A 123,751-nucleotide genomic window follows, 5' to 3' on the forward strand; every position below is an offset into this window, starting at 1 on the left:
TTATCTCTGTCGGCGTGATGCATGGAGAAGCCTGGTGGCTGAACCGATTCCAACAACGTATCCAGAGAGAGCCATGTTTCCGTGAAACAGAGAATGTTACAACCTCTGATGTCTCTCTGGAAGGCAACCCTTGCTCGAATTTCATCTACCTTGTTGTCAGGAGACTGGACATTGGTGAGTAGTATACTCAGGAGCAGTGAGCGACGTGCACGTCTACGGAGTCTGACCAGGAGGCCGCTCCGTCTGCCCCTTCTGTGGCTCCGTTGACTTGGGACGGCTTCTGGGATTAGATCCATTGTCCTGGGCGGTGGTCCAAACAGAGGATCCGCTTCAGGAAAGTCGTATTACTGGTCGTAATGTTGGTAAGTTGACGTTGCTCTTATATCCAATAGTTCTTCCCGGCTGTATATAATAACACTTAAGATTTCCTGGGGTAACAATGTAAGAAATAATACATAAAACAATTTTAAAATACTGCAGTTTCCTAAGGACGAAGCGAGGCGACCATCTCTGTCGGCGTCATCTTGCATCTTCACAATCCACAAGTCCAGAACAGATTCCGGAACGCGCAGTACCACACAGAGCCATGACTACATGGAACTCTATTCCACATCAAGTAACTCATGCAAGCAGTAAAATCACATTTAAAAAAACGGATAAAACTACACCTTATGGAACAAGCAGACTGTGAAGAGACACACACATTATACATTTTGAATTGTACATATGTAGTGGTGCTATAATGTTATGTACTTTTTTAACTTACTAGGCAAGTCAGTTAAGAACAAATTCTTATTTACGATGACGGCCTACCCCGGTCAAACCCGGCAGACGCTGGGCCAATTCTACATTGCCCTATGGGACTCCCAATCATGGCCAGATGTGATTCAGCCTGGATTCAAACTAGGGACTGTAGTGACACCTTTTGCATTGAGATACAGTGCCTTAGACCGCTGTGCCACTCGAGAGCCCAACTATTTTTGTGTGATGTAAGTGCCTTGTTGTGTTTGGACCCCAGGAAGAGTACTGCTGCATTAGCAACAGCTAATGGGGATCCCTAATAAATACAAATACAAAATACACACAACCTGGACAGAAGTAAGACAGAAGTAAGTTTGAATGCAGGCTCAAACTGCAGGGCAATCTTCAGGCAGAGATGTGCTACTTTTTATTGCAATTGTTTTATATACTTCTCCAGAACAACTGCCCCTAAATATCTCTCAATCCTCCTAGTCCTAACCCTGCCTTCCTTGCCGTGGCTGGTGGAGAAAAATAATAACAACCATATTTAGAGCAGAGAGAGAGAGAGAAAGAGGATGAGATTTCTGCCGTGCCAAAGAGGCTGTCAAAACCCATTACCTAAGTGTCCTTTAACTCCCCATATGCTTTTGTTGCCTAATCAGCTTTGTATCTCTCCAAATCCCAGATTGAGATAACAAACAAATGGATCAGCCCGTCGTTCACGGCAACGTTCGCCCCTCCCTCTCCCTCGCCCCTCTACCGCACTGCTGCAGCACTGCCCGGTGGCCAGGGGAGGAAGTGCAGTCTGACATTCATTTAAAAGAGGAGGAAAGGGGGGGGCTAAGTTGCTAAGTCCACTTTCCCCTCCGTCGAATGGATCCCCTTCCCTCCCTCTGGCCTACTCGTCCCATGATCCTCTTGGCTTTTTCTTTTTTTTCTTCTTTACTCTCGTTTTAAGGAGGATTGGAGTTTATTGCAGACAATCCACGCTGGTCGGGAAGTACAGTGGAAGGACCATGGCGGACTTCCGAGGGGAAAATCGCCTCACAATAGCACAAGGACTCTTATCAGATTTAGGTGAAGGGTTGGTGGTTTAGAGCCTGAGCTCTCTCAGGGGTAAACTTTGAGACAGAGGGGGGGAGGGGGGATACAGTGATTATAGAAATGGGTTTTAGCCAGTGGCGAGGACATGCTGAGAAGGCCTCTGATCGACTGGATGGCCAAAAGAGGGATATTTCGTTGTGATGCATCATGGCTCAGAATGCCGTTTATCGCTTACAGAGGCAGCGGTTAGATACGTACATACTAGATTTGCACATTATTCTGAGGGACGGTACTACAGTAGATCATTCTGTGATCATTCTGGAAGGTGTTATAACCCAGAGACCACAGGTTTAAGGCAAGTGACACAAGGAAAGCTCAGTCTGTTTTCCATTCGCGTGGAATGGCAGACAAATTACCAATGAAGTGACAAACACACACAAACAAACAAACACCCCCTGCCTATGCTTCCCCCTTCATCCACTAATCTATATCAGACAAATTAGGCAAACAGATTGGGGAGAGAAAAGATTGACTTTGGGCAGGCTAATTAGCTCAGACTCATTAGGAGTCTTTAAGAGGCTGTGATTAGGGATGTTTGTTTACATGCTGTGCTGTGCTTAATGACTGGGCTAGATCACCAGCCAGGCTGCCCACAGGGAGAGGGGAGACAAGACACAGCCTATTGACAGTCATTCATATTTAGAATTAGGGTCTATGGTGGGGGGCTGGGAGGGGATATGCACTCTAACGGAGCGCCACAACTTAAAGAAGAGAAGCCGGTCGATGTAAGTGGCGAGGAAGGTTATTGGTGGGTTCAACCTCCACTTTTGGAGGTATAAAACAGATACACGGACTGACTGCTAAAGTGCATGTTAAAGTTCTTCAACTAAAAAGTGTAAACTTCAGTAGAAAAGACCTTAACAGCCTGCAGCTCAACCTATAGACGGGTTGGTTGTTTAGCTACAAAACCGTGGCGTGCGCAACTATAGGGCAGAACAGACTGGGTTGGCATAGACTGTTGACAACGTGTAAACTATATTTAGTCTCCAATGTTTATTGATAACATAAATACATTTGCACAATGAGCACTTGTTGTCTCTCAAATACATTGTCACAGTTTTTCCTGTAGCTGTCTAGAGGATTTTAGCAGCATCTTGACAGCATCTTGTCATTGTTGCTAAGCTATCTGACTGTTCAGAATCATAACAACGCACGCCTTCTGGCCACATCGATGTGCGCGCATCCTTTTCGTGTCATTGTCAGCCACCCCATCTATACTGTACTGTTCTCTACTTCTCAACAAACTCTCCATGTACAACCACTCTCTTGCTACTGAAACACTCCCACACAGTATTACATGGATGAGGACAGTGTTCTCTGATGGTGAGTAGGACAGATAGCCAGACCATCTAGAAGTGCGTCTCTTGTCTTGTCTCCATGTCGTCTCTCCGTGTCGTCATATGGCTAGCTAGCTGTCCTCTGGGACTAACAGCTCGCTTTGCGTCCCCCCCAACGCCCCCCATACCTATATCCCAACAATACTCCCCCTCCCCACCCTGGGGCGACAAACGATCCACAATGGAGGACAGAGATGTTATAAATGGGGGCCATTTATAACTACCAGCACCCCCCTCCCCCTCGCCCCCGCTCCCCCTCGGTTTGGCGAATTGGTGGCGGAGGTGAGACGCGAGACAGAGCATCCCTCTCCTGGCTAATGTCACACAATTACCTTTTAACCACTCTGACAGGCGCTGCACAAACATGCCACAAGAGTAACATCAAATCATAACTGTCACAGACGATCGAGTTGAGCCATCGAGTGAGCCCGCCCGTGCCTGCTCTTCTGTCTGTCACACAGATGACACCATGGTGTGTGTGGGTGTGTGGGGAGGCTAAGGATGCGTGTGTGTGTGTGTGGGGGGGGGGGGGGGGGAGGCTGAGGATGCGTGTGTGTGTGTGTGTGTGGGGGGGGGGGGGGAGGCTGAGGATGCGTGTGTGTGTGTGTGTGGGGGGGGGGGGGGAGGCTGAGGATGCGTGTGTGTGCGTGTGTGTAGAATGAGGAGGTGATTTGAATTGATAACAGAACACAAATATCATATCAACACAGCGATGTCATCACTCATGCTGCTCAGCCCTCAGTCAGAGAGAGATGGATCACTTCCCCTCTTCTGAAGCCTCTCTGTCTCACTCACCTCTTTTTTTTGCACTCCTTCTTTCTCTCTCTCACACACACAAGGGATCGGCATGAGAGCATGGAAAATGGAGTGGACTAATGATATTCCTGAAATGTTAGCCACGAAACCTGAAAGAAGTCAACCATATTTACCGTACCACTAAACATACAAAGCATTGACTTTTTAAATTGTTGATTTTTCTCAAAATAAAGAATTTGATAGATATACAGTAGGAAGAGAGTAGGAACTATTCTAATATGGCAACATGCTCTCGGTACAATTTGCCATTGTTTTCCTCAAGCTAAGTATTCAATTATGCTTCTGAAATCTCAGGGAAAGTGACAATGGAGAATAGAATAAAACTGCCCAGGATGGACATTTTCTTTGGCATCACCTTACATTAAAACAATCACATACACATCCAGTACCTTCAGAAAGTTAACTCAATGTTGCCAAAAAGCACCTGGAAGATCATCAATACTTTATAAACTGCCCCGATGGGTGTTTTTAAATAGTTGATTTACAATTCCCTGACCTGTCAATGTTTTTAATTTGCTCTTTTATGATTTTCTTATACACTTGTGAATTCTATGTTTTTTTTTACTAGATTCCCTGTAGTTTTTCTTGCTGTCTGTCTGTGATTATGTAATGACTTGGTGCTGCCTATCTTAGCCAGGACGCTCTTGAAAAAGAGATTTCAAATCTCAATGAGCCCTTCCTGGTTAAATAAAGGTTAAAAAAATAAAGACTCTTGGAAGAATGTTCTATAGACAGATGATTCAAAAGTATAACTTTTTCAATGACATGGCTCCCATTATGTCTGGTGAAAACCAAATACTGCATTCCACAGTAAGAACCGCAGACCAAAGGTCAGCATGGTGATGGTAGTGTGATGGTAGTGTGATGGTAGTATGATGGTAGTATGATGGTAGTGTGATGGTAGTGTGATGGTAGTGTGATGGTAGTGTGATGCTTTGCTGCCTCAGGACCTGGACGACTTGCCTTAATATGAGGAACCATGAATTCTGCTCTGTATCAGAATTCTACAGGAGAATGTCAGGCCATCCATCTGTGAGCTGAAGCAGACCTGGGTCATGCAACAAGACAATGATCCAGAACACACAATCAAGTCTACATGAAAATGTCTAAAAAGCAACAGATTTGAAGATTTGGAATGACCTAGTCAAACTCCAGTCTTAATCTCAATTGAGGTGTTGTGGCAGGACTTGAATAGAGCAGTTCATGCTTGAAAACCCACAAACGTCGCTGAGTTACAGCAGCTCTGCATGGAAGAGTGGGCCAAAATTCCTCCACAGCAACGTGAAAGACTGATCAACAACTACAGGAAGCATTTGGTTGCAGTCATTGCAACTAAAGGTGGCACAACCAGTTGTTGAGTGAAAGGGGGCAATTACTTTTTCATACAGGGTCATTGGGTGTTGCATAACTTTGTTTATTAAATAAATTAAATAAGTATGTAATTGTTGTGTTATTAGTTCACTCAGGTTTCCTTTATCTAATATTAGGTTTTGGTTGAAGATCTGATAACATTCAGTATCCAAAATATGCAAAAGTAGAGAACATTTGAACGGGGACAAATGCATTTTCACGGCACCGATACAATTTAGGCTGCATTCAGTAATTCAACAGCTCAAGTAACAAATTCATATTTGAACACGTTCTTCTTGACCATGGGTATTCTGAAGTGTCGGCCAGAAGAAAGCCTCTCGAACTGAGGGTGTGGAGGGTGGGAGGGGTCACCAACAAAAGCCAGTGTCTTCCTTTTGGTTGCCTTGTGGGACAGACTGCTCAATTGTGCCTGTGGTCGACCAATTACTTTGCTGGCTGTGTTTACTATTCTGTTCAGTTTGCTTCTGCTCCTCATGCTCAGATTACCATACCAGACTGTCATATTGAATGTGAGGATGCTCTCCATCAGACTGCTGTACACCCTCTCCAGAACATCCTGGCTGACCCCTGACCCCTTCAATTTCCTAATTAGAAACAGGCACTGGCAAATTATTATTGTTGTTATTTTTTAAATACAGTCTGCAATCTTTGTAAAGCTCAGCTTGTCATCAATTTGTGTCCCTAGGTCTTTGAAACACTTAACCACCTCCACTGGTTGGTCATTCAGAGAGAGTGGTTGGGACATCGGCAGGTTGTTGCCATTGATGATTAGCTCCTTTGTCTTGTCCACATTGATGTGGGGGCACTTGACCGGTCCGGGACCATTCTGGAAGGTTTTTGTTGGCCTGTTTAAAATAGGTGTCCCCATCTGACGTAGTATCTTTAAAAAATTGTCCCACCATTGCCATGTCATCTGCTTACTTAAGAAGGCTCACATTGTTTCCTGGATGAAGAGAGTGAAGAAGTGAAAGAGAGATTCAATGCGTTCCAGTTGCATTAACCAGTCAGTCAGGTATCTGACCCATGCTGTGCAGTCAGAGGTTGGCCACCCAGCCTCCAGTATGACTGCTCTTCTCTCCTCTCCCGGGCTTAGCTGTCACTGTTCTAATTGCCTGACTGTGACCCCGCCCACCTCCATTCACCGGGCTAATTAGTCTTTCTTTAGGGCTCTCCAATTCAGTTCAGTTTAATACAATTATAGCTTTATTGGCATGGAAACTGAGGGGAATTACATTGTCAAAAGTGAATTATGACTCACTCTCTATTTCTACAGGAGTTTTCCTTCAGTATTTTGGATTAGGGTAGAGGACTGGCAATCTGTTTGCTGAGAGGTCTTGAATGTGTGTTGATTGGATTACTGTACTTACTTTGCTCTCAGTTTTTAAATTTTTTTTTTTTACAGTTTCTTAGTGTCTTAGTGTGGACTATAACGTGGAGTGAATGACCGCCAACAAATACCCCTGGCATACCTAGCACAACCCCCCCACACACAAGCACTCATACATAAACACACATATTAATATGGACTGTAGCACGTCTTCCCTCCTTTCCTTCAGGTGCCAGGGAATGATTTAACCAGACAGGGGAAGTTCAAAAAGAAAAAGAACAGAAGAGGATGTGAGAATTAGAGCAGCGATTGAAGGCATGCAAATTACATGATCATGATATGCTAATGAGCAGGGTGAGGGAGGGGTGCAGGCGGGGGGGGGGTAAAGTTTGGTTAGGGAGCGGGCTGGCGAAACAGCGGGCGTATGGGTGCTGCTTGGGCAAGCAGTGAGTACACACATTGCCATGCTGAGAGAGAGAACATTTAGCAAAGGAGAGAGAGAGAAAAATCAAGATTGAAGGAGAGAAATAGAGAAAAAGACAAGAGAGATGGCCCCACAGGTTAATGGATACTGATTGATTCCCAAATTACATTTCACAACCACACTCCCTCTCTTTTCTCTCACCATTCCACACACTCCCTCTCTTTTCTCTCACCATTCCACACACACTCCCTCTCTTTTCTCTCACCATTCCACACACACTCCCTCTCTTTTCTCTCACCATTCCACACACACTCCCTCTCTTTTCTCTCACCATTCCATACACACTCCCTCTCTTTTCTCTCACCATTCCATACACACTCCCTCTCTTTTCTCTCACCATTCCATACACACTCCCTCTCTTTTCTCTCACCATTCCACACACACTCCCTCTCTTTTCTCTCACCATTCCACACACACTCCCTCTCTTTTCTCTCACCATTCCATACACACTCCTTCTCTTTTCTCTCACCATTCCACACACACTCCCTCTCTTTTCTCTCACCATTCCACACACACTCCCTCTCTTTTCTCTCACCATTCCATACACACTCCCTCTCTTTTCTCTCACCATTCCACACACACTCCCTCTCTTTTCTCTCACCATTCCATACACACTCCCTCTCTTTTCTCTCACCATTCCACACACACTCCCTCTCTTTTCTCTCACCATTCCACACACACTCCCTCTCTTTTCTCTCACCATTCCACACACACTCCCTCTCTTTTCTCTCACCATTCCACACACACTCCCTCTCTTTTCTCTCACCATTCCATACACACTCCCTCTCTTTTCTCTCACCATTCCATACACACTCCCTCTCTTTTCTCTCACCATTCCATACACACTCCCTCTCTTTTCTCTCACCATTACACACACACTCCCTCTCTTTTCTCTCACCATTCCACACACACTCCCTCTCTTTTCTCTCACATTACACACACACTCCCTCTCTTTTCTCTCACCATTCCATACACACTCCCTCTCTTTTCTCTCACCATTCCACACACACTCCCTCTCTTTTCTCTCACCATTCCACACACACTCCCTCTCTTTTCTCTCACCATTCCATACACACTCCCTCTCTTTTCTCTCACCATTCCATACACACTCACTCTCTTTTCTCTCACCATTCCACACACAGTCCCTCTCTTTTCTCTCACCATTCCACACACACTCCCTCTCTTTTCTCTCACCATTCCATACACACTCCCTCTCTTTTCTCTCACCATTCCACACACACTCCCTCTCTTTTCTCTCACCATTCCACACACACTCCCTCTCTTTTCTCTCACCATTACACACACACTCCCTCTCTTTTCTCTCACCATTCCACACACACTCCCTCTCTTTTCTCTCACCATTCCACACACACTCCCTCTCTTTTCTCTCACCATTCCACACACACTCCCTCTCTTTTCTCTCACCATTCCACACACACTCCCTCTCTTTTCTCTCACCATTCCACACACACTCCCTCTCTTTTCTCTCACCATTCTATACACACTCCCTCTCTTTTCTCTCACCATTCCACACACACTCCCTCTCTTTTCTCTCACCATTCCACACACACTCCCTCTCTTTTCTCTCACCATTCCACACACACTCCCTCTCTTTTCCCACCTTTGTTTTGTTGTATTTGTTTCTCAGTAACTTGCACTTTGCAGTCTTTATAGACCCTGTAGACACAAGCTTAATGAGCAAAGTAGAAATAACAGGCAGTGCCTCAAATAAAATCTAATCACATTTGATTGGTCTCTAACACATATTTGGCAGATGTTATTGCAGATGTAGCGAAACACCTAACAATACAAAACACAACATACAAATCCCCCCCAAAATGTAATGACCGAAATTAAGAAATATCAGAATGAGCAATGTCAGAGTCCGGAATATATATAAACCACAAAACAACAGGAAAGAATTCAGACCCCTTGACTTTTTTCACATTTTGTTACGTTACAACCTGATTATGGGGTATTGTGTGTAGATTGATGAGGGAAAAAATGATTTTGTCAATTTTAGAATAAGGCTGTAATGTAACAAATTGCAGAAAAAGTCAAGGGGTCTGAATACTTAATATTCTTTTTAATACTTTTTTGCTGTAGACCTCCTGGAGGGCAGGCCGTTTACCCCCAGTGATGCGTTGGGCTGATCGCAGCACCACCCTCTGGAGAGCCCTTTGACTCAGACTAGAAATCAAGTTTACCCCCAGTGATGCGTTGGGCTGATCGCAGCACCACCCTCTGGAGAGCCCAAATGCCTCTCATTTGATGACAATGGCCTAGCAACCAAAAACAAGTCTTGGCTACCAAGTGTTGGAATCTCAGTCATTCTGCCTGCCTATATATGTGTTCTTGGCCTACCTAAACCAGAGCAGAGTATTTGCCATGAAAGACAGTGTCTATGGGAGTTGGGACTTACCATCTCTTCTTTAGTCAGACAGATTGAGCAAGACAGAGTGTGACACTCCTTTGGAACCATGTCAGCTCATACATTCTTCTTTATCAAACACAGAGAAAGTCTGTCCGGGTCTGGCAAAGCGCCAACGTCTTCCACTCGATCTTCCCTGACAAAACCGGAGAGGCCCATTCAACCGCTGTCTCCATTTGGACTTTAAATACATTTTAAGGGACTGAATGGGGAGACCATATTACAATTGGGTTTTTTAGGTGGTGCGGGTGGGGTAGCAGATCTTTATTGAACAAGACTGCACATATGCGACCTCCGCGTGCCATACCGTGTGATGGAACACTTTACCTCGAGATAAGCATGGGAATGAGAAAAAAACCATATAAAAAAATCGGGCGACGAACGCAATTCAATTTTTTAAGCAAAATATTAATGATCTTTCATTTGGTTCTCATCAGAAAGGCTGCCGGGGGAAATTGCATTCTATACTGGTGAAAGCAAGTCAGAGCGAGACTGGATAATGGGCAATAGGTGTGTAGCCTAGGAAAAGAAACGAGAGAGGGAGGGAGAAACGACAAATACCCTGATGAGGTGGGGGTAGAGAGCAGGGGAGAGTGGCTAAGGTTGGAGTGGGGGAGAGAGAGAAGAAAATGGAGAGATTGGAAATATAAATTTATGACATTGAAAATGACTATGACAGAGTCGGGACAGGTCCCTTTACTCTCTCCTCTCTTTGGTAGCAGTCAACCTTGCAATGAGGGCAGATCACACAGAAATATGCTGTTGGGGGGTGCTGAGCGCCGCAGACCGGATGAAATGAGGGGAGTGGAAGAGGTATGGATGCTTAGGTAAGGTGGGGTGAGGGGTGGGGGTAGCCTGGTAGACGGGGGTGAGGGGGGTAGCCTGGTAGACAGGGGTGGGGTAGCCTGGTAGACGGGGGTGGGGGTAGCCTGGTAGACGGGGGTGGGGTAGCTTGGTAGACGGGGGTGAGGGGGGTAGCCTGGTAGACAGGGGTGGGGATAGCCTGGTAGACGGGAGTGGGGGGGGGTAGCCTGGTAGACAGGGGTGGGGATAGCCTGGTAGACAGGGGTGGGGATAGCCTGGTAGACGGGGATGGGGGTAGCCTGGTAGACGGGGGTGGGGATAGCCTGGTAGATGGGGGTGGGGGTAGCCTGGTAGACGGGGGTAGGGATAGCCTGGCAGACGGGGGTGGGGGTAGCCTGGTAGACGGGGGTAGCCTGGTAGACGGGGGTGGGGGTAGCCTGGTAGACGGTGGTGAGGGGGGTAGCCTGGTAGACGGGGGTGGGGGTAGCCTGGTAGGGGTGAAGAAGGCCATGAGCGGGTGAGATGATGTTGTCAGTGACCGATGTAAATCGCAGCACTAACAGACACAGTCGGCTGGCTGCGCGGGGCGGGGCCTGCCGCCACGGCAATGGCACTGACAAATTGAATATTTTCGGAGGACTTAATCAGAGGAAAATGGGGTTTCATCTGTACGCCTCCCAGCCGCCTGCAAAAAAATAAATGATTGCCTGTCCCTCTTGTTTTCACCCTCTCGTCCCTCTCTCTTTCTTTCTTTTCTCCCTAGCACTCTCTCTCTCTCACTGAGCACAGCTACTGAACCATGGGAAGGTTACCAAAAGGGAGTATCTGTGGCATTTTTACAAAAGGAGAGGGAAACACAAGAGCACACACACACACACACACACATAGACCTTGCAGAAATATGTATTCGATGTTTATGTATTCCTATTGGTTGGTTGAATTTACAAATCAATAAGGTCATTGGTCATGCTTGCAGATTAGGGAGATAGCGACGTACCAGTCTGTATTGACATGCAAGCGGCAGGTCATGTTCTGAAATACTGTGTTCTATTTAAGCAATAATACACAAGAGGCCATGTGTTATGGCATTTTTATCATGGTTGCGACGTGGTCACTGATTTCTGCATGTCTAATGTTAACACTAGACGGGTCCACTTGCTCTTCATCTTGTTTAATTTCTTTCATGTCCTCCTCTTCTTGTTGGCAGAGTTCTTCAAATGTTAGTGGATAAAACAAATCAAAAGTAACTTTCAAATCATCCATACATGACAAGTTACAGGTGCTAAGGCTAGTTGTCTCATATATCATTGGCAGGATAGGCTCTAACAATGGGGATTTCCAAACCACCAGTTGTATAATTAAGCAATAAGGCACGGCGGTGTGGTATATGGCATATAAACCATGACTAAGGCCTGTTATTATGCATGATGCAACGCAGCGTGCCTGGATACAGCCCTTAGCCGTGGTATATTGGCTATATACCACAAACCCCCGATGTGCCTTATTGCTATTATAAACTGGTTTCCAATGTAATTAGAGCAGTAAAAATAAATGTTTTGTCATACCCGTGGTATATGGTCTGATATACCACAGCTGTCAGCCAATCATCATTCAGGGTTTAAACCACCCAGTTTCTAATTTCATATTTACAATGAATGTTTTATTTATTTAACTAAGCAAGTAAGTTGCGAACATATTGTTATTTACAATGACGGCCTAGGAACAGTGGGTTAACTGCCTTGTTCAGGGGCAGAACGACAGATTCTTACCTTGTCGGCTTGGGGATTCGATCATGCAACCTTTCAGTTACTAGTCCAATGCCCAACGCTCTAACCACTAGGCTACCTGCTGCCCGTATACAGGTTCACTATGTACTGTACATGTCCTGATATGGATACTGTATATGTACGGTACCTGTTAGATATTGGGGGCATCCTGGGATGTGTTTAGTGTATGTTATTTCTGTAAGAGATGAGTTAGCTAGCATGCTCTAATTGTAACGGTCACAGTAGCTTCCTGCTAATTCACTTATTTCCATGACAACAGACAAATCAGCATTTTGTACAGCCATCATCAGAATGTACAGCCATCAATATACTGTTGTCCTTCACATCTAATGTGCTTCCTTGTGTCCATCTTCAGGTACTTGCATTTATTGTATTTTGTAAAATGTTTGTCATTGTTATGACGCTTGATTACAAAATACCCAGTCTGATATGGACATTTGTTTCCCATGTTATTAGCAAGGTGTTCCTAATGTTTGGTATACTGAATGTATAGTCTGTGATTTAGGGGCATGGAGGATTAACTGCATTTTCATTTATTTTACTGTACTTTACATGATGATTTAGGAGTAACCTTATTTGATAGATACCAGAACTATTCTGGAGTAGTGATAATGAAAAACTTGGATGGCTATTCAGAAACTAAGTGCTCCTGGTTGCAAAGTTTATTTCCAAAGCTTGGAAAACGCAACAAAATAAGTTGAAAACTGGAAGATTTTTGTTGTGTTTCAAATGTTTTCATTTCAGTAAGAATGCAAACATGTACATACAGTACCAGTCAAAGGTTTGGACACACCTACTAATTATTGTTACTATTTTCTACATTGTAGAATAATACTGAAGCCATAAAAACTATGAAATAACACTTATGGAATCATTTAGCAACCAAAAAAGTGTTAAACAAATCCAAATAAATGTTGAGATTCTTCTTTGCCTTGATGACAGCTTTGCACAAAGCTCTTTTATTTGATTTAAAATTGTAAATTTTATTTTACCCCTTTTTCTCCCCAATTTCGTGGTATCCAATAGTTTTTTAGTAGCTACTATCTTGTCTCATCACTACAACTCCCGTACGGGCTCGGGAGAGACGAAGGTTGAAAGTCATGCATCCTCCGATACACAAGCCGCACTGCTTCTTAACACAGTGCGCATCTAACCCGGAAGCCAGTGTGTCAGAGCACCAATGTGTTAGAGGAAACACCGTGCACCTGGCAACCTTGGTTAGCGTGCACTGCGCCCGGCCCGCCACAGAAGTCGCTGGTGCGCGATGAGACAAGGACGCTAGGCCAATTGTGCATCGCCCCACGGACCTCCCGGTCATGGCCGGTTACGACAGAGCCTGGGCGCGAACCCAAGGTCTCTGGTGGCACAGCTGGCGCTGCAGTACAGCTTTGCACACTCTTGGTATTCTCTCAACCAGCTTCACCTCAAATGCTTTTGACTGGAACTGTATCTATCTATGTATGTACATGTCTGCATATATAAGTATGATCATTTTATTTAGATACCGCAAATACAGTGTCTTATAAGGGGGCTGGGCATTATGAAAATGCACATAAATCCATCAATCAATATCAATATTTCAGTGAAGTACATATACATGTGTATTGTATTACCAACCTCACACATAAAAACACACATACCAGCCCAGATTCACAAAACACTTCTTATACAAATAAAGAAAAGAAAGACATTTCTTCTTAAGGGTTTGTGCAGTGGTCTAAGCCACTGCATCGCAGTGCTAGCTGGGCCACCATAGATCCTGGTTCGAGTCCAGGCACTGTCACAGCCGTCCGTGACCGGGTGACCCATGGGGCAGCGCAAAATTGGCCCAGCGTCGTCCGGGTTAGGGGAGGGTTTGGCCGGCAGAGATGCTCTTGTCCCATCGTGCACTAGCGACTCCTGTGGCAGGCCGGGCGCAATGCAAGCTGACACGATCGCCAGGTGCAAGGTGTTTCCTCCGACACATTGGTGCGGCTGGCTCCCGGGTTAAGAGGGCACTGCGTCAAGAAGCAGTGCGGCTTGGCTGGGTTGTGTTTCAGAGGACGCACGGCTCTCGACCTTCGCCTCTCCCGAGTCCGTACGGGAGTTGCAGCGATGGAACAAGACTGTAACTACCAATTGGATGCCACGAAATTGGGGAGAAAAACGAGTAAAAAACATATAAAATACATATACGGTTTGTGAATCTGGGTCCAGGTCTCTATCGAGTGCTTGATAAACACTAATAAATCTTCCTTCTCACCGCAGCAATCAGTCATCTATCTGCTCTGTACTCGGAGTGGGGAGTGTGTGTATGTGTGTGTTGGGTGGATATCGGTGTTTGGTGTAATGAATGATATGTGCGGCATAAAAGGTTTGGTATGCTGCTGAAGGGTTGTGTGGAGAAGGGTTTGTGTATTTTTGTGCGGGGCGGGTGTGTTTAGATGGTGTATGTGGTGTTGCGAGCGAATGCTAACAACTACACCGACCGAGCTAGCAGCTCATGCTCAAGAGTATGGTGAACATTCCCTTACAAAAATAATATTCCAAACAAGCTGAATTCGAGTCCATGCATACATTAAGATGACAAGGAACATATTACCTTAGTTTTTTGTGGATATAGAGCGATATTTACACACTTCTAATCACAAAATTAGCAGAGAAGAAAGCAGCTAACCTTGTTCAGATAGGTCGGAACACAGAACATTTATAATGGCTGATGCAACAGGTTCAGAGGAAAAGGACCGAACCATTCCACAGTTCTCGATTGTAAAACTCCGATGAGAGATACTGAGAGATTTGCATTGGTTGTACAAAAAGTACACCAACTTAATCATAGTTAAAGATGAATGGTAAATTAAGCAATGCCACAGTAGAACATTAATTCAGAAATTAAATAACCCCATAAGTGACCTGATTGAACCAGTCCACTCAAAATAACGTTGAAGATTCAAAGTAGCATACCTCTGCTATATCAAAATTAAATATCTCATAACCCAACAAAATTACCTTGCCAACCAGTTACCTGTAGTTTTCTATATTGGCTTGATACACAATTTAGCATAGCTGTAATAGATGTGTTAGCATATAGCTGTTCCATCCATAGACCCACATGAGCAGAGAGGGCTTCACAGCTTTGATGACATTATCTATTTATTCCATGATGAATGTAGCAATCTCCCCCCTGTTGCCCTGTCTGCCTAATTTGTTATGATGTGACACAGTGGAGGCTTGGTCGACTTGTTGATGGTAGGTCCAGCAGCTAAGTGGGATGAGAACTCCAAAAAGACCACGAGGCTGACAAAATGTGTATTTGTTTTGATTTGTTTAGTTCTGGTGTCCGAAAGACACCAGATTTATGGTTTGCAGTAGAATAGTAGGCTACATACTCAACAGGATTTCATTCCAGTTTGAGTCTACAATAGTTTGAGTTGAAGTGGAAATTGCTGAAACAAAGTCATAGATGCACATACTTAGGAAATAATACATGAGAGGCCATGTGTTATGACATTTTTATCATGGCTGTAACATGTTCATTGACCACCACAGCCATGATAAAAATGTCATAACACATGGACTTAAGTGTATTATTGCTTTTATACAAAGGGTTACCAGCATTAAGAAGCAAGATTCTTTCCCAATTTTTATCAAAACGTGATGCTACATTCACTAACAATGGTTGTCAAGTGCAATTTTAGGCGTTCTCTGGTTGTTAGTTGTATTAGTATTGACTGCCATGTAAAGTGTAGTAGTAGTAGTAGTAGTAGTAGTAGTAGTAGTAGTAGTAGTAGTAGTAGTAGTAGTAGTAGTAGTAGTAGTAGTAGTAGTAGTAGTAGTAGTAGTAGTAGTAGTAGTAGTAGTAGTACATTGCTCGGTAACAATGGCATTTTTCATGAACGTACTGGCAATGTGTGTGTTGTGCAGTGCAGTATGGGCAGGACAGACGAACAATGGGAATTCCAAACCACCCATTGCATAATTGACTATTAGGCTACACCTGAGATAGGTTGGAAACATACTGCATGACAGACCATGTATTGGGAACATATATTATCTAGCATTTGTCAATTTAATGTGGACATAATCATGGCCGCAAACCCAAGAGCTTTGTCTTAGGGTAGACTATCTCGTCCAAATGCCCCATCAGAATCCTCCCTCTCCTCCCATTGGTTAAAGGTCAAGTTAAAGCTGGGAAGGAAGTATATCTGCAGGAGAACCCAGATCCACCTGGGTGCAACAGTAACAACAGGGCAGCGGACCACAACCGAGCATGAATCACTTAGCGGAGCAACAGTGAAATGTGTCACCTTTTGCAGCAGATTACCTCCCTGACATGAGTACAGTTATTACTTTACAGGATCAGGGACAGGGGGAGGGAGGGCTGGGGAGGGGACCACTGAGCTGGTCGATTATCTCTGAGATCTGGCTACTGCAGGCCCCCAGGCCTGGCCTTATAGCAGCTCACCATAAAAACAAAAATAACAAAAAAAAACAAGACATCACCATAGCAACACCCACTCGTAGCACATACTCCAGTAGGTATATTTCACTGGCCATCCCCAAAGCCAACACCTCCTTTGGCTGCCTTTCCTTTCAGTTCTCTGCTGCCAATGACTGGAACGAATTGCAAAAATCACTGAAGCTGGAGACTTATGTCTCCCTCACTAACTTTAAGCATTAGCTGTCAGAGCAGCTTACCAATTACTGCACCTGTACACAGGCCATCTGTAAATAGACCACCCAACGACCTCATCCCCATATTGTTATTTATTTTTCTTGCTCTTTTACACCCCAGTATCTCTACTTGCACATCATCATCTGCACATCTGTCACTCCAGTGTTAATGCTAAATTGTAGTTATTTCACCACTATGGCCTATTTATTGCCTTAACGCACTAATCTTACTACATTTGAACACACTGTACATATATTTTTCTACTATGTTATTGACTGTACGTTTGTTTATGTGTAACTTCTGTGTTGTTGTTTTTGTCGCACTGCTTTGCTTTATCTTGGCCAGGTCGCATTTGTAAATGAGAACTTGTTCTCAACTGGTCTACCTGGTTAAGTAAAGGTGAAATAAAAATAAATAAATACAAATTACTGCCTTCCCTGGTCTGGTAGGAAAACAGTGTACCAACCATGGGTGTATGTGTTTTGCATTTGAGTAATTTACGCTATCCAGAGCGACTTACAGTTAGTGCATTCATCTTGATAGCTAGGTGGGACAATCACATATCTCAGTCATAAACCACATTTCCAACCACAGTTTTTAATGTGAGGGAAGTCATATCGTATTAAAAAAATCACAACAGCTGTGATGGAAACAGGAAGTTTCGGTGTAATTTTATAAATGCCCACAGATCATTCGTTCGTTCTATATGGTGGGACCTGTTTGTGTCTGTAAAATGTATTATGTGCGAAATGTCGGTGGAAATGCGCAAATATGGGTACTGTGGGATTATTTAAGATACTATTTGAGGAGGGTTTCAGATGTTCTCGGGAATATGGACAGGGACTGGATTGCTCAGATCTGTAATGCTCAGGTATTTACTTTACAGGAATAAGAGAGGTAGAGAAGGGAAGCCAGGTAATGTCCTGCTGTGTATTAAGTATTATGTCAGTTGTTCAGTGCCTAAATTTGACTTGAAGCTGTTTGTAACGCATAACACTTTCAAAAAGCCATTAGTGCAATGGCTGTTTAGGAACAGATCCACTGTGGACCAGGGTCAGTCCTCGTTCTCTCGCTGACAAAGAGAGACTCTTTTAGTAGGAGCCCAGGACAAACTGGCTTCATCTCTCCACCTATCCTCTTGGGTGTTTTTCAACTCGCCTTGCGGTGAGAGAGAGAGCTGGCACTTGATGGTCGGTAGGCTGCATGGCTGTGGCTCTCGGTCTCCAAGAAGGGATTTGGATTGTTCTGCACTGCAGTGAATCAGGGGGGCTAGCGGAGGGAGGGGGGGTGCGGAGAGAGGGGTGGGGGGGGGGGGGTTAGCGGAGAGAGGGGGGGGGGTTTAGCGGAGAGGGGGGGGGATTAGCGTACAGAGTATCTTTATACAGTAATGTTAATGAAAAGTGCATAGATACATAACCTCTTTTACAAATCTATTGCAATTGTATATTGGACAACTTTGTGATTACTCAACTTGGACAAAGTTTTCTGTTCAATAGTAAACATACTTAATGACATTTAAAGTACGTTTGATTGTGACTTTCATGGCTAGTTATATGGTTGTGCATTATACAACTGTTGTTTATTTGACTGTAGTTGAAATGAAGTGTTACCCGACTAATACCCATACTAACTGACAGTTTGTATGCATCTTAAATACTCTTTTCTTTTAGTATTTTTCTGCCACTCTTTTAGACTCCTTTGCAATTCTGGCCAGGCTTATGGCTGCATCTTCTCTGATAATTGAAGAATATTTTGTTATTATCTGTTTTCATTTGGAAATCTTACATTTGAAGACATAAAACTCTAAGACTTGGCTGTGTTGGCCAACTCTGGGCTGAAGTTATTTTCTCTTAAAGTAGTTTAGTTTCTTTGAAAGTCCTACTAATTAAAATTGTCCATCTGTCTCATTCCATTATAATGCAATTGATAAGGGAAGTTATACCTTATCAAAAAAGTGATATACTTTTGGTGAATTTCAGACAATAGAACCTCAATAGTATTCTGTACTGTAGTTAGCTACTTATAAAACTACAAACAGTTTGCTGTGTGTCTGAATATGCCTATTTCCCATGGTGTGCACATTTGACCGTAACACGTACAAATTAAATGTATTTTACGGACGGGGGATCTGAAAATGAGCGCTGTTATCCATCTTGGAAAGTCCCTCACATTTCCTCTTCTTCTGATACGGAGCTCAGTACTGACAATTATTTCTCCCCTTCCTTAAACTCTCACAAACACAGTCCCAGATCTTACTCTCCTTCTCTCTTCTCTCTCTCCTGACCCCTGTCCCCTCTCTCCTCCTCCACACTCGGCCCTTCTCTCACGTCATTAAATGTCCTGTCTGCCTGTGTATACTATCTGTCCCTTGTGGCGCTCTATGCTAAATTCCATCATTAAAACCCATTACCCAGCTATCAAAACCCCCTTGTAATTCCAGCTAATGATCTAATTTCTCTAAGTGTCACCCGTGTCAGTCAGCAGCAGGGCGCCGGCAAACGTCCAAAGGGGTCTGGTCAGAGTACCCCATACCCCCCCCCCCCCCCCCCCCCTCCACTCATACCCCTTTCCTCCACCCATACCCCTCCCCTCCACCCATACCCCTCCCTCCATCCATCCCTCTCTCCTCCACCCATACCCCTCTCCTCCACCCATACCCCTCCCCTCCACCCATTCCCCTCCCCTCCACCCATACCCCTCCCCTCCATTCATCCCTCTCTCCTCCATCCATACCCCTCCCCTCCATCCATCCCTCTCTCCTCCATCCATACCCCTCCCCTCCATCCATCCCTATCTCCTCCACCCATACCCCTCCCCTCCACCCATCCCTATCTCCTCCATCTATACCCCTCCCCTCTATCAATCCCTCTCTCCTCCATCCATACCCCTCACATCCATCTATACCTCTCCCCTCCATCCATCCCTCTCTCCTCCAAAAAGAGGTTAGATAAATCAGTGGCCTACCAAAAATGACACGACAGGGTGGCGAGGGATAGTGTGTGTGTGTACGTGCGTGTGTGTGTGTGTGACTGCTCAAATATTCCACTTTAATAGCTAGGCCAGATCAACTAGGGGCCTGATTTTGGTAAAATTAAAAGGTGGGAAAAAGAGAGAGCCAGGTAAGAGGGAGAAATGCCTGCTGTTTGACAAGAGGCCATTCTAAATCCCATACACATCCATCATAAGTGAAGGTTTATGTACTCTGAAGGGGCGATAATAGCATTTAGCATTTTCACACAGCTTCCTGTCGTCTGGATTTGAGTGGAGAGAAAGAGGGGTGAAGAAAGTGGGGTAGAGGACACGGGTCGTTTCTTTTCCCTCCTTCCTCCTCTTCCTCCTCTTCCTCCTCCACATAGGCTCCTTCCTCTCCTCTCCCACTCTTCGGGAAATCATTCCCTGAATTGGAAAAGGGGCCCTGGGGCCACCGGGGCGCCCAGTCACTCGTTTTTTCAAAGTGGATAATTGACTACCTTCGCCTGGTAATTTGTCGCCTGCATATGCCAGCTAATACATCAGTGGGAGAGAAGCCCACACACTCTAACCTCACACACACACACAGAGGGCCCAGGCCGGGCCCCCCCTTACCAAAGAGCCAGGAGCTGGGAATTTGAAGAGGGTTTGAAGTGGTGGAGGAAAAACCTGAGATGATACATGGGCCCATTGTGGCATAATGACTCCCAAATACCTTTAAGCAGAGCAGAGTGTAAACCTGTATCTATACTAATCTGGGAGGAAATATGACTGTTTACACATTAAATGGGACTGCAAAAGAACCAGCTGTAGAATTAATTGAGCAATCAGGACATTGGAAAGAAATGTTGTACATGGCCTCTCTATTGCCGAGACCACATTTATCATCGCTGAGATGGCGGTCCCATTCTTTTATGTTTACCCCCCCTCCTCTCACTTACTGTTTTAATGTGCCCCCATCACCAAACAGATTAGGATTATTGCGACAAAACAAAGGTATTTGATGTGTTTTCAATAGTGGTGTCAGTACCTGATGTATTTATCATGTGTTTCCCCGAGACCTTTTCTCTTCAACGTTCACATCATGCTCAACGGAGGGAATGGAGTTACAGTGTTTAAAGTCATTGATTATTGTTAATGCCATACTTGATAAATTTATATTGAGGTAGTTTTTAGGCACACACATATATATATATATATAAAACAATATATAAACTTATATTTTTATTGATCCGTCTTTCGGATGGGACGTTAAACGAGTGTCCTGACTCTCTGAGGTCATCAAAGATCCCATGGCACTTATTGTAAGAGTAGGGGTGTTAACCCTGGTGTCCTGGCTAAATTCCCAATCTGGCCCTCAAACCATCACGGTCACCTAATAATCCCTAGTTTACAATTGGCTCATTCATCCTCCTCCTCTCCCCTGTAACTATTCCCCAGGTCGTTGCTGTAAATGAGAACGTGTTCTCAGTCAACTTACCTGGTAAAATAATGAATAAATAAAATAATGAATAGTTACTATATTTGTTCATCTTTATGTAGGTATATTTATTAATGTGCTCATAAAGTATACATTTAGCATTCCACCTTTCATTTGTATTGTGCAGGCTACTGTAGATTTGAAAAATATTTGTTTTGTATTTTGTATCTGCCTTTACATTTCTTTCTATGCAATTCCTCAGCTAATAGTTCAAAAAAAGTGTCTATTTTATTTAGTTAAATCCTTGTCTCTATTTCTATGATATCCCTTACATAACATTTTCAGTAGCGTTAGCCTCTACAGATGTAGCCTCTTACTTTGATCAACATGAGACAGGCAAACTTAAATGCAATACAGGACTTGTAAAATGTGTCGTGTATTTGAGGTTTAAAAAGGCTTCTGAAGTTTTTAATTTACACTTTGACATTTCAGACTTGATTTTCCCTTACGAAAAATATATCAACCCCTACAAAAATGTCCATTAATTATAATCCACATAATAATTCACATTTCCTATTGCTGCAGGATTATTTTCCTGCTGTAGCAAACTGGCTCAAATGACGATCCTACATCTGTACCACTAATATAACACACGTTAAGGTAGAAGTGGTCGTGGTCGTGCAGTACAATGGCGTGATTTATCATCTGATGGTCCTGTGTGGAAGCATATTATTCTCCCTCTCTCTGGTGTAAAGTGGTGTAGGCTCCAGGACCCAGTTTTTACCTTGCCCTTGTTCCAGGCTGCGGGCTGGAGCAGAGACTAAAGTAAGAATGGGGCCACTGGCACCTCAAGGGTACTGTAGCTACTACAGCTCCCTGCTTAGAGTGGAGCTTGGAGCTTTTGCCCATTACAAAAACTCCCTGAGGTTCATTAGACTCATAATAGCTTTTAGTTTGATATAGCACGCAAGGGTTCTTCAGTAATTACATTCATATGACGTACTCTCATATTTGTATTGTATGCATTTCCCATGTAAAGTAAGGGCTGCTCAATATCCCACAATAGTATACATAATATACTGTATACGCGACTCTAGGGTTTTCATTTTAACAATAGAAAATATCAAATTTCCATTGTGACGCTATTAGAAAATGTTTTTTTTAGGTACAGTACTATTCTCCTACACAGTCTACTGGTAATGATTTCATCATTTCCAAATAATGTATTTGTTTTAATAATAAAAAATGACAATAGTAATGTGTAAATGTGTAACCAAATTACCACGGAAATGAAAGTATAGGTAGGCAAGAAGCGGTAAAGCTGAATATTCTCTGAGAAAAAAGAATGGCTTCAAAAGACCAAGACTACAGGAAAAGAAGGACCGAGCACGCCCCCATTCTCATCGACGGGGCTGTAGTCTACATCAACAACAAAATAACATGGTCCAAGCACACCAAGACAGTCGTGAAGAGGGCACGACAAAACCTATTCCCAATCAGGAGACTGAAAAGATTTGGCATGGGTCCTCAGTATGGTTGCATTACTGCCTGGTATGGCAACGGCTCGACCTCCGACCGCAAAGCACTACAGAGGGTAATGCGTACGTCCCAGTACATCCCTGGGGCCAAGCTTCCTGCCATCCAGGACCTCTATACCAGGTGGTGTCAGAGGAAGGCCCTAACAATTGTCAAAGACTCCAGCCACCCTAGTCATAGACTGTTCTCTCTGCTACCGCATCGCAAGCTGTACCAGAGCCCCCAAGCCTAGGTCCAAGAGACTTTAATAATTCTACCTACAATATACACCTGCATATTACCTCAATTACCTCGACTAACGCACATTGACTCTGTACCGGTATACCCTGTATATAGCCTTGCGATTGCTTTTTTACTGCTGCTCTTCAATCATTTGTTACTTTTATTTCTTATTCTTATTCTTTTTTTTTACTAAATTGTTGGTTATGGGTTGTAAGTAAGCATTTCACTGTAAGGTCTACCTACACCTGTTGTATTCGGCACATGTGCCAAATACAATTTGATTTGATCAACGTTGTTTTCAGGGACTGAGTTAATGCTGCTGTTCTCTGGTCAATGAAGCTCTAGCTTCCTCTAGTGTATAAAAAAGGACGCTACAAGACACGACATTTAAATGCTAAATAAAAAACTCAAACTATCAGAGCTGCCAACTCATCCATTGTCGGTGAAACACACGCTTTTCACCCACTTCTCACGCTCTCAAGGAACACGTCTTATACCTCACACATTGAAAAGTACTGCTTTTGGTTTTCTAATTAGTCCATTGTATAGTCAGCGCGTTAACTTTTCAACTGTGCTCCAAATAGTTTTGAAATCGGAGCATCTTCGCCTGATATTGAACATCACGAACCTCCATCATTGTCCTGTCTTGCCACAGCACTGTGAACCATGGCACATTAAAGCATATGATTGGTCTAGTTATGTAAAGGATCAAGGGGACTGGATGCGTGTTTTGAAGAAACGCCCCTCAAGACTAGAGTGGAGATGAATAGAAAACGTTCTCTGGAGTTTAGTAATCGGCTGTCTAAGGCGATCCAAGACAGCAGGTTGAAATATCAAAACGAACTCTGAACAAACTATATTAATTTGGGTACAGGTAGAAACACATGAAACATTCATGGACACGTTGCTAGCTAATTTGTCCTGAGATACAAACATTGGGATGTTATTTTACCTGAAATGCACAAGGTCCGTTTTTTCTGGATCTTGGTAGAATTTTGACCCATTTTGAGTCACACAAAATCGTGTGTTCTCTACTCTGACATTTAATCCACAGATAAAAGGGGAACCCTTTTTTATTTATCCTTTAGCAGCCAGAAGCTGCCAGCAGCAGCCTAGTGGTTAGAGTGTTGGGCTGGTAACTGAAAGGTTGCTGGATCAAATCCCTGAGCTGACAAAGTAAAAATCTGTAATTCTACCCCTGAACAAGGCAGTTAACCCACTGTTCACCAGTAGGCTGTTGTTGTAAAAAAAAAAACAGATGTGTTCTTAACTGATTTGCATAGTTTAAAAAAAGGTAGAAGTCTTCTGTGGACTTGAGATGTTGGTTGGCAACCAACTTTAAGGTGCATTACCACCACGGACTGGAGTGTGGACCTCAGTTCATCTTTCAATCACCCACGTGGGTATATGCTCCTAAAAACCAATGAGGAGACGGGTGAGGCGGGACTTGCAGTGCATCAAGCATCAAAAATAGAATCAAGTTCTATTTTAGCTCCTGGCTACGCAGACTCTCGTTGACGCGCTCTGGCAGTTTAGATTAAATTATTGAATAATCATTTATAAATAATTTATTTTGCACGCAACGCGAGCGGTGTGGTCAGCATGTAAGAAGAGCAGCAACGCGAGCGGTGTGGTCAGCATGTAAGAAGAGCAGCAACGCGAGCGGTGTGGTCAGCATGTAAAACGAGCAGCAACGCGAGCGGTGTGGTCAGCATGTAAGAAGAGCAGCAACGCGAGCGGTGTGGTCAGCATGTACGAAGAGCAGCAACGCGAGCGGTGTGGTCAGCATGTAAAACGAGCAGCAACGCGAGCGGTGTGGTCAGCATGTAAGAAGAGCAGCAACGCGAGCGGTGTGGTCAGCATGTAAGAAGAGCAGCAACGCGAGCGGTGTGGTCAGCATGTAAGAAGATCAGCAACGCGAGTGGTGTGGTCAGCATGTAAGAAGAGCAGCAACGCGAGCGGTGTGGTCAGCATGTAAGAAGAGCAGCAACGCGAGCGGTGTGGTCAGCATGTACGAAGAGCAGCAACGCGAGCGGTGTGGTCAGCATGTAAAACGAGCAGCAACGCGAGCGGTGTGGTCAGCATGTAAGAAGAGCAGCAACGCGAGCGGTGTGGTCAGCATGTAAGAAGAGCAGCAACGCGAGCGGTGTGGTCAGCATGTAAGAAGAGCAGCAACGCGAGTGGTGTGGTCAGCATGTAAGAAGAGCAGCAACGCGAGCGGTGTGGTCAGCATGTAAAAAGAGCAGCAACGCGAGCGGTGTGGTCAGCATGTAAGAAGAGCAGCAACGCGAGCGGTGTGGTCAGCATGTAAGAAGATCAGCAACGCGAGTGGTGTGGTCAGCATGTAAGAAGAGCAGCAACGCCAGTGGTGTGGTCAGCATGTAAGAAGAGCAGCAACGCGAGCGGTGTGGTCAGCATGTAAGAAGAGCAGCAACGCCAGCGGTGTGGTCAGCATGTAAGAAGAGCAGCAACGCGAGCGGTGTGGTCAGCATGTAAGAAGAGCAGCAACGCGAGCGGTGTGGTCAGCATGTAAGAAGAGCAGCAACGCGAGCGGTGTGGTCAGCATGTAAGAAGAGCAGCAACGCGAGTGGTGTGGTCAGCATGTAAAACGAGCAGCAACGCGAGCGGTGTGGTCAGCATGTAAGAAGAGCAGCAACGCGAGCGGTGTGGTCAGCATGTAAGAAGAGCAGCAACGCGAGTGGTGTGGTCAGCATGTAAAACGAGCAGCAACGCGAGCGGTGTGGTCAGCATGTAAGAAGAGCAGCAACGCGAGCGGTGTGGTCAGCATGTAAGAAGAGCAGCAACGCGAGCGGTGTGGTCAGCATGTAAGAAGAGCAGCAACGCGAGCGGTGTGGTCAGCATGTAAGAAGATCAGCAACGCGAGCGGTGTGGTCAGCATGTAAGAAGAGCAGCAACGCGAGCGGTGTGGTCAGCATGTAAGAAGAGCAGCAACGCGAGCGGTGTGGTCAGCATGTAAGAAGATCAGCAACGCGAGTGGTGTGGTCAGCATGTAAGAAGAGCAGCAACGCGAGTGGTGTGGTCAGCATGTAAAACGAGCAGCAACGCGAGCGGTGTGGTCAGCATGTAAGAAGAGCAGCAACGCGAGCGGTGTGGTCAGCATGTAAGAAGAGCAGCAACGCGAGCGGTGTGGTCAGCATGTAAAACGAGCAGCAACGCGAGCGGTGTGGTCAGCATGTAAGAAGAGCAGCAACGCGAGCGGTGTGGTCAGCATGTAAGAAGAGCAGCAACGCGAGCGGTGTGGTCAGCATGTAAAAAGAGCAGCAACGCGAGCGGTGTGGTCAGCATGTAAGAAGAGCAGCAACGCGAGCGGTGTGGTCAGCATGTAAGAAGATCAGCAACGCGAGTGGTGTGGTCAGCATGTAAGAAGAGCAGCAACGCGAGTGGTGTGGTCAGCATGTAAGAAGAGCAGCAACGCGAGCGGTGTGGTCAGCATGTAAGAAGAGCAGCAACGCCAGCGGTGTGGTCAGCATGTACGAAGAGCAGCAACGCGAGTGGTGTGGTCAGCATGTAAGAAGATCAGCAACGCGAGTGGTGTGGTCAGCATGTAAGAAGAGCAGCAACGCCAGCGTTGTGGTCAGCATGTAAGAAGAGCAGCAACGCGAGCGGTGTGGTCAGCATGTAAGAAGAGCAGCAACGCGAGCGGTGTGGTCAGCATGTAAGAAGAGCAGCAACGCGAGCGGTGTGGTCAGCATGTAAGAAGAGCAGCAACGCGAGCGGTGTGGTCAGCATGTAAGAAGAGCAGTTTAGGTAGGGTGATCTGATTTGTAACTATGAAAATAATTTTGTCAAACAGATTGTGAACCCAAAAGTGTAAATTTGAATCTAGATGGGGGACAATAAATATATAAATCATTTGGTTAGGGTGTACGAGCAGATTTCTGTCATCTTGTCTACGGGACATTTTATAATCTATTTACTTGACTTAGTCTGATCAGTGGAACAATTCTTATTTGAAACAATGGACTAAAATATAGGGTGATTACGGTGCTCGTCAGCAAGAACACTACTGATATTCCCCACATTTATTGTATTATTCCACTTCATCCATATTTTGCCGGTGTAATCTGCATATTTTAAATCTGATATGCCTACCTGTGTCCGGAAATGCATTATTTGAGGTTATGTATTTTTGTAGCCATTCATGGGCAGTTTTGAATAAGTCATACAAATAAGCATTGGATATTAAATGCTCCAGGAATCAAATATAATTGTTGACATTTTAGTATTGTGCACATGCTAGGCAGAGATGGTAGGGGGACTCACAGCTCATAAACACGTCATATTTTGTCTATGTAGCGTAAAATGATGGCAAGGATCTTCAACTAGTAGGCATAAACCACCTGAATTTGATATTCATTCTATTTTTCTTGAAGGTCTGGTGATTATGAGAAATGTATTGTTATAACAACAAGAACATTTTCAAACACCCAGCACTTGGGAAACATAGATCAGGGGCGGTCAACCTTCCTGGAGTACAAGCAGGATTTTCTTTCAGCCCTATTTTAAAGAGAGAGTTCACCCAAATTACAAAATGTTTGTGTCATTACCTTGAAAGCAGTCTATGAACAAGCAGACTGCAATCTATGATTTGATTGCCCACTGTCATCAAGCATTAATATAAAAATGTCCTTGTTGTAGTGTTAACCCTCGCCTGCATGTGCTGCGTACAACTTTCCACCTGAGAACAGGGCTTAATCCCTGCTTCCAACCTTCCCACTGTTTCTGTCATTTGCCATATCTCATTTCACTACTGTTTGAATAAAGTGTCAAACCAACCAAAAATCTAATGGTAAGTTGTTGAATTTTGAAGTCATGTCAAAATACCTCGAATTGCAATAAATTAGCTTTAAAACATAGCAAATCTCCCTCCAAGCTTTCTTCAAACTTTGGCAGCCCTGTTTTCATTATATTACTTTGTACACCAGTTGATACCAAAGTCCCATAGAAAACCATGAAAGGTTTAACTCTCCTGGCCTCAAGTGCTGTTCAGCCATTGAAGCTTCCTTGGGGGCAATGACATGAAATTTGATACCACCTGAACTCATTCACCCAGGTATGCATTGACATCAAATAGGCTGTCAAATTCAGATGACAAAAATACAAAATGTGTAAAGATGACTATATAGAAGAAAAGGAGATGGGTTTGAAACAGATCAAATTGGCATAATAGATTGCATGCATTGTAGGGGTAGCACATTCCTCAGACGATTCTCACCCGTCTCTCGCAAATATTTTGTAGGCTACTCTCTCCTCCAGATGTCGCGGTTTCGCAAGCTCTGCCGAATGTCCAATCAGAAACGGTTTGGGTCTCGTTCCTATATCTTCACACCCGGCTCTTTCTCATGACAGGTGAGTTTGCAGAATTTTCCTAGCAAAATACAGGTCAACATATCCTCGCATGTAGACCATTTCAATTTTCAATAACACAATTGCTAAAATGTTTGTTTCTTCTGGTTGATGAACTTGACTTCTTAACACACGTCCTCCTATGATGTTTAACATACCTCTTGATACTACTCTTTACTTTTCATCGTGTGTCATGTTCTTCACACCCTTTGGATAATACTTACTATACGTGTTTGTGTGTGTGGGCATACCATCTGTAGGTTACTGAAGCAAATGTTCACAGACCAGATATAGCACAAGTAGGCTGCTACATGCTGTCTTGTGTTCTGTTTCCAAATGCACAAATAAACACGGACAGTTAGGAATGCAATAAAGCATTTGCATCAAGCTAACTTTGTCAATACCTCTTTCGTTTATCTTGAATAACTAAATAACCCTTCACATTTTGACTGGCTTCATAACATGCTTACACCACCTCAGATACAGGTCATGCAACTGCTGAGGCAGACCACGCCTCTCTAAAATCGTGTTCCAATCAGAATATCTCATTACTGTTGCTACCAGTGGTTGCTACTCATTTTACAGCCATTCCCTATTTAGAACGGTCTTGGTAAATTAGCATGTGACCAATGATCTTAAGTATGCAAATGTTCGACATGACCCCAAATCGCCAATAATATCTGCGTGTACAGCAGATGAGTTGCTTCATTTTCAACAGCGAACGATAAACGGAGTGTAGTGACAAAAAATCGCTAGCACAAAAAGTGATATATCAGCAAGGAATATCTTTGTTTCTATTTGGATTTTATGTGCAAGATGACATTTGAGGAACTAAGTGGGGAATATTCTACAGAAAGGTAAACTATACTTTTAAGCGCTTTTGCATTTGCCAATGTTGTCAGTACAATTTGTGAGTGACTGTTATGTCACTTAACTTGGCCATCAAGCCATGCATGCATTCAATTTACGAAAAAGAATGCGCAAAACTTCAATGTAATTTTATTCAGATATTGAACTACAGTTAACTTGACCTAAACTTTGATATTGTTTACTTTGTTAAATAGCTAGGTAACAGTAGCTTGGCTTGGTTGAGGTTTATGCAATATTTGAATATGTAGCTAGCTAACGCCAGCTTTTCTGTTCAGCTCACTTACAGTTTAGCCTACTGTAAATGCCGGTGTCAGGTCACTTTAGGGTAGCACACTTTTGACATGAACTAAAAGCTTCAGTGTATTCGACTATCAATGTACTCATCATACAATAATATTAAGTCAATTATGGAGTGACATGCACCGAAAATCAAACGCGATTTCAGAGTTTCAACTTGCAAATCAGTAATTTTTACTCGCAACTAGCACAAGGTAAAGCTAATGCTAGTATACCAAAGCCGGCGCCTGCTTTTGGCTGTAATTTACCAGGCTGATAGATTAGCCCTGGCATGGCCTCCTTTTCAAGAAGTTGAGCTTTGGCCATGAATATGTGAAAGTTGGTGTGAATTTGATGTTAGTTCTAATAATTCGTTCCTTTCGCTGTTGTAGGATGGATACAGTGACAAAAGCCTTGGAAGAGGTTCTCTCATCAGCATTACCCCAAGGATGCATAACAGTAGGGGTCTATGAAGCAGCTAAATCATTGAATGTGTAAGTAGGCTTCGCTTCATTAAAATCAATTAAAGTTGCAATGATGTAGTTTTTGTCTATGCATGCCTGCTTTAGAATGTCTGCAATTTGGGGGCAGGTAGTCTAGTGGTTAGAGCATTGGGCCAGTAACCAAAAGGTTGCTGGATTGAATTCCTGAGCTGACATGGTAAAAATCTGCCATTCTGCCCGAGAGGCCATCATTGTAAATAAGAATGTGTTCTTAACTGACTTGCTTAGTTAAAAAAATGTTTTAAATTCATGCTCTATTACTGCTACTAACCATTTATCTGTTATTTTCTTCAACAGAGATCCAGATAATGTGGTTCTGTGCATCCTGGCTACAGATGACGAGGATGTAAAGGACGTGGCCCTTCAGATCCACTTCACCCTGATCCAGGCATTCTGCTGTGAGAATGACATCAACATCCTGCGAGTGAACAACACCAGGCGTCTGGCAGAGATCCTTGGAGGGGGAGGGAAACAAGGGGGAGAGCCCATGGACCTGCACTGTGTCCTGGTCACTGTAAGTATCCATTTCCACTAATATACACTAAAATATGTTAAATGTAGACTTCAAAGTGACTTTCAAACAGACCAGGGTGCTAAAAATGTCTCCAACGTTTATTTTATTTTACTGATGCACTTGAGACACTCATGCTCTGAACTTGTCAGAACACACCCAGTAATTACTCACTCCTTGAGTCCTGTAGCGCACCACTCAGTCTTGATATCTAGACTTGCCGCTTGTGGGATTTTCATTTAGGCAAATAACGGAATTGCTCATAGTCTTGAAACCCCCGGGTTTCTATCTATTCCATTGTCATGTTAGGCCATGTCATAAAACAGGCATTTGGATCCTTGTGCCACTATTGACTCATTCTCTCTTTTTCTCTTGTCTTTGCAGAGCCCACACTCCTCGTCCTGGAAAGACCCAGCCCTGAGCAAAGTGAACCACTTCTGCAGGGAGAGCCGCTGCATGGACCAGTGGGTGCCCATCATCAACCTCCCAGAGCGCTGAAGGGTCCCCCCCACCCCCCAACAGCAAGGCCTGCGAAGTACTCTCTCTGAACAGGAGTAGTGTAATCCCTGATGGACACACTACCCTGGGGAAATTCCTGATGGAGGAAAAACAAGATAAACGACCACAAAATAAGGCATTTCAAGAAGAAAAAAAGATCAGACCCTGCCATCTAGATGGGATACAAAAGAGGATGGTTTCCACTGGGCTGGTGGAGTTAAACTCTCGGCTATGGCAGTCGAGGCGAGATGAGGCACATTTTATGTTCGGTCACGAGACCGAAACCGACGTCTGTGCTTTTTAACAGAAGATGGACACACTGTACAGAAGGATAAAAGCATGTATGGCAGAGCACTTCACCTTGTGGGGACTTTAAAGAGGGATAGCAACAAAAATAGGCACTGTTGTTAAGAGGACCATGGCCTTGGCGTCTCTCTGCAGAAACAGAGCACTTGTAGAAACACTGGACTTTTGCAATTTCATTTTTTATTCACACTGTTGATGTTGTCGTTACTTTTGTTTTGTAATTATTTAAAAAGGGAAGGGCTAAATATCTAATGAATATTCAAGATACTATGCATTCAGTCAGTGTTTCCAATGCCAAATGTTTTTTACTCAAGTGAAAAGTTTTTTTTTTAACAGTTAAGTTATTTCTTATGATATTTAAATGTATTTATATTAGCCATTTTTTACCATTATCTATATGAAATTCTCTGCAAAAGCACAAATATATTATTGTGGTCAATAAAACTTATTTTTGGAGCCAGAACTCGATGGTCCTTCTCATTCATTTTTTTTCAAAATTTCTGGAAATGTAACACAGCTAGTTGAACTTTGACCCCACAACATTTGTATAGGGAATCACATGCAGATCACGGAGGTCACACTGGGCTCTATGCACTCAGTGACATCCTCTTGCCAGGTGACAATAGCCCCACCTCCACCACGCTTTGTCAGCATGATCCTGCTCATTCATCCGTATGCCTTCCCCTTTTCATCGTCCTGAATTCAGCCCACGGGTAAGCTGAGAGCCCTTCCTGCATACCTCTTTGAATGCCTCACACCTACCTGCTGCCTCGCTAGGAAAAGTACTGCACGTGTGCAAAGTGCACCCACAGTGCTCACGTGCACATTTGACAATCCAGGTTTCTGCGTAGTACACACACGCGTTGATTGTCCACTTGCATGCAGAACTATCTGCTGAACAAGACAATAGTGAGTGCTCAGGTGAATAAAGGTAGAATGGAAACAGAAACACTTCACTGCTTTAACTAATAGAGCATACCCAGGGGAACATAGTACATATCAATCGCGTCAAATAACAAACATATTACAAAACCTCTGCTGAGTGAGGTTATAGCGTAAACTTTCCCCCAATTATCAAACACATGCTGCTTGCGAGGAGGCTGTTTGAGCCGGTTGCTGTTTATTAGCATTTCGCACGGAAGGTGCGGTAGAGAGCGCATGACTTTACGCCCTTGGAGTGTTGTGTAAAGGTAGACACTCCCGTGCGTGTAGGTTGTATAACGCGCTCTCCCCCAGTCCTTCCTCTACATGCTCACAGGTGACGCTGGCGTTGGGTGTGGATGATGTCAGAGCTGATGCAAGGCAGGCTTTCCCCTGGTTTGTCATGATCACAAGAGCTTGTCACCTTTGCACAGGAAAACAACGTTTCATTGTAGATGGCTTTAATTATCTTCTAGAATGTGTTTAATGATTAACAACTCCAATATTGCTAATATTTTTATTGGTGTTTTTTAATCGTTTTTCATATTTTCTTACTCTGACTGCAAATCATTTAATAAATGGATTCTATGATATTTTCATCAATAATAATGTATATTATATATTAATAACACAACTGGGTAGACCCTCCCAACAGCACTGAGTTAAAGGTTACCATGTCGTAACTAAGGTGTGTGACGACCAGTTGAGGGTGTGACACTGATGTCATGTGGTATTGTGTTGGTGGTGTTTGGGGGAAAGGTTAGATAAAAGTAGGGGAGGTGTGATGTAAGGTTTATGTTGGTACTGGAGGAGTTCAAGTCAGTCACAGGAGGAATTTTACATTCCCCAGCCCTTAGTAACTACCCAACTGGCTCCTTGGGTATCCCTGTGTTTTCTGGTTATTACCATCGACATACGCAAAAGTTGTATAGGGGGTTTAAGAAGGTTGTATAGGACAATAAATACTCAGGTCATCAAAATAATCTGAATCATATTTTTCACTCAATGTAATACAGTTTACTCAACAGATTACACTCAACATGTTACACTCAAATGTTACACTCAAATGTTACTCTCAACAGATTACACTCAACATGTTACACTCAAATGTTACTCTCAACAGATTACACTCAACATGTTACACTCAACAGATTACACTCAACATGTTACTCTCAACAGATTACACTCAACATGTTACTCTCAACAGATTACACTCAACATGTTACACTCAACATGTTACTCTCAACAGATTACACTCAACATGTTACTCTCAACAGATTACACTCAACATGTTACTCTCAACAGATTACACTCAAATGTTACTCTCAACAGATTACACTCAACATGTTACACTCAACAGATTACACTCAACATGTTACTCTCAACAGATTACACTCAACATGTTACTCTCAACAGATTACACTCAACATGTTACTCTCAACATGTAACACTCAACAGATTACACTAATAATACAATAAATACTGCAGAATATCAGTGTATATAACTAGAGAAAATAAATCAAATACAATTGCTGAATAAATTGTGTAACAACAGTGTAACAACATCCTGAGGGAACACTCGGGGTAGTAGACAGTAGATCAGATGTCATGGTTTGGCATGGTCCACTGCACTGCTGAATGGGGGTGAATGAGTGGTTCGGCCTAACCGAGGGGCTGTGCGGGGGTGGGACCACCAACAGTGCAGAGGACTGTGCTGGGATGGGTTCAACGCTGCCCCCCCCCCCCTCCCCGTCTCCCACACATCAGCACATTCCAACACACTGACACTGTGACTGCCAGGCTTTCACCAAGAGAGGCACGCGGTCAGTGGGCTTGCCAGGCCTTAGCAATGTGCCCACCAGGCTCGCCCTGGAACACAATGACATTGTGCTTGCCAGGATTACACTGTGTGCTTCGCGTCCAATACGCCTGCTTTGCACCGATATCAATACACTGTTACTGGGCAGCCAGGCTTCTGCAGGACACGGCTCCTAAAGGCATCCATAGTAAAAGACTGTACTTACTGTGGCTTTCCCAGCTGCAGAGATGAATCATGTGCAAGAGAGAACAATTTCTAAAATGTGTCATGTATACTCCCTCTCCGGCCTCTAGGTCATCAGGCTGCTTAATATCCTGCACACCTGTCACCATCGTCTCGCGCACCTCATGACACTCACCTGGACTCCATCACTTCCTTGATTATCTTCCCTATATCTGTCACTCCCCTTGGTTCTTTCCTCAGGTGTTATTGACTCTGTTTTCATGTCGGTGCGTTGTTTGTATAACCTGTTTATTGTTTCCTTTATTTATTCAAACACTCACTCCCTGAACTTGCTTCCCGACTCTCAGCACACTCGTTACAAGATGTCTCTTTTGGTTACTATCCAACATTTTCCTCATACTGAATTTGTTCTTTTTTTACCCACTAGCTGCCCGAAGACAAGGTCAGAAAATAAAGGGGAACAAGCTTCAGGCTTACAAATCCTTAAAATAGCGCCTCCTCTCTCGATAAGTGGAAACCAGGGTTTCAGCACCTATTTTTAGCTCTCTCCAGTTCATTGGCCCAGACGGCCGTGGGCCGAGGCCTATTCTAGTCTCACCATGGTGAGGTATAAACACATGTTCGCTGGACCCCACGTAATGAGAGGAAACAAGGCTAGGCTATAGATAACTCACAGTAGCTTTCTTTAGGCCACATGGCTGGAGTTGAATCAAACTGTTGAGCTTGGTCTGCATCCCCTTTGTACAGATGTAGGATCTTGTTGCTGGAGAACTTTCCTGCAATGCAAAACTTATAGTGTATTTTAACTAGTAATTTCCACTTAGAAATTTGAGACTTGATTTTCCCTTACCAAAAATGTATCAACCGCGACAAAAATGTCCATTAATTATAATCCACATAACCTGTAACTGCAGGATTATTTTCCTGCTGTAGCAAACTGCCTCAAATTAAGACCTGTATTTGTTAATTATTCCCTTTAGATAGGAGGGATATTGAATGCTGCATTTTAATAATACGTTTCAATTCATTGTTAGATTGTCTTAACATAATGGGAACAATGGATTCTTGCACGTGGTAGTATAATTACATTTTTGTCATTTAGTAGATGCTCTTATACAGTGTATACATTTTTCGTGCTTTTTCGCAGTGGTCCCTCAAACCACAACCCTGGCTTTGCTAGCTGCCTTGATCTACCAACTGAGCCACACCGGACCATATTACCCACCATCAGACTAACAATCAAGTGAGAAAAGTGAGGAAGTAACAAAAATAAAGAAGCAGAGGAGACAAGGTGCAATTATAAATCTATGTTTAATAACAACAGGAAAGACTGTACTCAGCAGAGAGAGAAACAAAGGCTCCATCACTTGATATAATGAACAAAACCACATACAGATGTCTTTAATCCACCAGGTTCACACTGTCTTCACAGAGGGTCAGGGAAAGGTCACGTACGAGTCTCACAAAGGTATATAAAGGCCATTGCTGGTATGCTGGTTGAATCAGAATTGTCTGGTGATGTCACACAAAGTAACAGTAGCCAGATTTAGCATATTAGAGAGATACACTTGTCAGAGAGAAAAGTCGTCGAGATACAATTGTCATCGCTCAATAATTCATAATGGGTTACTGGGTCTCCCTGTCTCTGATTTCAAGACCTTTATGATGAATGAAGTACCTTTTGGAGGGAGGATAACACAAACATTACAAACAGTAGCACCAGGTGTATACAATCAGACATGTTCTTTTCTCTTCTGCTAGTGACAAGACGATGGCACAATTCAGTTAGAAATCACAGGAAATCAGCACAGAAAGATCCATTTCATTTAACAAATAAAAAAATAATAATCTTCACACCACAATGCAAACACTTGTAAGGCTTTGTGAATGCAAACATAATTATACTTTCCAGCCTATCTGTGCTAACCACATCGATACAGCTGGTTCGTTTTATCGAGACATGCTCCCAACAGCTAACCGACAGGGCATACGGGACATTCTATTTTTTACTGTTCAATAGGACAGAGTTTCCCAAACTTGGTCCTGCCCCCCCAAATACCATACTTAGTACTATCACAGGACATTGGGGTCAGCTTCAAATCAACGTGGTCTCAGAGCATTTAGTATTATTCTGTTTGTAAATTGAGACACTCCATTTCGTATGATATGTTACGTTTCGTATGATATGTGTTAATTTGTGGATGTCCATCATCAGTTTTTTGATGATATGTTACGAATTCCAATTTGTTGTGGTTAACGTTGGTTAGGTGGCTAACATTAGCTAGCTGGCTAACGTTAGCTCTAGGGCTTAGGGGTTCTGGTTAGGAGTTGGGCTAAAAGGGTTAAGGTTGGGGGAAGGGCCAGCTAAAAGGGTTAGGGTTAACATGCTAAGTAGTTGTAAAATAGCTTAAAAAAAAGTAGTAAGTAGTTGCCAAGTTGCTAAAATGCTTAATTTGTCCGTGATGAGATTCAAGCATGCAACCTTTGTGCTGCTAGACATTCGCATTATACGCCCATCCCATCCCAACCAACCAACCTCCTTTTGTTTTTGCCTTAACTAACTTTCTATCTTATGTAACCATACCAAAGGTAACATGTCATATACTATAATGAAATAAAATATAAATGCAACATGCAACCATTTCTAAGATTTTGTTGAGTTACAGTTCATACAAATAAATCAGTCAATATGAATACATTCATTAAGCCATAATCTATGGATTTCATATGACTGGGCAAGGGCGAGGCAATGGGTGGGCCTGAGAGGGCATAGGCCCACCCACTTCGAAGTCAGGCCGACCCACTGGGGAGCCAGGCCCAGCCAATCCCGCAGATGAAGAAACCAGATGTGGAGGTCCTGGGCTGGTGTGGTTACAAGTGGTCTCCGGTTGTGAGACCGGTTGGACGTACTGCCAAATTCTCTAAAAGGATGTGGGAGGTGGCTTATGGTAGGTAACAGCTCTGGTGGACATTCCTGCAGTCAGCATGTCAATTGCACGCTCCCTCAAAACTTGAGAATTGTGCCATTGCGTTGCGTGACCAAACTGCACATTTTAGAGTGGCCTTTGATTGTCCCCAGCACAAGGTGCACCTGTGTAATGATCATGCAGTTTAATGAGCTTCTTGAAATGCCACACCTGTCAAGTAGATTGATTATCTTGACAAAGGATACATGCTCACTAACAAGGGTGTAAACAATTTTTTGCACGTAATTTAAGAGAAATTCATTTTTTGGGCGTAGGGAAATATCTCTGGGATTTTTTTTCCGGCTCATGAAACATGGGACCAGCCCTTCACATGTTGCATTTATATTTTTGTTCAGTGTAATTTGAGTGTCTCGGATGTACGTTTACTATGTTACTTCTAGTCTATCAGACCAGTCTACTCAAATACAGGGTATAGTGCACATAGTTGGGAGTGAAAATAATTTATTACACCATTAATAACAACCCATGTGCCAAGCTGGTGCACCTCCTATGGTCTCTCCCAACAGAATACTTGTACCTGAACCCCCTCTTTAAAATACCAACCTATACATTGATTACATGATTACTATCGTAAATATGTTAAGGTGACTTGGCTCACAGTGTTCTGTTATGTAACACCTGGGTTAAATGGCTGGGTGGAGTGCTGTATACTGAGGTTGTGAATTACCTGTCTTAGCTGTACACTGCAGTTTCCCATCCGAAAATTGGCAGTGAGTTAAAATATCCTCAGCACTAATCAAAAACTTATACTCTTTACATTAATGGAAGGTTGAGGGCTCTGATGATGTCTATTTTAGAAAATATTTGTCCCTGGGTCTACTTCCTTCATTGCTCACTGACAGTCCAGATGCCATCCTGCTGAACCAGTAAGTTATTAATAAACAGCATGAAGCTGCGTTCACATGCTAGTCGGAACTAGGTTACTCTGACATGTTTGATTTGCTAACTGGTTGTAGTTATACACATGCCCTGTTCAACCAGTTAGCAAGTCAAACATGTCTGAGTTTTCTAGTTCCAACTAGCATGTGAACGCTGCACGGGTCAATGATGAGTCAATGGGAAGAAGACAATACAGCCACATGTCCCAACCATGACTCGAAAGCCTGAAATATATTAAATTAGGTCATTATAATACAAATGACAGAAGATACGATTAAAACAGACTCGTTAAAGGGATGGTCGGAAACATCGGCTAAATCCACTGAGCTAAATCAGACACACATTAACAGTCAGTGTCCCAAGGTATATTTGACCGATGTACTGTATCAATGCATTGTATGTTATGTCTGTAAATATGTTCAACGTGAGTGATAAAATACAACATTTTCATTAAAGGGTAAGGTTATAGGCTTTAAGGCATGACGGGTGGATGAGTAGAAAAAAAAGACATACAGGAATATTAAAAAGCCAACAGATACATAAAGGGGTCATTACAATATAGCGCAAGGCTTTTTGTCCTTGAAGGGGTTCTCTGAGGCAGGGATGCCCATGAGCAGAGGGTCGTACTTGGCATGTTCGCCACAGTAGTGCATGAGGTCCGCTGAGGCCTTGGATACCTACGGGTGATATAAGAGAGTGTGCATGAGTGTGTGGGCAAAAGGAGTCTCTCTGCTCACACACATACATGTACAGTATGCACACTAGGCTTGGGCTGTATACCATATATACCATGTAGCGAGGTATTTGGAAATAGCCTCAGGATGGTTTTTCAATACCATTGAAACTATTTATTTTTACCTTTTTTTAAACTACATTTTCATATTTGTCGCTACTTTTTAAGTAAATACCCGCAGTCAACTTGTGCAATACGCTAGGAGATAAAGAAGATTGTGTTCTTCATTTCACCTGTCAAATAATTTTTCATTATGAAGATTACTACCGGTCAAGTGGTGTTTGTATATAAGCACACAACGATGAGAGACCAGAGCCTTGTGAGACTCACTGTTGTGCAGCACGCACCAGATTATTTAGTTACAGTATGGAATTCACAACTAAATATTTGCCAGTTAGATATCTTATAATGAATAAGTTAACTGTCTAAAATGTTGAAAATGCTCTGCAGTTGTGCATTTGGTTTGCTAATTTAGTAGCTAGTTAGCTATCTACGTATATCTAGCTAAGTGGTTAGCTTCTTCCAAAATCAAGCTTTGTTTGGTAACAGCTGAGATATCCCTCCTGGATTAAGAGCCTTCCTGTCTAATATTTGTTTTGTGCATGCAGCCAACTGATGTTGCATTTTTTTGTTACTTGTATAACTTTATGAGCTGGGATGTCTGTCCTGCAAATACTTTCGGTCAGAGACCGTAGAAAGTGTTTGCAACGCTTGTTAGCATTTAGTTAGCATTCTTTATGTGAATCTACATGTACTTGTTAGCATTGCTAACCTTCGGATTACAGAGGAAAAAGCAGCCCTTGTATTCAGTGTCAGTATTACCGAATATCCCAGATATCCCGGTAAGGCACAAGGCCGGTATAAAGGTATGACAATCTGGATACCGCCCAAGCCTAACGCACACTCACAAGTACCCATACACGTGTATACTGTACACAGACATACACACTAACAACAGATCATTGGGCTATCCTTAATAGCAAGATGGTGTGCATTTAGGGAGACATTTAGGTAAGGACCAGTAAAATCTACTTTGTTACTCAGCACTCCTTTCTACTTTCAGCATGCCGTACCTTTATCCTCTCAATACTGGCCTCTATCTTTAGCTGTTGTACTGTCCTTCTGGCCTGAGTTATGTTGTTAGAGCTTGGCATCTTCGATGACATCTTGGCCTCCACACCACTGCATGGAGGAAGTACACAAGAGAAAAGCTAATATTATAGAATTTGTCATGAAACACAACAGATATGGCAAAAATATAAATAGCCTTTTTATAGATAATTTGACAACACTTACCTCGTCAAATATTTTGAAATCTAATCTTATGAAATCTGAAAGAAAAAAAAGTTTTTTTTAAACAACTGGCAATTATTGCATTAAAAGCCTGACCACTCACTTTAGAACGGGTATTGGGACAGAACATTCCCCCCCTCAATCTTTCCCCAGACATACATCCTGCTATCTGACGGTAAAGACCAACCCATCTTTGACGCATGAGAAGCAGTTAGGCCAATTTTGCAAGCCTCTTGACAAATCACGGCGCAGTATGTCATTACAAAACCATTCATACGTCTGCGAAGGGAATGTACAGTAAACAAATAATGGAACGTTTCTGTTGTGTCAACAAAGTGTGATTCAATCAGTTCTCCATTGTGTTTTTGCTTGATATAACCATATGTTTTATTGGAGGCATGTATACTTTAAGAGGCAGTGCAGCTGGTAGCGCTTTGCAACAAGGGTAATATATATATTTGTATATACAGTACCAGTAATTGTTTGGACACACCTACTCATTCAAGTTTTTTTTCTTCTCTCAACCAGCTTCATGAAGTAGTCACCTGGAATGCATTTAAATTAACAGGTGTGTCTTGTCAAAAGTTTGTTTGTGGAATTTCTTTCCATCTTAACGCGTCTGAGCAAATCAGTTGTGTTGTGACAAGGTAGGGGTGGTATACAGAAGATAGCCCTATTTGGTAAAAGACCAAGTCCATATTATGGCAAGAACAGCTCAAATAGGCAAAGAAAAACAACAGTCCATCATTACTTTAAGACATGAAGGTCAGTCAACATTTCAAGAATTTTGAAAGTCTCTTCGAGTGCAGTCGCAAAAACCATCAATCGCTATGATGAAACTGGCTCTCATAGGAAAGGAAGACCAAGAGTTACTTTTGCTGCAGAGGACAAGTTCACCAGCCTCAGAAATTGCAGCTCAAATAAATGCTTCACAGAGTTCAAGTAACAGACCCATCTCAACATCAACTGTTCAGAGGAAACTGCGTGAATCAGGCCTTCATGGTCGAATCGCTGCAAAGAAACCACTACTAAAGGACACCAATAATAAGAAGAGACTTGCTTGGGCCAAGAAACACGAGTATTAGACTGGTGGAAATCTGTCCTTTGGTCTGATGAGTCCAAATGTTTTGGTTCCAACCACTGTGTCTTTGTGAGACAGAGTAGGTGAACGGATGATCTCCGCATGTGTGGTTCCCACTGTGAGGCATGGAGTAGGAGGTGTGATGATGTGGGGGTGCTTTGCTGGTGACACTGTCTGTGATTTATTTAGAATTCAAGGCACACTTAACAAGCATGGTTACCACAGCATTCTGCAGCGATACGCCATCCCATCAGCTTTGCGCTTAGTGGGACTATCATTTATTTTTCCATGACCCAACACACCTCCAGGCTGTGTAAGGGCAATTTGACCAAGAAGGAGAGTGATGGGAGTGCTGAATCAGATGACCTGGCCTCCACAATCACCCGACATCAACCGAATTGAGATGGTTTGGGATGAGTTGGACAACAGAGTGAAGGAAAAGCAGCCAACAAGTGCTCAGCATATGTGGGAACTCCTTCAAGACTGTTGGAAAAGCATTCCAGGTGAAGCTGGTTGAGAAAATGCCAAGATTGTGCAAAGCTGTCATCAAGGCAAAGGGTGGCTACTTTGAGGCTACTTTGAAGAGTCTAAAATCTTAAATATATTTTGATTTGTTAAACACTTTTTTGGTTACTACATGATTCATATGCGTTATTTCATAGTATTGATGTAGAAAATAGTAAACAAAAAAACTTAAATGAGTAGGTGTGTCCAAACATTTGACTGGTACTGTATATATATATATATATATATATATATATATATATATATATATATATATATATATATATATATATATATATATATATATATATATATATATATGTTTTAAATACATTATTTATTTTTTACACTCCTGAAACAAACATATAAATTCGAACAACAACTTACAGACACAAATAATTATTACATCTCATCTGCCCAGACTCTCATGCTCACACCACCATCCCTAGTGCCTGCATTATTGTTTGCCACTTGGCCTTAAGTTGTACCAATTTGTTTTTCTCAGTCGCCCATGCTATTTGAATATTTCAATAATATATCATTGCAACAAGGGTAATCATGAGTGTCAACACACTTCCTCCATTCACACACAGACCTTTCCCTTAAGTGACATCACAAGGTTTTCCTCATCATGCACAAAGTCACAAGATTTTTTATTTATTTTACCTTTATTTAACTAGGCAAGTCAGTTAAGAACAAATTCTTATTTCCAATGGTGGCCTAGGAACAGTGGGTTAACTGCCTGTTCAGGGGCAAAATGACAGATTTGTACCTTGTCAGCTCGGGGATTTGAACTGGTCAGCATTAGGTTACTAGGCCACGACTCTAACCACTAGACTACCCTGACGCACCAGGGTAGCCTACCAAGATGCTTGAGAACGGTGCAATTGCGCAATTCGGGGTATTACTGTATCTGTAGGGACCCCTCTTTATATTTATATTGGTAAATGTTTCAGTTAGGACAGACGGGAGGCCGGGGCGCTCCAGTACAGTATGTGGCATTAATGCACCACAATAACCTTGGATGCCTCACAGAAGAACCTCATAGAAGAAGGGCACTGTTTTCCCGAAATTCTGTTAACAACGGCGGGGGCAGGTGTTCAGCAGGCGGGAGTGAAGGACACTCTGTGATAGCTTAGCCAGCTAATCCTAAGGAGGACTCTGGTATACATCAGGTGGGTGGAGGGGGCGACACTGTGTGCTAGCTAACTAGCAAGCTAGCTGGCACACGGTGTTGCTTACTATCAAGCTAGCTAGTACACAGTGTCGCCCTAGCCTCCCGTCTGCCATGCTAGCGGGAGGCAGGTACGACCGGTAGACCATGTCCTTCGCCCCCGCCTGTCAGGCACGGTTTTCCCAAACATACACGCACATCCATGCCTAGAGCATCTTCTACAAAATCAGGCTGTATATAAGAGAGGGTGGCAGGTAGCCTAGCAGTTAAAAGTGTTGGGCCAGTAACCGAAAGGTCTCTGATTTGAATCCCCAGCCGAAAAGGTAAAAAAATACGCAAATATAGTTTAAGTGCAGAGTAGAGTCCTGAGAGTAGTCCTGAGAGTAGAGTCCTGAGAGTAGAGTCCTGAGAGTAGAGTGCTGAGAGTAGAGTGCTGAGAGTAGAGTGCTGAGAGTAGAGTGCTGAGAGTAGAGTGCTGAGAGTAGAGTCCTGAGAGTAGAGTCCTGAGAGTAGAGTCCTGAGATAGAGTCCTGAGAGTAGAGTGCTGAGAGTAGAGTGCTGAGAGTAGAGTCCTGAGAGTAGAGTGCTGAGAGTAGAGTCCTGAGAGTAGAGTGCTGAGAGTAGAGTCCTGAGAGTAGAGTCCTGAGAGTAGAGTGCTGAGAGTAGAGTCCTGAGAGTAGAGTCCTGAGAGTAGAGTCCTGAGAGTAGAGTCCTGAGAGTAGAGTCCTGAGAGTAGAGTGCTGAGAGTAGAGTCCTAAGAGTAGAGTCCTGAGAGTAGAGTCCTGAGAGTAGTGTCCGGAGTGAAGTAAAATGGGGTAAAGTTCACAGTCAGTTAGAGGAGTCATTCCCTCTGAGCTCTAATTCCCCTTCCTGGTAATCATTTACAGGGATGATGGAACATGCCTGGACACATCCTCTCCTCTGCTTCCTGGGATCTCTGGTTTCGGTGTCTTTTTCACTCCCTCTCCCTCCCTCTCACACACATATACACACTTCATTTTTTACTGCAAGAGACGGGAAACATTGAGCACTTTTCTCAGAACATATTGTGTAATAAACAGAAACACCACATGTGCAACAACGAGGCCCACAATAAGGTAGGCCTTATTAAATCTTCAACTAAGCCAATCAGCATCCAGTGTTAAAAGTCCTATGTTCATGCACACTGCAGAGGAATTAAAGCAAAGTGAAATGTAAGAAACATTGTGTAATATCAGTAAAGAATATGAATGTAATTACACACAACTTAATGATCAAAATACAGAAGTGTGCACTGTGCACAGGACCAGAGCTAGTATTCAAATGATCCTGTTCCTCCATTAGAGAAGTGTGCAGTGTGCACAGGACCAGAGCTAGTATTCAAATGATCCTGTTCCTCCATTAGAGAAGTGCGCAGTGTGCACAGGACCAGAGATAGTATTCAAATGATCCTGTTCCTCCATTAGAGAAGTGTGCAGTGTGCACAGGACCAGAGCTAGTATTCAAATTATCCTGTTCATCCATTAGAGAAGTGTGCAGTGTGCACAGGACCAGAGCTAGTATTCAAATGATCCTCTTCCTCCATTAGAGTGATTGGGTTGTTTTGTTTGACCCCCTGTGCCCAACAGGATGCGATTCCTTCTAAAGTCTTTGATGCTTCGACAGGAGTCCACTGTATTTCTCTTTGTGTCCAGGAAGGAGGGAAGACTCTAATTTCCTGGCCTTTGCTTTGGGATGACTGATTAAAGCACAACGTTCCAGAGCAAAACATAGCTGGACAATGATGAAGCTGGAAAACTTTGTTGCTGTATTTAGCCCTGGGTAAAATACATAAGTCAGATACTGTCAAAGACTTTCATTAAGACCTGGGTAAAATACATAAGTCAGATACTTTCAAAGACTTTCATTAAGACCTGGGTAAAATACATATGTCAGATTCTTTCAAAGACTTTCTTGATTTAGCTTCCCTGGTACAATGTGACCAAAGGAAAATTCTGTGTCACAAGTGCAATCTCTGCCTACCCTGCATTCCAGTCAAGCCAAATCAACCTGAAACCCCAAACCCCCAATGCAAATATGTATCAAAAATACTCTTCCAGAGACACTTCTAGCCAAGAGTTCTGAGAAAAACCCCGCCCATTTGCCACCATGTCAGGTTTTTGGTGGGTCAGTTCCTGGTGTTAAACTAACACAAGGAGTCAAGCTAACAGAGCTGAACAGTCAATGACCCGAGGGAAAAAAGGATGTAACATCATCCTCCGACAGAACAGAAGCGCGATAGCTTTTCAGGTGAACCATAACAGTAGAATGAATAAAAGACGATGTGTAAATCAGAAAACTGATTTGTCAATCAAATCAATCAATCAAATGTGTTTATTAAGCCCTTTTTACATCTTATAGCTCTTCACTAGCTCTTCCTCGTAAAGAATAAATTCCTCCAGCTTCCTTGATTCTCTCTGAACTTCATAAAGAGTAAAGATGTAATATTCCAGCTTCGCACCATGATGACGTGCCATAATCAGAATAAATCAAGCTGAACGTTAAAGTCAACGTGATAGAGAACGTCGTTAGGGTATCACGGGCTGAAGTGAAGATCCCTCCTTGGAACAGTAAACAGCAACCGGATATTTATTTCTTCTTCGTGGAAAGAAGGCAGGACTGAGGAGCTCAAGTGTTCTGCTGTTTCTAGCAGAAGGAAGAGAGTGCTGCATTAGAACCTGGGTCAAACTGGGCTCCGCGGGTTCTGATGGAGCTGCAGTCAGTTGATGTTGGCTGTCACTTGTCAATATATATATATATATATATATTTTAAATCCAACCTGAAATTCCTAGAAGTTAGGGTTGAATAAAGGTCACAGTGCATGCTTACAAAGAACAGACTATGGTACTAAATGACAGTATGTAGCAGAGGTAAGCTGGTCCTGGAGACAGTAGCCTCGTACACTGATGTTAGGCCTGTATTTACTGTCGCCCCCGAACCATAGAAACCTTTTTGTGGCTTCGAAAGACCAGTTCAACCAGTCTGAAGTGAAAGGGAGTTTTCTGACCCGCTCAACATTAGTGATTTTTTAAACAGCCCAACCCAAGTGAGTCAGGCTAGCAAGTCCTCTGATCTGATGCCAACCATCACCACCACCATATGAATTGACTTTGGGAGGGGCACCCCCATCCCCCTGCAGTAACTCCAAGTCGGGGGGCCACACAGCCACGATACAGTAGTTCTACCACCTAGGATCAGAGAGAGAGACCACCCCATAACATAGCCCACCCCATCGCCCCCCGCCACCACTCTCCAGCCCTCACATGTCAACCTCAACAGGACCACCAACAGTATTGAATACAGCAGGCCCACTACTCTACTGTACCTTACACACACTCACCCACACACTATTAATTAACATGACATTCAAAGCACAACGCCGGAGAGTCCTTTGTGAGTCTCTAGAATGAATCGAGTTTTCTATGAATAGGGTCTGTGTTAATTAATGTGATATAATCAGGCCACTGTGAATTCTATTGCCACTGACTAATGTGTCAACTGGCTGTGTGGTCCTTTAGTGTGAAAGTTAGCACAAAGTAGGTAGCATGCAATAATAAATGTCCCCCTATGACTGCAGCTGTACATCTTTGCTTGAAGTCAGGACTCATAAACAAACATTTTTGCAGGTCATATAACGTCCGCATGATTATATCTAAAGAAGGCTATGGCTTATTAAAATGTGTTCATATGGGTTGTCTATAGACATCGTCTGAGGCCAAAGTCGCCCCTCTTGTGTAAAGTGATATTTGGAGTCTAGACAGACGTCTGCCTCTTTGAACTTTCCAGAGTTCAAAGCCCTGGGCTGCAGCCAGAATTGGTTTATCTCTCTCTCTCTCACACACACACACACAACGCTTGCTGCAGGAGTTCTCTTGTCTGCAGGGCGAAAGCTAAAAGTAGCTGTTCACACTGCTGGAGCCGTGCTCTTTTGCCAGTATCAGCACTTTCCATCTGAGACTTTGAATAAAACCAAACAATTTTCTACTACGAACCCCCATAACAAAGATGCCATTGGTTTTGCTGAGTAAAGTAGGATACGTTTATGAGTCGATGAGAGAGAAACTGAGAAGCTGCTGATGGTGGTAGCTTATGTTTGCTAATGTGTGAGAAACATTGAGGCACTGAAGAACTAGAGAGGATGACATCATTCCAATCCCACCAGAAAAGCTGCTCTGAGTTGTTCAGCCTTAGAAAAAAAGGGTTCCAAAAGGGTTCTAGGGTTGTCCCCGTAGGATAACCCTGGTAGAAATAACTCTTTTAGGTTCCATGTAGAACCCTCTGTGGCAAGAGTTCTATATGAGCCCAAAATAGTTCTACCTGGAAACAAAAAGTTATTTAAAGGGTTCTCCTATGGGGAGAGCAAAATAACCATTTAAGGTTCTAGATAGATTGGCAAGCAACTGTTGTCATGCACATTGGTTGGGACTGCATTGGTCCAGTGTTTCTGTTGAATATATTTTATAACCTAGGATAATCAGACAGCTTAGACAACTCAAACAGTAGTCAGTGGATGTTGAAACTACAAACATTACATCATAGAGAGACAGTGTGTGTGAGTTTTCAGTAACTTTATAAACCATGGTGCTTATCTGAGCTGTTCCAGTAGTAGGTAATTGACTTCACGAGAGAAAGCTACTGGGGTGAGAGATACAGTGCCTTGCGAAAGTATTCGGCCCCCTTGAACTTTGCGACCTTTTGCCACATTTCAGGCTTCAAACATAAAGATATAAAACTGTATTTTTTTGTGAAGAATCAACAACAAGTGGGACACAATCATGAAGTGGAATGACATTTATTGGATATTTCAAACTTTTTTAACAAATCAAAAACTGAAAAATTGGGAGTGCAAAATTATTCAGCCCCTTTACTTTCAGTGCAGCAAACTCTCTCCAGAAGTTCAGTGAGGATCTCTGAATGATCCAATGTTGACCTAAATGACTAATGATGATAAATACAATCCACCTGTGTGTAATCAAGTCTCCGTATAAATGCACCTGCACTGTGATAGTCTCAGAGGTCCGTTAAAAGCGCAGAGAGCATCATGAAGAACAAGGAACACACCAGGCAGGTCCGAGATACTGTTGTGAAGAAGTTTAAAGCCGGATTTGGATACAAAAAGATTTCCCAAGCTTTAAACATCCCAAGGAGCACTGTGCAAGCGATAATATTGAAATGGAAGGAGTATCAGACCACTGCAAATCTACCAAGACCTGGCCGTCCCTCTAAACTTTCAGCTCATACAAGGAGAAGACTGATCAGAGATGCAGCCAAGAGGCCCATGATCACTCTGGATGAACTGCAGAGATCTACAGCTGAGGTGGGAGACTCTGTCCATAGGACAACAATCAGTCGTATATTGCACAAATCTGGCCTTTATGGAAGAGTGGCAAGAAGAAAGCCATTTCTTAAAGATATCCATAAAAAGTGTTGTTTAAAGTTTGCCACAAGCCACCTGGGAGACACACCAAACATGTGGAAGAAGGTGCTCTGGTCAGATGAAACCAAAATTGAAATTTTTGACAACATTGCAAAAAGTTATGTTTGGCGTAAAAGCAACACAGCTGAACACACCATCCCCACTGTCAAACATGGTGGTGGCAGCATCATGGTTTGGGCCTGCTTTTCTTCAGCAGGGACAGGGAAGATGGTTAAAATTGATGGGAAGATGGATGGAGCCAAATACAGGACCATTCTGGAAGAAAACCTGATGGAGTCTGCAAAAGACCTGAGACTGGGACGGAGATTTGTCTTCCAACAAGACAATGATCCAAAACATAAAGCAAAATCTACAATGGAATGGTTCAAAAATAAACATATCCAGGTGTTAGAATGGCCAAGTCAAAGTCCAGACCTGAATCCAATCGAGAATCTGTGGAAAGAACTGAAAACTGCTGTTCACAAATGCTCTCCAGCCAACCTCACTGAGCTCGAGCTATTTTGCAAGGAGGAATGGGAAAAAAATTCAGTCTCTCGATGTGCAAAACTGATAGAGACATACCCCAAGCGACTTACAGCTGTAATCGCAGCAAAAGGTGGCGCTACAAAGTATTAACTTAAGGGGGCTGAATAATTTTTCACGCCCAATTGTTCAGTTTTTGATTTGTTAAAAAAGTTTGAAATATCCAATAAATGTCGTTCCACTTCATGATTGTGTCCCACTTGTTGTTGATTCTTCACAAAAAAATACAGTTTTATATCTTTATGTTTGAAGCCTGAAATGTGGCAAAAGGTCGCAAAGTTCAAGGGGGCCGAATACTTTCGCAAGGCACTGTATGTCACTTCAGTTCTGGGGTAAGAGGAGAGTGAGAAAAGCAAACTACTCAAAGAAGAGGGCATGATAACTTCGCTAGGGTGACCCCACCCAGTCCGGTGTCAGCATTGGTGTCAGACTGGAGAGTTGAATGCTAATTAATTGTTAAGTAAAAATTAAAAATTAATTATCCGCTTGATGCCCCCATCAAAATCCGTCACGAGACTTGTGTTAATAACCCGGTATTGAGACAACAATTGACTGGAAATGAATAGGTAATTTCCAAGTGAAGGTATATGGGTAATTCCACGGTATAAAAAAAATAAAAAAAATAATATATATATATATATATAAATATAAATACATACATAAGTATTCAGCCCCTTTGCTATGACACTTCAAGTTGAGCTCAGGTGCATCCTGTTTCCATTGATCATCCTTGAGATGTTTCTACAACTTTATTGGAGTCCACCTGTGGTAAATTCAAGTGATTGGACATGATTTGGAAAGGCCTGTCTACAGTCGTGGCCGAAAGTTTGGAGAATGACACAAATATTAATTTCCACAAAGTTTTCTGCTTCAGTGTCTTTAGATATTTTTGTCAGATGTAATTATACTTCAGTATGCCATAGTAACAAGTATTTCATAAGTGTCAAATGCTTTTATTGACAATTACATGAAGTCAATATTTGCAGTGTTGACCCTTCTTTTTCAAGACCTCTGCAATCCGCCATGGCATGCTGTCAATTAATTTCTGGGCCACATCCTGACCGATGGCAGCCCATTCTTGCATAATCAATGCTTGGAGTTTGTCAGAATTTGTGGGTTTGTGTTTGTCCACCCGCCTCTTGAGGATTGACCACAAGTTCTCAATGGGATTAAGGTCTGGGGAGTTTCCTGGCCATGGACCCAAAATATCGATGTTTTGTTCCCTGAGCCACTTAGTTATCACTTTTGCCTTATGGCAAGGTGCTCCATCATGCTGGAAAAGGCATTGTTCGTCACCAAACTGTTCCTGGATGGTTGGGAGAAGTTGCTTTCGGAGGATGTGTTGGTACCATTCTTTATTCATGGCTGTGTTCTTAGGCAAAATTGTGAGTGAGCCCACTCCCTTGGCTGAGAAGCAACCCCACACATGAATGGTCTCAGGATGCTTTACTGTTGGCATGACACAGGACTGATGGTAGCGCTCACCTGGTCTTCTCCGGACAAGCTTTTTCCAGATGCTCCAAACAATCGGAAAGGGGATTTGTCCGAGAAAATGACTTTACCCCAGTCCTCAGCAGTCCAATCCCTGTACCTTTGGCAGAATATCAGTCTGTCCCTGATGTTTTTCCTGGAGAGAAGTTGCTTCTTTGCTGTCCTTCTTGACACCAGGCCATCCTCCAAAAGTCTTCGCCTAACTGTGAGTGCAGATGCACTCACACCTGCCTGCTGCCATTCCTGAGCAAGCTCTGTACTGGTGGTGCCCCGATCCCGCAGCTGAATCAACTTTAGGAGACGGTCCTCGCGCTTGCTGGACTTTCTTGGGCGCCCTGAAGCCTTCTTCACAACAATTGAACCGCTCTCCTTGAAGTTCTTGATAATCCGATAAATGGTTGATTTTGGTGCAATCTTACTGGCAACAATATCCTTGCCTGTGATGCCCTTTTTTGTGCAAAGCAATGACGTGTTTCCTTGCAGGTAACCATGATTGACAGAGGAAGAACAATGATTCCAAGCACCACCCTCCTTTTGAAGCTTCCATTCTGTTATTCGAACTCAATCAGCATGATAGAGTGATCTCCAGCCTTGTCCTCGTCAACACTCACACCTGTGTTAACGACAGAATCACTGACATAATGTTAGATGGTTTTTGTGCCAGGGCTGAAATGCAGTGTAAATCTTTTGGGGGGATTCAGTTCATTTGCATGACAAAGAGGGACTTAGCAATTAATTGCAATTCATCTGATCACTCTTCATAACATTCTGGAGTATATGCAAATTGCCATCATACAAACTGAGGCAACAGACTTTGTGAAAATTAATATTTGTGTCGTTCTCAAAACTTTTGGCCACGACTGTATATAATGTCCCACAGTTGACAGTGCATGTCAGAGCAAAAACCAAGAAACCAAGCCATGAGGTCGAAGGAATTGTCCATAGAGCTCCAAGACAGGATTGTGCTGAGGCACAGATCTGGGGAACGGGCACCAACACATTTCTGCAGCATTGAAGGTCCCCAAGAACACAGTGGCCTCCATAATTCTTAATTTGAAGTGAGTTTGGAACCACCAAGACTCTTCCTAGAGCTGGCCACCAGGCCAAACTGAGCAATTGGGGGAGAAGGGCCTTGGTCAGGAAGGTGACCAATAACCCGATGGTCACTCTGACAGAACTCCAGAGTTCCTCTGTGGAGATGGGAGAACCTTCCAGAAGCACAACCATCTCTGAAGCACTCCACCAATCAGGCCATTATGGTGAGTGGCCAGACAGAAGCCATTCCTCAGTAAAAGGAACGACAGCCCGCTTGGGGTTTGCCAAAAGGCCGCTAAAGGACTCTCAGACCATGATGAGAAACAAGATTATCTGGTCTGATGAAACCAAGATTGAACGCTTTGGCCAGAATGCCAAGCGTCACGTCTGGAGAAAACCTGGCACCATCCCTACGGGGAACCTGCTCCAGAGCGCGCAGGGCTTCTGACTGGGGCGAAGGTTCACCTTCCAACAGGGCAACGACCCTAAGCACACAGCCAAGACAATGCAGGAGTAGCTTCGGGACAAGTATCTGAATGTCCCTGAGTGGCCCAGCCAGAGCCCGGACTTGAAACTGATCAAACATTCCTGGAGAGACCTAAAAATATCTGTGCAGTGACACTCCCCATCCAACCTGACAGAGCTTCAGACGATCTGCAGAGAAGAATGGGAGAAACTCCCCAAATACAGGTGTGCCAAGCTTGTAGCATCATACCCAAGAAGACTAGAGGCTGTAATCGTTGCCAAAGGTGCTTCAACAAAGTACTGAGTAAGGGTCTGAATACTTACGTAAATGTGATATTTTTTTTTTTTTTTAATAAACTAGCAAAAATGTCAAAACCTGTTTTTGCTTTGTCATTATGGGTATTGTGTGTAGATTGATGAATGGAAATGTGGAAAAAGTCAAGTGGACTGAATACTTTCCGAATGGACTGTATATATATTCACACCTACATATACACTGCTCAAAAAAATAAAGGGAACACTTAAACAACACAATGTAACTCCACACTTCTGTGAAATCAAACTGTCCACTTAGGAAGCAACACTGATTGACAATAAATTTCACGTGCTGTTGTGCAAATGGAATAGACAACAGGTGGAAATTATAGGCAATTAGCAAGACCCCCAATAAAGGAGTGGTTCTGCAGGTGGTGACCACAGACCACTTCTCAGACCACTTCTCAGTTCCTATGCTTCCTGGCTGATGTTTTGGTGTCTTTTGAATGCTGCTTTCACTCGAGTGGTAGCATGAGACGGAGTCTACAACCCACACAAGTGGCTCAGGTAGTGCAGTTCATCCAGGATGGCACATCAATGCGAGCTGTGGCAAGAAGGCTTGCTGTGTCTGTCAGCGTAGTGTCCAGAGCATGGAGGCGCTACCAGGAGACAAGCCAGTACATCAGGAGACGTGGAGGAGGCCGTAGAAGGGCAACAACCCAGCAGCAGGACCGCTACCTCCGCCTTTGTGCAAGGAGGAGCAGGAGGAGCACTGCCAGAGCCCTGCAAAACGACCTCCAGCAGGCCACAAATGTGCATGTGTCTGCTCAAACGGTCAGAAACAGACTCCATGAGGGTGGTATGAGGGCCCGACGTCCACAGGTGGGGGTTGTGCTTACAGCCCAACACCTTGCAGGACGTTTGGCATTTGCCAGAGAACACCAAGATTGGCAAATTCATATAGTTTGATTTGTTTAACACTTTTTTTGGTTACTACATGATTCCATATGTGTTATTTCATAGTTTTGATGTCTTTACTATTATTCTACAATGTAGAAAATAGTAAAAAATAAAGAAAAACCCTTGAATGAGTAGGTGTTCTAAAACTTTTGATCGGTAGTGTATATTTTATTTCACCTTTATTTAACCAGGTAGTCCAGTTGAGAACAAGTTCTCATTTACAACTGCGACCTGGCCAAGATAAAGCAAAGCAGTGCGACAAAAACAACAACACAGAAGTTACACATGGGTTAAACAAACGTACAGTCAATAACACAATAGAACATCTGTATACAGTGTGTGCAAATTAAGTCTGGAGGTAAGGCAATAAATAGGCCATAGTGGCGAAGTAATTACAATTCAGCAATTAACACTGGAGTGATAGATGTGCAGATGAGGATGTGCAAGAAGAGCAGAAAAAAATTATAATATGGGGATGAGGTAGGTAGTAGGTTGGATGGGCTATTTACAGATGGGCTGTGTACAGCTACACCGATCGATAAGCTGCTCTGACAGCCGATGCTTGAAGTTAGTGAGGAGATATAAGTCTCCAACTTCAGTGATATTTGCAAATAGTTCCAGTCATTGGCAGCAGAGAACTGGAAGGAAAGGCGGCAAAAAGGAGGTGTTAGCTTTGGTGATGACCAGTGAAATATACCTGCTGGAGCGCGTGCTACGTGTGGGTGCTGCTATGGTGACCAGCGAGCTGAGATAAGGCGGAGCTTTACCTAGCAAAGACTTATGGATGACCTGGAGCCAGTGGGTTTGGCGGTGAATATGTCGCGAGGACCAGCCAACGAGAGCATACAGGTCGCAATGGTGGGTAGTGTATGGGGCTTTGGTGACAAAACGGATGGCACTGTGATAGACTGCATCCAATTCGCTGAGTAGATTGTTGGAGGCTATTTTGTAAATGGCATCACCGAAGTCAAGGATCGGCAGGATAGTCAGTTTTACGAGGGTATGCTTTGCAGCATGAGTGAAGGAGGCTTTGTATCGAAATAGGAAGCCGATTCTAGATTCAATTTTGGATTGGAGATGCTTAATATGAGTCTGGAAGGAGAGTTTACAGTCTAGCCAGACACCTAGGTATTTATAGTTGTCCACATATTTTAAGTCAGAACCGTCCAGAGTAGTGATGCTAGGCGGGCGGGCGGGTGCGGGCAGCGATCGGTTGAAGAGCATGCATTTAGTTTTACTAGCCACGGGAGGAGTGTTGTATGGCATTGAAGCTCATTTGGAGGTTTGTTAGCACAGTGTCCAAAGAAGGGCCAGATGTGTACAGAATGGTGTTGTCTGCTTAGAGGTGGATCAAAGAATCACCAGCAGCAAGAGCGACATCATTGATATGTACAGAGAAAACAGTCGGCCTGAGAATATAACCCTCTGGCACCCCCATAGAGACTGCCAGAGGTCCGGACAACAGGCCCTCCGATTTGACACACTGAACTGTATCTGAGAAGTAGTTGGTGAACCAGACGAGGCAGTAATTTGAGAAACCAAGGTTGTTGAGTCTGCCGATAAGAATACGGTGATTGACAGAGTCGAAAGCCTTGGCCAGGTCGATGAAGGCGGCTGTACAGTACTGTTTTTTATCGACGGTGGTTATGATATCGTTTAGGACCTTCAGCGTGGCTGAGGTGCACCCATGACCAGCTCAGAAACCGGATTGCATAGTGGAGAAGGTACAGTGGGATTCGAGATGGTCAGTGGTCTGTTTGTTCACTTGGCTTTCGAAGACTTTAGAAAGGCATGGCAGGATGGATATAGGTCTGTAACAGTTTGGGTCTAGAGTGGCCGCTTTCCAATTTTTAGGAATCTCAGACGATACGAAAGAGAGGTTGAACAGACCATAATAGGGGTTGCGACAATGGCGGCGGATAATTTTAGGAAGAGAGGGTCCAGATTGTCTAGCCCAGCTGATTTGTAGGGATCTAGATTCTGCAGCTCTTTCAGGACATCGGCTGTCTGGATTTGGGTGAAGGAGAAGCGGGGGTGGGTGGGCTTGGCCCAGTTGCTGCGGGGGGTGCAGAGCTGTTGGCCGGGGTTGGGGTAGCCAGGAGGAAAGCGTGGTCAGCCGTAGAGAAATGCTTATTGAAATTCTCGATTATCGTGGATTTTTCGCTGGTGACAGTGTTTCCTAGCCTCAGTGCAGTGGGCAGCTGAGAGGAGGTGCTCTTATTCTCAATGAACTTTACAGTGTCCCAAAACCTTTTGGAATTAGTGCTGCAGGATGCAAATTTCTGTTTGAAAAAATGTAGAACTAACTGACTGTGTATATTGGTTCCTGACTTCCCTGAAAAGTTGCATATCACGGGGACTATTCGAAGCTAGTGCAGTGCGCCACAGGATGTTTTCGTGCTGGTCAAGGGCAGTCAAGTCTGGAGTGAAAAAAGGGCTATATATGTTCTTAGTTCTACATTTTTTGAAAGGGGCGTGTAGACATTTTTTATGTTGTAAATTACTATTGTAGCTGGAAACGGCAGATTTTTAACTACATAGGAGTAGAGGCCCATTATCAGCAACCATCACTCCTGTGTTCCAATGGCACGTTGTGTTAGCTAATCGAAGTTTATCATTTGAAAAGGCTAATTCATCATTAGAAAACCCTTTTGCAATTATGTTAGCACAGCTGAAAACTGTTGTACTGATTAAAGAAGCAATTAAACTGGCCTTCTTTAGACTAGTTGAGTATCTGGAGCATCAGCATTTGTGGGTTTGATTACAGGCTCAAAATGGCCAGAAACAATGACTTTTCTTCTGAAACTCGTCATTCTATTCTTGTTCTGAGAAATTAAGCCTGTTCCATGAGAGAAATTGCCAAGAAACTGAAGATCTCGTACAACGCTGTGTACTACTCCCTTCATAGAACAGCGCAAACTGGCTCTAACCAGATTAGAAAGAGGAGTGGGAGGCCCCGGTGCACAACTGAGCAAAAGGACAAGTACATTAGAGTGTCTAGTTTGAGAAACAGATGCCTCACATGTCCTCAACTGGCAGCTTCATTAAATAGTACCCCCAAAACACCAGTCTCAACATCAACAGTGAAGAGGCGACTCCGGGATGCTGGCCTTCTAGGCAGAGTTGCAAAGAAAAAGCCATATCTCAGACTGGCCAATAAAAAAAAAAGATTAAGATGGGCAAAAGAACACAGACACTGGACAGAGGAACTCTGCCTAGAAGGCCAGCATCCCGGAGTCGCCTCTTCACTGTTGACGTTGAGACTGGTGTTTTGCGGGTACTATTTAATGAAGCTGCCTCCAAATCACTATAATCCGTCCCTGGGTCTAACCACACCAAGACTATGTTAGCCTCCTGACCCTAAAGGGATACTTCAGCATTTTAGCAATAAGGCCCTTTATCTACTTCCCCTGATTAACTTGTGGATACCATTTTAATGTCTCGGTGTCCAGTATGAAGGAAGTTATAGAGGTAGTTAAGTGAGTACATGCTAACTAGTGTTAGCACAATGACTGGAAGTCTATGAGTATCTGCTAGCATGCCTGAAGTATCCCTTTAAGTCTTTACGTTATCTATATTATATTACCAGCAACACAAGTCTCCAGGTCTTAAGACCGGTTTGCTCATCAACGCTCGCTCCCCATTAAAAATGCATATTTTTATTTGATACAGTTAAAAGACTGACGTTTCGGCCTTCAATGTCCTTCTTCAGAATAATCACAAAAGGAATGGACAAGTTCTCACACAAAATACACTTTTCCAGTACTGTAAACATACAGTCATTCCCTTGTCCACACATACCGTCAGACATGCAGTACATGCATACACACAGGCTTTATTGAAAACGGTCCTGTTGCTTTCACAGGTTTCACTCTGTAAGCTCTGTTTCAGCAGCAGAGCACAGCTCTGTCTAGACAGTCGTCTCTACACTCAACTCATTTCTGAGGAATCCACAAATCCCCAAATTCCCATGTAATTACTATAGTCTCATTTCTAACCTTCTCTCTTACCCGTGTTGATTCCATACTGACAGAGCAGCCATAGAGGTTTCCTGTAGAGGTAGAATGCTAGCCTAGATTATTTCTACATTCAGCAATGTCTGCATTCTACATGTTTGGCATGAAAATGTCTCATAGGCTAATGCAGGAAGGGGCCAGCACCAGGTTTCATAAAACGCATTAGGAGTCAATCCAAACTCATCTTGTTCTTGCTTCATATTCAACATGATAAAACTAGGTTTTGATGTTCTCGCATGCAATGAGAGCAGCAACCCATGATTGTGTGAGTACAATACCGTGCTGTACATCCAGCAGTAGTGGGCTAGGCAGGTACAGAGTTGAAGAGCACAGGATGTATTTGGAGTCTGACGGACGGACGGACTTGAAGAGATAACATGATAACACAGGGATATGTGGTATGTGTGGATTAAGCTGAATCCAGTCTGACTCATGATTTAGCCGTGCATAAACAGTAACAGACTGGACTCTGCCGATTTCACCTCACACACTGGGACTCTGACTACATACAGAGTAACAAGTCCAGGCCCTGAGGCCTCCCGAGTGGTGCAGTGGTCTAAGGCACTGCATCGCAGTTGCTAGCTGTGCCACTAGAGATCCTAGTTTGAGTCCAGGCTCTGTCTCAGACGGCCTCGACCGGGAGACCAATGGGGAGGCGCACAATTGGCCCAGCGGCGTCCGGATTAGGAAGAACTACATTTCCTGGCAGGATCGTTTTCCCAGACTGTGGAGGAGGGGACTTTTGGGCCATTGAATCATTAAACTAGAATTCTGCTTCAGCGTTCAGGGTAAACAGTACAGAATGTTCCTATTGAACCACTCATGGAATGTAATTATTAATAGCTTGTGTCAACTGACAGTTTCTTCTCCATTATCTAAGTGAAGGGGAATTCAGGCACCTGCCCCACATCACAAGACTGCAATAACAAGGAGAGAGAGAGAAGGAGAAGGAAGTGAGAGAGAGAGAGAGAGAGAGAGAGAGAGAGAGAGAGAGAGAGAGAGAGAGAGAGAATGAAAGAAAGAAATAATGACATTGGAAATGGGATTTTACTGTCTATTTTTATTGGTGCAACTGTCATCTGAGTTGTTCAGTCTTTCTAGAGAATGGGCTAGGCACCATGGATTAGGCCTAGAATAAACAGAAACCTAGTACATGACTGTAAAGTCTCTTCAGAACACCAAATCTTCAGACATATCCCACAGCTTCACACACAGCACGTCAAGTGTCCTGTTACACTGTGAAACACTGATACAAAACCCAGCCAACGCGATGACATCATGAGCACTAACAGCCCCATGCAGCAGGTCCTAAAAATAACCTGGCCAGTGGCTACCTTGGAGTAAGCAGGAAACAGGAAGCAGGGAGCAGGGGGAGTTGCCAGCTGGGTAGGATCCAGATTGTAGACAGTGGGTCTTCCAGCAAACTGCACATGAGCCCTTATTCTCCAGTAATGGGGCCATTATCAGCCACTGGGTGGCCCAAAACAAACAGAGGCTTATGGAAGATAATATCCCTCAGACGTCACCGCAGACGCAAGGGGGTGACATGCAGGAGACAAGGCGGCCGAGTAGCACAGGCAGTGCCTCAACCCTTTGGATAGCAAATGGCATTGTTGTGAGAACTAGGCATATATACCTGGGGCTCAGAGGAAAGAGCTGGTCTGAAAATGGTCTTGGATGTGTTGGATGGGGTTTTTGAGTGAAAATAGGGTAAGTTGAGAGGACTGACAAAGTGAGGGTTAAAAGAGATTAAAAAAAGGTATGGGGTTGTGAGACAATGAAATAGACTGGAGAAACTGTTAAAATGTGTATAAGAGTGAAGATGTTAAGCGAGAGAAGCGGAGAAAGAGAGGGAGCGTTAGAAAACGAGGGGGGAAAGCATGCTCCGCAGCTGGGTGCGTGTTTCCATAGGCCCCGTGCCCAAATCTGCTCCAGCAACAGTAGCACCATAAAACTTAAAGCTATTGTATCCTCATGCTCTCGCCTCCCCTCTACTGAATACTGTTATTCATGATGCATCTCCATCTCTCGCCCTAACAGAACCCTGCCTGTATGGAACAATAAACAAAGTATTCTTTCTGTCCACTCCCAGAGCTAGTCCAGCTTCGTATACATTACTGTGTTACTGTTTCCAGAGAGAGAGTTTATAAGGCTAAAGGTCCACGGTGCACCCTGCTTTCTGCCCTCTTCGTCCTCTTCCATCCATCCGGGGCAGGACTAGGAGTGAGACAGAGCGAGGCAGCAGGGACAGGAATAATGGCATAAGCACATCACACCAAGCGGAGGACAACAAAGGGAGCGTCATAGAGGAAGTCGGCTTAGTAAAAAGTTGGAACAGGTTTGAGAGGGGAGGAGAACACAGACAAGAATACAGTAGGAGACTTTAATGCACATCAGCACACCATATGGGTCTTTGATAGCTCCTGCTTGCTGAGTGGCCAAGGAACATTCAAGCAGTGACAACATTCTACCTGACAACACAACACCACCCACATTCCCCTAGCCATATTCATGATATACCACGGCATCTTGTGCATTATCATTTTAGCATAGGTTTAAAAAAAGAACAATTCAACGCTTAAGAGGGAGAGGAGAATACCTGACCACTGTGACTGACCCAGAATTAAGGAAAGCTTTGACTATGTATAGAGTCAGTGATCATAGCCTTGCTATTGAGAGAGGCCTCCGTAGCCAGACCTGGCTCTCAAGAAAAGACACAAAATGAGGTGGAAGCTGAGCTGCACTTCCTAACATCCTGCCAAAAGTATGACCATATTAGAGACACATATTTGCCTCAGATTACACAGACCCACTAAGAATTTGAAAACAAATCCATTTGTGACCTGTTGCCACAAGAAAAGGGCAACCAGTGAAGAACAAACACCATTGTAAATACAACCCATATTTATGTTTATTTATTTTCCCTTTTGTACTTGAACTATTTGCACATCGTTATAACACTGAACATAGTCATAATATGACATTTGAAATTTCTCAATTCCTCTGAAACATTTTTGAGTGTAATCTTTGCTGTTCATTTTTTATTGTTTATTTCACTTATGTTTATTATCTATTCTACTTGTTTTGGCAATGTAAACATATGTTTCCCATGCCTATAAAGCCCTTTGAATTGAATTGAGAGAGAGAGAGGAGATAGAGAGTGAGAGAAAGAGAAAGAGAGCGAGAAAGAGAGAAATTGAAAGCGAGAGAGAGGGAGGGAAAGAGAGAGAGAGAGACAGACAGAGAGAGAGAGAGACAGAGTGAGAGAGAGATAAAGAGAGAGAAGAGAGAGGGAGGGAGAGAAGACAGAGAGGGAGAGAAAGAGAGCGAGAGAGAGAAAAGAAAGAGGGAGCCAGAGAGAGAGAGACAGAGATACAGAGAGAAGACAGAGAGAAAGAGAGAGAGCGAGAGATAGAGAGAGAGACAGAGAGAGAGATAAAGAGAGAGAAGACAGAGAGAGAGAGAGAAGACAGCGAGAGAGAAGACAGAGAGATAAAGAGAGAGAAGACAGAGAGAGAGAGAGAAGACAGAGAGAGAGAGAGAGAGAGAGAGAGAAGACAGAGAGAGAGAGAGAGAGAGAGAGAGAGAGAAACTGAGAGGGAAGAAAGAGAGAGAGACAGAGAGAGATAAAGAGAGAGAAGACAGAGAGAGGGAGAGAGAGGGAGAGATAGAGAGAGGGGGGGGGGAAGAAAGAGAGAGAGAGAGAGAGAGAGAGAAACTGAGAGGGAAGAAAGAGAGAGAGACAGAGAGAGATAAAGAGAGAGAAGACAGAGAGAGGGCGAGAGAGAGAGGGGGGGAAGAAAGAGAGAGAGGGAAAGTGTAACCTATCCACATGACTTTTTATAAGACAACTTCAGCTGCAGCCTCTGCCAAGCACAATCATGACAAACGTTAAAAGAACAATGGACAAGCACTAAGCACACCGCTGGGCTACTAAACACACAATAAAAAGTGATTCAGTAACAAACCTCACCTCTGTAAACAATCATTTTCCATAACTCTATGAAACAGGGCAATGAAACAGGACAATTAATTGGTGATCAAAAACAAAAAAGTATGGCACGTTTCCATGCTGGCACCGTTTCATCTGCAAGAGGTAAAGGTCGAGAAGTAAATGAACCTATTTATTAGTGGGGGGGATCAATACTGGTCAATATCGGAATATTATTTTTGACGATATATCGTATCGTATTGTTTTGACAATACTGCAACATTATTTTTGCGTTAGTTGGCTGTAATTGCAGCAATACTCCAGTATTTTTCCTTAATAGCTTGTTCTCCATCTCTTTTTTAACCTCTACGGTACGGTTGTTGCTAATGTGCGCTAATGTGACTAGAATGATGTTGTATACAACAGCCAACTTTCTGGGACATAGACATGTCTTATATGGACATAAAGCTTAAATTTGTGTTAATCTAACTGCAGTGTCCAATTAACAGTAGCTACTACAGTGAAAAAATACCATGCTATTGTTTGAAGAGAGTGCACAACAACAAAACACTTTATCACGGCAACTGGTTTGATACATTCACCTCTGAAGGTAAATAGTGTACTTACATTCAGTAATCTTGCTCTGATTTGTCATCCTAAGGATCCCAGAAATAAAATGTAGCATAGTTTTGTTTGATAAAATCCTTTTTAATGTTCAAATGTAGGAACTGGTGTCTACAGTTTGACCCCCCTGCTGTCTCTGGCTCCACACCCACCCCGCCAGCCCGCCATCTAGATGTGTGAAAGCTAATTATCCATCATGTATGACATTCATGAGAGTGTGTAAAGTTAAATTTTGTATTACCATAGCAGTTTTGTATGTTCTCTCTAGTTATGTACTTGAGAATGAATCAATTGACCAATTTTGCACATTTGGGCAAACTCCTGGCAGACTTGATACAAAATATTGTGCAGTAATGTAATTCTTCACTAGATCCGTCTGAAACTTTGAACACGCACTGCCGCCATCTGGTGGCCAAAATCTAAATAACACCTAGACTCCTATCTGAAAGGATGGCCTTTCGCTTGCATTTCAAAGATGATGGAGAGAGAAAAGCATGTTTTTTTTTTGTTTGTATTATCTTTTACCAGATCTAATGTGTGGCACAGCGGTCAGGCTGTGTCACAACAGGCTGACTTCGGTCGTCAGTTAAATGGTATTTCCTCCGATACATTGGTGCAGCTGGCTTCCAGTTTAAGTGGTGGGTGTTTGGAGGGTTGTGTTTCGGAGGACGCATGACTCGACCTTCGCCTCTCCCGAGCCTTTTGGGGAGTTGCAGCGATGAGACAAGATCGTAATTGGATCGCAATTGGATAAATAAAAACTAATTATTGTCCTTCTGCAGCAGACATATGGTGAGCAATATGTTTGGAACATCGAATCGCAAATAAAATCACAGTATCGAATCGCAATACATGTTGTAACGTCACCTAAGTATTGTGATAATATCCCAGCACTACAATTTACAAGTTTGCAGAATGCATGTGTGCCATGTATACGTGTATACGTGTGTGTGTGTGTGTGTGTGTGTGTGTGTGTGTGCGTGCGTGTGTGAATGTGTGCACGTGTGTTAAATACATCTAGACTAGATCACTGCCACCATGATTTAAAGGCATCATTCAATGAAGGGACATTCGAGAAGCTGCACATACTACATCAGTGTCAACTGGGTCAAGTGTCAATAGTCTGTTGACCTTTTGCTTACAGGTCAGTGTTTAACTCTCTCAGTGGACCAGACTGAATATCTGTTTCTGCCACCCGCCATGTTCTGACACTGCTAGATGTGGCAACGATCAAATGAGGAAAGACACAGACACACTCTCTAACTAACTGAACACCGGTTGAAAGTTCTGTATATAACGCTTCTTCCTAGTGATAGTGAGGTGTGTAGTAAAACAGATGACTTGAGCAAGACGGGATGGGGTTTGGCTCTCTGTGCGTACTCAAGTTCTTCAGATAGACAAGGACCTCAGATACTCAAGTTCTTCAGATAGACAAGGACCTCAGATACTCAAGTTATTCAGATAGACAAGGACCTCAGATAGACACGGACCTCAGATAGACACGGACCTCAGATACTCAAGTTCTTCAGATAGACACGGACCTCAGATAGACAAGGACCTCAGATAGACAAGGACTTCAGATTCTCAAGTTCTTCAGATAGACACGGACCTCAGATACACAAGGACCTCAGATACACAAGGACCTCAGATACTCAAGTTCTTCAGATAGACACGGACCTCAGATACACAAGGACCTCAGATAGACAAGGACCTCAGATAGACAAGGACCTCAGATAGCCACGGACCTCAGATAGACACGGACCTCAGATAGACACGGACCTCAGATAGACACGGACCTCAGATAGACAAGGACCTCAGATAGACAAGGACCTCAGATAGACAAGGACCTCAGATAGACAAGGACCTCAGATAGACAAGGACTTCAGATTCTCAAGTTCTTCAGATAGACACGGACCTCAGATACACAAGGACCTCAGATACACAAGGACCTCAGATACTCAAGTTCTTCAGATAGACACGGACCTCAGATACACAAGGACCTCAGATAGACAAGGACCTCAGATAGACAAGGACCTCAGATAGCCACGGACCTCAGATAGACACGGACCTCAGATAGACACGGACCTCAGATAGACACGGACCTCAGATAGACAAGGACCTCAGATAGACAAGGACCTCAGATAGACAAGGACCTCAGATAGACAAGGACCTCAGATAGACAAGGACCTCAGATGGACAAGGACCTCAGATGGACAAGGACCTCAGATGGACAAGGACCTCAGATAGACAAGGACCTCAGATAGACAAGGACCTCAGATAGACAAGGACCTCAGATAGACAAGGACCTCAGATAGACAAGGACCTCAGATAGACAAGGACCTCAGATAGACAAGGACCTCAGATAGACAAGGACCTCAGATGGACAAGGACCTCAGATGGACAAGGACCTCAGATAGACAAGGACTGAATCATCAACCATTATCAATGAGCTGTAACATTTCAAAGAGGGCCTGAACAAAAAACACAGCCATGCTGGGAATGAGGGGCAGGAAAGTCAGTCAAAACTCAATAGTTTTTATTTATTTTGATTTAGAATTGTATTGGCCCATGCACCCCCCCCCCCCCCCCCCCGTCTTTGTAGGACAAAAGTCACTTTGTTTTAGCAGGTCTCAAGATTTACTGTATAGGACGTGTGTGTGTGACCCATCAATGTAAATCCCCAGTTATTTCTGTAACAGGAAGAAAAGTGTCACTCTGAGAAGTGTTTCCCCTACCATTACGTTTAACCCCAACCTTCTCAAGAACAAGACCGGCTTCCTTTATTCTTAACGGAAAGTGTTGGACCCGGCAAACATGAATGTTGCTTCTGGGGCCTTTGCACCTCGTCAATGCAAACATCCAAGGGCAACACTGACAGAGGCAACATACAACGCAGAAAAGGCAAAAGTACAGAAACAGAGAGCAGCCGTATTGCATTTGATGCAATATCCTGTCGTCATTGTGTTTGTATTCATTCAAACTATATGGTACCACACAGCTGCTATGCTAAAGGGCAAGTTCCAGATTGTAAGATATTTATGACTGGTTCAAGGACAAGGACTGTTTGAATCTGAGAGCGGGGATGGGCAGGGTCAGGACATGAGAGTCCAACCCAATAACATCTGACGAAGGGAAAACCGAAAGCAGAAGAATGTAGCAGAACAGGACTGGGTTTCATCTTTCATTTAGTTTCAATTGAATTAAGATGGTCTTAGTGCTACAATGGTTCTGGGAGACCCAGCCCAGGAGTAGGCCTATAGGACTACCAACCAATGAACCAAGACTTCAAGCCGTTACGCCTCGATCACACCAACAGCGTCATCGCATTCTTTTCCAATGGAACGCTCCGTTTGCCTTGCAGCATTGCGTTGCAGAAGCAGTTGCAGTGTGTTCTGTGTGGTACATACGTTGTATTTATCAAACGTAGGCATCAAATTGTATAGGCGTAGACGGCTTGACAGAAATATATATATTTTTTGCACACATATCCAGATGATGCTGCATACTATTTTGCGCAATGACCCTATTAGGTGTGATCAAGGTGTTAGGGACTTCACACGAAGCTCCAAATAATGTATCACCTGCTCAAAATCCCACAGATCTTACAGAATTATAGAAAGCCCAGTCATTCATGATGTTATTTATCAGACATTGAGGTGGATAAGAGCCACAGGGGAAGGAATTACCCTACATTACCCTACATTACCCTACATTACCCTACAACACGGGTGGTTTTGCTTTTCAGACACGAGACATAGGTAAGGAAAGAGAAAGAGAGACGAAAAGCATGAGCTAGACAAAGAAAGTGGGACAGGGGGAGAAAACACCATGCTTTCCCTCTCTTGCATCAGCGGTAAATTCTTGACCTCTCTCACCCCTGGTTCAGCTGTAGATCCATCAGTGTACAGCCAGCCGAAGCCAGCCAACCAGACACAGCCAACCAGACAGACAGATAGCCAACCAGACACGTAGGGGCAGACCAGGGTGTTACGGTGGTGAATGAGGACCCAAAAGCGAATCAACTTAAACAGAGCTTCTTTAATTACCAAACATAGGTAGGCTCAGATGGACCGGCAGATTCCGACAGGACAGGACAAGGTTACAGCAAACATGACGACAGTCTGGTTCAGGCATGAATGACACAAACAAACAAGAATCCGACAAGGACAGGAGCAGAAACAGAGAGAGATATTGGGACCTAATCAGAGGGAAAAAAGGGAACAGGTGGGGAACGGGGTGAATGGGTAGTTAGAGGGGACAAGGGACAGCTGGGGGAAAGCGGGGGAGAAAAGGTAACCTAACACGACCAGCAGAGGGAGACAGGGTGAAGGGAAAGGACAGAGACAAGACAACATGACAGTACATGACAGTACCCCCCCACTCACCGAGCGCCTCCTGGCGCACTCGAGGAGGAAACCTGGCGGCAACGGAGGAAATCATCAATCAGCGCACGGTCCAGCACGTCCCGAGAGGGAACCCAACTCCTCTCCTCAGGACCGTACCCCTCCCAGTCAACTAGGTACTGATGACCACGGCCCCGAGGACGCATGTCCAAGATTTTACGGACCCTGTAGATAGGTGCGCCCTCGACAAGGATGGGGGGGGGGGGGGGAAGACGAGCGGGGGCGCGAAGAACGGGCTTAACACAGGAGACATGGAAGACCGGGTGGACGCGACGAAGATATCGCGGAAGAAGAAGTCGCACTGCGACAGGATTAATGACCTGAGAGATACGGAATGGACCAATGAACCGCGGGGTCAACTTGCGAGAAGCCGTCTTAAGGGGAAGGTTCTGAGTGGAGAGCCAAACTCTCTGACCGCGACAATATCTAGGGCTCTTAGTTCTACGCTTATTAGCAGCTCTCACAGTCTGCGCCCTATAACGGCAAAGTGCAGACCTGACCCTCTTCCAGGTGCGCTCGCAACGTTGGACAAAAGCCTGAGCGGAGGGGACGCTGGACTCGGCGAACTGAGATGAGAACAACGGAGGCTGGTACCCGAGGCTACTCTGAAAAGGAGATAGCCCGGTCGCAGACGAAGGAAGCGAGTTGTGGGCGTATTCTGCCCAGGGGAGCTGTTCTGACCAAGACGCAGGGTTGCGAAAAGAAAGACTGCGTAAGATGCGACCAATAGTCTGATTGGCCCGTTCTGCTTGACCGTTAGACTGGGGGTGAAAGCCGGAAGAGAGACTGACGGAAGCCCCAATCAAACGGCAAAACTCCCTCCAAAATTGAGACGTGAATTGCGGACCTCTGTCCGAAACGACGTCTGACGGAAGGCCATGAATTCTGAAAACATTCTCGATGATGATTTGTGCCGTCTCTTTAGCAGAAGGAAGCTTAGCAAGGGGAATGAAATGAGCCGCCTTAGAGAACCTATCGACAACCGTAAGAATAACAGTCTTCCCCGCTGACGAAGGCAGTCCGGTGACAAAATCTAAGGCGATGTGAGACCACGGTCGAGAGGGAATAGGAAGCGGCCTGAGACGGCCGGCAGGAGGAGAGTTACCGGACTTAGTCTGCGCGCAGACCGAACAAGCAGCCACGAAACGACGCGTGTCATGCTCCCGGGTGGGCCACCAGAAACGCTGGCGAATGGAAGCAAGCGTACCCCGAACGCCAGGGTGGCCGGCTAACTTGGCAGAGTGAGCCCACTGAAGAACGGCCAGACGAGTAGGAACGGGAACGAAAAGAAGGTTCCTAGGACAAGCGCGCGGCGACGGAGTTTGAGTGAGTGCTTGCTTTACCTGCCTCTCAATTCCCCAGACAGTCAACCCGACAACACGCCCCTCAGGGAGAATCCCCTCGGGGTCAGTGGAGGCTACTGAAGAACTGAAGAGACGAGACAAAGCATCAGGCTTGGTGTTCTTAGAGCCCGGACGATAAGAAATCACGAACTCGAAACGAGCGAAAAACAGCGCCCAACGCGCCTGACGCGCATTAAGTCGTTTGGCAGAACGGATGTACTCAAGGTTCCTATGGTCAGTCCAAACGACAAAAGGAACGGTCGCCCCCTCCAACCACTGTCGCCATTCGCCTAGGGCTAACCGGATGGCGAGCAGTTCGCGGTTACCCACATCATAGTTACGTTCCGACGGCGACAGGCGATGAGAAAAATACGCGCATGGGTGGACCTTGTCGTCAGAGAGGGAGCGCTGAGAAAGGATGGCTCCCACTCCCACCTCTGACGCGTCAACGTCGACAACGAACTGTCTAGAGACGTCAGGTGTAACAAGGATAGGAGCGGATGTAAAACGATTCTTGAGGAGATCAAAAGCTCCCTGGGCGGAAACGGACCACTTAAAGCACGTCTTGACAGAAGTAAGGGCTGTGAGAGGAGCTGCCACCTGACCGAAATTACGGATGAAACGACGATAGAAGTTCGCGAAGCCGAGAAAGCGCTGCAGCTCGACGCGTGACTTAGGGACGGGCCAATCAATGACAGCTTGGACCTTAGCGGGATCCATCTTAATGCCTTCAGCGGAAATAACAGAACCGAGAAATGTGACGGAGGAGGCATGAAAAGTGCACTTCTCAGCCTTCACAAAAAGACAATTCTCTAAAAGGCGCTGGAGGACACGTCGAACGTGCTGAACATGAATCTGGAGTGACGGTGAAAAAATCAGGATATCGTCAAGGTAAACGAAAACAAAGATGTTCAGCATGTCTCTCAGGACATCATTGACTAATGCCTGAAAGACAGCTGGAGCGTTAGCGAGGCCGAAAGGAAGAACCCGGTATTCAAAGTGCCCTAACGGAGTGTTAAACGCCGTCTTCCACTCGTCCCCCTCCCTGATGCGCACGAGATGGTAAGCGTTACGAAGGTCCAACTTAGTGAAAAACCTGGCTCCCTGCAGGATCTCGAAGGCTGAAGACATAAGAGGAAGCGGATAACGATTCTTCACTGTTATGTCATTCAGCCCTCGATAATCTATGCAGGGGCGCAGAGACCCGTCCTTCTTCTTGACAAAAAAAAACCCCGCTCCGGCGGGAGAGGAGGAGGGGACTATGGTACCGGCGTCAAGAGCTACAGACAAATAATCCTCGAGAGCCTTACGTTCGGGAGCCGACAGAGAGTATAGTCTACCCCGGGGGGGGTGGTTCCCGGAAGGAGATCAATACTACAATCATACGACCGGTGTGGAGGAAGAGAGGTGGCCCTGGACCGACTGAACACCGTGCGCAGATCGTGATATTCCTCCGGCACCCCTGTCAAATCACCAGGCTCCTCCTGTGAAGAAGAGACAGAGGAAACAGGAGGGATAGCAGACATTAAACATTTCACATGACAAGAGACGTTCCAGGAGAGGATAGAATTACTAGACCAATTAATGGAAGGATTATGACAAACTAGCCAGGGATGGCCCAAAACAACAGGTGTAAAAGGTGAACGAAAAATTAAAAAATAAATGGTTTCACTATGATTACCAGAAACAGTGAGGGTTAAAGGTAGCGTCTCACGCTGAATCCTGGGGAGAGGACTACCATCCAGGGCGAACAAGGCCGTGGGCTCCTTTAACTGTCTGAGAGGAATGTCATGTTCCCGAGCCCAGGTCTCGTCCATAAAACAGCCCTCCGCCCCAGAGTCTATTAAGGCACTGCAGGAAGCTGACGAACCGGTCCAGCGTAGATGGACCGACAAGGTAGTGCAGGATCTTTTTGGAGAGACAGGAGTAGTAGCGCTCACCAGTAGCCCTCCGCTTACTGACGAGCTCTGGCCTTTTACTGGACATGAAGTGACAAAATGACCAGCGGAACCGCAATAGAGACAGAGGCGGTTGGTGATTCTCCGTTCCCTCTCCTCAGTCGAGATGCGGATACCTCCCAGCTGCATGGGCTCAGCACCCGAGCCGGCAGAGGAAGATGGTAGTGATGCGGAGAGGGAGGCGACGGAGAGCGCGAGCTCCTTTCCACGAGCTCGGTGACGAAGATCAACCCGTCGCTCAATGCGAATAGCGAGTTCAATCAAGGAATCCACGCTGGAAGGAACCTCCCGGGAGAGAATCTCATCCTTTACCTCTGCGCGGAAACCCTCCAGAAGACGAGCGAGCAAGGCCGGCTCGTTCCAGCCACTGGAGACAGCAAGAGTGCGAAACTCAATAGAGTAGTCTGTTATGGATCGATTGCCTTGACATAGGGAAGACAGGGCCCTGGAAGCCTCCTCCCCAAAAACAGATCGATCAAAAACCCGTATCATCTCCTCCTTAAAGTCTTGATACTGGTTAGTACACTCAGCCCTTGCCTCCCAGATTGCCGTGCCCCACTCACGAGCCCGTCCAATAAGGAGAGATATGACGTAGGCGACACGAGCAGTGCTCCTGGAGTAAGTGTTGGGCTGGAGAGAAAACACAATATCACACTGGGCGAGGAACGAGCGGCATTCAGTGGGCTCCCCAGAGTAACACGGCGGGTTATTGATTCTGGGCTCCGGAGATTCGAAAGCCCTGGAAGTGGCCGGTGGATCGAGGCGGAGATGGTGAACCTGTTCTGTGAGGTTGGAGACTTGGGTGGCCAGGGTCTCAACGGCATGTCGAGCAGCAGACAATTCCTGCTTGTGTCTGCCTAGCATCGCTCCCTGGATCTCGACGGCTGAGTGGAGAGGATCCGAAGTCGCTGGGTCCATTCTTGGTCGGATTCTTCTGTTACGGTGGTGAATGAGGACCCAAAAGCGAATCAACTTAAACAGAGCTTCTTTAATTACCAAACATAGGTAGGCTCAGATGGACCGGCAGATTCCGACAGGACAGGACAAGGTTACAGCAAACATGACGACAGTCTGGTTCAGGCATGAATGACACAAACAAACAAGAATCCGACAAGGACAGGAGCAGAAACAGAGAGAGATATTGGGACCTAATCAGAGGGAAAAAAGGGAACAGGTGGGGAACGGGGTGAATGGGTAGTTAGAGGGGACAAGGGACAGCTGGGGGAAAGCGGGGGAGAAAAGGTAACCTAACACGACCAGCAGAGGGAGACAGGGTGAAGGGAAAGGACAGAGACAAGACAACATGACAGTACATGACACAGGGTTTCCATTAGCTGGCAATAGCCGGCTTTTGGCCATTAAAATGTTTTAAAAGCTGATGAACAAAATTGGCACTGCCCAATTGTCCAGGAGAAGAAAACAAATTTCATCACAAAATAATGTTTTTTAGCCTATTCATTGATGTAAATACCAGTTGATGAAAATACATTTGACCAGTCATGCTATTCATCTATGGGTTAATTTGCATAATTGTGTGGAATTAAATTGGCTTGTGTGCATATTCGTTATGTATCTTATTTATCACACATGTACAGCACACAGATACAGAGCCTTTGGGCGGAAGATCTATCAGACAGCACTTATATATGACCCATCATTGCGTAATGATACTAAATGCAATTGTGTGTTAAAACAATTTTTGGGGGGCGACGATTAAAAAAAGAGCTACTATTTGTATTTCTCAACTGCTAATTGAAGCGCACTTACCATTCACCATTCAAATGCATAATCAACAGAAGGCAGGCTTCATCAGCAAGTCACACACCACTTTGAAATGAGCTGGAGGCAGTTTGCATTTTGAAAACATAAAGCTACTTAATTGTTTGAAACCTGAATGTTTTACTACATATCCGTGGAGGCAATTATTTTATAAAGACTTCCATATGTCATTGAAACCAGTAGCTTTTTGTTTTATAAAGACTTCCATATGTCATTGAAACCAGTAGCTTTTTGTTTTATAAAGACTTCCATTTGTCATTGAAACCAGTAGCTTTTTGTTTTATAAAGACTTCCATATGGCCATTGAAACCAGTAGCTTTTTGTTTTATAAAGACTTCCATATGGCCATTGAAACCAGTAGCTTTTTGTTTTATAAAGACTTCCATATGGCCATTGAAACCAGTAGCTTTTTGTTTTATAAAGACTTCCATATGGCCATTGAAACCAGTAGCTTTTTGTTTTATAAAGACTTCCATATGTCATTGAAACCAGTAGCTTTTTGTTTTATAAAGACTTCCATATGGCCATTGAAACCAGTAGCTTTTTGTTTTATAAAGACTTCCATATGGCCATTGAAACCAGTAGCTTTTTGTTTTATAAAGACTTCCATATGGCCATTGAAACCAGTAGCTTTTTGTTTTATAAAGACTTCCATATGGCCATTGAAACCAGTAGCTTTTTGTTTTATAAAGACTTCCATGTCATTGAAACCAGTAGCTTTTTGTTTTATAAAGACTTCCATATGGCCATTGAAACCAGTAGCCTATTTCTCTCAGGTTCTATTGGCTTTAAAATGTCTTTCATTGTCTGATAGGCAAATGCACTCTCGCGCGTCGCCTACTGCACTAATAATGTTAAGAAATTATAGTGTATCAACATTTTACGCTAAACGAAGTTCTGATCCGATGCATCAGATTCATTGGTTTGTAACGTTCCTTTTTTCCCAATGTAGCCTTGGCCAACTGTTGTATGAATTTGGGATCTATCGTCCCAGGAGTCTGTTTGGAACGTTTCTTCCTCGACAAGCTGACCAATAGAATAGGTCAACTTTTCTACCATGGGGGATAGTAGATTGACATAGGCTCATAGGCGGCACGTCCATAACAGGCTGACTACACCGCTCGCGTTGCAAAATTAATTTAGAAATCTATATTATTAAATTATGGCACCCACACTGCTCGCACACTGCTCGCACGCGCCAACGAGCGTCTGCGTTGCCACGGGCTAATATAGAAGTCAGTTCTATTTGTGACACAGATCGCGCTGCAAGTCCTGCCTCTCCCATCTCCTCATTGTTTTATAGAAGCAGGTACCCACGTGCCATCTCCTCATTGGTTATACCCACGTGGGTGACTGAAAGACGAATGAGGTCAGTGGCGGTAATGCACCTAATTTATGAAAGTTGCCAATCGCAATATGAAGTCAAGAGAAGAAAAAGCCTAGAAGGCGGAGAGATGACTAGAACCGATTCGGTTGACCGTTTTATGTGTGGATTAATTGGCGGAGTAGAGGACCTTGTGCATTTCAGGTAAAATAACAACTCAATGTTTATATTCCAGGACAAATTAGCTAGCAAGTACAAGCTAGCTAGCTAAATTGCCATAAATGTTTAATGCTTTTCAACCTGTCCCCAAATTAATGGAATTGGTTCAGAGTTTGTTTTGATATTTTAACCTGCGTGTCGTGATCGCGTTTGGTGTGGGGGGACAAAATACATGTATGCACGATGGAGCACGATGGAGCACGATGGAGCACGATGGAGCACGATGGAGTACGATGGAGCACGATGGAGTACGATGGAGCACGATGGAGCACGATGGAGCACGATGGAGCACGATGGAGCACGCACAAAGCCGGTTTGGGTTCCGTGTTATTCTACAATGTAGAAAATTGTCGAAAATTAATAAAAACCCTTGAATGAGTTGGTGTGTCCAAAATTGACTGGTACTGTATGTTATTTTATATTCTCAAACTAACAGCAGTGCCTATATGATGTCTTTCCATTCAGGTGTGACATTCTGGAGTGATTATTTTATGCAAATGTTGTTGATCAGTAGGCTAATATCAGTCCCACATGGAAGGAAAACAGATTGTTTGTCATCTGTAGCTCCATCGATTCCACTGATCAGCCCAAACAAGCTCAATAACTAATTGTGCGCACACACTCCTATTGAATATGCATTCACCTGTATTGTGAGTAGGCCTATGCCATCTTAATAATAGTCCCAGTTTATCAAATTATTACCATTATGTTGTTATGTAGTTAGGTTGGTCAAATGTATTGTTTGATTTAAAAATTCATGCATTAAAGCATACATGGCTGTCTCTGGGAAATTTTGTCATCAACATTTCCTAATTTAATGATATTGAATATCGGCCTAAAATATTGGCCATTGGCCTCCTTGACCCCCAAAAATCGGCATCGGGCCTAAAAAATCCATATAGTTTATTCTCTAAACCAGACACAGACAGAGAGACACACACAGGTAAGCAGCCAGTAAGCTAGACACACAGTCGGGTAGGGTAGGTAGAGCCCCAGGGCCCAGATTAATGCTTGTGTGGTTCTGTATCCGGCTCCTCTTCCTCTTCCTCCAGTAACTCCATCTGTCTGAGACGCCAGGGATCCAAGGGACTGGGGACGGATACCGCAGGGTCAAACTGAGGTCACTTCCTGGAGAGGCCACCCTGATATCTGTCAATTATCCTATACCCCTCTTTACATCCCCTCCCTTCAGACTTTCTCTCATGTCTTATTTTCTCTGCACAGGTACATGGGTCAGGGTCAAGGTCTGGGTCTGGGTCAGGGTCTGGGTCTAGGCTGGCCCATTCACACTACCATAAAGATGTGTTGTCAGTTTTGTTTTTTAGTTAAGTTAAAGGTTGCGACCTTTACAGAAAATGAGATTGAGTGAGTGTCTACTCACACAAGTGGCTAACACAAAGAACTAGTTTACTAGCGCACTTTCTCTTTAAAAAGGTTAAAGCAGCAGAATGGATTCCGTTAAGCTGTACATCTTGGGTGTTTTATTAGGATCTCCATTAGCTGTACATTTCTTATGATCTCCATTAGCTGTACATCTTGGGTGTTTTATTAGGATCTCCATTAGCTGTACATCTGGGTATTTTATTAGAATCTCCATTAGCTGTACATTTTGGGTATTTTATTAGGATCTCCATTAGCTGTACATTTTGGGTATTTTGTTAGGATCTCCATTAGCTGTACATCTTGGGTGTTTTATTAGGATCTCCATTAGCTGTACATCTGGGTATTTTATTAGAATCTCCATTAGCTGTACATCTTGGGTATTTTATTAGGATCTCCATTAGCTGTATATCTTGGGTATTTTATTAGGATCTCCATTAGCTGTACATCTTGGGTATTTTATTAGGATCTCCATTAGCAGTACATCTTGGGTATTTTATTAGGATCTCCATTAGCTGTACATCTGGGTATTTTATTAGGATCTCCATTAGCTGTACATTTTGGGTATTTTTTTAGGATCTCCATTAGCTGTACATTTTGGGTATTTTATTAGGATCTCCATTAGCTGTACATTTTGGGTATTTTATTAGGATCTCCATTAGCTGTATATCTTGGGTATTTTATTAGGATCTCCATTAGCTGTACATTTTGGGTATTTTATTAGGATGCCCATTAGCTGTACATCTGGGTATTTTATTAGAATCTCCATTAGCTGTACATCTTGGGTATTTTATTAGGATCTCCATTGGGTGTACATTTTGGGTATTTTATTAGGATCTCCATTAGCTGTACATCTTGGGTATTTTATTAGGATCTCCATTAGGTGTACATCTTGGGTATTTTATTAGGATCTCCATTAGCTGTACATTTTGGGTATTTTATTAGGATCTCCATTAGGTGTACATCTTGGGTATTTTATTAGGATCTCCATTAGCTGTACATTTTGGGTATTTTATTAGGATCTCCATTAGCTGTACATCTTGGGTGTTTTATTAGGATCTCCATTAGCTGTACATCTTGGGTATTTTATTAGGATCTCCATTAGGTGTGGCGAAAGCAGCAGCTACTCTTCCTGGTGTCCACAGGAAACATGACATAATACAGAAAATTGATAGAACAGCTACAGCTAAATGCAAAACGTCACACATAGCCTACATATCAGTACATACCACACAATATCTTGGTCTAAAAAGGGAGACGTGCATCTCTTATTTGAAACCAGGTTTGCTGTTCACTTGAGCAATCTTTGATGGGTGGGAGTTCCATGCAGTCATGGCTCTATATAATACTGTACGTTTTCTTGGAATTTGTTCTGGATTTGTGGACTGTGAAATGAGATGCAAATAAAGTTTTGTGCAATTTGAATGTGAATGCAGCACCTGAGTTTGGTGTAGGATCAATTGGACAAAGAGTGTGTCTGTGCATCTCCCTGACACCTGTGTGTGCCTCTTCAACACAGTGGAACAAGAGACAAAAACTTTGGGGCCCAAGGAGCGAGAGAGCATAAAGGGTGGTGTCTCTGCTCACACACACACACACACACACACACACACACACACACACACACACACACACAACCCTCCTCCATAGTTTTCCAGTTAATTTCTCACCACACAGGCACTAAAAACTATCCCAAGACTGAACAAGGACCCACAAATGACCAACAATCTCTCCCTTTGTTTGGGTTGCCAGCCAACTTCCCTGAGGACTCTAAAGAAATGAAACAATCCATCAAACCGACATCAGTTCTGAGCATTCTGAAGCCTGAGCTCCACAAAAAGACAACAGTTAACAGATTACAGAAGATGGAAACACAAGAAAAACGTCCATTTCCTCTCGTTATTGTATCAAATAAAATGTTATTAGTCACATGCTTGGTAAACAACAGCTGTGGACTAACAGTGAAATGCTTACTTACGGCTCTTCCCAACCATGCAGAGAATAAGAAAATAGAGAAATAATAGAACATAAAACACGTAATAATACAAATAATAATAGATACACAATGAGTAATGATAACTTGGCCATATACACGGGGTACCAGTACAGGGAGGGGTACAAGTGGATGTACAGGGAGGGGTACAAGTGGATGTACAGGGAGGGGTACAAGTGGATGTACAGGGAGGGGTACAAGTGGATGTACAGGGAGGGGTACAAGTGGATGTACAGGGAGGGGTACAAGTGGATGTACAGGGAGGGGTACAAGTGGATGTACAGGGAGGGGTACAAGTGGATGTACAGGGAGGGGTACAAGGTAGTTGAAGTAGATACTGTATGCACGTATAACTAGGAATAAAGTGACCGTAAATAGTAGCAGCAGCGCATGTGATGAGGCCTAAAAGTTTGTGAAAAAAGGGTAAATGCAGATAGTCCGGGTAGCTATTTGGTTAACTATTTAACTAACCATTTAGCAGTCTTATGGCTTGGGGATAGAAGCTGTTCAGGGTCCTGTTGGTTCCAAACTTGGGGCATCGGTACCGCTAGCCATGTGGCAGCAGAGAGAACAGGCTACGACTTGGGTGGCTAGAGTCTTTGACCATTTTTAGGGCCTTCCACTGACACCACTTGGTATAGAGGTCCTGGATGGCAGGGAGCTCGGTGATGTACTGGGCTGTATGCATTACCAACTGTAGCGCATTGTGATTGGATGCCAAGCAGTTGCCATTCCAAGCAGTGATGCAGCCGGTCAAGAGGCCTACTCACTTTTGGAGGATCTGAGGACCCCAAATATTTTCAGCCTCCTGAGGGGGAAGAGGCATTATTGTGCCCTCTTCACGACTGTGTTGGCGTGGTTTGGACCATGATGTGGACATCAAGGAACTTGAAGCTCTCGACCCGCTCCACTCCAGCCCCATCGATCACTTTCATCTCTCATGCATTTATCAACTTGACTGTGTTTCATGCACTTTTTATTTGTTATTTATTTAACCTTTCTTTAACTAGGCAAGTCAGTTAAGAACAAATTCTTATTTACAATGACGGCCTAGCCCGGCCAAACCCGGACAACGCTGGGCCAATTGTGTGCCGCCCTATGGGACTCCCAATCACGGACGGATGTGATACAGCCTGGATTCAAACCAGGGACTGTAGTGACGCCTCTTGAACTGAGATGCAATGGCTTAGACCGGTGCTCCACTCGGGAGCACCTTGTGCTTCCTTTGTTTTTGAATGTGAGCTATAAAACATGCATAGTCATTGTTATTATTGATACCACTTCTTCCTGATCGGCTCCACCCAGAAGAAGTCATATCTATTGTTTAACATCTACCTTTACCTGGATTAGTGCTATCTTGAATCCTTGGGATGTCCCTATTCCAAACCCTAACCTTAAACCGTACCCTTACTCTAACCTCAACCATAACCTTAACCCTAACCCTAACCTCAACCATAACCTTAACCCTAACCTTACTCTAACCTTACTATGACCTCAACCATAACCGTAACCCTAAACTTACTGTAACCTCAACCATAACCCTAACCTTAACCCTTACTCTAACCTCAACCATAACCTTAACCCTAACCTCAACCATAACCTTACTCTAACCTTAACCTTACTATAACCTCAACCACAACCTTAACCCTTACTCTAACCTCAACCCTAACCTTAAACTTAACCATAACCTTAACCCTAACCTCAACCATAACCCTAACCTTACTCTAACCTTAACCCTAACCTTACTGTAACCTCAACCATAACCCTAACCTTAACCCGTACTCTAACCTCAACCTCAACCCTAACCTTAACCATTTCAAATTTGATGTGCTGTCAGAGTTGGGACATCCCAAGGATTCCGCTTAGACTTTCCCCTTCACCCGTCCGGCAGGAAGTTGACGTGGGCTGGTGGAGCCTCCTCTCCTTAGGCCGGGGGAAATAACCCATATAAGTGCAGTATGGTTATGAAATGCTGTAGAGTATAGGTCAGGGTCAATATTAATATTGGTTCAGGTAAGAGAGAGTTGGCGTCTTTATGAAAGGTGTGTCTTCCTGTATTGCCCTGACAGGAGTTTTATGGAAAATTACAGAAGCCTAACACATTTCACGTGAACGTTATCATTGGCAATATGATATAGTTCTAAAATAGACAACAAAACCTGCCAGTGTTTTCTCAAGCAAACCACAAAGCTATTGGCCTACTGTTCAATGTACACATCTGTTATTAGAGTAAACAAATTGCCATTTGGTCCCCAGGCAACCCACAGAGCTGTTATCAAAGCTGTTGACAGCATAGTGGGATCAATAAGCGAGAAGCATATCTCTAGGAGCTTGGGGAATCCTCTGAAAAAAAAACACACACACGTATGACACTATAAACACTCCACACACTCTGTGGAGCTGTTAGAGGATACTTCAATGGGGCCAGGCCACCCGCTAGACACAGACAGGGTAACTTTACCTCAGCGACCCAACTGTTGTTTTAATACACGCACGCACACACACACACACACACGCACACACACACACACACACACACACACACACACACACACACAGGAGATATACAACAGAAGAGAAAACAATATCAATGGGCTGTGGATAAGTCTACTCACTAAAGGTTGTAGTTAGCCCACCTGGCAAAGCCAAGCTGGCAGAAAAGGGGCGGGGGGGGGGGGGGGTCATTGTCAGGACACCTGGACCTTATAGTAAGGCCCCTCGTCCCTATCTCAATATTAAGACGTGATGTGGGGTTAAGGAATTCCACAATGCATCTCTTCCCATCTAAGTCATTACAGATGTAGTATTTTAATTTGAGCCAGTTTTCTACAGCAGGAAAATAATCCTGCAGCAACAGGAAATTTGAATTATTATGTGGATTATAATTGAAGGACATTTTTGTAGGGGATGATACATTTTTCGTAAAGGATTATTTTATTTTTTATTTAACCTTTATTTAACAGGTCTGAAATGTCAAAGTGTACATTACAGACTTCAGAAACCTTTTAAACCTCAAATACACTACAAGTTTCATTGCAGGAAAGTTCTCCTTCAATCTGTAGCTAATGCAGAACTATAATTGCGCCTGCAAGCGAGGACCCTATTACCCTACTGACCGAGTGCATTGTACTAGCTAACACACATTACCCTAACTTTGTCCTCTACCAAACAAAGCAGCTTTGTTTCAGGAATGGGGGTGTTGGAAACTTTTGCTCATTCAAGTATTTACTTCAGTATTTAGTCTAAGGTTGCGACTGAAGTATATTTACATTCTTTAAACCACATGTAGCACAATACATACTGCAATATGAGAAGACACTGCTCTGCCAAAGTGGCAAACCCTCACATACGCACAATATCAGAGTGATGTATGTATTTCAATATTTGGATATGTCACTGTTTGTAAGTAGCCCATTAAAAGCAGGATACAAGTGTATGCTCTGGCTCAGGAAAGTTTTAGACCGCCTGAGGAAAGACAATGTGAGAGCTGGGAATGTAGTCTAGTGCGCCACCTAGCGTCCATAAAGAGGAATTGCTATTTATTTGAGCCTTTTTCTTATTTTTTTTCTTCCATATGCCATGCCAACAATCGTGCGCCAATTTCAGGTCATTTTAAGAAAATTGTCATTTCATTATTACCTATGTTTCTCCTGTTAATTTCATGTCAGGACAATGTTTAAGGAATTAATAACTTTGAGTAAGTGGCCCTTTCGAGGGATGTAAACAGGAAATGTCACTGACAAAACCATGGCAACGAAACATTATTTTATAATCCGAGACATTCTTGTATAATCTAACAGTACAGCCACAACAAATATAAGAAAAGTTTGAGCAACAAAATTCCACAGCAAAAATTCTGCCATATAGTATGTTTTTTTCTATCCAATGTTTTCAGATGTTTGGTTTCAACAGGAAAATCCAAGTTGTGATAATGCCTGCATTCCCACCTTATCAGCAGCAGGGGACAGCAGAATATAGGATTCTTCTTTATTTTTTTGGGGGGGGGGGGCTCTGAGCTCTGTGCACGTACAGTAGCCTACACACAAACGTGTTCTCTGCATTTTCATAAATTATGACTATAGTTAATAATAGTAAGCATCAATCTGTTTTTGGTATCTAATTTCCAACATATTAAAGAGCCACTGAACACGCCGATTGGCACTCGATTTCATTCTTGGTGGTGTGTTTCCTGACCGATTCCACGTTTGGTTAATGATATTTGTCCCCAAAAAAAAGAAAGAAAATGCTGTTTCATATAAACTTCCTCACTGTATATGCTATTGTATTAAGAGCAATCCCCGCAGCTGTTTACCCCAGGTTAGTGGGCAAATGGACATCGTCAAATCAAAACCCAACCTTCATTTACCCATTGTGACGCACGGATGTTCAAAACTCCGTTTTGGATGAGACTGACTTCATGACAAAAATGATCCTATTTACACTTTGTAGACAATTTTGACTCGAATAAATGTTTCTGACACATATCAATGCCACATAGGCCATTTTCAAAGGGATTGTTTGCTTTTTAAAGGCAGTGGCTCTTTACGTAATTTAATACAATGAGTAACACGTTGTATTGCACACACATTTAATATACTTAGCTTAACACACATACAGTACATTACATTTGTTCACTGCATGTCTTTGATTCAAACAATTACTAGTACTACTGGGCCAGGATTTGCGGCCCGGAAGTTCGTGGAGATCGCATTAACGGTAAACGCTAAATTTCAGCTCAAACGTAAATTACCTGTAAAAGTCAAGAGCAATGCGCTACTCTCTAACGTGTCTTGGATTGAATCCCGGCCCTAGTCTTCCGACACGAAGACAAAGCATTAGAACAGAGTGGCCGAGGCCAGAGCTTCATATCAACAACGGAAGTTAACGTTAGCTTGACATTAGCCTGAGCCGCTCATCTGAGGAGAGACTCAACAGTTACGACAGGAGCCTCAAATTAAAAAGCAATATTTTATCCCACCCCCAGACTGGTTTAGGGAATAAACATCACACTTCCTGAGCTCCCTGGTTTGGGATTGGATTCACTGTATCAGCCTCAGTGATTCCAAAGCACTACTATAGAAACACTGCCATACATAGCTTACAGTCAATTTACTTATTGTACTATATAATGTCAAACAGCCATCCTCTCCACTCTCAGCTACTACTAGTCATCTAACAATACCACAACATGTCTGGTGTCAGAGAATGCTGTTATGCCCACATGAACCACTTTGACTTTCTAAATGGATAGGCCAGCTTGGCTGTGTTTTCAGTGCTTACTGAATCTTTTAATTGAATATCTAAATCTATAGGCTAACGAAGTGAGCAACAGCAGTTCAATATATACAGTGGGGCAAAAAGGTATTTAGTCAGCCACCAATTGTGCAAGTTCTCCCACTTAAAAAGATGAGAGAGGCCTGTAATTTTCATCATAGGTACACTTCAACTATGACAGACAAAATGAGAAAAAAAAAAATAGAAAATCACATTGTAGTATTTGGTCAATAACAAAAGTTTCTCAATACTTTGTTATATACCCTTTGTTGGCAATGACAGAGGTCAAACGTTTTCTGTAAGTCTTCACAAGTTTTTCACACACTGTTGCTGGTATTTTGGCCCATTCCTCCATGCAGATCTCCTCTAGAGCAGTGATGTTTTGGGGCTGTTGCTGGGCAACACGGACTTTCAACTCCCTCCAAAGATTTTCTATGGGGTTGAGATCTGGAGACTGGCTAGGCCACTCCAGGACCTTGAAATGCTTCTTACGAAGCCACTCCTTCGTTGCCGGGCGGTGTGTTTGGGATCATTGTCATGCTGAAAGACCCAGCCATGTTTCATCTTCAATGCCCTTGCTGATGGAAGGAGGTTTTCACTCAAAATCTCACGATACATGGCCCCATTCATTCTTTCCTTTACACGGATCAGTCGTCCTGGTCCCTTTACAGAAAAACAGCCCCAAAGCATGATGTTTCCACCCCCATGCTTCACAGTAGATATGGTGTTATTTGGATGCAACTCAGCATTCTTTGTCCTCCAAACACGACGAGTTGAGTTTTTACCAAAAGGTTATATTTTGGTTTTATCTGACCATATGACATTCTCCCAATCTTCTTCTGGATCATCCAAATGCTCTCTAGCAAACTTCAGACGGGCCTGGACATGTACTGGCTTAAGCAGGGGGACACGTCTGGCACTGCAGGATTTGAGTCCCTGGCGGCGTAGTGTGTTACTGATGGTAAGCTTTGTTACTTTGGTCCCAGCTCTCTGCAGGTCATTCACTAGGTCCCCCCGTGTGGTTCTGGGATTTTTGCTCACCGTTCTTGTAATCATTTTGACCCCACAGGGGGTGAGATCTTGCATGGAGCCCTAGATTGAGGGAGATTATCAGTGGTCTTGTATGTCTTCCATTTCCTAATAATTGCTCCCACAGTTGATTTCTTCAAACCAAGCTGCTTACCTATTGCAGATTCAGTCTTCCCAGCCTGGTGCAGGTCTACAATTTTGTTTCTGGTGTCCTTTGACAGCTCTTTGGTCTTGGCCATAGTGGAGTTTGGAGTGTGACTGTTTGAGGTTGTGGACAGGTGTCTTTTATACTGATAACAAGTTTAAACAGGTGCCATTAATATAGGTAACAAGTGGAGGACAGAGGAGCCTCTTAAAGAAGGTCTGTGAGAGCCAGAAATCTTGCTTGTTTGTAGGTGACCAAATACTTATTTTCCACCATAATTTGCAAATAAATTCATAAAAAATCCTAAAAATCCTCCTTTCTGGATTTTGTTTCTCATTTTGTCTGTCATAGTTGAAGTGTACCTATGATGAAAATTACAGTCCTCTCTCATATTTTTAAGTGGGAAAACTTGCACAATAGGTGGCTGACTAAATACTTTTTTGCCCCACTGTATGTAGGCTTTTAATTTGATCACTTTTGTTGCAGAGAATGTTCCTGCATAACAGGAAGTGCAAACATGTAGTGTAATTGAGTTTTAAAAAGGCTTCTAAAGTTTGTAATTTCCAGACTTAATTTGCCCTAAGTAAAACTGTATCAACTTCTACAAAACTTTACATTAATTATAATCCACATTATGATTCACATTTCTTGTTGCTGTAGGATTATTTTCCTGCTGTAACAAAATAGCTCAAATGAATAACTGTAGTACTGTATTATAACACTCCTAGAAAAAAATGGTTCCAAAAGTTATTCGGCTAGAGAACCCTTTTTGATTTCTGGTAGAACACTTTTAGTTCCCGGTAAAACCATCTGTAAAAAGTGTTCTACCTGGAACCCAAAGGGTTCTACTGGCAACCAAAAGTGGTTCTGAAAAGGGTTATTCTATGGGGACAGCTGAAAAAGCAACTTTTTTTCTAAGAGAGTATGATTTACATCCTCCCTGGGTTTGGACAAGCAATCAGTTATCATTGGCATCACCCTAGTATCAACAGCTGCTAACCTCACTGGGATGGATTCAAAAGGCCAGGCTATGAGTGCCTAGGGCTGGATTTGAGCTTCCCATAAACTGACTTAAATTCAATTATATCAGCTAGGTGTGCATCAGTGCATGTGTAAATTCATGAGAAAACAATTGCTTCACCATAAGAATACATGTGTGTGTGTGCGTGCGTGCGTGCGAAAGAGAGAGACAGAGAGAGAGCACCAGGTGGAAGACAAAGCTCGTCCACTGAAGAGGTCTCTGCATATGACAGCTTCTACATGGTAACAACTCACGTGGTCACGACGACGGCATGTGGCACAAGGCTGCCTGCATCCAAAAATAAACCATTGTCATATCCCTCCCTTCTTTGTTGTCTTCTCATCCATCCTCTTCCTGCCATCCCCCTTACTAATGGACATCTTAGAATTCCTTTTGAAGGGGATTTTAGTTGGAATTCTGCTTGTCATATGGGGAAATCTAGGAATGTTTTAAGGTTGATCTGAAAATCTGGAAATGTTTGGAGATTGACCCTCGATAACTTGAGAGAGAATGAGGATCTGTAGGGTGGTTAAACCACTTGATGGACTCCTCAAGAATACAATGACTATCTATCTATCTTATCCACAATCCTCTCCACTTCATCTGAATGGAAGTTTTTTTTCACTACAGCAGTACAACAAAGAGATTGAATGAGCCTCCAGGATGCATGACCAAAACAGAGTTTTCACCGTGTAGCTGATTGAGGAAAGGAAGACTTTACACTAGTGTGTCACACAGGGCTTGTAAGGACGAGACACAACATGTTATACACCGCCAGAGTTTATGACTACACAAATTAGGTGGAAGTCCGCTTCCATCTCAGATAGTTGCTACGACAACCATTAAATTATTGAAGCACACGTTTGATCCCCATTCAAATCAGATTAAAATATAGGTCCTAACAGACACACTTTGTGCAGGAAAGCAGAGAGGCAGAGATGTTTATCTATTATATGTCATTTCCTGTGAAGTAATATCTAGTTCTTTATAAAAAAAAAGTTGTATAGGGGTCTAAGAAGAATGGGTCAGCAGGGTAGCCTAGTGGTTAGAGCGTTGGACTAGTAACCGGAGGGTTGCAAGTTCAAACCCCGAGCTGACAAGGTGCAAATCTGTCGTTCTGCCCCTGAACAGGCAGTTAACCCACTGTTCCTAGGCCATCATTGAAAATAAGAATTTGTTCTTAACTGACTTGCCTAGTTAAATAAAGGTAAAATATATATATATTTTTTTAAAGAATCAACTCCCAGGACACTAAGGTTGTCATAACCCAATCTTGTGCATTGTTTTTTCCAGTTATACAATTAAAAGCATAAATTCATCAACCTATCGCTGAATCATCAGTTTTGGGTGTGGCTACTGTACATCGGTAATGTCAACACTCTTGTTGGTTAATCGATACTGAACAAAAATATAAATGCAACGTGCAACAATTTCAAAGATTTTAACAAGTTACAGTTCATATGAGGAAATCAACTAATTGCAATAAATTCATTAGGTCCTAATCTATGGATTGCACATGACTGGGAATACAGATATGCATCTGTTGGTCACAGATACCTTTAAAAATAAATGGGCCTCACATTGGGCCTCAGGATCTCGTCACATTATTTTTGTGCATTTAAATTGCCAATAGATAAAATGCAATCGTGTTTGTTGTCCGTAGCTTATGCCTGCCCATACCATAACCCCCCTGCCACCATGGGCACTCTGTTCACAATGTTGACATCAGCAAACCGCTGACCCTAACAATGCCATACACATTGTCTGCAGTTGTGAGGTCGGTTGAATGTACTGCCAAATTCTCTAAAATGACTTTAGAGGCTGCTTATGGTAGAAGGATGAACATTCAATTATCTGACAACAGTTCTGGTGAACATTCCTGTTGTGTGATTAATCTGCACATTTTTGAGTGGCCTTTTATTGTCCCCAGCACAAGGTGCACCTGTGTAATGATAATGCTGTTTAATCAGATTCTTGATATGCCAACCCTGTTAAGTGGATTAATTATCTTGGCAAAGGAGAAATGCTCAATAACAGTAACACGTAAACAAATTTTCTGCACAAAATTTGAGAGAAATAAGCTTTTTGTGTGTATTGAACATTTCTGGGGTCTTTTATTTCAGCTCATGAAACATGGGACCAACACTTTACATGGGTCAAGTGGACAAACTTCCCTTAACATACGGCTGAACCAACCACCACAAACAACAGGACAAAACATGATTCTGGATTTGCCGGCACTACTAAAGTCATTTTTGTTTAGTAGCACTTTATTTTAAGTACAGAAATTACCAGGTATTTACTAGCAAACTACACTGTCAAATGATTCATACACAGTTATACTCTATTTTCTGATTTATTGGGATTGTTTTGCGGATTCATTTTTAAACTCAAGTCAGACCTCATTTTAGACTAGTGGAGATAACAAAGTGTTATTGATGTTGCACTGTTTTGTCAATGCAATTTGTGTGCGATGACAAAGAGCTAATTTCCACATTATGTCAACAATTATGTTCTTTGTTGTATTAGTGTATTAGTGTATTATGATATTGTCTTGGGGACACCAGTTGATCAATGTGGAGTGAGCAGTCATATCCTCTGAGTTCATTACTGAGAAGGTTATTCAATCACCCACATAAACATGGACTAGAGGAAACAGAGGAAGTGAGTGACTGTGTGTGTGCACGTGTGTGTGCACGTGTGTGTGTGTGTGTGTGTGTTCGCACATATTTTAATCACTGGCAAGACAGTTGGTATTAAACTGTATCAACAAGAATGACTTGAAACCTCACAAGTAGAACACACAGAAACTCACAAGCAAAGATTGCATTGCGTCTAAGCTCTTCCTTCCTCATATACAAACCTGAGTTTATTCAAGACTGTAGCCACGGCTACCGAGCAAGTTCTGCAGCCTTCTCTTTCAAAGAAGACACTTGCTTCTGAAATCATTACAAGTTGGATCAAAAGTCAAACTGTGTGAGTACCCTGTGGGTTTATTGCTGTCAAGAATGTACAGCTTCCCATGATTTCTTATTATTATATCGGCCCAAAAAGGGAGGAAGGAAGACAGAAGGAATAGTCTAAATTGAAACTACTACAGTTTCAACTACTAATAGTTTCCAAATGAAACATCATGTTAAGATGAATGCACTAACTGTTAGTCACTCTGGATTCCTGACGGGCCTCCCCCAGGTGGTGAAGGTAGAAAACAACATCTCCACTTCGCTGATCCTCAACACTGGGGCCCCACAAGGGTGCGTGCTCAGCACCCTCCTGTACTCTCTGTTCACCCATGACTGTGTGGCCATGCACACATCCAATTCAATCATCAAGTTTGCAGATGAAACAACAGTAGTGGGCTTGATCAAATCAAATCAAATGTATTTATACAGCCCTTCTTACATCAGCTGATATCTCAAAGTGCTGTACAGAAACCCAGCCTAAAACCCCAAACAGCAAGCAATGCAGGTGTAGAAGCACGGTGGCTAGGAAAAACTCCCTTATAACAGAACATGGCCAAGACGTTCAAATGTTCATAAATTACCAGCATGGTGAAATAATAATATTCACAGTAGTTGTCAAGGGTGCAACAAGTCAGCACCCCTCAGGAGTAAATGTCAGTTGGCTTTTCATAGCCGATCATTAAGAGTATCTCTGTTGATCACCAACAACGACGAAACAGCCTACAGGGAAGAGGTGAGGGCCCTCGGAGTGTGGTGTCAGTTAAATAACCTCGCACTCAACGTCAACAAAACAAATGATATAATCGTGGACTTCAGGAAACAGCAGAGGGAGCACCCCCCTTTCCACATCGACGGAACAGCCGTGGAGAATGTGGAATGTTATAAGTTCCTCGGCATACACGTCACGGACAAACTAAAATGGTCCACCCACACAGACAGTGTGGTGAAAAAAACGCAACAGCGCCTCGTCAACCTCAGGAGGCTGAAGAAATGTGGCTTGTCACCTAAAACCCTCACAAATTTTTATAGATGCACATTTGAGAGCATCCTGTCAGGATGTATCACCGCCTGGTACGGCAACTGCACTGCCCACAACCGCAAGGCTCTCCAGAGGGTGGTGCGGTCTGCACAACGCATCACCGGGGGCAAACTACCTGCCCTCCAGGACAGCTACAGCACCCGATGTCACAGGAAGAACAAAAAGATCATCAAGGACAACAACCACCCGAGCTACTGCCTGTTCACCCCACTACCATCCAAAAGGTGAGGTCAGTACAGGTGCATCAAAGCTGGGACTGAGAGACTGAAAAACAGCTTCTATCTCAAGGCCATCAGACTGTTAAACAGACTAACAGAGAGACTGCTACCTACATACAGACTTGAAATCATTGGCCACTTTAATAAATGAATCACTAGTCACTTTAATAATGCCACTTTAATAATGTTTACATTTCTTGCATCACTCATCTCATATGTATATACCGTATTTTATACCATCTATTGCATCTTGCATATGCCGCTCTGTCATTGCTCATCCATATATTTATATATATATTCTTATTCCATCCCTTTAGATTTGTGTGTATTAGGTAGTTGTTGTGGAATTGTTAGATTACATGTTAGATGTTGCTGCACTGTTGGAACTAAAAGCACAAGCATTTCGCTACACTAGCATAACATCTGCTAACCATGTGTATGTGACCAATAAAATTTTATTTGAGAGAGTCTGCTAAATAACTAAAATGTAAATGTAAAGTTTCAAAATAAAAGCTAGAACTAAAACTGATAGTGTATGTCATCATAAAAAGATGAAATTGTAAGTTACCGGAAATTATTACAATGGCAATTCATATAGTAATGTATAGTAATGTTTTGTTTTAACGGTAACTGTACCGATATGCCAAGAAACAGGCCGGGGAGCCTTATGACAAAACCACGCAGTTTGACAAGACTGCCTTTCATTTTAATGGGCGTAGTAGAGTGAGGCTTTGATGAGAGAAAATAAGGGTACTAATGAGTTGGTCTAATCAATGCCTTGCCTGTGTTGACTCTGTGATGGGGAGACAGAACAGCTTATTGTCTGTGTATAAACGCCTTGGCCTAGAGCCTCCCTGGCTGGGCCTCCCTAGCTGGGCCTCCTTGGTTGGGTCTCCCTGGCTGGCCTCCCTGGCTGGGCCTCCCTGGCTGGTCGTAATTCGGCTGCATCATCACTCTCTCAGTCAGCGCTCTAGTTGATGATCACAATGTAAACTGTACTACGAGGAGGTCCTCGCGACATGTTAAGCACAGGTCTGCTAAATAAATGACAAACAGAGTTCCAAAGAGCCACGGTTTATTAACAATCGCAGAGCAATACAAAAGTTCATAAAATTGTGAGTCACAATACACCACACAGAAGGACACACACTGGCTGGGGCTATTTCTTAGAAGACACACAATGAGTTCGCAGCAGGGCAAGAAATAATCACAAGTATTCACACTCTTTGTAAGACAGCACACTCATGATGAAACACTCTTATTTAGATAAAACACTTAATAATTAGCATACAAAACACACACGTGGATGAATAAGACTTGCTTCTGCTCTCTGACTAAATAGTTCCCTCCTAAGTAAAGTCAGATGTGGCGGTATCTAGGAAAGTGGTGACCAAATAAACAGGTACTGTAGACAAACAAACATTTAAAATAAATAGTCAGCCCGCCAATGCATCCCCAAATATTTTGCCTGAAATACCAGACTAAACAAAATACCAAACCCTGCCTACCTAATGTAAGAAACTCAATAATATAGTCAGAGCAGTGAAAGGCTTCTCCCAAGCTCACTTTGAAGTTGGCAAGCCATGCTCTTTCCTGACCTCCACAACCATAACTCGCTGTCAAAGCCGCTTCTCCCAACAGCACTGAACACTTCCCTCCAACTGCGTCGAACACGTCACAAAAGTTCAATAAACTTTAGACTTCGACTTCTCCGTCCTCCTCTCCTCCGTGACCCGGAAACCAATAAGTGGTCGAGAAGAGTAAATGTGTTTGTATGCGAACGAAGGAGTCTGCTCCCCTCCTCGAAAACCTACTTCGGCAGAGGATGCGCGAGAGTATCCTCGCAGCGTCTAGGCAGAAGGGTTTAACAATCCGCAAGACCCCCTTTGAATCAGCTGTTGAGCTGTTGTTTTCCCAAAGGAGAAAAGAATGCAAACATTTAACAATGATACGCTACTTGTCTTTTTGTCGATAAAATGTCTTGCACAACTAGCTTCATTCGTGTTACCACTTTACACATATATTTTGGGATTCCACACCTGTAAACTCCATTTGCCTGATGACACGCAAGTGGAGGTGGTTCTCATTTCATATAAGTCATTTCCCACTGGGCACAGACGTCAATTCAACTTCTATTCAATGTTGGTTCAACGTAATGTTATTGCAATTATGTGGAAACAACGTTGATTCAACCAATGGGTTGTTTCCACGTTTCCTTTCCTCGACTCATGTCCTTGATTACCTTTGACATTTTTCAAAAGGTGGAGAGGACAGAGGAGAGGAGGCGAGCAAAACCATTTGAGATACTCCCATGGAGTGAACAGGAAATGTGCACTGTTCCTTGCGCTCCCGGGTGGAACCAACACTCTCTTTCCCTGAACGTTTCACTTCAGGTATTTATGCAAATCGTACACCTCATCTCATAGCAGCCAGTAGGTGCCACTGGCTACAATAAGTTACACATTGGACAGAGTTGAAGACACAGGTGGGTCAAGCTGACCTTCAGGAGCCAAGAACATGCAATCATACACTTTCTTCTATCGGGATAAAAATGTGGAATCCGGCCATTGTGCTGTCATATGCAGTGTAGCCTAATGGTTGCTAGACTTCTCATTGAAATAGTAGCAATAGAACATCCTCACTTTGTAACTGGTTTACTACAGTATTGCCATATTTGATTATCTACTGCATGCATGTGGATATATTTTATTCTGTTAGGTTCCCATTAAAGGTGGTATTAAAAAAAATTGCACACTCCTCGAGCCCAATGTGTGTGCTTGGCCTGTCACATCTAGATGTATGGAGAAGGGGAGAAGGATTGATGTGAACAGGTAGCCTATGACTTGTTGCACGAACAAGTCGACCAGTCTCTGGAAGGCCTGACGATAAGTAGCCTACACGAATGGAAATACTGGCACTGTACGCTGTGCTTCAGCTGTTTCACAATAGGCGTATTACAATTCATTCTTGGTCAGAAGGGCGATTACCGTCGACACCCAAAGGCATAGCATACATACAATTATCACGGTAATAACTACAAAATGCACTTATGTTACGCGCTCTACTAATGTGACAGGTTCTGTCCCAATGTAAGCAAAATTGGTAACAATGTCAATATTTTATGTTATCTATCTGGGTGCCACTGGAGTATCCTACAAATAAATACATTGTAATGGCAAGTTATCTTTCTGAACGTTTTTTGAAGAGCTAAAACAGGGAATGTGTTTTATAGGCCTATTGATTAACCCTTGACTTCCTAGGAACACTGACACGACACACTTACCTGGCGAGGGCAATACAAGCTGGTCTCCCCGTGTCGCCTACTGTATCCGTCACCAACTAGGAGGAGACCTCACTCAATAACAGTTGAAAGCTATGAAAAGCAGATCAACCGACGGTCTTTGGGACTGCCAACTGGTGCCACTTTCACTTTCTCACGGTGTTGGCTGTCGCTTATCGTAAATATCGTTGATTATTTTATTTTCTCCACCTACTTGCCCGTATGACTAGGCTACACTCCCTCGTCCGCTTCGTGACGAAAACTAACGATCGCAGCCGGATAGAGAAGTGAAGTCACAGAACAGTGGGAACACTAGCGGGTGTTTTGAGAATTTGTTGTTTTGCAGTCTCTGCTCCTGTATTTATTGGTGCCTCCCAGGCGCCCTCTTTCTGTGCAAAGCGTTTCAATACAATATGTACTAGGCATCCGCGGGTCGATTTTTTCTTGAGTGGATTTGGCGGGTCGCCGGAACATAATTACAGGAACATTTGTAGACGGCAAATTGACCGCAAGAAGACCAAACATATATGTTTGACTAAAACAATCATTTCAAACCCTGATTACATCATACGACCACGTTTATCTCTATTATGAGTGGGAATACTTGCAAACATATTTCTTAAATTAAAATCTCTTGGAGCTGATTTCCTGATGTTTTTTTAGTCTATTATGTCAAACAACTAACACACTTGGGGGGCCAAATAAACCCACTCGCGTGGGGGGCCCTGTACTAGGCTATACTTCATATTAGCCCAAAGGCCGGCAGATGGCGATATTGAGTGGTTTCAACTTACCTTCCAAAGGCAATGGGCTCGTTCGAGCATATTACTTTTGTCAAAATGGTCACTGCCTTTCAAAGTCTGAGCCATTATGGGCATAAAAAAAAACTGTCCGATTTGCACCTACATGTAGGCTGCATGAACTTTGCAACAACCATGTGATCAAAGGTCATGAAGTATCGCTGCAATTTTATGCACTTGCACCTTACCAGCTTCAACTTGCCTGCATTCCAGGCTGTATCACAACTGACCGTAATTTGGAGTCCCATAGGGTGGCGCACAATTGGCCTTAGTGACGGCCGGGGTAGGCCATCATTGTACATAAGAATGTTATTAACCTACTTGCCTAGTTAAATAAAGGTTAAAAAAATATATATACAATTGTGGGAGGCTCGATTGTCAACCAATCATTAGGGTGCTTTTGTTTGACCCATGCAAACGGGACCAAAGATGCCCTTTCGAAAAAAGATTGAAGTCAGAGTGGAGTATTAACTGCAGTTAGTGCGAGAGAGACTCAAATAACATATTCATTTGTACATATCCACTGTATACCTGAATGGCGAATTTGGTTCCTGTTTCAGTCACACCCTTAGAAAAAAAATCAAAGATTGCAGTTTTGAAACTGCAGTAAGTGCTGTAACTGCAGTCGACTGATATTTTCTGAACCTCTCCAACACAGAGAAAACACCATCATCTCCCACAGACAGCAGTCAGTGAGCTCTGTGGACCCTGTGAAGGGCATGGTACTGGCTGAGGCCCCACAGCAGCAGCCCATCAGTTATGAGGTGCTGACCACCGGTGGAAACACTATGCTCCTTGAACGGGAGACCAATGAATCAGAGAAAGAACTGTCCTCTACCAGCCTGTCCACGGCTACAGGCAGGAAGTAGGCTGGAGGAACTAGCTGCTTCGATGGAGCACTGAGGGGACTGAGGAAAGGACAAGAAGCCTGTAAGCACTCCGTTCTACGTGAATTTAAGTACTCTAATATTGTAGCAACACATTGTCAACACAGAAGTTGAAGATGTTTTTTTCCCTTCTTCAGTCTCACAGAGCTGCTACGGGAGAAGATTAACTCCGGCAAGCAAAAGAGGAATGATTTCCATTTATTTAGGAACAGAAAAATGTTCAGTAAACTTGCCATTTCTTTGCAAATTAGTTCAGTACCATCTAATTTGGTTTTTTTTTTACATGTTATTGAACCTTTATATAACTAGGCAAGTCAGTTAAGAACAAATTCTTATTTACAATGATGGCCTACCCCGGCCAAACCCAGACGACGCTTGGCCAATTGTGCGTTGCCATATGGGACTCCCAATCACAGCCAGATGTGATACAGCCTGGATAACAGTAAGCACATAAAACAATTAGCCTACAATAGAAATGCTAGTTAAGTTGCATTTTTCTTAGACCACAAGGAAATTCCCTACAACAACTTGTGAATATACTTTGAAAATATTCCAAAACTAGGCATAAAGTAAACATTTTATTTAATTTAGCATAAAAAGCACAAAACTACTACACTACCACGTCATAGTCATCTTCGAATCTCAATTATTATTATTTTTGCCAACAGACAGTAAGTGATACAGCATATGCAAATCTTTCATACAGTTGAAAATAAGCACTTTATAAAATATATATATCTACATCGTAACATAATGAACTTGGTGTTTCCCAAAACGGCCCTGTGGTTTGTCATTTTTTTCCCCCACAATACAAAAAGGTATTATCCCCCCACTTGGGAGAGTGATAGACAAGAGAACACAGTAGTTCCATGGATGTGTACAGCTGAACGTGAGTGCGGACAGAAGTGACAAAAAAGACAAAGATATTACTGACAACTTGCAGAGATATGCTTTCTTTTGACAGATCTTCAGAAAGTGGTCATCTTGGACCTTGTACCATTGACATACACTTATTTGTCCTACTGGTTGTTTCAATCTAAAACTGCAGAGGCGGAGTGCCAAAAACAGCAGTCATCCAAATGTAGTTCTCTCTAAAGAACCAAGTAATGTTGTCTTCAGTGAGGCAACCAGTTAGGCCACAATATAGTGCCTTGAAAGCCCACAATGTTTTTCCTGTAGTTGGATGCCGTTGCCACTGGACACTGATCTAATTTCAGATTTGCACTTTACCCCTAATGGGTTGGTTTAGGATTTGAGGAATGGTATGCTGATCCTAGAATTGTGAAGACAACATCTACCTGGAGTGTTTTGTTCCCTCCCCAACTACCTCATGACCAGCAGATGCTGTTCTACATCCTTCCACTCCATCGCAAATCAGATTTTCACAACCAGGACTTCATAAGAGTACAGTTGTTCAACACCAACATTACAAACAGAGTTAACAGACTATGTCAAATGTCAAAAATGAATATACAATCTAGCCCCATGTCTGCAATGAAATGAAAGGACTAAAGGGCTACAGATAAAGTTGCTTTTGAACTTCTGGGACAATGTGGGGCACATGGGTAACAGGGCTAAATGAAGCATCGTCCAAGTTTGAGGGAGGTGTGTTTGTAGGTGGTTTGATGTCAAGGGGGGGGGGGGCGCTACTCTTGGGCCTCCTTGCCCGTCATCTTGTAGATCTCGGTGGGTCCGTCCACGTGGGTGATGGTGGTGGTCAGCTGGATGTCCTCGCCACTGGCTCCTGCGTCTCCTGCACAGAGACCAACACACGTCAGTATAGTAAACACAGACAGCAGTACATCTGGGTCATCTGCTTTGTGCTCATTAGGCACCAAATGGAAGAAAACAAAACTGAAACAGGGAGGAGCCTGGCCAGCTGCAGCCTTTCGGGGGCCCTTAGCAAAATTTGGTTGGGCGGGTCCCTTACCTCACAACATTTTAGTGTCCCCCATCTTGACAGTGGTGAAAAATTGGTCATTTTAAAGCAAATTTCCTGCTATTGTATACATTTTGCCATGGAGTGGAGATACATTTTTGCAGTTTTAAAACAAATTCCCTGCAATTCTACATATTTTGTCATGACTTATTTCATCTTAATATCTGAGTGAGAAGTACTAACAAAATCCATTGGGGCCCCTGGAGGTCAGGGTCCCCGGTCGGTATTTGGCCATGAATACTAGAAGTTTAGATAGCTGGCAATCTAAAAATTGTTAGCTGACATAGCTAATTGAGTGACTGACAGAGAACAAAACTGCTGAGGCACAACCAAATTTCAAAATTGCACCTGATGGACTCTACTATTCTTACTCTCAATACTAGGTTGAGAACATGACTGAGTTCCCCCCAAAAAATATAAACAGTGCCTTCAGAAAGTATTCACACCCCTAGACCTTTTCCACATTTTGTTATAACAGTCGGAATTTAAAATGGATTAAATTGAGATATTTTGTTACTGGTCTACACACAATACCCCATGTCGTCAAAGTGGAATTATGCATTTGAAATGTAAAAAAATACATTAAAAATCAATAGCTGAAATGTCTTGAGTCAATAAGTATTTAATCCCTTTGTTATGGCAAGTCTAAATAAGTTCAGGAGTAAAAATGTGCTTGACAAGTCACATAATAAGTTGCATTGACTCACTCTGTGTGCAATAATAGTGTTTAACATTATTTTTAAATGACTACCTCATCTCTGTACCCCACACTTACAATTATCTGTAAGGTTCCTCAGTTGAGCAGTGAATTTCAAACACAGATTCAACCACAAAGACCAGGGAGGTTTTCGATGCCTCGCAAAGAATGGCACCTATTGGTAGATGGGTATAAATTCAAAAAGCAGACATTTAATATCCCTTTGAGCATGGTGACATTATTAATTACACTTTAGATGGTGTATCAATACACCAATTCACTACAAATATACAGTCGTCCTGCCTAACTCAGTTGCCGGAGAGGAAGGAAACCGCTCAGGGATTTCATCACGAGGCCAATAGTGACTTTAAAACAGTGTTTAATGGCTGTGATAGGAGAAAACTGAGGATGGGTCAACAACATTGTAGTTACTCAACAATACTAACCTAATTGACAAGAGTGAAAATAAGGAAGCCTGTACAGAATATTACTTTTTCCAAAACATGCATCCTGTTTGCAAAAAGGAACTAAATTAATACTGCAAAAAATATGGCAAAGCAATTAACTTTTTGTCCTGAATACAACGTGTTATGTTTGGGGAAAATCCAATACACCACAATATGGAGCACCACCCTCCACATTTTGAAGAACAGTCGTGGCTGCATCATGTTATGGGTATACTTCTAATCGTTAACAACTGGGGAGTTTTTCAGGATAAACATTTTTATGGAATGGAGCTAAACCTTTAACTGCCTATTTATTGCCTTACCTCCCTAATCTTCTACATTTGCACACACTGTACATAGATTTTTCTATTGTGTTATTGACTATGTGTATTTATGTGTAACTCTGTTGTTGTTTTTGGTCGCACTGCTTTGCTATATCTTGGCCAGGTCGCAGTTGTAAATGAGAACTTGTTCTCAACTGGCTGACCTGGTTAAATAAAGGTGAAATAAAAAAATTAAAATAAGCTCAGGCAAACTCCTAGAGGAAAACATGGTTGCCTGCTTTCCACCAGACATTGGGGAGATGAATTCACCTTTCAGCAGGATAATAACCTAAAACACAAGGCCAAATCTACACTGGAGTTGCTTACCAAGACGACAGAGAATGTTCCTGAGTGGCCTAGTTACAGTTGACTTTAATCTCCTTGAAAATCTATGGCAAGACTTGAACATGGTTGTCTAGCAATGATCAACAACCAACTTGACAGAGCTTGAAGAATTTAGAAAATAATAAATGGGCAAATATTATACAATCCTGGTGTGCAAAGCTCTTAGACTAACCCAGAAAGAATCACAGATGTAACTGCTGCTAAATGTGAATCTAACATATATTGGCTCAAAGGGTGTGAATATTTATGTAAATTAGATCTTCCTGTATTTCATGTTTTATAAATGTTCACAAATTTCTAACATGTTGTTTTCACTATCATTATGGGGTATTGTGTGTAGACGGGTGAGAGAGAAAAAAAAAATCTACTTTTTGAAATCAGACTAACAACAAAATGTGGAATAAGTCCAGGGGTACGAATACTTTCTGAAGGCATATTTTTTGGGGCCAGGGGCTCCTAAGTGAACATTTATGTCGCTTATGTCTGGAACCGGCCCTGGGGAGCGGCTACCTGAACCTGAAGTCAATAAGAAAACCATTTCTGTTGAAAAGCATTTTAAATAGTCCAAAACTTGGACATATTTTTTGTCTGAATCCACCGCAATGTGTTAACTTTTTAAGACGGCTTTCATTGAACTTTTTTCTCCTGAACATCTTTTGTAGATCCAATTTTCCTGTCATTTCATTCCTTCTGATTCAAGTAAGGCAGTATACTTTATTACTTTGTCTGTTGAAACTGCAATGCAAAAAGGGAAATCTAAGCAAGCCTAAATATCTGACATCGAGTGATGTTTTTAAAATATGTTTTGCTTACCAAGCTAAATTATCTAAAGTCATTGGTCAACTTATTTTAAGATAAATTTTGAATTTTGAAATGTAAGATAACATATCAACATAAAAATGTAAGATATTTTTCAAGATATCTGACCTTAACCGTCACAAGAGACACTGTTGTGTTATTATTTTTCTGTACAGTAAAGTATATCAAGACTATTATGAAACACTTCAATAAAATTTGATCTCCTTTTTGACCTACTGACACGGTTGACCATTAGAGGCAGCTGTTAGTTGGACTCACCGCTGGACTGCTCGTCTCCGTAGCGTTTGTGTGAGGGAGCATACAGGAACATGATGGCGAACACGTAGAGGTTCCACATGCCGTAGATTCCCGTGAAGAAGGCACTGTTCACCTGCACCGTGTAGTCTCCCCAGTGCCAGTGGCCCTCATTCACCTAGACAATATGGGTTGTGTTCAATAGGTACGAAATGTAAGCAAAAACACTACAAAACCATGTCCAATAAGAAACACTTGTTTTCATTTTTCCAGTGAAAAACATTTAGCTACGGAGTGCCCTAATGAACATGCTTAAATACCTAATCCTCTCCAGAGGATTCTGGGATACCCCTGCAGTCAAACACACAGACATGACTCACCTGACTGATGATGAAGAAGATGACAGTCATTGCAGCGCAGGTAAGAGTGACCAACATGAGGAACTTGAACCGGAAGATAAGGCCCTGAGAGAGGAAAATTACAGTTACTATTACTATCCATGAAGATGATCCCCTGAGAGAGGAAGAAACTGGCTCTTATGAGGACCGCCACAGAAAAGGAACACAGAGGTACCTCTGCTGCAGAGGATAAGTTCATTAGTTAACCGCCTCAGAAATTGCAGCCCAAATATATGCTTCAGGTTCAAGTAACAGACACTTTTCAACATCAACTGTTTCCTCAGGAGACTGCATGAATCAGGCCTTCATAGTCAAATTGCTGCAAAGAAACCACAACAAAAGGACACCAATAAGAAGAAGAGACTTTCTTGGGCCAAGAAACACGAGCAATGGACATTAGACCGGTGGAAATCTGTCCTTTGGTCTGAGGATTCCAAATTTTTTGATTTTTGGTTCCAACCACCGTGTCTTTGTGAGACCCAGAGTAGGTGAACAGATGATCTCTGCATGTGTGGTTCCCACCGTGAAGCATGGAGGAGGAGGTGTGGCGATGCTTTGCTGGTGACACTGTCAGTGATTTATTTCAAATTCAAGGCACACTTAACCAGCATGGCTACCACAGCATTCTGCAGCGATACACCATCCCATCTGGCTTGCGCTTAGTGGGACTATCATTTGTTTTTCAACAGGACAATGACCCAAAACACCTCCAGGCTGTATAAGGGCTATTTGTCCAAGGAGGATAGCTGCATCAGATGACCTGACCTCCACAATCACCCGACCTCAACCCAATTGAGATCGTTTGGAATGTGTTGGACCACAGAGTGAAGGAAAAGCAGCCAACAACTACTCTGCATGTGGGAACTCCTTCAAGACTGTTGGACAAGCATACTACATGATTCCATGTGTTACTTCATAGTTTTGATGTCTTCACTATTATTCTATAATGTAGAAAATAGTAAAAAATAAAGAAAAACAATTGAATGAGTAGGTGTGTCCAAACTTTTGACTGGTACTGTATGAAAAACACAATTTTAGGTGCACAAATGTATACTCAAATACACACACAGACCTCATAGTGCAGGCGTCTGGCCTTGGACATGGCGGGCAGGGAGGACCTCTTCCCACTGATGTTGCGGAACACTTGGAACACCATGAAGCACAGGAAGAGGAAGTAGAGACAGGCACAGATCCCCGCCACAATGATGAACGCCATCTGTTATCAACCTCAGTCAAGGAGGGAACTAGCATGGTGATGCTAAAAAAGCATAGCTTAATAAATAGTTACAATATTACTCAACAAACTGAAAAGGGCTAGACTCCAACTGTTACGGATAAATAGGAACAACCGTAACTGAAGCACCATTCAGGAACCGCTGCCCTTACTTTACATATGAACCCCCAGTCTCAGCTCAGCGTACATTTAGAAACCCATGGCAAGCTTACTTCTAGGAACACTAAATATAAAAAATGGAAACCTCTTTGGCTGAAAGGTTCTAAAAGCTAGTGAATATGCCATGGTCTACTTCTAGGCTTGATAGAGATTGCCGTCTTTTCACAGGTGTTTTTTCTCCCACTAGACTGGAGAGTGAGCAAGAAAGAGAAGGAGAGAGAGAGAGAAAGAGGGAATTCTAGAGGGAGAAAGCAAGAGTGAAGGAGAGCGAGAGACGAACCAAGAGACTCTTGCTGCCACTAGATTGATAGGGGGGGGGGGGGTTATACTGATGAATCGTGCATCACCTAAGCCTGTGGGTTCCCCACTGCAGCTCTCCTCGACACCCACACAGACAGAGAGAGACAGAGAGAGACAGAGAGAGACAGAGAGAGACAGAGAGAGACAGAGAGAGACAGAGAGAGACAGAGAGAGACACAGAGAGACACAGAGAGACACAGAGAGACACAGAGAGACACAGAGAGACACAGAGAGACACAGAGAGAGACAGAGAGAGACAGAGAGAGACAGAGAGAGACAGAGAGACAGAGAGACAGAGAGAGAGAGAGAGACAGAGAGAGAGAGAGAGAGCAGGCAGAGGGAAGACCCAGTAGAGAGATGGCCCAAGGCAGGAGCAGGCACTGCCAGCAACACTGAATTATTCCTCACTGCAGCACAGAACAGTGGAGAGGACCTCAGGGACAGCCTGTGACTGATGGAGAAGTGCTCTGATTAATGTTAGTATGTCTCTGTCAAATATTGATATACAATCTGGTCCTATGTTGCAATGAAATGAGAGATCAGAGAAAAACTAATACTAGGAAACATTGGGAGATGAAATTGGAATATACAGTACAATAACATGGACACATTATTTTCAGACTTACAAGACTTCATCCCTAGTTTACTCTCCCTTGGTCCGTCAACTTTTTAAGGTAAGGAGTAATCATATTAATCTAAAGAATACAGCCAACTCAGTCCCCACGTCGGAAGCCCAAATACTGTAGAAAGGGTTCTTCAACTGGACTCCCCTGGTGGGAAAAAAATGTTTCAGAAATGGTCCCTGCGGTGGTGGTAACTTCTAAACAAGTTTTATTTTGACAGTGTGACAAAGGAAGTGTGTGTGTGTGTGTTTCAGCCTCACCTCTCACACATGTCGAAGATAAACAGGCAGAAGGAGCCGAAGACAATGGGTCCCACCTGCTTCCAGTAGATTGAGAAATGGTTCCTCTCCATCTGGTCCTGAGGGTAATGATAAAAGGTGGGACAAAGAACAGAAATACAAGAGGGATGGAATAATAAAAGGGTTAGAAAACAGCAGTATCCTGGTCTAAACTAAACCCTGCATCTACAACACCTTCAGAAAGGATTCACACCCCTGGACTTTTCCCACATTTTGTTGTGTTACAGCCTGAATTTAAAATTAATTCATTTTAGATTGTCACTGGCCTACACACACAACCCCCCATAATGTCAAAGTGGAATTATGGTTTTAGAATATATATATATTTTTTACAAATTAATAAAAAATGTAAAGCCGAAATGACTTGAGTCAATAAGTATTCAACACCTTTGTTATGGCTTAACAAGTCACATAATACGTGTGCAATAATAGCGTTGAACATGATTTTTGAATAACTACCTCATCTCTGTACCCACACACACAAATATCTGTAAGGTCCCTCAGTTGAGCAGTGAAATTCAAAACACAGATTCAACCACAAAGACCAGGGAGATTTTCCAATGCCTCACAAAGAATGGCACCTATTGGTAGATGAGGCAAAGCAAATGTAGACATTGAATATCCCTTTGAACATAGTGAAGTTATTAATTACACTTTTGATGGTTTATCAATACACCTAGTCACTACAAAGATCGACCTCCTTCCTAACTCAGTTGCCGGAGAGGAAGGAACCTGTTCAAGGATTCCACCATGATGCCAATGGTGACTTTACAGTTACATAGTTGAATGGCTGTGACTGGAGAAAACAGAGGCTGGATCAACAACATAGTAATTACTCCACAATACTAACCTGATTGACAGTTAAAAGAAGGAAGCCTGCAAAAAAAGGTCAATATTCCAAAACATGCATCCTGTTTGCAACAAGACACTAAAGTAAAACTGTAAAAAAATGTGTCACAGCAATTCACTATATGTCCTGAATACAAAGTGTTGGCGCAAATCCAGTACAACACATTACGGAGTACCACTTTCAATATTTCAAGCATAGTGGTGGCTGACTCATGTTGTCGGTGCTTGTAATCTTTCAGGACTGGGGAATTTGCCAGGATAAAAAGAAATGGAATGAAGCTAGGCACAGGCAAAATCCTGGAGGAAAACCTGGTTCAGTCTGCTTTCTAACAGACACTGGGAGACGAATTCACCTTTCAGCAGAACAATAACCTATAACAAGGCTAAATCTACACTGGAGTTACTTACCAAGAAGACAGTGGATGTTCCTAAGTGGCCGAGCTACAGTTTTGACTTTAATCTACCTGAAAATCTATGGCAAGACCTGAAAATAGTCTAGCGATGATCAACAACCAACTTGACAGAGCTTGAAGAATTTTGATAATAATAAAAACGGGCAAATGTTGCAAAGTCCAGATGTGCAAAGCTCTTCGACTTACCCAGAATGACTCACAGCTGTAATCACTCTGAGAGACTTACCCAGAATGACCCACAGCTGTAATCACTCAGAGACTTACCCAGAATGACTCACAGCTGTAATCACTCTGAGAGACTTACCCAGAATGACTCACAGCTGTAATCACTCTGAGAGACTTACCCAGAATGACTCACAGCTGTAATCACTCTGAGAGACTTACCCAGAATGACTCACAGCTGTAATCACTGAGAGACTTACCCAGAATGACTCACAGCTGTAATCACTCTGAGAGACTTACCCAGAATGACTCACAGCTGTAATCACTGCCAACGGTGCTTCTACAAAGTATTGACTCAGGGGTGTGAAAACTTATGTAAATTGTAAATGAATATCTGTATTTTATTTTCAATAAATTCAGGCTGTAACAACATTTTGAATAAGTCAAGGGGTATGAATACTTTGTGAAGACACTATGTATGTATGCAAATGAAACAAATCTACAATGGCCATACAGCTAACCATTCTAATTTGGTGTATACCACAAAGTGTATACCACAAATATCATGACAGACCTTTCCTTCTATAACCTTTATTTAACATACCAAGACATTAAGCAGCATAAAAAGGTTTTAGGACTATGGATACAAAGTCATACTAAGTCCATGGATACTAATTCAAACCGCTCGCCCACACGGCGCCATGCACATGGTCTGCAGTTGTGAGGCCGGTTGGACGTAATGCCAAATTCTCTAAAAAACGAAATTGGAGGCGGCTTTCTGATGTAAAAAGGGCTTCATAAATCAGTTTAATTGATTAATTATGGTAGAGAAATTCATATTCAATTCTCTGGCAACAGCTCTGGTGGACAATCCTCCAGTCAGCATGCCAATTGCACCCTCCCTCAAAACTTGAGACACCTGTGGCATTGTCTTTAGTGACAAAACTGCACATTTTAGAGTGGACTTTTATTGCCCCCAGCACAAGGCACACCTGTGTAATGATCATGCAGTTTAATCAGCTTCTTGATATGCCACACATGTCAGGTGAATGGATTGTCTTAAAGTAGAAAGGCTCACTAACAGGGATGTAAACAAATTTCTGCACAACATTTGCGAGAAATAAGCTTTTTGTGCATATGGAACATTTCTGGGATCTTTTATTTCAGATCATGAAACCAGCACTTTACTTTATATTTTTGTTCAGTGTATTTGACCCTGATGGTCATCTATGACCAGTTGAACATATTGAAGAATGATCTGGCCTTAATGGCCATGTACTCTTATACTGTAATCTCTACCAGCACAGCCAGAAGAGGACTGGCTACCTCTCAGAGCCTGGTCCTCTCTAGGTTTCTTCCTAGGGAGTTTTTTCCTAGATACCGTGCGTGCTTCTAGATCAGCATTGCTTGATGTTTGCGGTTTTAGGCTGGGTTTCTGTATAAGCACTTTGTGACATCTGCTAATGAAAAAATGGGTTTAATAAATACAATTGATTTAATTTGAAAGGCAATGTTACCACTTTCGCGTAGACTGCATTCACGGTAAACGCTACACATGTCAGCTCAATTGGAAATTACCTTTTAAATGTCAACCACGCTACAACGGGGAGCTTCCGTGCTAAAGATTTGGGTCAATGGATACCAAGTCACTGGCTCAATGGATACCAAGTCACTGGCTCAATGGATACCAAGTCACTGGCTCAATGGATACCAAGTCACTGGCTCAATGGATACCAAGTCACTGGCTCAATGGATACCAAGTCACTGGCTCAATGGATACCAAGTCACTGGCTCAATGGATACCAAGTCACTGGCTCAATGGATACCAAGTCACTGGCTCAATGGATATCAAGTCGGTGAGAAGGTGAAGAGACAGACCATGAGGTGCTCTCCACAGAAGATGATCCAGAAGGAGAGCAGCATGGCGTAGAAGATGCCCTGCCGGATGTCCCCGAACAGCAGCATCCAGGTCCAGTTGAAGCCCACAGAGAACCACTCCACCGGGATGTTGATGAAGGTCATGCACAAGCCCAGGGCAAAGATCACCCTGGAGGACACACCATCAACTGGATCATTATCAAAATCCTTATCATCCCCACCATCATGATCCACTTGATCATCAACATAAATAGAAATATAAATCAATAGCATACAGCATTAACATAAGGCTCACAATCAATATAAATGATCATGGACATTACTTTCTTATAATTCAGCAGAATTGTTAAATGGTTGGGTTCAGATAATTTAACATGTTCTTTCAACTCAACATAGCCACTAAAAATCAGACGGAAATGTAACGGGAGAACTCATAACATGGGGTCAGACATAGTCCACCTCCCCAGCCACCGGGGAGACTCCATAGTCCACCTCCCCAGCCACCGGGGAGACTCCATAGTCCACCTCCCCAGCCACCGGGGAGACTCCATAGTCCACCTCCCCAGCCACCGGGGAGACTCCATAGTCCACCTCCCCAGCCACCGGTAGACTCCATAGTCCACCTCCCCAGCCACCGGGGAGACTCCATAGTCCACCTCCCCAGCCACCGGGGAGACTCCATAGCCACCGGGGAGACTCCATAGCCACCGGGGAGACTCCATAGCCACCGGGGAGACTCCATAGCCACCGGGGAGACTCCATAGCCACCGGGGAGACTCCATAGCCACCGGGGAGACTCCATAGCCACCGGGGAGACTCCATAGCCACCGGGGAGACTCCATAGCCACCGGGGAGACTCCATAGTCCACCCAGCCACTGTACCACACTGCAGGCTTTGATAAATCACTGCTGGTAAAATAAATAAAATATCAACCTAATAAGGCTTCTCTGTTCAATTGCTGCAAGTCCCTGCATGCTGGGAAAGATGAAAGGATAATTGCAAAGGACGGGAGGAAGGGAGGGGTGCGGGATAGAGGTGGGCATATTGCAGGGAGAATGAGGGGTGCAGTGCGGGCTGAGAGGTGGGTGTATTGTGTGTGTGTGTGTGTGTGTGTGTGTGTGGATGACGGTTTGCAATTGACTCTAAAAACATTAATCACATTCCAGAAGAGTCGGCAGCGAGAACCGTTCCGGCATGTTCTACCGAGTGAACAGTGCGAGACCACATTGGGCTGGTATGCAGGGAATGTCCTGCACTCTGCGAATATACAGTCAGGAGAGAGGTGTGTATAAAGAGCACAGCAACTAAACAAGCTGCAGAGAGCCAGATAAGAGGCATCAACCTCCAGTACATCCTGTAAAGAGAGCCAGATAAGAGGCATCAACCTCCAGTACATCCTGGGGAAATAAAAGTACTAACTCAATAGAATCAAAAATTGCTTTAGTGGAAACAAACTTCAGGCATAGACTTAGTCAGTGTGTACTACTGCCATTGATACACTTATTCCTCCAGTGTTTTATATTCTTCCAGGAAACCTTGCCAAGTAGTCCACCAGCAATTAACAGTTAACTACTGACAATGGCATGAATGTACTTTCGGTTTGGAAAGAGAACCATATCCTGAGGCATGGTGGTCATTGAGTTGTTCCGTTTTTCAAAAGTTCTAATAAAACCTAATAATCCACCACACAAACAGTCAAGTGCTTTAAACAAATCCAGTTTCAACCGCCTTGCGCATTCAGTCAACTGACTTTTCAGTAGACAATAACGTAACCTTGGTCCAGTTCCCAGGAATCCCACCATCAGAGCAACAGCAGGGAGCCTAAGTACCTATGAGAGGCATTTCCCCATTACATGTCTCTTGGTAATCTTTTTATTTCTAAAGCTAACATCTCGACACCTCTAAGGAATAGCATGACGGCTTCACCAAAGCTTTTACAGCATGAAATAAATAATCTCCTCTCCACAAATAGAATTTGAGGGCCATTTCCTGAGAACTCTGCAGCCATTTGGGAAGGAGGACTCTGAGCCGAAGACCAAGGACAAGATGGAGAGAGCGAGGAAACATTGAGGTGGAAGCGTTAGTTGAGTGCTAAAAGACTGTTTACACGCTTTACGCCTGGACGAATGTTCCTGTGGTTTTGAACGCAGCGACATACTGATACGCTCTCCCCTCACTGCAGGGGGTAAACTAGACTGAACGTTTAGCTCTCTGCATAGGGTATCGTTCTACATTACATTGGTAAATCATTTCAATCTGGTGTTAGTTATCATTTTTGCTTGAAAAAGCTCAATTCGGTACTCATTTTTATTTAACAGTGTAGCTGCCCAACTGCAGCTCTAGGATCAGTTTAGTCTTTTAGCTCATTACGAATGGATGCACAAGGGGGAGCTGATCCTAGATCAGCAATCCTACTCTGAGATGCTTTGTGAATACGGACCCAGGACACTGCACACTGAGATCTGACCTAGATGCACAGTTCATCCATAGTTAATCTAATGACATGTCTCCTCCTGTACTAATGTTACCATAAGCACTAGGCCTAACTGGTATCCACTGGGGTTACTGGGTTTTACCCTGGTGTAACAGTATAACTTTAGTCCGTCCCCTCGCCCATACCCGGGCTCGAACCAGGGACCCTCTGCACACATCAACAACAGTCACCCACGAAGCATCGTTACCCATCGTTCCACAAAAGCCGTGGCCCTTGCAGAGCAAGGGGAACCACTACTTCAAGGTCTCAGAGCAAGTGATGTCACCGATTGAAACGCTATTAGCGCGCACCACTGCTAACTAGCTAGCCATTTCACATCCGTTACACTGGCTGAAGGTTTGACTTGTGTATCGCTAGGACAAGACACACCCATGCATTTTGGATTAGAGATCAATTCTCAATTCACACACACGGTGCCCAAGCCCACAAAGCAACCAATGTCACTGGACAACTGAACTCTATTTTGACCCCAAATTTGAATAAACACCAAAGAAACATCCCGTTTACAGTCCAATAAACAATATGGCCCGGCCTTACTTTTCCAACAGCACAGGGGGTCGCGTCATCAGGGTGATGCGTCTCCAGTACCACACCATGATGATGAGGATGCTTGGTGTGAGGAAGGTCTTCATGGCGAACCACACCTTGGTGAAACCGCCGTTCTGATGGATACCCTGATAGGATGGGAAATTAAACCGTCAGCCACAGTCTTTCACACAGTTCATTTCAACATCTCGTTTGCCCATTTTGACCATCAGTTTGGACAAAATCGGAAAACGAACCAAAGTATTTTCACACTTCGGCCGTGTGTTTAGACTCCATAGTAAAGGATATATTATAGTCTCTCCCAGCCGAGAGGAGACGGGGCGATCTGGAAGAGATGTGCAGTAGAGAATGCTCACCACCAGACGGATGTCCTTGATCTCGCCGATGCCCATGTTGATCTTCTTGCGTTCGCTGACAGGCAGGCGGATGTTGAGAAGGTAGTACTTGTGGGCCACGTTGCCCAGCTCCATGAAGGGCAGCAGGTCACACTCATAGTAGCGCCCCTCGTTCTCATACGTCTGCAGGACACAAGATAAATGGTAAGAGATATCCGATTGGACAACAACTCAACTTATATGGATTTTTTATTTTACACAAAAATAAATCTGATGAGCTGAAACAATGAGACTGAGAGATTGATTAAGAGCTGAAAATTAAGCAAAAGCCAGAAGCACAACAGATATTGAGGAATGGAATTGTTTACCTTGGTGGTGGTGAAGTTGCAGCTGAGCTTCCTCTGTTCTATGGAGTGGGCCATCTCTGTCCACTCACTGAGCGTGTCATCTCTGTAGGCCAAACCCACGTCAATGGTGGCTAGTGCTCCATCCTCTGTAGGGGGAAAACGTCAACATATCACACTTTAGGGTGATCTGAATGTTCAAAGGTTCACAAATATACCAACTACCAAACTTCACATAGATACCAGTTATGGAGACTTCATTACAAATCTATCCTGTTTTTGATCTATGCAGGTCTGAACAAGCAAGATCAGTATTGAAGGGGGAATTTGCAATTAATCAAATTCTCTTAATGTAATGAATCAAATCCAACGCAGCCAAAACGCGCCAGATTTTTAAAACTTTGCTTCTATTGAACAAATAAAGACACTTTAATTAATTATATGAAGAGTGCCTTGGTCCTTGTTTCTTTTTGATGACCAATTCACCCCTTTTACCAAAGAGCCCCTTCTATCTACCAAAATGTACTATTGTGTACCTTAGTAGCGCTTCCCTTCCTCCTCTTTCTACTAGTTAATCAAATTCTCTATTTACATCTGCTCAATTTAAATTTGTAGCTTTGACATCAATACATCTGTGTAAACCAGCGATGAAATAAGTCTCTGGTGACAGAGTCATTTTGGTAAGAGGCTAGCTCTCAACTATCCAAGGGGGCTTACAGTGGTCCCCATCCTGGTTTATTAACTGAACATTTGGATTGCAGCTGGCTCCATGTGAACTACAATCGAGACAGAATCCTTGCTTGCGATACGGTTTTGGAAACGATTTGGATTTCAACTTTCATACCAGCGAGAAATCATTTTTCAAATACAAAAGATACACTTACTGTACGGAGTTCGGCAAAGTTGCATCCAACTGTTTTCACACAAGGCCTCCAGCCGAGGTAGGACACATCCTCTAACCCTACGCTCACATTTCCATTGAACCATTCCACTCCGCATTTCCATTGAACCATTCCACTCCGCATTTCCATTGAACCATTCCACTCCGCATTTCCATTGAACCATTCCACTCCGCATTTCCATTGAACCATTCCACTCCGCATTTCCATTGAACCATTCCACTCCGCATTTCCATTGAACCATTCCAATCCGCATTTCCATTGAAACATTCCACTCCGCATTTCCATTGAACCATTCCACTCCACATTTCCATTGAACCATTCCACTCCACATTTCCATTGAACCATTCCACTCCACATTTCCATTGAACCATTCCACTCCACATTTCCATTGAACCATTCCACTCCACATTTCCATTGAACCATTCCACTCCACATTTCCAGCTGGATAGCATGAGTTTCTCAAAATACAGCCGGATGCAACTTTACTAAACTGGGTACAGTAAAAGCATATTTTGTATTAGAATATTTTTTCTCGCTTATAGGAAAACTACGAAACTGTATAGCGTTGCGAGGCATATTTACGTTTGCGGCAGAGTATTTGGTTAGAGTCAGACAGCATCGAGCATTTGCCTCTGTCAGCATATGAATGGTTTTTTATTTTATTTGACCTTTATTTAACTAGGCAAGTCAGTTAAGAACAAATTCTTGTTTTCAATGACAGCCTAGGAACAGTGGGTTAACTGCCTGTTCAGGGGCAGAACTACAGATTTGTACCTTGTCAGCTCGGGGGTTTGAACTTGCAACCCTCCGGTTACTAGTCCAACGCTCTAACCACTAGGCTACCCTGCCGCCCCAATGGAATTGGAGTCGTGATAAGGGGTAGGGAGAGGCCAGAGGAGGAGCAACTGGAGCTATGAAAAGGACGCACATCTCTGCTAAACATAAGATCTGATAATAGCAACCCTGGGTAATTTTATGGCTGTCAAATCAGTTGACACATCATTCATTTCACTTAGTGTGAATGAAACGTTATAATTTCCCAAGGTGTATGCATCAACAACCATTAAAGACAATGAGTGCAAGTCTAAACTACTCCAAAGGCTATAAATGACAATGACAATGGGCTCATTGGGCTAAAAGGGATAGTTCAACTAAAGTGTTATTTTACGTACAGCTTTTTTTAACGTAGCTGCTGTTAACACTCCGCCTCCCTTCACGTTTAGCTCTTTAAAGCCAATGCTTTTTTATGCTTGCTCAGGCAATGTGAACCAGAGGCTCAGTACACAGGGTGTGACGCAATTGCATTACCACCAAAGGGCGAGCTCTGTACCGCATCCCTCTCAAATTTTCTAAAAATGCGAAGGGCTCCGTACAGCTCCGCATTGGCATGATTGGTTGACAATAGGTGAGGGTGGGAGGTCCTGTATAAACAAACTCACAACTTCCTTCGCAACAGCTCTTCAATGTGAAACGCAAGAAGTATGAATTCCCTTAATTCTGCAGAGGTCGTATCACAATAAATGCAGACATCGGATTGGCCATGCAGTGGCTGTGCAACCTCTTCTGAATCATGATGTAGTCTGTCTCTGCATTATACACTGCTCCAAAAAATAAAGGGAACACTAAAATAACACATCCTAGATTTAAATGAATGAAATATTCTTATTAAATACTTTTTTCTTTACATAGTTGAATGTGCTGACAACAAAATCACAAACATTATCAATGGAAATCAAATTTATCAACCCATGGAGGTCTGGATTTGGAGTCACACTCCAAATTAAAGTGGAAAACCACACTACAGGCTGATCCAACTTTGATGTAATGTCCTTAAAACAAGTTAAAATGAGGCTCAGTAGTGTGTGTGGCCTCCACGTGCATGTATGACCTGCCTACAATGCCTGGGCATGCTCCTCATGAGGTGGCGGATGGTCTACTGAGGGATCTCCTCCCAGACCTGGACTAAAGGATCCGCCAACACCTGGACAGTCTGTTGGTGGATGGAGCGAGACATGATGTCCCAGATGTGCTCAATTGGATTCAGGTCTGGGGAACGGGCGGGCCAGTCCATAGCATCAATGCCTTCCTCTTGCAGGAACTGCTGACACACTCCAGCCACCTGAGGTCTAGCATTGTCTTGCATTAGGAGGAATCCAGGGCCAACCGCACCAGCATATGGTCTCACAAGGGGTCTGAGGATCTCATCTCAGTACCTAATGGCAGTCAGGCTACCTCTGGCGAGCACATGGAAATGCCACCCCACACCATGACTGACCCACCGCCAAACCGGTCATGCTGGAGGATGTTGCAGGCAGCAGAACGTTCTCCACGGCGTCTCCAGACTCTGTCACGTCTGTAATGTCCTCAGTGTGAACCTGCTTTCATCTGTGAAGAGCACAGGGCGCCAGTGGCGAATTTGCCAATCTTGGTGTTCTCTGGCAAATGCCAAACGTACTGCACGGTGTTGGGCTGTAAGCACAACCCCCACCTGTGGAAGTCAGGCCCTCATACCACCCTCATGGAGTCTGCTCAAACAGACATGCACATTTGTGGCCTGCTGGAGGTCATTTTGCAGAGCTCTGGCAGTGCTCCTCCTGCTCCTCCTTGCACAAAGGCAGAGGTAGCAGTCCTGCTGCTGGGTTGTTGCCCTCCTACGGCCTCCTCCACGTCTCTTGATGTACTGTCTCCTGGTAGCGCCTCCATGCGCTGGACACTACGCTGACAGACACAGCAAGCCTTCTTGCTACAGCTCACATTGATGTGCCATCCTGGATGAGCTGCACTACCTGAGGCACTTGTGTGGGTTGTAGACTCCGTCTCATGCTACCACTAGAGTGAAAGCACCGCCAGCATTCAAAAGTGACCAAAACATCAGCCAGGAAGCATAGGAACTGAGAAGTGGTCTGTGGTTACCACCTGCAGAACCACTCCTTTATTGGGGGTGTCTTGCTAATTGCCTATAATTTCCATTTGCACAACAGCATGTGAAATTTATTGTCAATCAGTGTTGCTTCCTAAGTGGACAGTTTGATTTCACATTAGTGTGATTGACTTGGAGTTACATTGTGTTGTTTAAGTGTTCCCTTTATTTTCTTGAGCAGTGTATTTCTGAACAGCTGAAATTCAAACCCTGAGGCGATTTGAACGAAACATATATATTATGAAGGCCGCAGCCTTCTCGGTCTGTCTGTTGTCATGTATATTATGAAGGCCACAGCCTTCTCGGTCTGTCTGTTGTCATGTATATTATGAAGGCCCCAGCCTTCTCGGTCTGTCTGTTGTCATGTATATTATGAAGGCCCCAGCCTTCTCGGTCTGTCTGTTGTCATGTATATTATGAAGGCCCCAGCCTTCTCGGTCTGTCTGTTGTCATGTATATTATGAAGGCCCCAGCCTTCTCGGTCTGTCTGTTGTCATGTATATTATGAAGGCCCCAGCCTTCTCGGTCTGTCTGTTGTCATGTATATTATGAAGGCCCCAGCCTTCTCGGTCTGTCTGTTGTCATGTATATTATGAAGGCCGCAGCCTTCTCGGTCTGTCTGTTGTCATGTATATTATGAAGGCCGCAGCCTTCTCGGTCTGTCTGTTGTCATGTATATTATGAAGGCCGCAGCCTTCTCGGTCTGTCTGTTGTCATGTATATTATGAAGGCCGCAGCCTTCTCGGTCTGTCTGTTGTCATGTATATTATGAAGGCCGCAGCCTTCTCGGTCTGTCTGTTGTCATGTATATTATGAAGGCCCCAGCCTTCTCGGTCTGTCTGTTGTCATGTATATTATGAAGGCTCCAGCCTTCTCGGTCTGTCTGTTGTCATGTATATTGCAGTTGCTGAAAAACAACACTACTTGACCGCCTGTCTGCCTCCTGCGCAGCTTAGCCAATGTTTGCAATGATGATGAAAAAATAACATTCAATCGCTAATTGTCTTCCAACTCTGCCGCCGAACGTTCTAGGCAGCCGGGCATGTATCCAGATCGATAAAAAACTTCTGACAATGGGCAAGTTAGTTTGTTAAAATACTTATTTTCCACCATAAATTGCAAATAAATTCATTAAAAATCCTACAATGTGATTTTCTGGATTTCTTTTTCTCATTTTGTCTGTCATAGTTGAAGTGTACCTATGATGAAAATTACAGGCCTCTCTCATCTTTTTAAGTGGGAGAACTTGCACAATTGATGGCTGACTAAATACTTTTTTGCCCCACTGTATGTAGACAGCAGAGTGGACACTCAGCACAGCAGCTATGTAGACAGCAGAGTGGACACTCAGCACAGCAGCTATGTAGGCAGCAGAGTGGACATTCAGCACAGCAGCTATGTAGACAGCAGAGTGGACATTCAGCACAGCAGCTATGTAGACAGCAGAGTGGACACTCAGCACAGCAGCTATGTAGGCAGCAGAGTGGACACTCAGCACAGCAGTTATGTAGACAGCAGAGTGGACACTCAGCACAGCAGCTATGTAGACAGCAGAGTGGACATTCAGCACAGCAGCTATGTAGACAGCAGAGTGGACACTCAGCACAGCAGCTATGTAGACAGCAGAGTGGACATTCAGCACAGCAGCTATGTAGACAGCAGAGTGGACATTCAGCTACGTAAAAATGTTTTATCCTGCACATGTGCAGAAACATCCATATCTTTTTTTTTGCCTTGGGAAATTGGGATACAGAAACTCCACATCCGTAGCCACTCCATTTTATGTCCTTAAAGTTACTCATTTGAAGTATGAAAACAGAGAAACTTTCAAGTTGGGGTGAACTGTTCCATCAACCCTTCAAAGTTTGCAGGAAAGAAACCATGTCATCCAAAACACTATCAGAACAGATGCACCAAACGCTCACATCGGCGTGCTGTGTTGATCCAGAAATAGTCCAGAGATGATTCATGACCTGAAACATTTCCCTGTTGAGGGGTTTAAAGCTATTTTACATACATGTACATAAGGCCTCAAGTTCAGTCTACTACACAACAGGCAATGATACTATAGTGCTGACTTGAAGGTGAAACCTTTCAGAGCTGAACCTGGTTTTAAGTGCTTTGAGAACCTAAATGGGAGTCAGAATGCCAAGACAGACTTTAGATCACATTGCAAAGACAAAGTGTTCTGTACTTCCTCCTTCCAAACAGACTCTTGTGCGGTTATGAAACAAGCTGGAGCGCACCGAAAGAAACCCGGTGGCCTGACCGGGAGAAGAGAGGAAAGGGAGGGGGGGTATTGGCAGTCCTCTCTCTCCTCAAACCCCTCTATCCCTCCCCTCTCAAGCGAACACTGCCAAAGATTCTGAATGTCAGCTTACCACACACAAACATTCCACCCCAGTCCAGCGGCCATCGCCACAGTGACTAAGCCTGCTCAACAGCTGTGTTATTGCTGGACCCCTGCCAGGGGTGATTGTTGCCGGGGTAGAGTGGGGTGGGAAGAAAGGGGGGCAATTCATCTCAGGGACCAGCTTTATAACACCAAGTGGGCAAGGTGCAGTTGGGGGGCTTCTTTACGCATTCCGCAATAGTCATATGACTGAGTAGTAGAATCCCCTTACCTTTGGTGTGGTACTGTCTAAAGAAAGTGGTTCTGGTTGAGTTATAGACAGAGGCCATATTGTCTCACAGAGCTCTGCTTCTTTGCTTACCAGTCAGCCAGAGAGATTTAGATGCCATGAGAAAGTAATAACCTAGAGCTCTGTCAATAGACTGCTGGAACTCCTTCCTCGACCCAGATCCGTCAATAGACTGCTGGAACTCCTTCCTCGACCCAGATCCGTCAATAGATTGCTGAAACTCCTTCCTCGACCCAGATCCGTCAATAGACTGCTGGAACTCCTTCCTCGACCCAGATCCGTAATAGACTGCTGGAACTCCTTCCTCGACCCAGATCCGTCAATAGACTGCTGTAACTCCTTCCTCGACCCAGATCCGTCAATAGACTGCTGGAACTCCTTCCTCGACCCAGATCCGTCAATAGACTGCTGGAACTCCTTCCTCGACCCAGATCCGTCAATAGACTGCTGGAACTCCTTCCTCGACCCAGATCCATCAATAGACTGCTGGAACTCCCTCCTCGACCCAGATCCGTCAATAGACTGCTGGAACTCCTCAACCCAGATCTGTCAATAGACTGCTGGAACTCCTCAACCCAGATCTGTCAATAGACAGCTGGAACTCATTTTCTTTGATCAAATTAGCACTCCACCTTATTAATGTAACAGAGGTTGTTTGCAGAGCCTAGCCTTGCATGAAGAGTATTCCTGCCTGAGACTATCTGACCTCTGTTTAGACCAAAAAGAGACCTAGAGCTCAGAAAGCTAATATGATATTGAGTTGCAAAGACAACCTGGATTGAATTTGAGATCAGTGACACTACAGCCACACGTTTCAGCTCTGAAGTTGAATACGTGGTTTGATATGCAGCTGCTTGACATTTCCGAGCCGGTTGTCTAGCTTTCCTCCGCGGCTCGGTCATAGACGGCTGTTGACATCAGGGTGATCATTAGGCCCTTGCCTCAGGGCCCGGGGCCAGGCACAATAACATTGCTGGCAGATGATCAGAGGTAGTCTTCCTGGCCCCAGTGACTCAGAGAGGGGTGGATAACAGTCCCATTCCACAGCATCTGGTTGGGTGGAATTGTGGGACAGGGTGGTGAATCAGACTAATCTGGCAGCGCAAGCTGTAAACAACAATAATTTCATGCTTGGGACATTAACTTATTTTTTTTATGACGACACATTGATGAGTACACACTGAAACATGACTATAGTTTATATGAGAAAAAAACTGTATAAACCTCACTCAGAATTTAAGTTTTATTGTCATAAAATGCAGCTTCACTAATCTCCCTATCTGAGATATCTACTACAGCCCTCATCCTCCACCCGTTCTCCTAATCACATTCTGTTAAAGGTCCCCAAAGCGCACACATCCCTGGGTCGCTCCTCTTTTCAGGTCGCTGCAGCTAGCGACTGGAACGAGCTGCAAAACCCCTCAAACTGAACAGTTTTATCTCAAATCGCTTTATTCAAAGACTCAATCACGGACCCTCTTACTGACAGTTATGGCTGCTTTGTGTGATGCATTGTTGTCTCTACCTTCATGCCCTTTGTGCTGTTGTCTGTGACCAATAATGTTTGTACCATTTTGTGCTGCTACCATGTTGTGTTGCTGCCAGGTTACTGCCGTTGTTGTCATGTGTTGCTACCATGCTGTTGTTTTCTTAGGTCTCTCTTTATGTAGTGTTGTCTCTTGTTGTGATGCGTGTTGTCATATATATATATATATATATTTTTTTTTTAATCCCAGCCCCCGTCCCTGCAGGAGGCCTTTTGGTAGGCCGTCATTATAAATAAGAATGTTCTTAACTGACTTGCCTAGTTAAATAAAAGTTAAATCAAATCAAGCATACTTTCACAACATATCGTTGGTGAGGGGAAGATGTTACAGAGTGCCTCATGCCCTGCTGTACAACAGGGCTCCCCAACTGAAGACACGCAGGCTGAATTTGGCCCGCGGGTGATCTTATTTGGCATCCCCATGTTCTCTGAACAAAAAAAAAATGTTTTTATTGTTGGACATAACACCAGCAAATCAGCTCTGTTTGATTTGAACTTTGAAAATCTGTTCCAAAGTATTCGCACACATAAGACATATTTGTGATCGTACATAAATGTAAGCAAGGATTGAAATGATTATGTTTTAGTCAAATATTATATCTGTTTGGGCTTCTTGCGGTCAATTTGCAGTCAACAAATCATTTGTAATTATGTTCCAGTCCCCTGACCACCCACTTAGGAAAAATAAAAAGGCCCGCGGCTGAATGTAGTTGATGTACAACCGCTGCTAGGCCAGATAGAAATCTGTTACACAACATAAGACGTTGGGCTCTGCTTCCCTCCATCCCAAGGGCTCCTGGAGCTTAAAAGAGTCTGTGTTCTGATCACTTTCCCAGGCCGGCCCGGCCCACCGATCCCCCTTCATTAGTTCTCTTTGTTATCCCTCTAATCCCTTCTTTCACAGCCCCAGACCTGGCGCAGCGCCATGCGCCGATCTGCCCAGTCAGTGTCGCCCCCTCCTTTCCAACCACACACTAAGAGATATTTCACTTGCTACAGTGTGGATTGATGTAAGGACGACGGTGACCTTTTCCCATGTATATAGGACCATATTGCAATAGGTATACAGGAAGTGCATTGGGTTCCAGTCGGAATTGGGCACAGATCTGACTGACACCATGTTCGGATAAGGATGTGGCCAAACATTCCTGGTCTGAACGTAAAGGAATGTTAAGAGGGTACAGGGAGGTGCAGGATGTCTGCTATGATGAGCAAAGGGATGGGGGAAAGACTAGCCTTCATCAGATCAGGGAGGCGTACAATTGGCCCAGCATCGTTAGGGGAGTGTTTGGCTGGAGTAAGCTGTCATCGTAAAATAATAATTTGTTGCCTAGTTAAATAAAGTTTTTTAAATTTTTTTATCTAACACCTGCTGCTGAAAATGACTCAATATTTCAGGGCTTTTGTGTTTGTTTTCTAATTTTACATTGACCTCTACAATGGAGAGTGAGACACTCATCCCCAACCCTCACTGAGGGACGTACCGTGTACCATGTTACAATTCGTCTTGAGGATAGCCAGGAGAAAATGTGACAAATTTGCCCAGCAGAGTGTTATTCCACTTCATATTAGGGAATTGCAAAGCTATCAGCTTCCAAATTGAGACAGCCCACCACAGTTCGAGTTTCCCCAACTACCTGTTCTATAGAGACTATAAGCCTCTGACATGGATCCCTGAGGCTTGTATCACTAGGGAGAACCAGCAGCACATCAGTCATTGTCAGGCCTTCCTCTCAGCGTGAGATAAATGCAATCCACTGAGAGGAGAGAAACATTCCTCAGGGGCCTCATGCAGTCAACACAATAGCCAGGACAAAAGCAGCCAACAGCCTGAGGTGATGTAGAGGGACACTAATATCAACAGTATCTATAGACACATGAATACTTTAGAATTGGATCCACAGAGTGTAGAAGACAAAGGACACATACTTCAGTGGTCATAGAACTGCTTGGACTGGTGAGTCATGATACAACATAGACAGTATACAAAGACAACAGACAGACGGACAACAAAAACACACAAGATGGAGACACGACAGCACACAAAAAAAAGACAAATATCAACAAGGTAAAAATGTCACTCCTGAAATAACACAATCGACACAATGAACGGCAGCCATATTGAAATCTAACAAGAAGTGTCGCTCACCTATCTGGTTGTACATCTTGAAGGCAATGTCAAACTGTAGGATGACCAGCATAAACTGGAACCAGGGGCTCATCTCTTTGTTGGGCAGGGGGATATGGACGGCAAATACAATGTTGTTTGCCTCGATCTTCTTGGCCATGGCCTCATCAAAGTCCCGGATCTTGTCACACTGGTTAGGGCCCCAGGGCATGAACCATTTGGTGCTCTGATGGTGTTTGACCGTGTCCACACATTTGGTAGCCAGGTAGTGGACTGCTGTGGTGGGGCTGGGAGCTACAGGGAGAGGAAAACAGACGTTAGCCTGGGTAATTGCTTGCTAGGTTACATTGGTAGCTAACCTAGATACATAAGTAGTTCTATTCATCTGTCACCTTTTGTGTAGAAAAATAAATAAATCTATATTTGATGAAATTAGCAGTAAATAGTATTTGGGGGATTTAAATGGTAATTTTTGGTTGCTGACCACATCGTTCCACAATTTAGTTGCAGTTCTTATTTCAATGCTCTATGTGTAACCTTTGATTATGCTGAAAAGTGCAATCATGTGGAATTTTCAAGTCCATTGGTTCCCGAGTGGCGCAGCGGTCTAAGGCACTGCATCTCAGGGCAATGGGCGTCACTACAGTCCCTGGTTTGAATCCAGACTATCACATCCGGCCATGATTGGGAGTCCCATATGGCGGCGCACAATTGGCCCAGCGCCGTCCGTCATTGTAAATAAGAATTTGTTCTTAACTGGCTTGCCTATTTAAATAACGGTAAAACATTTTTTTTTTTAAATATGAATCTATAGCGTGTGACAAAGTGTGTATATTTTCAGTGAATTCATAGTTAGGCTGATGGTAAAGTTGAAAACAATCAATTTCCAAACTCATAATCAAAGCTTTGTTCTGGAGATTAAGATGTGTCATACACCTATCAAGATCAACAAAGTAGGCATACATGAAGACATTTATCTATGGTTTTTGTTTATGGTCAAAAACAGTCAAATAGAATATCACCCAAAAAAATGAAGTTGCGTTTTAGATCAAACCTAGCCAAATCCTGCCTTAACAAAGTGGCAATTATTTCAAAACATGTTGACAGAACACCCTGTAGCAAGGCCCAATCCTTTTGAAGCTAGCTGTCAGGAAATTCCCCAGTACACAATACTGTAATGGATTGGTAATAGGTAAGAACATGGTCCATGCCCTCAGGGCTAGAGAAAGACGTCAGCCACGGCCAAAAAAGCATGCGTGACTTCTCCCTTCATCAATATATCCCCCTAAATTCAGGGATAATACACAAATCCCTGCTAGGAATACATCATGCCACTATAATCAATGATTAGCTCAAAGGGAAGTCATTTGAGACACCTACAACAATGCAATGTTTCACATTAGTTACTTACGTGCTCAAATATCATACACCTTTAATGATTTATCCACAGACGAAAACAGCTAAAACAAGGAAACATTTCCGATTGCGAGGCCCTGGTCTGTGCAGATGTTTTCCATTACCAGCTGATGTCGAGCCAATTTATTTAGTCTCAATAGAGTAACTGAAAAAACATACCACAGCATAAAAGCACCCTCGAGGCTAGGCCTTTGGCACCAGCTTCATAAAACTAATCAGGCCATCAACTATCTGTGTGTGTGTGTGTGTGTGTCTCTTAACTAGGTGTGCCTGTATCACCTCACAAAGGACTACTCAGGAACAAGCACACAGACACACCAAATTGAATTAAACCAGCTCTACGGAACCCCTCAGAGTTCAATTATCCCGGGACCCTAAGATTCCGGGCACACACCGCTCCTCCAGTTTCTACCCTAGTGTGTCCGCCTCTCTGCCCAGTGACCTCATGCTGTGTCGGAGTTGTCCAATAACGGGGAGACGAACGCCTTTCTACTCAATTACCCTGGCTGGCCCCGGCCACCGAGCAAATACAAAAGCATCAGGCTTCATTAAAACTATCTAAGGCAGGAGCATCCCAAACAAGCTCATTTCTTTCAGTAGCCATCCAGCTCTGGAGAAGAGACTGACTGAGTGGAGAACGTTTCCCCCCAAATTAACTAGAGATAGGAATCTGTAACAGGCCTCATAGGACTCAACTATTGTGACATTGAGCTTGTGTAGGAGTATCTGTGTGAGTGTGTAGGCACATGGGGGAAAAAGCTGACAGCAACTCTGATGTAGTACTTCAGGCAGAACACAATTTTGACAGCTGTGTGTGTGTGTCAGTGGGGAGTAGAGCCATGCAAATGGAACCAGCAGGAGAAGAGGAAATATGCAACGCTAAGAGGGGTTTGGGATTTGAGGGGGTTGCAAGGGGGGGGGGGAGAGATGGTGCCTGCCTGGGGCCACGGAGACAGACAAATGAGGGAAAGGAGGAGAGCAAACATTCTGTATTCAATCAAAGTGAAGTTAAAGATACACACCAATTCCCATGGTGTTTTACAGGAATAGAGGTTATTCTTTTGGAAAAACAAACTCATACGCCAATGAGTAAATGAATTAACTCGATACTTTATAATACGTTTTCTGAAATAGGAAAGTCGTGTGTGTATTAACGGCAAATGTTAAAGTTTAAGACCACATTAAACCTTGCAACGTCAATACAGAGGAAACGATTGAGTTGGAGGCGAATAGCTTCTATTTTTCTTTAAAACTTTGAAGAGTTCAAAACTTCGTTAAAGGCTACATTGTTAAAGTTATAGGCACAACTTAAAGGCAAGCCCTACAGTCGCCATAGTGTTCCATTTTATAACAAAACATAGCAGTGATTTAAATAATTACCATACTCTCTAAAATGATAGTCTAAAGAACTAAGTTGTTTTCATTATTTGATACATAAAATATACGATCTATAAATCGTGATTATTCAACCGCATATATCGCATAACAAAGCCAAAGGTTGCAACATAAAGGAATACAATTGGGAAAAACCATGCTTACCAATCAAGCCTCCGACCATAAAAGAAAACGCTTGGAATAAAAGCAGAATCACTCCTACGATCACCAACTTTTTGGTGCTCATGTTTTCAATAATTGCCCCGGCCATCTTAAAAAGTTGAAGAAAAATCACGAGTAAGAAATCGAGAAGAAAGTCACCGCATCTAGCTAGTACTCCAGCAACCAAGATTAAGGAAGGCTAGCCCCGCACTGACTTGCTTGCCTTTCAACTTCGAAGGACTAAAGCAGAATCACATGACGGAATAGCACCCCTGCCTATCGCTGCGGAACACTACACTGAAGGATCTGTGGAGCGCCGCCGCATTGCAATAGAGGTTCATAATGCAGGTTACCGAGTCACTAAATGCCCGAATCATAATAGCCCCCATTGTGCCAGGGCCATGCAAAGGAAGCTTGAGAAGTGTTCTGATCTTAACTTGTTTCTTCCCTTCTTTGGAAATGTTAAAACTGTATTACTTCATAAATGTCCATAGCCTTAATGTGTGACGTTTAATGGATAAGCTTATACAAAATGTTTCCTAAATTAAATGTATGAATATAGGATGAAGATATTTTATGTAAATTAATTGAATGCAAAGTATGGACTCAAGCCCTTTATGCAAATATTAAAGTCTATGCCCATTATACAGTTTTGTAGTGTGATCCCATCTCTGTATGCTGTACCTAAGACATATTTTATACAGTACTGAGGCGAGATGCAGCGCGCGCGCAATGAGTGGGTGTATCTGGCACGGGTGCAGGCGGTAAGGACGAATAATTTACTGTGTCCCCATGCCACTTTACTTGGTGAAAAGAGAAGCCTAGTCAAATTACGATATAGGCTGCAGTGAGAGCCCAGTTCACAGTGACAAGGGTGCACAACCTGGTCTCAGAGCATTTCGTATTATTCTGTACATAAATCCCAGATACTCCTGGGTGCAAGGATAGCTATGTTTTTTTTTTTTTGCGTGTGCCAACTTTACACCTATGGATTTTGCGAGGTCAGAAAGAGTCCTAGCTACTGTAGTAGGAAACCTAGGATACATGTCGTTCTAATATATTATGGTGCCCTACCCAGAGCTTAATTTTATCCTGCCAGAACAGGACTGGCACCTCTCCATTTTGGACTGTTTTGTTCCGGAACCTATTTGGCCAGTACCGGTACCTCTCCTGGCATAAAAAAAATATTTTCACCTTTTGCTATGTAAAAATTCTAACAAAATCGATCAAAGTTTATTCGAGTTGCCTCTTCGTTTGTTAATTATCCTGCCTACACAAAAAAACGTTGTGATTTTTTTTTATTTTCAGTGCGGGCTTAATCGACTCTAGGCCCGTGCTGAAAATCTACTTTTTCACAAAGGTTTTTTGATTCAGGGTTGGGCCAGCCCGGGTTCATGATTTACAAAACATTGTAACCTGTGTTTGAAACCAACGTGTGGCCGTGGCTGTGTGAGAAGTGTGCCAGTATCTCTCACATAACTAGAATGAGATTAACTTTATATGATCTCTCTCCCTCTCTGCTCTAATAGACGTGAGCCTGCAATGCTCATCTCTCCAGCATTGTACTTCATCATTTATTTCCTTCTAGAATCGGGCGAAGGGTTCTGAAGGAACTGCAGCACCACAGATACATTTAAATACATTTGCAAAATGTATATAATTACTGCTCTCTGTTCAGAAATAAATTAAATCATTCAGAGTAGCCTACAACACCATAAGGCCTATAATTTAGCCACAGAGGATAGATAAATGGCTTATTTTTACAAATAGGCTAGCTGTGGATTGTAGCCCAATAACAAGGAATAGCCTACAGTCTGGGAATGCGAGGCTAATCTGTCAGTGAAAAAACAGCATGCAGACAAAACAGGCCTTTAGCAATATTTCAAATACAATCGAGGGAAAACACAGGTTGGAAAGCAAATGGTTCCTGCTGAAAAGAGAAGATTCTATGCTGTAGGTTACCAAAATATTTGATCAACTTCCAAAAATTGAGATAAGCTTTCGGGATGAGCCCATCAGCCATCACCAGAGAGTGGGCTGAGTATCATTGGGTGAGCCAGCGAAAATGGAAAGCTTTTTTAGGACTAAAATTTCCTCCTTATATTGTACCCTACAATATAATTGTCTCCACACACCTAGACCTGGGATATTGATGGATTCAAGACAAGGTCGTTTTCATTGATCTCAGTGTCAAAGTAGCCTGCCATTTCGATCATTTATTTGTGCGGTATTAAAAAAGATTCTGCCAGTCTCAAATCATGTAAAATTATGTCGAATTGCATGAAATGTATTTATAAAAAAGCAAAAATTTTCCGGGACCTTAGGATACTAAAAATATTCCCCATGTGTACAACTTCTGTAAGTGCCTCTACTCCATGGCTCTATGCCACTTTTTTCTCATGCGTTCCTGGACCTCAAAACTCCCTAGGTCACCTGCAGGTCACCTCCTCTCATGGCTCACTTTTTGTTCCGGCACCTCCCGATTTACAAATCAAGCACTGGATGTACATAAGATTAAAAGCCTACAATAACACATACTTTGGTGTAGGTGGCCTCACCAGAAGCTTTCAGCCTATTTAAAGGCCCTCCTGAATGTCTTGCCTACATGGGTCTGCCATGGGTCAATCACTCACATAGGGCCTATAGGCCTAGTAATCTTCGGCAGAAATACAGAAAGCTTTCCTCTCTATGAAAACCTTTCTCAGTTTCTGTTAAAGTCTCTGCGGGCCTGTCCATCTATGAAAGCTAATGTATAGCCTAAGAAGATGTCATGTCATTTTTTTTGAGCCAAGAGGCAAAAACCACCCAGTTTAACCTCCGAAGATTGGCAGTCAGAAATTTGCTGATGGCAGGGCCAGCAAACATTTAGGTGGGCCAAAACATGCACTTTTTAAATTACTCTGCCATTTTAAAAGTCATGTCCCCCTGTTCTTGACTTTTCATAAATAAGTCTAACACACTATCATTGTTATCACTATCAATCTTAATATCACAAACAGAATGTACTGTAATTTACACAGAGGCAAAGAAACAGAGTGGTGTGCATCTCGGAAAGCACAACTTGTTTGTCCTAGTCATCAATGGGCTGTTGCAGCAGATGATTT

The 123,751-nt window shown here is 43.4% G+C and overlaps 3 protein-coding genes across 4 annotated transcripts; 1 reads left to right on the forward strand and 2 right to left on the reverse strand.

The window, feature by feature from the left end:
• Window positions 1-28,940: 28,940 nt before the first annotated feature.
• Window positions 28,941-31,798, forward strand: LOC110508939 (growth arrest and DNA damage-inducible protein GADD45 alpha). Its single transcript, XM_021589862.3, has 4 exons — window positions 28,941-29,228; window positions 29,910-30,011; window positions 30,318-30,534; window positions 30,916-31,798. The coding sequence occupies exons 1-4, from the start codon at window positions 29,179-29,181 to the stop codon at window positions 31,027-31,029; spliced, it is 483 nt and encodes a 160-aa protein (XP_021445537.3). The 5' UTR covers window positions 28,941-29,178; the 3' UTR covers window positions 31,030-31,798.
• Window positions 31,799-35,550: 3,752 nt separating this feature from the next.
• On the reverse strand, window positions 35,551-91,337 carry LOC110508940 (guanine nucleotide-binding protein G(I)/G(S)/G(O) subunit gamma-12). Its single transcript, XM_021589863.3, has 4 exons — window positions 91,036-91,337; window positions 40,154-40,188; window positions 39,931-40,039; window positions 35,551-38,801 (listed from the first exon to the last, which is right to left on the reverse strand). Exons 3-4 carry the CDS (start codon window positions 40,021-40,023, stop codon window positions 38,676-38,678), a joined length of 219 nt encoding a protein of 72 aa, XP_021445538.1. The 5' UTR covers window positions 40,024-40,039; window positions 40,154-40,188; window positions 91,036-91,337; the 3' UTR covers window positions 35,551-38,675.
• Window positions 91,338-93,284: 1,947 nt separating this feature from the next.
• Window positions 93,285-121,070, reverse strand: LOC110508941 (protein wntless homolog). 2 transcript variants are annotated; one of them, XM_090225068.1, is made up of 13 exons: window positions 120,651-120,957; window positions 117,717-117,989; window positions 107,582-107,706; window positions 107,235-107,396; window positions 106,870-107,006; window positions 103,838-104,006; window positions 100,497-100,594; window positions 100,320-100,383; window positions 98,993-99,136; window positions 97,903-97,986; window positions 97,547-97,700; window positions 95,434-95,530; window positions 93,285-94,472 (listed from the first exon to the last, which is right to left on the reverse strand). In XM_090225068.1, the coding sequence occupies exons 1-12, from the start codon at window positions 120,754-120,756 to the stop codon at window positions 95,436-95,438; spliced, it is 1,611 nt and encodes a 536-aa protein (XP_090081194.1). In that variant the 5' UTR covers window positions 120,757-120,957; the 3' UTR covers window positions 93,285-94,472; window positions 95,434-95,435. The 2 variants fall into 2 exon arrangements, with proteins under 2 accessions (XP_090081194.1, XP_036822481.1); XM_036966586.2 differs by lacking the exon at window positions 95,434-95,530 and having other exon boundaries at window positions 120,651-121,070.
• Between the last annotated feature and the right edge of the window lie 2,681 nt (window positions 121,071-123,751).

Source organism: Oncorhynchus mykiss, chromosome 28 (genome assembly GCF_057628025.1).
Source record: "Oncorhynchus mykiss isolate SJ-2025 chromosome 28, ASM5762802v1, whole genome shotgun sequence".
In the NCBI taxonomy this organism is placed as follows: domain Eukaryota; kingdom Metazoa; phylum Chordata; class Actinopteri; order Salmoniformes; family Salmonidae; genus Oncorhynchus; species Oncorhynchus mykiss.

Bases quoted from the DNA above. Each gene is read 5' to 3' on its own strand.
- LOC110508939 (XM_021589862.3), top strand. From the start codon at position 29,179: ATGTGCAAGATGACATTTGAGGAACTAAGTGGGGAATATTCTACAGAA. The intron at 29,229-29,909 runs GTAAACTATACT...TCGCTGTTGTAG, and splicing joins GGGGAATATTCTACAGAAAG to GATGGATACAGTGACAAAAG. The intron at 30,535-30,915 runs GTAAGTATCCAT...TTGTCTTTGCAG, and splicing joins TGCACTGTGTCCTGGTCACT to AGCCCACACTCCTCGTCCTG.
- LOC110508940 (XM_021589863.3), bottom strand. From the start codon at position 40,023: ATGTCATCGAAGATGCCAAGCTCTAACAACATAACTCAGGCCAGAAGG. The intron at 38,802-39,930 runs GTACGGCATGCT...TATCACCCGTAG, and splicing joins CCAGTATTGAGAGGATAAAG to GTATCCAAGGCCTCAGCGGA.
- LOC110508941 (XM_036966586.2), bottom strand. From the start codon at position 120,756: ATGGCCGGGGCAATTATTGAAAACATGAGCACCAAAAAGTTGGTGATC. The intron at 107,707-117,716 runs GTGAGCGACACT...TTCCCCCTACAG, and splicing joins CAAGATGTACAACCAGATAG to AGGATGGAGCACTAGCCACC. The intron at 104,007-106,869 runs GTAAGGCCGGGC...TGTGTCCTCCAG, and splicing joins CCCCCTGTGCTGTTGGAAAA to GGTGATCTTTGCCCTGGGCT.